This window comes from Gadus chalcogrammus, chromosome 21 (assembly GCF_026213295.1).
Source record: "Gadus chalcogrammus isolate NIFS_2021 chromosome 21, NIFS_Gcha_1.0, whole genome shotgun sequence".
NCBI classification, from domain to species: domain Eukaryota; kingdom Metazoa; phylum Chordata; class Actinopteri; order Gadiformes; family Gadidae; genus Gadus; species Gadus chalcogrammus.
In genome coordinates, this window is record NC_079432.1 from 19,923,603 (window position 1) to 20,067,416 (window position 143,814).

At 44.6% G+C, this 143,814-nt stretch overlaps 5 protein-coding genes across 12 annotated transcripts in view; 3 read left to right on the forward strand and 2 right to left on the reverse strand.

The window, feature by feature from the left end:
* Positions 1–7,421: 7,421 nt before the first annotated feature.
* Positions 7,422–39,993, forward strand: si:ch211-243j20.2 (uridine-cytidine kinase-like 1). 2 transcript variants are annotated; one of them, XM_056581611.1, is made up of 15 exons: positions 7,422–7,574; positions 8,662–8,870; positions 10,647–10,753; positions 14,882–15,052; positions 20,317–20,388; positions 24,417–24,606; positions 25,226–25,287; positions 26,690–26,706; positions 28,509–28,607; positions 28,696–28,789; positions 29,749–29,811; positions 32,609–32,731; positions 34,203–34,310; positions 34,688–34,922; positions 38,028–39,993. In XM_056581611.1, the coding sequence occupies exons 1-15, from the start codon at positions 7,483–7,485 to the stop codon at positions 38,072–38,074; spliced, it is 1,689 nt and encodes a 562-aa protein (XP_056437586.1). In that variant the 5' UTR covers positions 7,422–7,482; the 3' UTR covers positions 38,075–39,993. The 2 variants fall into 2 exon arrangements, with proteins under 2 accessions (XP_056437586.1, XP_056437587.1); XM_056581612.1 differs by having other exon boundaries at positions 34,766–34,922; positions 38,028–39,990.
* Positions 39,994–41,236: 1,243 nt separating this feature from the next.
* mpv17 (mitochondrial inner membrane protein MPV17) lies at positions 41,237–76,479 on the forward strand. Of its 3 annotated transcripts, XM_056581613.1 has the most exons (8): positions 41,237–41,342; positions 41,782–41,855; positions 68,267–68,382; positions 69,837–69,929; positions 71,060–71,155; positions 74,220–74,252; positions 74,388–74,440; positions 74,669–76,479. In XM_056581613.1, exons 2-8 carry the CDS (start codon positions 41,783–41,785, stop codon positions 74,736–74,738), a joined length of 534 nt encoding a protein of 177 aa, XP_056437588.1. In that variant the 5' UTR covers positions 41,237–41,342; position 41,782; the 3' UTR covers positions 74,739–76,479. The 3 variants fall into 2 exon arrangements, 1 of the variants encoding a protein (XP_056437588.1); XR_008893646.1 differs by lacking the exons at positions 41,237–41,342; positions 41,782–41,855; positions 69,837–69,929; ... (2 more) ...; positions 74,388–74,440; positions 74,669–76,479 and adding an exon at positions 57,720–64,345 and having other exon boundaries at positions 68,267–68,352.
* A 3,570-nt stretch (positions 76,480–80,049) lies between these two features.
* Positions 80,050–82,165, forward strand: uts1 (urotensin 1). The gene is made up of 2 exons (XM_056581733.1): positions 80,050–80,196; positions 80,558–82,165. The coding sequence occupies exon 2, from the start codon at positions 80,572–80,574 to the stop codon at positions 81,049–81,051; it is 480 nt and encodes a 159-aa protein (XP_056437708.1). The 5' UTR covers positions 80,050–80,196; positions 80,558–80,571; the 3' UTR covers positions 81,052–82,165.
* A 10,619-nt stretch (positions 82,166–92,784) lies between these two features.
* On the reverse strand, positions 92,785–112,070 carry dnajc5ga (DnaJ (Hsp40) homolog, subfamily C, member 5 gamma a). 4 transcript variants are annotated; one of them, XM_056582054.1, is made up of 7 exons: positions 111,775–112,070; positions 104,042–104,180; positions 103,530–103,743; positions 103,016–103,172; positions 100,326–100,489; positions 96,470–96,497; positions 95,351–95,417 (listed from the first exon to the last, which is right to left on the reverse strand). In XM_056582054.1, exons 2-5 carry the CDS (start codon positions 104,158–104,160, stop codon positions 100,329–100,331), a joined length of 651 nt encoding a protein of 216 aa, XP_056438029.1. In that variant the 5' UTR covers positions 104,161–104,180; positions 111,775–112,070; the 3' UTR covers positions 95,351–95,417; positions 96,470–96,497; positions 100,326–100,328. The 4 variants fall into 4 exon arrangements, with proteins under 4 accessions (XP_056438031.1, XP_056438030.1, XP_056438029.1 ...); XM_056582055.1 differs by lacking the exon at positions 96,470–96,497 and having other exon boundaries at positions 95,342–95,417; XM_056582058.1 differs by lacking the exon at positions 100,326–100,489 and having other exon boundaries at positions 95,361–95,417.
* A 472-nt stretch (positions 112,071–112,542) lies between these two features.
* Positions 112,543–143,814, reverse strand: part of cad (carbamoyl-phosphate synthetase 2, aspartate transcarbamylase, and dihydroorotase) — a 44,287-nt gene continuing 13,015 nt past the window's right edge. The window contains exons 4-45 of one of the 2 annotated variants that reach the window (XM_056582052.1): positions 143,552–143,694; positions 143,333–143,474; positions 142,943–143,114; positions 140,219–140,404; positions 139,026–139,135; positions 138,440–138,582; positions 137,997–138,128; positions 137,634–137,867; positions 136,494–136,715; positions 136,125–136,313; positions 135,794–135,918; positions 135,578–135,711; positions 135,114–135,226; positions 133,475–133,639; positions 133,247–133,332; positions 132,856–133,102; positions 132,611–132,709; positions 132,285–132,509; positions 131,864–132,046; positions 130,989–131,207; positions 130,510–130,677; positions 130,022–130,204; positions 127,861–127,965; positions 127,522–127,767; positions 127,207–127,288; positions 125,083–125,249; positions 124,695–124,859; positions 123,599–123,730; positions 123,118–123,322; positions 122,555–122,745; positions 121,867–122,007; positions 121,678–121,773; positions 120,629–120,764; positions 118,373–118,417; positions 117,961–118,142; positions 117,668–117,742; positions 117,335–117,547; positions 117,081–117,206; positions 114,636–114,791; positions 114,215–114,316; positions 113,674–113,768; positions 112,543–113,530 (exon numbers count right to left, since the gene is read on the reverse strand). In XM_056582052.1, the coding sequence (XP_056438027.1) occupies positions 113,431–113,530; positions 113,674–113,768; positions 114,215–114,316; positions 114,636–114,791; positions 117,081–117,206; positions 117,335–117,547; positions 117,668–117,742; positions 117,961–118,142; positions 118,373–118,417; positions 120,629–120,764; positions 121,678–121,773; positions 121,867–122,007; positions 122,555–122,745; positions 123,118–123,322; positions 123,599–123,730; positions 124,695–124,859; positions 125,083–125,249; positions 127,207–127,288; positions 127,522–127,767; positions 127,861–127,965; positions 130,022–130,204; positions 130,510–130,677; positions 130,989–131,207; positions 131,864–132,046; positions 132,285–132,509; positions 132,611–132,709; positions 132,856–133,102; positions 133,247–133,332; positions 133,475–133,639; positions 135,114–135,226; positions 135,578–135,711; positions 135,794–135,918; positions 136,125–136,313; positions 136,494–136,715; positions 137,634–137,867; positions 137,997–138,128; positions 138,440–138,582; positions 139,026–139,135; positions 140,219–140,404; positions 142,943–143,114; positions 143,333–143,474; positions 143,552–143,694 (6,380 nt within the window). In that variant the 3' untranslated portion in view covers positions 112,543–113,430. The remainder of the gene's footprint in view (positions 113,531–113,673; positions 113,769–114,214; positions 114,317–114,635; positions 114,792–117,080; positions 117,207–117,334; positions 117,548–117,667; positions 117,743–117,960; positions 118,143–118,372; positions 118,418–120,628; positions 120,765–121,677; positions 121,774–121,866; positions 122,008–122,554; positions 122,746–123,117; positions 123,323–123,598; positions 123,731–124,694; positions 124,860–125,082; positions 125,250–127,206; positions 127,289–127,521; positions 127,768–127,860; positions 127,966–130,021; positions 130,205–130,509; positions 130,678–130,988; positions 131,208–131,863; positions 132,047–132,284; positions 132,510–132,610; positions 132,710–132,855; positions 133,103–133,246; positions 133,333–133,474; positions 133,640–135,113; positions 135,227–135,577; positions 135,712–135,793; positions 135,919–136,124; positions 136,314–136,493; positions 136,716–137,633; positions 137,868–137,996; positions 138,129–138,439; positions 138,583–139,025; positions 139,136–140,218; positions 140,405–142,942; positions 143,115–143,332; positions 143,475–143,551; positions 143,695–143,814) is intronic. The other variant, XM_056582053.1, reaches the window with a different exon arrangement.

The following is a 143,814-nucleotide window of genomic DNA, read 5'->3' on the forward strand; positions in this document are numbered from 1 at the left end:
TGTAGTCGGAGGCGTAACTTGTAGTCGGAGGCGTGTCTAGTACTTTTCTAAATCGCGGAAGTGATCTGTAGGCCTATGTAGCAGTGGTGCGCGGGTACATAAATGACCGTAACTCGGACCTCAAATATTAGGCCTTATATAAAAATAATGCACCCGACCCGCTCATTTAAAAATATGCTGTTGATTAGCTTAATCTTGATATGCTCTTGATTAGCTTAATCATAGCCTTACGTGAAACTGACATCCTTGAGTCATATGCATTTAAGAAAAGAAGCCTATTACAATTTTACAATGACATATAATGCATATAGCAGTTTAACGTGGGGAACCTGCTTAATGTTACACCTTTCCTGTTTCTTGGCTCTCAGACCGTAGTCCGGGAGCACAGGGGAGACGTTCCCTCCTGGGCCGATGTCCTTTCGGGGGTAACACCCTTCACTATAACCGGCGATGGGTCTGTTTATAGGTCGGAAGACACGGGCACGGACTCTCTGCGTTTGGTACTTTATTCAACAGTACAGTACACGTAACTCGGAAACACAATCGGTCTTGTTTAATTCCTCCTAGACTGACACTCGCTCAATCGCTCGTTCACTCATTCGTCGACTCATTCGCTGACGTCACTCACACACACACGCACACACGCACACACACACACACACACACACACACACACACACACACACACACACACACACACACACACACACACACACACACACACACACACACACACACACACACACACACACACACACACACAGAGACATTCTCGCGCACACACATACGCCACTCTCGTAACATTAAGTTTAGCCCACTTTATCCCTTTATACCTTTAACAAAAAGACAGCAGATAAATAATTAAAGAATTAAAGACAGCAGTTTAATAATTCAAATAAGTTATTACAACGCTTTTTGTTTTCCTGCGAAAAGAGAAAGATCTCGCGTGGACCGCGATTTAGAAAAGAACAAGTTACGCCTCCTAGTGCAAGTCACGCCTCCTAGCCTCCGACTACATGTTACGCCTCCTACTACAAGTTACGCCTCCGTCTTGCAGGACGCAGACAGATACTATTGGAGTCAATCACCGAGTAGGGTCCGACTTCGTCCTGCGTCCTCCTGCCAAGACACGCCCCGTGTAGAAATACACGCCCCTCGTGTGAAATACACGCCCCTCGTGTGAAATACACGCCTTTAGTCGGCCCTGATTGGTCTGATTCACGACAGCGTCTCTTCTCTTGTCGAACCTACGCCGGAGATGTAACGAACAGCAGTTAGATAGCAGAAAGATGATTGCCTCGATTGATTTGGTAAGTGGACTGCATTATCAGTCAGAGATCGTATACTGTCATTGTTCTTGGTGTAGTAGTTCTACTTTAAATTTTCATGTACACTCACAGCGTAATAATGTGTCGTCAATCCAACCACAAATTGGCTGCGTTTTTGGGATGTCTCTGCTAACTTTTCCTTTATGTTGATATTGCTTAAGCTTAACAGTTGTTGCTTTTCATGTTACCTATTTAATTGTTAAGTACCGCGTTTGATGCCGTGTTGGTTTTGTCGCAATATACTCTCACTGGTTTGTATTGATTTGATTATCATCATTTCGCCGTGTTACCGATTTGAAGTTGTCATCCCATGGCTATGTGGTTAGCCGCTAACTAGTAGGAGCGGGAAAGGATCTGCACACTGCTTGCAAAGGACTTAATTAGATCACAGATGCCTGAGGAAGATCTGTCTGTTTGTGTGAGCCATGTTACAGCGTCTATGTCACACCTGCGCTTACATTGTATACACTTGCATTTATCTATAGGGTTGGTTTAGTTAATTACACATTGGATGCCTAAGAGCTGACTTAAACTGTAAATCTGGTTGAATTGTTTGTGCAGCAGAAATTACTTTTTGTCTTTTCAGATCCATCCAACTGTCTGCAAACATGGATCTCTGATGCAACCAGTGCGGTTGGGAGATTCTTACGGGTGCCAAGTTTGCAGAAAATTTTGCGATTACCCAGCCATGGTTTCATTCAGTCTATACGAGCAGGTGTGCGCCTTTTGTGAATCAAATCATGCTTGTGACATTTATAGTCACAAGTAAAATGACAATAGTATAATAATAGTCTGATATATTTATGTATTTATTTATTTATTTCCACGGGGGGTTTTGCATTTCACATTCAGCCTCTCGCCACCAGGGGGGTCTGCAGCCCCCCCAGCGCCCCCACTTCCAGCGTCCATGTCTCTGGGCCCCCGAAATATTGTAGAAGGGGCCCCTGCAAGATGTTTGGCTGCGCCCCCACACACACACACACACACACACACACACATCTGCTCTGCCTCTGGGTCCCAATTCTGGGGGCCCTCTTCTCCGTCCCCTTAATTTTGTACTTTTTTTTGTGTTAACTTATACCTGCCAATGCCTCTTGTGTTTCCCATTTTTAATAATTTTATCCCTTAATGTTATTGCACATATTTTGTATTTACTTTTTTATTTACTTTAAATGCTTTGTGTAATGACCTTCCCTTTCTCTATAATAAAAAAATGTAGCCTACCCTTATGGCCTGAGTCATGTTTCCCTTACTAAGAATTCCCTATCGTATGCATAAGTAGTCTGTAAACAATACAAGTGGAATAGGGGCGAAAATGTACAATTCTAAGGCTTGTATCCTTTAAGTAACTTTACTTTGTACCTCTGTAAAGCCAAGTATATGCATTTGACATCACAGTTATCAGTAAATGCAAATTCGGTTTCTCTTCATTACTCTTTGGTCAGCCTGATATTTTCAGAGTAAATTCCAATCAATATTTTTGTGAATATTAAGAGCCAGAATTTAAATGACACCGCCCATGAGCAAAATATTACACTAACTTTTTAACTCCACTGTTACAGTAAATTGACTCCCTCCCGTAGCCTACAAACCCCAGGCAATATCTGGACTTACAGAAGTTAACTGAAATATTGAAACCCCATTTTGTGTACCTATGGTGTGGCAGGCTATGTAGCTGTATGGCAAAGATTACTACTTTTGTAGGTTTTGACAAAAACGGAACAGCTTCGTAACAGAAGAGTTAACGATGACGTTGGAAAATTACTCCCCGATCTCAGTAGGAAATCACAATCCTACGTATTACGTCATCACGCTGAGAGGAAATCACAATCCTACGTATTACGTCGATCACGCTGAGATTGGTCAGTCGTTGTATAGGCGTGTATTTCACACGAGGGGCGTGTATTTCACACGAGTGGCGTGTATTTCACACGAGGGGCGTGTATTTCTAATGACGCAGGACGCAGTCGGACCCTATTGCAATCACCGGCTAGCGACTGCTACTGAAATCGATCGCTTATAGAGTGGCGAAGTCACGCCCCTTCCGGTAGGGCTCATGGGACCTATGAGATCGAAAAATATGAATGGGTGTCAATGGAGAGAAAATAATTATTTTCTGGTCCCAGTCTTTATATGCCCTGGATTACACATATGTTGTTTGTGGATTTAAATGATAATTTTTCATGCAAAGAAAACTAAAAATGTTCGTGAAGAAGTTTGATAATTTTAGGTTTTATGTGAGGCCGCTTTGTGAACTACAGCTCTTCGCTGCTCTCGAACCGGGACCGGGACCAGAAAAGATCGAAAAATATGAATGGGTGTCAATGGAGAGAAAATAATTATTTTCTGGTCCCAGTCTTTATATGCCCTGGATTACACATATGTTGTTTGTGGATTTAAAAGATACATTTTCATGCAAAGAATACTAAACATTTTCGTGAGGAAGTTTGATAATGTTAGGTTTTTTTCCAAGGGGAGGATAAAAGTGGTGACAACCATTATAAATCGGGGCATGTGGAGAGTTTCAGTTATGCCGATGGGGAGATTGTTGGTCTTGTCCACGCCAATCGCTGGGAGGGAGCGTGACAGCACATACGAGACATGTAGTCTTTCTCGTTGTGTTTTCTCTACAGCCTTTAACTGAATAATTGCACAGTAAACGATCAAACTCTTGACATGAAAAATTATCATTTAAATCCACAAACAACATCCGGGCCATAAAAGACTGGGATCAGAAGATAATGACTTTCTCTCCCATTGAAACCATACATATTTTTCGATCTCATAGGTCCCAGGGGCTCTACTGGAAGGGGTGTGACTTCGCCACTCTGTTACGATTTATGGAAAGTTAGAGAGCTGTTGTAAAAGCTGTAGAGGAAATGCGCTCTACCCGTTGAAAAATATGTTGATATACAACATACGATATACAAAAAAAACGATACAGCACTACAATTGTTTTTTAGTAATTGTTGTGTACGCAACTGGAATACGAGCCAAGAGAGCTGTTCAAAATGTCTTCAATTAAAATTAGACAAGGTTACTAAAAATTCCTTCCAAGAAAGGTCCGAACTTCTAACCTACCACGTCCTAATAGCCTACTTTTGTCAAATACAATCAACACGGCATATTTCCTTATAATTGCAGTTGTATTTATTTTCAATTTCTAAATAGCTTACTTTTAACCATGAAAAACAAGCAAGACAAAGTAACGCATATTAACATTTCAAGTAAACAAAACAGGTACGCTATGCCTGCATTTCAAGTAAACATAAAAAGTGCATAAGGCCTACATGTCAAGTAAGCAGAACAGGAACACTAGGCCTACACTTCAAATAAACACAAAGTGCATTAGGCCTACATTTCAAGTAAGCAAAACAGGTACTCTAGTAGGCCTACGTTTCAAGTAAGCAAAAGAGGTACACTAGGCCTACATTTCAAGTAAGCAAAACAGGTACCCCATCTGTCGTGACTGAGACAACCTTTGTTAGTTCAATCCCCCTCTTTGACTGCATCGCCTTAATAGCCTCATAAATATCTTCTCATCTTGTGTGTGTCTCAAGTGGTGTTAGACCCAACAGATCCTCACAGATCTCTTTTTTGCCTTGATGAAAAAATCGCACATACACCAAAAGCTAGGCATTATCAGTTACATCTGAAGACTCATCAATGGCTAAGGATGGGGCACTCTGAACAGCCACATCAAGCTGTGACAGTGCGTCATCTGATAACATTTCTGATTTTCTGGTTGTCGTTGCAGCTCACATTGGGATTTGCTTTACTTTTTCACACAATTCATCCCTTTGTTTACATTCAAGTAACGTCTCGGCAGCGGCGTTCAAGCACTCCTTCACAACAGTCGCGTCACTGAAAGTTTTTTCATGTTGCCCCAAAATCCATGCAATCTTAAGTGAGCATTCATTTGCACGTTGATGGCCTGTAAATGAGTGTGTGAAGAATCGCGTAGACCTCTCATTTTCCACGCTCTTACTTATGAGGATACTTTTCCTCGAAGGATCTGTGTTTGTATTCGTAATGCCACTTAATATTCCCGCTTTTTATCAGCGCCACGGTATCAACACATAAAAGACACAACAAAGGTTTATTACTGCCTTGCGGGAGAATGAACATCTATTGGTCAGTCCATTCATCTTTAAAATGTCTGTTTTCGTGGTCTACTTTCCTAATTTTCGAGCAAGCCATTTTCTCATTCCAAATCGCTCTTCCGGTAAGCAATCAATTTGATTGACTATTTTGTGAGTGACGCTATTACGTAGATGCCGTGACAGACGGAGAGAGGGGGGGGGGGGGGGGGATTTCGGTGAGTGCATGATCTTCGCGATGTGAAGATCATTGCTTTTTGCTGTTTTTATGCTGTTCTACGGACTATTCTGCCTTTCATTTAGTATTTCAGTGAGAAATTTCTTTATTAACATAATCATGCTTTGTATAGTGAAATGGGTCCGGATAGGACCATCACTATAGAGTGGCGAAGTCACGCCTCTTCCGGTAGAGCTCATGGGACCTATGAGATCGAAAAATATGAATGGGTGTCAATGGAGAGAAAATAATTATTTTCTGGTCCCAGTCTTTATATGACCTGGATTACACATATGTTGTTTGTGGATTTGAATGATAATTTTTCATGCAAAGAAAACTAAAAATTTTCGTGAAGAAGATTGATAATTTTAGGTTTTATGTGTGGCCGCTTTGTGAACTACAGCTCTTCGCTGCTCTCGACGCATATGATATACGTCACAACACCCGCACTTGGAACTCGGCACAGAGATGGCGATCTCTCTGCCCCACTTCACCGCTGTTTCCAAGGGGAGGATAAAAGCATCGAAAGAGGTGAAAACCATCATAAATCGGGGCACGTGCAGAGTTTCAGTTATGCCGATGGGAAGATTGTCGTCTTCTCCACGCCAAATCGCAGGGAGCATGACGTCACATACGAGCCGTGTAGTCTTTCTCGTTGTGTTTTCTCTACAGCCTTTATCTGAACAATTGCACAATAAACGGTTGAACTCTTTGCATGAAAAATTATCATTTAAATCCACAAACAACATATGTGTAATCCAGGGCATATAAAGACCGGGACCACAAAATAATTATTTTCTCTCCATTGACACCCATTCATATTTTTCGATCTCATAGGTCCCATGAGCTCTACCGGAAGGGGCGTGACTTCGCCACTCTATAGGTCCGGACCCGGACCGCGGTCCGCCGTTTGGAGATGCCTGCTCTATTACCTACATGCCTCTGCAGTAATTCTTAATTTTTCATTTAGGTTTAATTGTATTTATTTATTCATTTTAATTTCTTAATCAAAGGCAAATAACCATAACTATAAGGTCGAACATATGTCAACAAGAGTTCAACATCAAATATACAAATAGACAATAGACAACATCACCTGCTGTTGAGATGTACAACAGAGGTAATTGCAGTTTATGGCAGCTAACTTTATGTATTTTGTCATATTAATTATACGTTTTTAATGACATTTTTATTTTAATAATACTAATAATAAATAATACTAATAATAGTTACATATTAATACATTTGCCTGTTGTATAGCTAGATTTCAATGTATATTTGCCAATATCTGGGTTTATGCCTAGATCCACTGCAAGAATTGTTTGTGTGCTTTTTATTCATTTTATAAAATATATAATGAGCAAATAAAAACAAAAAGATAAATCAAAGCCGTATACACACTCAATTTTTTATTTTATTTTATTCTTCCAATGTTCTTAGCCTTATTTGTAAATCGCTTTGGATACCCCGGATCTGCTTAATTTATAGTTGGGTTCTGGTTTGGTTAACATGGTGCCTAGCACGGGCCTAACTCCTGTAAATTAATAAATATGCCAAATGAGACCCTTCATTGATGGTACTATATAATGGATATTAATGTCAATGTTTAATCAGTCCTTCACACGTGTGTGCGTGTGTGCGTGTGTGTGTGTGTGTGTGTGTGTGTGTGTGCGCGTGTGTGTGTGTGTGTGTGTGCGTGCGTGCGTGCGTGCGTGCGTGCGTGTGTGTGTGCGTGTGCGTGTGTGCGTATAATGCTCTGCGCCGTATTGTACACAGAGGCTGACGTCATCAAGCCTCTCCTGCGTGTACACGCGCCGGTTTTCCTCGACATGGAAACATGGCGACTTACACCAGCCCAGAGGAAGACATGACCATGATACACAAGGATGAAGGGGTAGAAGAAGACCGGCCTGCGCCAAGACCTGACAGGTATCACAAGGAGAATGCGTCTATTAATAGTCCACACCTAACCGCTCAATGAGCAGCTCTTCTGATGTTAGCTGACGGGCTAACTGTCTTAAAGCTAGCCTAATATCTCGTCTTAAAGCTAGCCTAAACTCTCCTCTTAAAGCTAGCCTAACATCAGTCTTAAAGCTAGCTTAACATCGGTCTTAAAGCTAGCCTAACATCTTTCTTAAAGTTAAGCCTAACATCTCTCTTAAAGCTAGCCTAACATCTGCCTTAAAGATAGCCTAACATCTGTCTTAAAGATAGCCTAACATCTGTCTTAAAGATAGCCTCACATCTCTGTCTTAAAGCTATGAGAAGCTCTTGTCTTAAGGGTAGCATAAATTCCCGGTCTACTTCTCTGGAACAACCAAAGAAGTGGTTGTGAACATGTTGTATCTATTAAGATGCTTTGCAAAAACTAGCATGGCGTCTTGCGTCTTCTATGATTGCTGATGCCACTTTGGTAAAATAAAAATGGCCTTGATGACATTTAACTACTTTTTTACGGAGCCATTATAGCTGGAGCAAGTTCTTATATCTAATCAGCCTTTGGGGTTCTAAGGAAAGAAAGATGTTCTCAATGCCCTTATTTTTGGTGATTCTTTAGATAGTGGAAATGTTTTAATGGATTTTGGTTCACTCTAGTATGCTTTTAATCGTAAAGAAACAAGTATTTGATCTATCTTCAGTAGTAACGGCCACGTGATGACAACCTTACTCATGCGAGAGACTGTCCCAGCGCCCAGGTGTGTCCAGGGCAGCTGTGTTTTTCCTGGGGAGACTGGCAAGATCTCCCAGCACCCCCCTCAACCACACACACAATAACACTGCAAGAGAACTCCGTAGACTGGATTCAGAGATTTTGGATTCAGTCTCTTCTCTCTCGGCAGAACATCTCTCATGTTCATTCTTGTCTGAATGCCTGAAACACATGGTAGTGGCGTTGGGATAGGTCATGAGCTAACTAGGCACTTCTGATGGTCACTCGTTCACTCTGCACTCATTCATCCAGCATTGTCAAATTAATAACTACACTATGTCAAGTGGACATTTCTTTTCCCCCCAGCGGGAGCAGTGATGATTCCATGGACAGCCTGCCGGGCCACGCTCAGCGATGTCTTCTGACCCCTTCGCTTTCCCCACGGAAACGGACAACCAGCCAATCCAAAACAGAGCCCCCTTTGCTGAGAACCAGTAAGAGGACCATCTACACAGCCGGGAGACCACCCTGGTACAACGTTGCAGGGACCACCTTTACAGAGGCGTTTGTCATCGGTGAGAGCACACCCTCGTATGTCTTAAAGACTTTTACATTGACACTGTTCTAGTGATTGGGCCAGAAAGTTGTTATCTAAAACCTACAGAGTTGTACCTTTGCAAAAAATATACAGTGGAATAAAATTCAAAGCGTTTGCTGTATATTGTCACCATTATCATTTGGACCATGCAGCTGTGTCATTTAAAGGTGCTGTGGGTACGATTTGAGACACGTAAAGAGAGCGCGAAACGTAGCCTCCATCTGCTCTCTCCCTGCCCACCGTCCAAAAGTGTTGCATTCATTCGCCTGTGATTGACTTGCAAGATGGAATCTCTGAAGTAATCAGGCACCCCTTATTGGTCAGAAATCAGTGAGCAGTTGTCTAAATTTGAAATGTGCTCATACAGTGACACACAGAGCGTTTGGCTGACCGGTGTTTATGGTTACAAATGAATGAAGATCCAGAGCTGCCCGACCCCACTGCAAGCAGGCCGCAGGGACCTCTGCCCTGGTTGCTGTTTGGAGCTGTCGCTCAAACACTGCAAGAGACTGCACAGTTCTATAGGAATATAGAACTGTGTTTTCTGTCTTAGACGCATCATCGTAGCATCGACTTCTTTCAGATTAGTTTTTGGAAGACTGGGCATACGACAATATTTCACACTTTGGATTTTTTCATTGGATCACTGAAACTTGTATTGAATGTGTTCTTTTTTTCATAATATCAATATCAATTTCCATTTGAGTAAGCATATGTTTTCCAATCCAGGGCTCCAGACTAACTTTTTCCTTGGGTGCACTGGTGGCCAAAATGTTTAATTTGGGTGCACCAGCACGTATTTATGGTGCACCCAAGTTTTGAGTTGTTGAGGAGGGGGGGGGTGGACCGTGCCTGCCTTGCGCTAAGTGGTTGACGTGGGGGGGGGGGGGGGGCAACCCGGGCAGCTGCACCGGTTGCACCGTCGATATTTACGCCATTGATTAATAATATCTTGACCATTAAATAAATGCCTTAAATAAATGCAGAATCTGTATCTCTCATAAAGAATATCGTCAGACAATGCCAAGGGATCGGTTCTGTCCCGAAAAACCCTCTGTCTCCGGAGAGACGCCTGTACGAGAAGTGCGCCGAGGTCCATGGGAACACCCACAAATGGTGACGCCATTATCGGAGGAGGGGCTAGGAAGCTGCGCACGCCGATATAAGTAGCCGATCTCCGGGACTCGCTGAAAAGCTGCTCCCAACCAGGTTTGGTTGCGAGCGTAAGTCACCATGGTGATACAGCGACGCTTAAAGAGATAGACTTTCATGGTACAGCTAACCCAGGCTTTCAGCTCAACATACCTCGCTAACCCTCTAATCGAGCTTCGTAGTACAGGCCCCTGGATTGGGCTTCGCTGTCTGATCAATACTTCATTCACTGCCTCTTCCGTGGTTATTACAATATTATGAATAGACTGCTCTGTAAAAAAATAAATAATAATAATTATACCAGATAAATATTCAGTCGCACCGGTGCGCCCAAATAAAATATTTGGTCGCACTACCCCGAATTCTAGGCGCATGTGCGCCCAAATTAGGCGCACTCTGGAGCCCTGCAATCAAATGGAAATGTTATCGGTCGTCAGATGTAATATAATGTCTACCTATGTACTCGACTGGCCATACTAATGCTCCTTCACGTTTTCTCATATTTCTACACACAGTCTGGGCCACTGTGTATAGTCAGGGCCTTCCTATGCAGTTGTGTATTGTTAAAAATAACCCAGCAGCTCCTCTTTGTGTCCCATAGGCCTCTGTGGAGGGAGTGCTTCTGGGAAAACCACTGTGGCCAATAAGATCATTGAGGCGCTGGATGTTCCCTGGGTGGTTCTTCTCTCAATGGACTCCTTTTACAAGGTACCACCTATCTTGTCTCTATCACATAGAGACTACCTCCTTAATCATCATATAATATCTGCATAACTAGGGGTGGGAAAAATAATCGATGCTACGTTGCATCGCGATTCTCTCTAGAACGATTCCGTCTCGATGCAGATAAATTAATAATCGGAATAAAAAAATAAACTTTTTTAATTAGTTCGCCTGCTGCAAGATTCTGTTCGCCAGAGAGGGTAATTTTGAAATTATTAAATTTATCTTCAGTGTGTATTGGCCAATCTGATTTGTTTTGACACGATCTACGCATAGCACGCACGCAAACTCACAACCAGACACAAGAACAGCTTTTGCTTTAATGACATAGAAAATAAAGATTAGAAAGAAAAGAAAACTGAAACCTATTTTTTTACATTCTTCCATGTTGTGTTGTAATTATTGCATTGTTCATAGGAAGCATCGTTCATAGAAAGTCATATTTGTGACAAAAGCTTTTTCTCTAATCAACGAATTACAAAACTCTCGGAGGGAAAGAAAACATACTCCCATCAAGTACCAAAAAATAAAGATTAATAATGCATCGGTAGTATGTTTCAAGAGTCGTGCCATGACGCTTTTTGAATGGAATCGAAACGGCAGCACCAGATGGTTGTGTATACTACTGCGAACTGAAACTCTCACTGGGGAAAACACTGATAACATAGCAACTACCACCTGGTTCAAAATTTCCAAGGAGACAGAAATGTCATTATTTTTTAAAGAAAAGCAATGTTTATTTTAATGAAGATAACATTAAATTAATCAGAAATACAGTCTAGTCATTGTTAATGTGGTAAATTACTATTCTAGCCTGAAACTGCAGATTTTTTATGGAATATCTACATAGGTGTACCGAGGTCCATTCCACCAACCACCTGTGTTCTAATGGTATATTGTTTAGCTAATCGTGTTAAAAGGCTAATTGATAATCAGAAAACCCTTTTGCATTTAGGTTAGCACAGCTGAAAACTGTTGAATAAAAGTGTGAGTTTTCATGGAAGATATGAAATTCTCTGGGTGACCCCAAACTTTTTACCGGTAGTGTTTTAGGTTGCATCACATAGCCACTACATTCTGGAAAACCTTTTTAAATATATAAGTAACATAACCTGGCAACCATGAACCATAACAAATGTTTTATTTTATTTACTGCTGCTGGTTGGTTCTTTGTACTGACCTATGTACGCTGATCTCCTGCCTTTGACATAACTATCTTGTCTGAGTTTTTAAGTCTCTTAAGGTGTGTGAATGGACTGGGTAAGCTGCAAATGAATTACCCTTCTTGGGATAAATAAAGTTGTCTGAATCTGAAACTACAACCTGGGCTTCTTCCTTAAATGTCATAAATTACCTATTTTCTTGGTTAATCATTTAATTTGTGGGTACTACTTGAATAGGTTCACATGCTTCAATGATAAAATGCACCATATTATTCTCCCACTGCTCAGTGCTGTAGACCCCTTTCAACTGGTTTGGTCTCCTGCCATGGCTACCCCTCCCCATAAGCCCAGTTTGCTCTGATTGGTCAGCTGGCCAACTCTGTTGTGATTGGGCAAACGAGAGTAGAGCCTGAGTTGCACTGAACCATTAATTCAGGCTCTGTTTGACACTTGAGCACTGTTGCAACTAGGAGGGTAGTGGTAAAAAAAAGGTGGTAAACTATGAATTCTGTTATCAAGGTATGGCAGACCACGACATACCAAAGGAAAAAAAATAAAGATATACTGAATATTTGTTAACTTATTTGTAGAATGTAAAATAGTAGGACACAATGTCAAATCACAAAACGCAACTAGGTGGAATTCTGAACATTCAGCAATATTTGTGTATGGGGAGCATGATGCTCAAACTAATTGCTAAAGCTTAAAGACTATAGATCACATCACTTAGTTATTTCAATGTGCCTGTAGAAGAAACGCAACATTTGATGAAACATGTCTGCATAGTATAGGTGATGTGATTAGTTGCAGATACAGTAATCACTGATAATACAGCACCACTTGAATATATAACGGCTTGCACTGGTAAAACTTAACTAGGAGACGTTCAAGTTGCGTAAGCCTCCACTACAGCCCTGGTCAAGCGAAGAGGGTGGCAGGACGTACCACAGTGGAGCACAACCCTGGGCTTGTTGACCGACCCAAGTGGATTTATTGCCATCCTTATTTCGGTGCACTAGTGTAAAATGTGCTAGAATGCTAATGGAGGTTGAAAACGTCTGCTGCAAAGAAACCAAAGGAAGCCCACAGTAGGTCTTATTGATAACTACATTACTACAGCCTTCAGCTTGGTTCCTCCATTAGCCTTTTTCGCTGTGCATGATCCTTTGCGTATAAGGTAATGTTTTATATTATCTGTCTATTTGAATTAACTTTAATAATTTAAAGTTTCTCAACATTTATAAAGCTGACTATGGACCCTTTGAAGCATAGAATTAAATAAACTGTATAAAATATAATCACTACAGTGATGTTCAATATACCTCAGTACCAAAATAATTTGAAGAAATTAGAAGCAATGTTTTTTCTCAAAATAACTTTTTGCAAATGTAAACAAACAGCTGGGGCTGCCTAGGAAGGAATGTCAGGGCTGTCATCTGGGGTATTGCGGACACGCCACGCATTTCCTGATCTAACTAGACAGTTTTTTGGCTTCTGACACCCCTTTACTGAAGAGGCATGGCTGGGAACCACCTCATTTGAGGGTCCCTCATACTGACGTGTTCTGGGGTGTGGGTCTTAAACCCCTCGACATAAAGAGTTGGATCCCCAAACGCCTCGTCAAAGAGCAGTGTCATCTGCTTGTCCACAGAAGTTCTACAATATTGCATTCAAAAAGTATTGTGTTTTTAAAGAAATAACTTTTCTGAATCCACCTAAATATGTCAAGTTTTCCCATAATTATTTGAAATATTAATTATTTCATTATGTTTAATAAAAATTTACAAAGTGGAACTGTTTTTATTGGCTTTGTGGATGTTGTGGCAATTACTTTGAGACACTGCGTCTAGGACAGATGACACTTCAAAATGGAAGAAACACAATAGTTGTCATTAAATTCCTATTTAATGTATGCATGCACCAGTCTCCTTTCTAGCAGAGTTGGCCCACAATAGAGTTTCACAGCCTTTAGTAAAAACACCTGAGAAGAAAGCTTGACCACACATACGCAAGAGTACACAGCAATACATAATCCTTTTATCACACATAGCACTACCTGCGGAACCGCTACAATGTTGGGGATATAGAGAACGGCCTCAACTTAACAGAGCTAAGAGAAGTCGCCATATGATAGGAGAGCAGTGGCTCAGAGTATGTTCAATTAACCTATGTTACTATCTCCATCTAAACATTACAGCTTCTATAATTAGAAATCCTATCCACTTGAACCATATTCAACATCCTGTGATCTGATGACCATTGGCATTAGGTAAACATTATTTTAAAGCAGATTAGCAAAAGCTGGAGGAAAGGGAAAAATCATAAAAGCATAAAACAAACCTTTTCAAATTCTAGTATTCTAGTATATACCAATTGTGAATGAATTCATCTTGCAAGAATGTATCCTTCACAAACTGGAAACTCATCTCCGACCCTCGCCCTGTGTGGTTGAGGCCCAGAATCTGTGCCGTCTGCCCCGTTGCTGCCGTAGCACTGTCTGATCCTTGGGGAAGTTCGTCCGTTGGAAACGCGGCTTAAACTCCGGGATTGTGTCGTTGAATGCGACCCATTGACCATTCATTCAGTGAAGCGTCTTCTTTTCAATCAGCAGAAGTTCCAAGAATATTAGTCTTCTGTCCGACACGGTTTCATTTATTGGTGTTTATACTTTTGTATTGAAAATGACCTCTCTATTGACTGGTAAATGGCACCATTAGAAGTTAGGGCATGGGCCATATGCACGCCATCTTCAAATGTAGCACAAGAAAGATGCAAACTTGGCGACATGCCTTTTTAGAGGGGTTTTTCCATCGGCTCTTTTTGCCTTACCGAGTAAGCATTGTAAACACTCCCAACACCTAGTTATCATTAGATAAATTTCTGTAGTAGACCTACCTTCACTGTAACTAAACTGTGTGTGTGTGTGTGTGTGTGTGTGCGCATGAGCCAGGTATTGAATAAAGAAGAGCAGGAGTTGGCCGGTAAGAACGAGTACAACTTCGACCACCCCGATGCCTTTGACTTTGAGCTGCTGGTCACTGTGCTGAGGAAGCTGAAGAAAGGCAAGAGCATCAAAGTTCCGGTTTACGACTTCACCTCCCACAGCAGGAGAAAAGACTGGGTGAGTCGCTGACACCATGATGGTTAGCTTAAAACATTCTCTCTCTCTCTCTGGTCTGCGTGTTTACTCTGCCCGAGGTAAATTGCCTGCTTGAGCTAGCACCCCAATTTACCCTCCCGGACCCTACACACATTGGCGGTTTCATTTTGATGTAAATGCGATTAGACGGCTCCACGGTTCCAGGGGTGGGACTTTGGTAGAGGTGTTGCATTAAACAAAGACGTTGAAAGATGGTGCGATCTACAAGAAAGACGTAGAGGCTTTTTTGCTCAACAACTGGTGAGCAAAATAAAGAATATGTTGGTGTTTTTGCACTTGTAAATAGTTAATCGTGTTTGTAGCCTACACTCAGATGTATACTCAGGCCCCGTCCACACAGATCTTTTTTGGTGTGAAAACGCATACGTCGTGTGCGTTTGGGCCGACCTTCCAGACGAATCCGGTGTTGCACCTAATTCTGCGACCCACCGAAAAGTGTGACCCCAGTTCCCTTCTTGCGTCCCGATTGTTGAGGTGGTATGCTGCAGACACTGTCTTGCCCATGCTGAGCTGAAGGTGCCACTTATGGAGGTAATCTGCCAAGATGCCCATGTCTCGGTTGAGACCATCTTCCATCGCCTTCCTTGTTGGACGTCGAAGCATGATGGTTAAATCGTCTGCATAGCCGTACTTGGCAGATGTTGTATCCGGCAGGTCGTGAATGTAGATGTTGAATAAGATTGGTGAGAGGACGGAGCCTTGCGGAACACCGTTCTTCAGCCTACGAAGCCTGCTGGTCTGGCCATCGCTGGTCCGTAGAGTGAAGCTGCGGTTCGATAGCACAGGGGTGGCCAACCTGCGGCTCTTTGCCTCGTTTCGTGCGGCTCTTCAGTTCACATCAAATTTTGTGTTAAATATATATATATTTTTTTTTTTTATCTTTTTTTTTTTTTGTATGTGTGTGCATGTTCGCAAACGTTTTAATTGATGACGCAAAATAACGTTCACAAACGTTTGGTGTTGATGCAACATAAAATGGCCTGCTCAGCTTGGAGGAGCTGTCACGTTAAAATTGTACCGGGGGCGAAAATTGTACCGGCCTACGTCATCAGTTGTTGACAAATTCCAAACCTGCCTGGCAACAGACGACGCGATCGTTTGTTGCCTGGCAACGGGCGATCGCGTCGAATGACGTAGGAAGGTTCTTGAACATTCGCAAACTTTCATGCTCGTTCATTGCACTCCTTCATTGAGCGTGACAAGACAGGTTTTTGAAACCTGCTTTAAACACTCAGTTTACTAGCTAAATTCGATTAAACAATTCAATACAATACAAATATAAAGTAAAAACAAGTGTTATCTAGCGATCCGTTATCTGTATTATGTTATTTGGTGTTCGGCAACATAAGCGCGAATGGTTTTTGAAACGTGCTTTAAACACTCAGTTTACTAACTAAATTCGATTAAACAATTCAATACAAATATAAAGTAAAAACAAGTGTTATCTAGCGATCCGTTATCTGTATTATCTTATTTGGTGTTCGGCAACATAAGCGCGAATGGTTTTTGAAACCTGCTTTAAACACTCAGTTTACTAACTAAATTCGATTAAACAATTCAATACAATACAAATATAAAGTAAAAACAAGTGTTATCTAGCGATCCGTTATCTGTATTATGTTATTTGGTGTTCGGCAACATAAGCGCGAATGGTTTTTGAAACGTGCTTTAAACACTCAGTTTACTAACTAAATTCGATTAAACAATTCAATACAAATATAAAGTAAAAACAAGTGTTATCTAGCGATCCGTTATCTGTATTATCTTATTTGGTGTTCGGCAACATAAGCGCGAATGGTTTTTGAAACCTGCTTTAAACACTCAGTTTACTAACTAAATTCGATTAAACAATTCAATACAATACAAATATAAAGTAAAAACAAGTGTTATCTAGCGATCCGTTATCTGTATTATGTTATTTCGTCTTTGGAAACATGAGCCGAATGTTTTTTGAAACCTGCCCGGCAACGGACAACCCAATCAAATTAGTTGTCAAATTGTCAACAACTGATGACGTAGGCCGGTACAATTTTCGCCCCCGGTACAATTTTAACGTGACAGAGCTCCTTCCCATGAGTAAACAATTTGCGTCAAGTAGGCTACGCTCCAAAAATGGCAGGTAAAAAATGCACAGCAAAAAGAAAATATGAAGAGGAACAAAGGACGTTTTTGACAGAGTGGGAGAGTTTATATTTTTTTGTTGAACGTAATGGGAAGCCATTCTGCCTTATATGCCAGGTGTCATTAGCGCAATTCAAGGCTTCAAATCTTCAGCGCCACTTCAGCTCACTCCATGCTAACTTCGACCAGGAATTTCGGAAAGGGACTGAACTTCGCAAGCACAAGTTAATCGCTTTGAAAAGGCAGGCAGAAAAGCAGACACAGATGTTCCAAAAATCTACGACGCACTCAGAGACCCTAACGCTGGCATCTTATCAACTGGCTTGGAACATTGCACGAGCTAAAAAGCCATACAATGAAGGGGAGTTTGTAAAAAAATGTCTCAGACGTTGTTAAAATCTTGTCTCCTGAAAATGACAAACTAAAACTAATGGTGTCAGACGTCCAACTGTCCCGCCACACTGTTGAACGCAGAATATCGGACATTAACACGGCTATTGAATCGCAGTTGCACTCCGATCTTCAAGAATGCGAATATTTTAGTGTCGCATTGGACGAGTCTTGCGACATTCAGGACAAGCCACAGTTGGCAATATTTGCACGGTCGGTATCAAGTGAGTGTCATATCAGAGAATAACTCCTTGACATTGTGCCATTGAAGGAACGAACCCGTGGAATAGATGTAAAAGAAGCGATGATGGCTGCATTTGCGAAAGTGTGAATAGTGAGTGAGTGAATAGGGAACGATTTCGAACACAGCTCATGTACCACAGCTGTGACCCGGAAATGGTGCAGCGGGGTGTGATGTCATTTCGCCGTGCGAGCAGACCGGTAGATTTCGAGCCCCTCCCCTCTCCTCTCGCAGCAGTGAGTGAATACGGCAGGTCAGCTCTACATAGTATGTTTTCCACCGGTGCCAGTTAATTTAAATTACAATTTGCGGGGCTTTTTAAGATGAAAAAATAGCTACCACAGCGCTTATAAAAAATTTAATAAAAAAAATAATAAAATAAAAATTAATTATTAAAATATAATTATCACCTTTTTGTCGGCTACTTGAGACGATCGACGATGGAATCCATCTATCGTCGATAGTCGATAGAATCGACTATTCGCCCATCCCTAATGTTCATGTGTACCCGTGTGTATGATGTGGCTCTTTGCAGTAACACAGTAAAAAATGTGGCTCTTAGTCTCTGACTGGTTGGCCACCCCTGCGATAGCATCTCCATGATGAACATCACCATGTGCCGGTCCGGGATTGTCTTCAACAGTTTCAGCTGTGAAGTCTGTGAAGTCTCCCGAGAGGTTAGCATCAGCGCTGGCTGCTCTGGAGAGAGACGATACCTCGCACGAGGTCAGTCGTGTGAATTTTTTGTCTGCATCTGGGAAGCGGCCATTTTTCAGGAGCTGGGAAGCAATGGCATCTGTTGTCACTGGACACCTGCTGGGTGTTGTTTTTCTCCCTGAAAGCAGGTTGATGGTCTGCCACGCCTTCCGGCTAGAGTGGGTGAAGTCGATCCACTACTGCAGTCCACCTGGACCTATGCGGCGTATGCAGCGTCCACATCAGCTGCTTCTGGTTCTCGCAGTCCAGCAGTTCTTTCAGTTTCTGCCATAAACAACCGCCAGTTCGCCTTCCTAAAATTCCATCTCCTGACCGGTTTTCCAGCTACCGGCTGTACTAGCGATGGTACTGTGATGATGGATGGCTGGTGGTGTGAACGAGGGAACCTGTCCAAGACACGTTTCTCCGGTTTCAGGTCGTTTCTGCGGCATATGGCGAAGGCCAAGTCTGGGTTGGTGTACGTGTTCCAGCGTGCAGAAAAGAAGCTTGGAGGCTCTTTTGCGTCGAAGAGCAGCAGTGCTTCAATGTTAGAAGCCCACTCACTCAGCGCTTCGCCATCCTGGGAAGTGTGGTTGTAACCCCAATCTGTATGTTGGCAGTTGAAGTCACCTGTATAGATGGCGGGAGCTGGCACAGGTGGAAGTGATGATAAAGTCAGCGCTGTTGGTGGGGGCTTGTATACATTCACGACAGATGTTTCTTGGATTTTGGTGACCAGCCACTCCATGTTGCAGCCAGGTGAAGATTGGCTGATGGCTGTCCAGCTTAATCCTTCCCGGACAAGGGTTGCCATTCCATGCGTCTTGCTGTGGATGTACCCAGCGAGGTACCCAGGCAGCTTGAGGTTGTTCTCAGAAACCCAGTGTGTCTCTTGCAGGAGGACTACTGCCACTTTAATGGAAACGGCGTGATGCCTGATTACTTCGAGTTTGGCGATGGTAAGGCCCTCGACGTTGAGTTCGAGCACTGACGGGCCTTGGTTTTCGATGGTAGGGGTGTCCGCCCGTCCTGTTGATGACGTTCTCTGCCTTGGTCTTGACCTTGGCTTGTACCTTGGTCTGCCAGCTCGATGATTCTTCAGCGACATTCGTTTCATGAGTTAGTCTTGCACCATTTCTCATTACTCGCAGGAGAGGCCACGTGAAGGCTGTCGTCTTCTCTCCCGAAAACGCACTTTTTTGAAACCAGGTCCCAGGGTGGATAAAACGTCCCTTTGCGTTTTCGTGTTCGGATTCGTGTGGACGCCAGATACGCAAACAATGTAAACGAAACGCAAACGATGTACCGTGGTGGTACCCTACTGTAGCTGATGTACCGTGGTTGTACCCTACTGTAGCTGATGTACCGTGGTACCCTACTGTAGCTGATGTACTGTGGTGGTACTCTACTCTAGCTGATGTACCGTGGTACCCTACTGTAGCTGATGTACCGTGGTGGTACCATACTGTAGCTGACCGTACCGTGGTGGTACCCTACTGTAGCTGACCGTACCGTGAGGCCTTTACCGTGATGCGTACCACACCGTGGCAATACGGTAACAATATATCAATCCACTTGAGTATAAATGTTTTTACACAGTATTTCAGCAAATGCTTGAAACCCTTCATTAGTGAAACATGTTTAGGTGGTGAAGAATTCTCTAAGAATGTTTGGATGTCTGGTGAGCTACTTGTTTAGGTTCTTCAGTGCCACGTCGATGCCTTTTGATGGCTATTTTATCTGAGGATGTTTGTGTTGTTTACTCCCCATCTGACAGAAAACTGTTTACGGGGCCAACGTCGTCATCTTCGAGGGCATTCTGGCCTTCGCCAACAAGGAGCTGCTAAAGGTAAGTTCAAACGTCTGCTGCATTCCAATAGGCCTGTGCAAATCATAGGTTTTGTATCATAATAAGCTATTGTGATTTGTAAGGATTTTAATGCAAAAAGATGAGTAGATACACTGAAGTTTCATGAGTAAGCATTCTTTTCCTATTATAGTGAGACTTCAAAATATTGTAATAACTAATTATTTGGACTATGTTTTCCGGAGGGTCCTTTGCTCATCTGTTTGGCTTGTCCAGCGTAATTCATTAACTATGAATCAGGGTGATTAATTAAGTGTGCCAGAACACAGGGAGGAAAAAGTAATGCTCATTCTGTACCTTTTTACCAATTTCCCCAAGGGAAATTACATCAGCTAGATGTGTGTGTTGGAGTGCACAAGACACACGCACATGTCCAGTTAGCGTAAGATAAACAAGAGCCAAAGAGGGGCCATGTTTGTTGAGGATGGCGCCTTCTGCCTTACTCTACCCGCAGTGCCTTGTTTGGGGGGTCTGGTATGTGTGTTGGTGCTTGCATGCCTGTGTGTTTGTGACGCTTACTATAGTGCTTTCCTCCTATCCACCTCTAGCATATTGATTTATCTCTTCACGCCTTTTGTAATTCAGCGTCCGCTGGACTGAAGCGATAAGGCCCACCCCACTCCCTGAACCCCACCCCTCCAGAGCTGATTTCCCTCCCCTTGTATACAGGACAAAGCAGCTTCATGTCTGCATTCATCAATCACTCCATACAATCACAGTCTATAACAGCTGATCCCTGGGGGAGAATCTATCCACTACAACCATAGACTGTAGCGTCCGTAACGTCATCCGTTGTTTAACACCACCACTTTAGGGTGTCGATTTTCCTTCTAGACGTCGCTATTGTTTGGGATTTGAACAACCAGCAGCAGAATCTTCTATATTTGGCCCATTGAGAGCGGGACTACCTCTCTATGGTCACCTCTACTATGGTCACCTCTCACCAGTCTTTGGCCCAAACTCAATTATATTCAATCCTTAATCACTTTTTGATGAGATAGAACTGTCTACCAGGACCCAGCAGCGCACCATAAAACCCCCTGGGGTTAGGAATGGGGTTTGGGGTCTTTGACAATGGAGGTGCGGTTGTAGAGACGCCAGCAAAATGAACAATACACCAGAAACCACAAGGCGTTCCACACTGCATTTTGATAACTGAGAGGCTTTGATAACTGAGATAACTGCAGTAAGAAAACTGCACTTATGTGCATTTATTTATTCCCCAGAGGCAATACCTGGAGGCAGGCAAAGGTAAAGGAAGCAGGAATGACGGACTTTAAATGTCAAGTTCAAAGAAAATTAAGAAAACGTTGCATTAACGCTGCATGTAACAACGACGTGACTTGGGCTACAGTAAACTGATCAAATTAAAAGTTTAGTTCTATTTCAAGCTCGGTAGGATAGCAGTAATGTCATCTTCCGATTATTCAACGTCGAATAAAGTCCTTCAAGCAAACCATGTAGCGCTTATTAATATACAGCGCGGGCAAGCCACAAACAACCGCTAACATGACAACGTGTGCAAACTAACTCAACATAGACCAAATATGTATATCGTATCCAGCACAGAACCAACACAAGATTCAAGTGGACCGTCCGAGAGAATCGTGCACAGACCAAAGAAAATAGAAATAGGCCTAAATGCGAGGCTAACAGTTTAACCTGAGGTAATTTGATTCCCCCTAAATCAAATGTTTTCTTTCTTTAACAATGTTCAAAACATATTCTTCTCCTTGCTCTCCTCTGTGGACATAGAGTTTTTGGTTAATCCATTTGGCGGGCACGCTTGCTTTAGAGAAGAGAAGGGCCAGTGTCTCTGCGGATGCGTGCATCGCATCATTGTTTGCCTGTATGAGTTCACTGGGATGCAGACCAGAATTTCCGTTGTAAATGTAAATGGACTGCATTTATATAGTGCTTTTCTAACCATTGGCCACCCAAAGCGCTTTACAATATTGCCTCACATTCACCATTCACACACACATTCACACAACGACGGCGGAGTCAACCATGCTAGGTGACAGCCAGCTCGTTGGGAGCATTTAAGGTTAGGTGCCTTGCTCAAGGACACCTCGACACTCAGCTAGGAGGAGCCGGGGATCGAACCAACAACCTTCAGGTTACCAGCCAACCCGCTCTACCTCCTGAGCTACTGCCAGGAGGAACGGAAATTATAAATGTCTCCGTTCAGAATGACCAATGGAAATAAATCCCTCTGCACAATTTGAATTGTGTTTAAATATGCTACAGTTGTCATTGGTTAGCCAATTGTAAAACAATGAGGGTTTTGATTGACCCGACCCGGCAAGACCCAATCATTGCTTTATTGGCCTTATCTGAGGAGAAATCTATGCCATAAACAGAAATATTATAGGCCTTTATTACACGGGTCTTCTCAATGCTGTGGAACACTCCGTTCACTTGCATGGGTAGTAAGTAGTCCAGTAACTTGTCAACCCCAGTGTCTTCGGTTGCTAAGCCACGTCAACATCTTTGGCAGACTATTTCACTGCTGATCAACACTACGAATGCTGGTAACGAATATTTTGTATTTTTTTGTAAGTTATTTTTTCATTTTGGCAAGTAGCTGTGTAATAAGCGGGATAATGTATATATAGATAGAGGATAATGTCTGGGATTATTTTCCCGATAATGACCGGCGTTTTATACATTATTCCTTACATATATATTTAGCAGAGTAGGCCTAAGTAACAAATGTGTACAAAGTTACACATTTATTAAAAAAAATTCGGGTTGAAATCGGGCTCGGGCTCATAATTACAGTTAATGTGTCGGGCCGGGCCGGGCTCGGACAGAACGTGCACGGGCTCGGGTTGGGTCTGGCTTGATTTTCTGGGCCCGATCTAAAAACGTTAAAATGAAACCTTTCCAGGTCACATGACTGGCACCAATTTATTCTAGCGGAAACACTGATGCAGACATTGGAATCTCATGTCAATTGCATCCATCCCTCTGAATCAATGTTTCAGGAACAACAATATCAATGCACACGTTAAAGACGCCTTCTTTGAGACGTTCTTCTGGACTTGTGAGGCGCTGGTCCTCACAGATCTCATCAAAATGTCTCTTTGTAAGCGTCTCTGAGTTAAATGACAGCTAGCTGCAAGTCCCTGTGCTTTGCTTTTGGTATCTTCAAACTCATCCCTTAGTTTTGATACGATGTTGCATGCAATGCCCAGTAGGTCTGCTGCATAGAAAATAAATATTCATGTCCTTCTTTTGGGCCTGTAAAACGTCAGCATGGAGAAATCGAAGCCTGTGTACAGAAACGTCCCGAGACGCCTTTTCATTGTTGGTTTAAACTTCGAAGGTTTTTGATGGTATCTTTTGATGCTCCGGCATCTATCTGAAGCAGAGTGACTGATTGTTTCCCTAGGGGTTAAAGGGCAATTCCAGTATTTTTAACATTGAGCCCCCTTTCTGGTTTGTCTAGGATGAAATAGAGTGTGACGCCGAAATTCTGAATATTGGTCCTGTCTTGAGTATTTGGCTTATTTCAAATCGTTGATGTTCCTAATCAAGTATCGTAGCGAAATACAGTTTCTGCCAGCCATGTTTTATTTGGTATTTTGAAAATGAAAAGGAAACGGGACCGGAACTGGAACCTGTTCCGGTCCTGTCCTGTAGTCTTTTCGCTCAGTTCTCCGTATCAACAGTAGGGCTAGAACCGAGCGAAAAGACTACAACCCCTTCCGTTTCATTTACAAAATGCAGATTTATAAAATGCCAAATAAAACACGACAGAAACTGTATTTCGCTACGATACTTGATTAAGAACATCAACGAACAACACTAACCACTCACTGAGGGACACATTTCTGAAAACGAACGCTTAGGTGTGTTTTTGAATTCACTTAGCCAGCCATTGTGAAGCAGGCAGGGGCCATTCGAAGTTAACCACTATACTTCATCGTAGACAAATCAGAAAGGGGGCTCAATGTTCAAAATTACGGAATTGTCCTTTAATAAGACTATTCCTCTGCCCTCAGCTGTTAGACATGAAGGTCTTTGTGGATACCGACTCGGACATCCGTCTGGTGCGGCGGCTGAAGAGGGACATCACGGCCCGCGGCCGGGACATCGGCGGCGTAATCCGGCAGTACAATCGATTCGTAAAGCCGGCCTTTGAGCAGTACATCGAACCCACGGTCCCGCTGGCTGACATCGTGGTGCCCAGAGGTGAGTCACTGTACAGAGGTCCAGCTGGCTGACATGGTGGTGCCCAGAGGTGAGTCACTGTACAGAGGTCCAGCTGGCTGACATGGTGGTGCCCAGAGGTGAGTCACTGTACAGAGGTCCAGCTGGCTGACATGGTGGTGCCCAGAGGTGAGTCACTGTACAGAGGTCCAGCTGGCTGACATGGTGGTGCCCAGAGGTGAGTCATTGCACATCATCTTACGCTGAAGCCATTTCTATGTTGGTATGATATAGAAATAGTCTATGTGTTGGGAAATGCTTGTGATTCTCTACATATTTGTAAGTCACTTCATGTACATTCGTGGTCGTAGTGCAGTACTGCAGGCAGTATGTGAATAATAAAGACCAACCACATGGATCTAACAGCTGGCCTGAGAGGCCATGTAGTCACAATAGCGTTGATAAACCATCAGTTTTACTTTTTTTTGAACGAATCAAGTCTTAAATATTTACTTCATCAGATATTTTTACATGGATTGAATCGTTATTGGCTACATGGATGAGGGGACGAGCCCCCCTGCATGTTGCTCTTGATTTAGATGAAGTGGTTGTCTGGGTGTCTGCTAGGTGTCAGTCTGTCCATCTCCTTGTTTTAACCCAGGGGGGGACAACTTCGTAGCGCTGGACCTCATAGTCCAGCATGTCCACAGCCAGTTGGAGAAGGTAAGCAGTCTTCTGGCCCCTCTTGTTTTTATATCTGGAACCCAGAGGGTCAGATGTGTTGGTGCCGGTGGACTCCGGTCGTTGAAATGGAGAGGGGAGGTGCTCTTGTCAGCCCTTGTCTGCAACTCTCCTGTTTCCTTTCAAATCATACAGCTAATAGTTTTTCACTGAGTTACCGAGGACTAGTATTCAAAGTTGTTTTTTGCAAAACCCCCCACGAAAAACAAGTACAAATATAACCGCAAGCGGTGATTAACGGGGTCCGAGCAAATTAAAAATCAAGAACATACTGAACTCTCAACCTAAGGATCACCAGTACACAGCATTATCCCGTTGAGCCACTGACATTCCTGAACTGCATAAAGCCTCATTCACATAGTGAAAATGTCGATTGATAAGCACACAACATCAAGAAAACTCCAAGCACACATTTTACAAGAGAATTAAGGGCTTTCTTAAAAGAGTACAGATCTGAAAATGTGCACTGTCAATGGTATCCACCTGATGATAGTATGCTAGTTATACAATAACAAAATGGTCATATAGGCAAAATGGGTTGAGACTGTGGTCGTTCGGGTTTTCTATGAAATTGTGGGAAAAGTGAACATTTTTATAGCAGAAGACCAGGGTGAAAAAGATGCATCTGATTTTAGAGATTAATAGGATGAAAGAATTTTGAGTCCAGGTCAATCTAGTAAGGAGAAATAAGGCTAGTTCATAATTGTTTTAAATACTGCCACCTTTGGGTGCAGTACCACAATTTGCGTTTATGGGTAGGGGGGGGTATTGGTATCCACCTAATAGTCGTATGTTTTTTTTTATACAATAACAAAATGGTCTAACTTCTCCAACTTTATTGGACAATATTTCTCAAATGGAACTAAATAAAAAAATTCTGTTCGAAGATTTTTGTGAGGCTTGGTCTAAAGATTTTATGTGGCGATTTTGGTGAATTCTTGATTATTTTTGAAGCCTGTGAATCTTTTTATCATGTTTAGTTTTTAATTGTGGGAAAGTAAAAAATTGTAGGGTTTTATAAATGCATCTGATTCTAGATATTCATATTCTGAAAGAATTTTGAGTCCAGGTCAATCTGGTGAGGAGAAATAAGTTTGGGTTTATGGGTAGTGGGGGTTATTGGTAACCATACCTGACAATTTCAAGAGTTTTCGACTCACAGTATAGGCTGCAGTATGACTTTTACAGAATTTGAGGGGTAAAAAACGTAACAGAAACAATAGGGGACCAAGCAGCTTGGCTGGTCGGACACCTATTAATACATTTTATGATTAAGCATCCTAACAAAGAATTCAGACTAGAGAAACGTACAGTGCTGTTTAATGAGATTCTTCTTGTTGTGTACTGTGTCTACATATGTCCCCCCCATCTGCAAATGTTCCAGCGGGAGATCACAGTAAGGTATGAGCTCCTCCATCCTCCCTCCTCCGTATCCTCCCTTCCTTCTTTTTCTTTCCTGTTCCTGTTGACCTTTCTGAACCTTGACATCCGATGGGAGTGGAGAGTCCGTCCTCACCGCAGCTACTCCTGCAGTGTGCCCCTCAACTGGTCCCTTTTCTTTGGTCATTGTTGCTGCTATATCAAAACATCTGCGAGAGGAAGTGTGTGCGTGTGTTTCTGTGGGCTCTGAGCTTAGACGTCCGTGGTCGTTCTCCCATGTGACTGAAATTGGATCATGCATCAAAAACGATTTTGGCCTGATAGTCATTAGCTGTGCACACAATAGACGCAAAATGAATGATAACATAATTGACAGTTCACAAAGAAGCCCCCTGCAACACACGACTCCCCTATCGAGGAGCCATTCTCACACAACCATACAAACATAACTGGACCTATATGTTAGTGTATGACCTTAACAAACACTAACTGGACCTAATATGTTGCAGTGTATGTATGGCCTAAACAAACACTAACTGGACCAATATGTTACAGTGTATGTATGGCCTAAACAAACAATAACTGGACCTATATGTTACAGTGTGTATGGGTATGGCCTAAACAAACACTAACTGGACCAATATGTTACAGTGTATGTATGGCCTAAACAAACACTAACTGGACCCATATGTTACAGTGTATGGGTATGGCCTATACAAATAAAACAATTCTGATCATGTTCAAAGCAAGTGCCTTTAAGTGTTCCTTCGGTCCACATTGGGCACAACTCAAAGCTAGAAAAAGGTGTTTTGTAATGCATAGATAAGTTGAGTGAGAATGAATCTTAACACCTCAATTATCATCCCTGCCACCAATCACCACAAGCTGAGAAAAGGATGTATCTGTCATAGGCTCTCGCTCTCGCTCACCCTCCTCCGCTTTACTCAACAAGAACTGGGCAGGACGAATATGTAGAATGACTTAATAGCAGCAGGATTAATTAATGAGTAAACCAACTGTAGCGTCTTTTTAAACACACAGGTAAAGTACCACTGCAGGTGGTAAGTTCTTCCATGGGGGTTTCACACTTCTTAATGGTTTTCTTCACTCTATCTCCTTTGTATCAATGTTTGTGTTCCTGGTCCTCTTTGTTTCCTGTCCCTCCCGTGACTCTTTGCTCGTCGTACCCTCGCCCGTCACCTCTCCAGGGGGAGCTCCCGGGGATATGTGAGAACACAATTGTGCAATTTGCATCCATTGTTGTTTTTAAAGAATGTAGATTTGAATTAAGTCATTATATTATCTTATGTGAATGTTATGCCTTTATGTGGATGTTATCCTCTTAACAATTCATATTAATTTATTATTAGGATTATTATAACAAAATGAGTGTTTTTCTAAATACTTAGCTTTGATAATCATACATAATAAGGGGTTTGTTTCCTCCCTGCCCCTGCTAAGTTGGTTGGTTCCTACTTCATGCCTGGCATTAGCCTCTAGCATTAGGGCTACTGAGCCCAAATAACACTCTCCCCTTCCCTACTGCTGCTCGGAAAGCAGGACAGCTTCTCCATCTTGGCCGCACCCAAATCACTGATGACCGAAACATTATTCCATATAATTCCTTATTCTGTGATATGAATGTAACCTCAGCAATAGAAACTAATTTCAGACTGCTGTGGGGTTGCTGTGTGGTCACGATGGACAGGCTGAGGCTGTTAGTTGGATCTGATGCAATGTAACGGCAGTAGGACCCTTTTACACGGGGGGGGGGGGGGGCGTTGTCAGCGTTGTCCCTCACTGAGCACGTGTGTGTGTCTCAGGTCAGCCCTGGCCTCAGCCCACCAGGGTCAGCCCCTCCCCAAGACCCTCAGCCTGATGCTGGCCACGCCACAGGTCCGGGGAATGCACACCATCATCAGGTGATCGCAAGGACGCACGCGCGCACACACCTCATGCACACATACATACTGTAGACTTTGAACCAACCATTTGTCTTTGTGTTTGTAGGAACAAGGAAACGAATCGCGATGAGTTCATCTTCTATTCCAAGAGGTTAATGAGACTGTTAATAGAGCACGCCCTCTCGTTCCTACCTCTGAAAGTGAGTGTGTTCTCTGTTATCATCTTGATCTGGATGCATGACAAGATTAAACTTTAAATATATTTGAGGTTGCAATATATATATATATATATATATATATATATATATATATATATATACAAGTGCCCAAACGCATCTGCCAAACATTGTGAACAGTATTACTGTTCACACTGATGATGCAAATTCTTCATCGTTAAATCCCTAAAGGATGTGGTTATACATCATCCACCTAGGGAACGGAATACACTCCACTGCTGGCTTTTGGGAATTCTAGTTGAAAAGCCAACAATTGTTTATTTATTTATTACGGATTGGTATCCTATGGACAACCTATTTGTTTTTTATTTACATGTTCACCATATCAGTCTCCTCTGTATTGCATCTCCAAACATGGAGAATACGTTCCCTTCAACACTGCTGTGTAAAAGCACTCCTAAGCCACCAGTCAAACAATGTCTTGAGTTCTTCCAGGGCCGCGACGCCGACTACACATCACTCCAGACTGAGGAGGTTCACTGGTTACCGTTATTACGGCACAAAACCTTTTTTGAACCAAAGGAACCAAGCCGTGACTAGCGAACCCAACCATTCTAATCTTTATTTGAACCGTTCCATCCCTATATATATATATATATATATATATATATATATATATATATATATATATATATATATACATAAAATAATAAATGGTTGTACTGGTTTTGCGTTTTTTTTTCTGGATTATTGGTGAAGTGATGAGGTGGCTATGGTTGTGTGGACTTATCCGTTGACCTGTGAGGATTGCCTTTTTGTTGGCCTTGTTTTACGGGACATTTTCTTGCATGCAACAAAACCACTGAACATAATTGTATCAACCATTGTCAAATTTGCCTTTATATTTGTATTTAGAATCATTATATTTAGATACTTATCGTTTTTTTATCACACACATAACTTTGCATTTTCTTTTTTCTTAGCCAGTGTTGGTGGAGACGCCACAGGGAGCACTTTACGAGGGCAAGAGGCTCAGCGGCAGTAGAGTAAGTCGACCCTTCAAGAGGCTCAGTAGAGTATCCCTTTAAGAGGCTCAGTAGAGTAAGTCGACCCTTCAAGAGGCTCAGTAGAGTATCCCTTTAAGAGGCTCAGTAGAGTATCCCTTTAAGAGGCTCAGTAGAGTATCCCTTTAAGAGGCTCAGTAGAGTAACCCTTTAAGAGGCTCAGTAGAGTTTCCCTTTAAGAGGCTCAGTAGAGTATCCCTTTAAGAGGCTCAGTAGAGTATCCCTTTAAGAGGCTCAGTAGAGTAACCCTTTAACAGTAGAGTATCCCTTTAAGAGGCTCAGTAGAGTAACCCTTTAAGAGGCTCAGTAGAGTAAAGTAAAAGTTGTGACACTGTAATTTCCTGTAAAGGATTATTAAAGGATCTATCTATCTATCTATCTATCTAACCCTTTAAGAGGCTCAATAGAGTATCCCTTTAAGAGGCTCAGTAGAGTAAGTCGACCCTTTAAGAGGCTCAGTAGAGTAAGTCGACCCTTTAAGAGGCTCAGTAGAGTAGGTCGACCCTTTAATGCCCCGTTTCCACTGCAGGGTGCGGTACGGTTCGGTTCGCCTCAGTCCGGTAGGGAGGGGGCGGTATAGCCCAGCTCATTTCCGAGGTCGCGTTTCCACCGCCGACAGTACCCTTTATGGTAGGCCGGATGTTGATCGCCGCGGCAGCTACGTAAACATCGTGACATCATAGCATCGCGACATGATGTGTACACAGTGTAGCCACAGTGTATCCATCAAGCTCCCTCTGCACGTCTTCCTCCCCAAGAATGCAGAGGAACGTCTCCACCTCCTTGTTCGCCCAAGCAAGCGTTTTACGCGACATGTTCATTGACAAGAATAATACCTCGAGGCTACTGTTAGTTTGTTTTATCCCCACATCGCCCGGAAGTGACGATTCTGTCAACCAATCAACGGAGGGGGTGTGTAGCTCAAATTTTCCGGCACCCTTTCAGGCGTCTCAGTACCCCAACGGAGGAGACGAGGGCAAAACGAGTACGGCTCAATCCAGGGCACGCCCACTTTTGGCGGTGGAAACGCAATCTGTACCGCACCTTTGCGAACCGAACCGTACCGCACCCTGCAGTGGAAATGCGCCATAAGAGGCTCAGTAGAGTAAGTCAACCCTTTAAGAGGCTTAGTAGAGTATCCCTTTAAGAGGCTCAGTAGAGTATCCCTTTAAGAGGCTCAGTAGAGTATCCCTTTAAGAGGCTCAGTAGAGTAACCCTTTAAGAGGCTCAGTAGAGTATCCCTTTAAGAGGCTCAGTAGAGTATCCCTTTAAGAGGCTCAGTAGAGTATCCCTTTAAGAGGCTCAGTAGAGTATCCCTTTAAGAGGCTCAGTAGAGTATCCCTTTAAGAGACTCAGTAGAGTATCCCTTTAAGAGACTCAGTAGAGTATCCCTTTAAGAGGCTCAGTAGAGTAAGTCGACCCTTTAAGAGGCTCACTAGAGTGTCCCTTTAAGAGGCTCAGTAGAGTAAGTCGACCCTTTAAGAGGCCTAACGGCAGTAGAGCATCTTAAGTAGAGCAATAACATCCGTGGACTGAGGGGAGCCACCTTTAACAGAACCTGTCCTGTTGCCAGAAGTTGTTGAAAAAACAAACAAATTAAGCTGAATTGACATTGTTTGCTCATTAAAATAAAGAGTCCCGGATTCAAACACGTCTCGAGTATTTAAGTCTTGAGATTGGTTTGCTCGCTCTACATTTATGGAGGCCAACCGAGAGGAACTCCTTAATCTGGAACCTGTCCCCCTGGAAAAGGAGCTCCTTAATCTGGAACCTGTCCTCCGGAACAGGAACTCCTTAATCTGGAACCTGTCCTCCGGAACAGGAGCTCCTTAATCTGGAACCTGTCCTCCGGAACAGGAGCTCCTTAATCTGGAACCTTCCTCTGGAACAGGAGCTCCTTAATCTGGACCCTGTCCTCCGGAACAGGAGCTCCTTAATCTGGAACCTGTCCTCCGGAACAGGAGCTCCTTAATCTGGAACCTGTCCTCCGGAACAGGAACCTTCCTCTGGAACAGGAGCTCCTTAATCTGGAACCTTCCTCTGGAACAGGAGCTCCTTAATCTGGAACCTTCCTCTGGAACAGGAGCTCCTTAATCTGGACCCTGTCCAGGTTCGCACTCCTTTACAGGGGACCATTCATTCTTATTATCATGCAGGATGTCAGACTGTTGCCCTGCAGCCTTATCTTTGCACAGAGAGTGAATGAATATTTTATACTATAAATTTAGGCGGCCGCCTAAACTGTAAGGTGTGGGAAACCCTGCAGTAGCGTCTGTCTGTCCACCAAATCCATCCAGGTTCTAGAGAGACGGTAGTGTCTCTAACAGATCCATAAGGGTTTTATAGGGGTACCTGGTTCCTCCAGGAAGTGGGAGCTGTTTAACGCATGCTCCTACTGTCACAGCAACTGTTCACTTGTTTTCAAGTGTGTGAATATGTGTAACAAGAATACTTTAGTATACTTTAGTAGACGTGTATTCTCGTTACATTACGTGTCCGTAGTATTTTCGTGTCCGCAAATCCATCCTTTCTGCATTACTCTGGTTTAAAACAATACATATCATATATTCACATATAATATTATTGCTTTTGTGTGAATAATGTTTTTCCAAAACGACTACAATTAACCAGGCATAACTGTGTGCATGTCTGGTTGTGTGTTTGGGGGTCCCTCGTTGTGTGTGTCTGTTTCCTTGTGCGTGTGTGTGTTTGTCCCTCATTGTGCATGCGTGTTGGAATGTCTTGGTCCATGTGTGTGTGTGTGTGCGTGTGTGTGCAGATCACAGGCGTGTCCATCCTGAGGGCCGGGGAGACCATGGAGCAGGCTCTGACAGCCGTGTGCAAAGACATCCGGCTGGGGAAGATCCTGATCCAGACCAACCACCACACAGGGGAGCCCGAGGTGGGGGGGGGGGGGGGGGGGGTAGACCAACCACCACACAGGGGAGCCCCAGGTGGGGGGGTGGGGGGGGTAGACCAACCACCACACAGGGGAGCCCGAGGTGGGGGGGTGGGGGGGGTAGACCAACCACCACACAGGGGAGCCCGAGGTGGGGGGGGTAGACCAACCACCACACAGGGGAGCCCGAGGTGGGGGGGGGGGAGGGGGGGTTAGACCAACCACCACCACACAGGGGAGCCCGAGGTGGGGGGGGGGGGTAGACCAACCACCACACAGGGGGGGGTAGACCAACCACCACACAAGGGAGCCCGAGGTGGGGGGGGGGGGTCACGACACAGGGGAGCCAGGGGTGGGTGTGTTTGTGTGTGTCTACCATGACACAGGGAGCTTGTGTGTGTGTAAGAGGACAGGGGCAGCCCGGTGTGTTTCAAGCCTCTCTAATGTTCTTCTGCTCCTCAAGGAGGCAGCAGAGAGGAATCTGATATTCAACCTGATCCAGGATCAGTATGTTAACCTGATCCAGGGTCAGTATGTTAACCTGATCCAGGATCAGTATGTTTAACCTGATCCAGGATCAGTATGTTTACCTGATCCAGGATCAGGTAAACATACATCAATACAACAACAATACAACCTCCAGCTTTCCTCGTGAGTGCCCGGTTTGTTTGCATGATGTTGGCGCATCTGTCTGCATCACAAAAATACCCGGAGCATTTACTGACGCAAATTAAGTTTAGAAATGTTCAGAGTAGTGTCCGAATTCTCGTTTGTAAGCTCCCTATATAGTGCACTATATCATAAACTATATAGTGAATAGGGAACGATTTCGAACACAGCTTTTTACTTTTCGTCTTCGTCTTTGCGTTTTTTTCTGTTACTTTTTCTGGTTTATTTTTTCTCACGTCGTGCCCCCCCTGAAGAACCCTGGCGCCCCCCAGGGGAGGCGCGCCTCACAGTTTGAAAACCACTCCAGGATCAGTGTTTACCTGATCCAGGGTCAGTATGTTTAACCTGATCCAAGATCAGTATGTTTGACCTGATCCAGGGTCAGTATGTTTAACCTGATCAAGGGTCAGTATGTTTAACCTGATCAAGGGTCAGTATGATTAACCTGATCCAGGATCAGTATGTTTAACCTGATCCAGGGTCAGTATGTTTAACCTGACCAAGGGTCAGTATGATTAACCTGATCCAGGGTCAGTATGTTAACCTGATCCAGGGTCAGTATTTTTGACCTGATCCAGGGTCAGTATGTTTAACCTGATCAAGGGTCAGTATGATTAACCTGATCCAGGGTCAGTATGATTAACCTGATCCAGGACCAGTATGTTAACCTGATCCAGGATCCATATGTTAACCTGATCCAGGGTCAGTATGATTAACCTGATCCAGGAGGACCAGTACTGACCTGACTCTCGACCAGTACTGACCTGACCCAGGGTCAGTCCTAGCCTGTGCGTTGTGTGTCCAGCTGCACTACCTGCGCCTTCCCAAGGAGATCAGTGAGGATTACGTCATCTTGATGGACAGCACCGTGTCCACCGGGGCCGCCGCCCTCATGGCCATCAGGGTGCTGCTGGTGGGTCCGCATTCACACACACACACACACATACAAACACACTCATGTAGAAGCAGACACGTGCGCACACACATAAACAAATGCACACACGCGCATACACACATGTGCAGCCCACACACACACACGTGTTTCTGCGTGTACACACGTATGCATGCACACAAACACACATACGCACACACACATGCAGACATAGACGTAGACCCAGACACGTGTAGACGCATTACACACAGCATGCACACCCGCTCCTTGTGTACTGTACAGTGACGTCCGTACAGTACGTCTGGTTCTGACCCAGGACCCAGAGACGGACGGTTCTGCCCTTTGGAGGTGGATTCATTGGTTCTTTATTTCTTTGGCTTTATGAACACGGCGCTCAGATCCACGTAACACCCACCACTTCAGAGCCATCAGTGAAGCTACTGGTAACAACGGCTGTGTCGGTGTATGTGTCCCAGGACCACGACGTGCCAGAGGAAAGGATCTTCCTGCTCTCCCTCCTCATGGCAGAGATGGGCGTCCACTCCGTGGCGTACGCCTTCCCGGGGGTCCGCATCATTACCACGGCCGTGGACAAGGAGGTCAACGAGCAGTTCCACATCATCCCGGGCATCGGTGAGGCGAAGCAAGCTGTTCATTAGAACCCCCTCACCACAATCTTTAGGTTTATGTCAGGTTATTAATATCGTCTTTTTTTTTTATGTATTCATGTATTTAAGGTCTTATGTAAGGTGAGTGTATAAGTGACTTACCGGTAGTTAGTTCAGTGCTGCATGCAGCGCTCAACTATTTTTAATAATATTTTGAAAGTAGAATATCTTAAATAGTTTAAAATATAAAAGAAATCTGAATGGAATTCCAGTGGAAGGAGTAGGGTCCCAAAGTTGTAGAGAATAATAAAGAAAGAATAAAGCCAAGAAGAACAATAGTTGAGAGCTGCACAGAGCACTCGACTAATAACTTTTCCTGGTTATTAGGTGATGACACACACGCAAACACACACTTGACTGTTACACTGACTTGATTCAACCATTTCAAACTTTAGCAGCTTAAACAGCTCAGCGTTTCTATATTTTATCTCAATGTAATTGTTACGGCCACCCTTACAACACGGCTCGCGATCCGGCGGCCCGCAACGTATTAAGAATACATAGACCAAAGTTCCCGATCACAATGATGGTGACGTTTATTTCACAGAACTTCCAACAAAAGGACACTCATTAAAGAAACAAAAAGGTTGGACGAAGCCTGGGCCAGCCACGCAATGGGCCGTCGAAGCCAGCACTTCCTCCCTACAGTTCCCATCCTCCGCTATATAAAACAAATGTGAAAAACGATAGCTGTCCTCCAAGCAGGATTCAAAGGCCGCTCGGGTCAACGTGAAGACGCCAGAATGAGACCCCATCGGGAGCACAGGGCACGCCTTAAGTAGCCGTAGCTCCACCCCCAGGAATCGCGAACACCTGCGAGGACAGAAGAGAATAGCGCGGGTGGAACAAGAAGAAAAAGGGGAGGCGCGTAACAGTAATCAAACTTTATCACTTTAGGCAAGGCAACTTTATTTATATAGCACTTTTCATACACAAGGCAGACTCAAAGTGCTTCACATAAAACATAAACATTGTCATACAATAAAATAAAATAATAGGTAAGTAAAAGAAAAACATATGCAAAAAATAGAAAATTAAAAAGGCATTTTAGTATTAAAATAGAAAATAAAGGCAAAGTTATTTAGCAGAAAGCTATAGCAAACATAAAAGTCTTCAGTCTTGTTTTAAAGGTGCTCAGAGTTGGGGCAAGTCTTAAATCCTCTGGGAGTTTATTCCAGCTATTTGTTGCGTAGTAACTAAATCCTGCTTTCCCATGTTTTGTGTTTACTCTGGGGATAATTAACAGATTGGTCTCAGAGCTTCTTAGTGGTCTAAAAGGCTGATGTAGTGGAAGCATATCAGTTAAATATTTTGGGCCTAAACCATGTAGGGATTTATAGGTAAGCAACATGATTTTAAAATCAATTCTCTGACTTACAGGAAGCCAATGTAACGATTTCAGAATTGGTGTAATATGATCAAATTTTTTGGTCTTTGTTAGAACTCTAGCAGCAGCATTCTGAACAAGCTGAAGCTTCCTCAGAGTTTGTTTTGGGAGACCTGTAAGGAGACCATTGCAGTAATCAAGCTTACTAGTGATAAAGGCATGTACAAGTTTTTGTAAGTCTTCGGTGGACATGAGCCCTCTAAGTCTTGCTACATTTTTAAGGTGATAATATGCCGATTTTGTAACTGATTTGATGTGACTGTCAAAATGTAAATCTGAATCCATGATGACCCCTAGATTTCTGGCTTTGATTGAGGTTTTCAGGGACAGAGAGTGAAGGTGTTGGGTTACTTTAAGCCTTTCCGTTTTAGAACCAAATACAATTATCTCTGTTTTGTCCTCATTTAGTTGAAGGAAATTTCGGCACATCCATTCCTTCACTTGCTCAATGCACTGGCACAGCAGATCTATGGGCCGATAGTCATTTGGTGATAGCGATACATAGATTTGCGTGTCATCAGCATAGCAATGATGGTCAATATTGTTATTTTGCATGATTTGCCCTAGTGGGAGCATGTAGATGTTGAATAAAGAGGGTCCTAAGATCGAACCTTGTGGGACTCCACATGTCACGTTGGTTGATTCTGATACAAAGTCGCCAATGGAAACCAAGTAGTTCCTATTTTGTAGGTAAGACCTGAACCAATTTAAGACAGTGCCTGAAAGCCCCACCCAGTTTTCTAACCTTTCCTGAAGTAATGTATGGTCTACAGTGTCGAATGCTGAATGGCATTCGACACTGTAGCTATTTGTATAACTCTTTACTTTGTTTCCAAACCACATTTATTAAATGGTTTACATTGTTTACTCCATTTAGACTTTTGACCTCTTTGAGTTCAAATCTTTTCACTTGATTTAAGCCATTCAGCATTTCTTCACATCTTAATTTATGTGGCTTTACTAAAACATATTTTCAACCTCACTTTGAATTGCAGCACCGGATTTTCTGCAGGAAATGCATTTTAAAGTTTACCTTTTCTTCCCCAAGACCAAGCCAGATGGTTCTCATCGCTCATTCATGAACCTAACCCTCTCCTCTCGGCTCTCTCCACTCTCTCCTCTCTCCTCTGCTGTCCTCTCTGCTCTCTCCTCTGCTGTCCTCTCTGCTCTCTGCTATCCTCTATCTCCTCTCTACTCTCCTCTCTGCTCTCTCCACTCTCTGCTCTCTCTCCTCTGCTGTCCTCTCCTCTCTCCTCTGCTGTCCTCTCCTCTCTCCTCTGCTCTCCTCTCTCCTCTCCTCTCTGCTCTCTCCTCTCTGCTCTCTCCTCTCCTCTCTCCTCTCCTCTCTCCTCTCCTCTCCGCTCTCTCCACTCTCCTCTGCTGTCCTCTCTGCTCTGCTGTCCTCCTCTCTCCTCTCTCCTGTCTGCTCTCTCAACTCACTCCTCTGCTGTCCTCTCCTCTCTTTCCACTCTCTCCTCTGCTGTCCTCTCTCCTCTCCTCTCCTCTCCTCTCTGCTCTCTCCACTCTCCTCTGCTGTCCTCTCTGCTCTGCTGTCCTCCTCTCTCCTCTCTCCTCTCTGCTCTCTCAACTCACTCCTCTGCTGTCCTCTCCTCTCTTTCCACTCTCTCCTCTGCTGTCCTCTCTCCTCTGTGCTCTCTCTCCACTCTCTGCTCTTTCCTCCAGGTAACTTCGGTGACCGCTACTTTGGGACGGACGCCCCTTTAGACTAGTATGAAAGTGACCAATGGATGGACTACTGAGTAGAAGCAGTGTGAAACACGGTACCCCTACTTTAACCATGGCATCTACTGGAGTTAACAGTTATTACGTGACGTCACCGCAATTTGAAGTCACCTGGAATTAAAAAGTACATTTGAATTCAAACTCAGTAAAAAATGGGAAATCTGGAATCAAACAGGTCAAAGTGTTGGTGGTATTTAATGTGCCATGCTTGTGTCAAGCTGAGAGAAGTCCGCTTGGATAGCTGGTTGCCCCCTGACATGCTGGTTGCCCCCTGACATGCTGTTATGTAGCAGGTTTGTACAACGCTTGCTGCTGAATACCCTCTTCTCTATATTGTAAATGTCTTTCAGGTGTTTCAACCGCTCCAGAAGGAGTGTATCTGAACCAATTCAAGGTGCTCAATGACAAGACTCAGATATCTATTAAAACTGGGTTCTATTCACTGTTTTCTTTGTCATGATAAAGTCCAAAGTTCAGGTTTGATTTCTTTGGTTGGCTTCTTGATATTCACGATGAGCCTGCATAATCAACCATCGGCAAAACTTTCCCAATCTAAATGCAAACATGCATCATTGAGTTTAAAACAAATTGCTGCCTGGATCCAGAAGTCATAGCTTGGGATCCAGTGGTCATAGCCTTGGATCCAGAAGTCGTATCTTGGGATCCAGAGGTCACACCCTGGATCCAGAGGTCACACCCTGGATCCAGAGGTCATATCTTGGGATCCAGAGGTAATAGCCTGGATCCAGACCAATCTGCCAGCTCATGTATTATTTGCCCTCGTATTTGACTAGCCAATCTCCAGCTACAGGAGCCAGGCAGTACCTACCATAATAGACTGTGTTGAAGACTGAGGTTTATGTCTTTAAGGTCATTTTAATATTTTTTCCTTTGGCTCTTCACACTGAGTGCCCCATTCAGTATGAGAGTTGTCATTGTTACTAACATTTGACACTACAAGTCTAGCGTCAAATCTATCTCTGCATCTCATTCTGTTGATGGCAGATATTAGTGTTGCTTTAACATGCACTATCTTTACTTGCAAGGATACAATCTTTGCATATGATATGCTCATATTAATGTATGTAGTCAGATATGAATGAACATTCTCCCTCAGGAGGAAGCCTGTATTTGCTGCTGGCGGTTTAACATCAGCCATTCATCCAGGTTCAATTCAATACTTGAAGTTTTGTATGTAAATGTCTCCTTATTGTAAGTTTTGTGTAAACTGCATCCCTCCCTGTCTCAACAAAGCCTGGTATATTTATTGATGTGTTCAAATACCTAAGGTCATAATTTACCTCCACAAATTGACATTAAAAGTCATGGTGCAATTTTACCAGTGAAGTTTGTGTTGTCATTGTCATGGGTTTGTTTTCATTTTCATGAGTGAGGTGTTTATTTGCATGTTCTATTTCGTTTTAGTTCGTGCCGTCCTTAATTTTCTTTTGGGAGACCGGTATGCATAAATCAACCTGGTCTCACAGGAATCCGTGAAATGACCACGGACGCTTAACTCAAAATCCGTGGAATCCTCACGGAAACACCCCAATTTCCGTGTTATGGCCACGGACTTTGCTCCAATGCAAGTTAATGACACTCAAATTCCGTGGCACTCACACAGATCCCCGTCTCAACGACCGAGTCAACCTGGTCTCCCACTGTATATAGATGAATGAAATTCATATTGACAGTATGGCACTATATCCCTGTTCTCGCCCATGCACCTATCTTGACTTTAATATACCATTTTCGTTGCTTCAATGAGGTCTGGTGGTCTCCGTACATAATAAATAAATAAATAAACATCTATGTATAACGAAATAAATAAATATCTATAAATACGTGTGACAGGTGTGTATTTATATATATATATATTTATATATGTACATGCATATTTATACATAGGCCTCTATATTTATTTTGTTGCTTCGAGGAGGTCTGGTGGTCTCCGTATTTAATAAATAAATTTATATCTATAAATAAATAGGTATGCATATACCTATTTACATACATACATATTTATATATATATATATTTATCTATACGAAGATCACCAGAAATTAAATTCAAGAAGGGCCGGCGAGAATAGGGATATAGTGCCATACCGTCAATATGAATTTCATTCATTTCCAAGAGGATGGTCAATGGTCTGATACAGATCTCGTTATAACCATAATTTCTATTGATGTTACGAGAAAGGATGTAATTATAACGCCAAGAAAATAAAGGCTACATGGTTATTATAATTTAAATATAATTACTTCTAAAGCATATAACAAGACAACGAGACGATCTGGTTGTGGGCCAGCAGAGGCTGCATTTTAACCGAATTCAGCCGATAACCTTAGACATATAAATAGTCTAACTCTATATGTCAAATGTATAATATGCTGTAGCACTACGTATAGGCTAGTTTTTTTACATTATAAATATTTAAATACTGTCATACCTGAACCACATTCCCCATGGAAAAAGTAGGCTACACTGTGTTACTTGGTGTTACAACCCTCTTTGTTGATGGGATTGGTGTATGTGGATTGTCAATGGTCAGATAGAGATCTTGTTATAACGATATTAGCTACATGGTCTACTAATTAATTCAATGTTAAAGCAATGCATTTCAATTGGGAGATTAGTTCGGCTTCAGAAGGGGCAGCGGGCTGCGCAGGATTCATCAAAACAACAATCCTATGGTGGTTGCCATCGACCGACCCCACCCCTTTCCCACAGTTATCGTATACATCCATGTTCACTTCTTATCAACCTATGGCCATTATTTCATTTTCTGTAACATCCACGCATATATCCTGCATTTAATACATGTTCATGTTATATGCAGAATATTCGGATCTTTGGTCCTTGTCTCCCCAACGTGACGTCATGCAATGCATTCTGGGGGAAATGAGAATCAATAGCAAACCGCCAAAATAGTACCTACTTTTTCGTATTACATTCCGTTTTGTGATACCAACCTAACAACATTAAATACAATGGATATCAGTTTAAATCTTTATTACCAACTAGCAAATTGCACAAATTCATTGGAAAATAAACCCTGCAACACGGCCTTTAATGCTATGGTCGGTCATTGGTATTGAAGCCTTCTTTATATATTAATGGGTCATTGATTGAAGCCAGTGCGTCGTAGAGAACGGCCGCTTGGTGGCAGTAGAGGGAGGCACCTATGTTTACAATGGAAGTGACGTATCTGTAGGCACAGCCATACACAGATCTGTACCTGTGAGATTGGAGGTATGTTGTTCTTTTCTTTCAGTCATTGAAATAGTTGACTTTATAGAGTAGCTTGTCTGTTTATTTTATAACTCATCCGGCTTTATAAGTAGATGCTTGTTGTTTGCTCCTCATAAAGTAACGTTACGATGACAACTCCATCAGGGATAAAATGCTGTTGATATCCCCAACTTCTGTAATCGTTGGTTGATGTTAAACCATAATGATATATTTGAAACGTTCACGATAGTAGGCTAGTTAACACGCGGATATGAAATAACAACATTACAAGTTCAAATAAATCGCAAAACTAAGAAATTACTTGGCTTGCTATCGAAGAAATTCCTCCATTTAATCAGACAGCTAGGGTTGTCTGACAACACTGCAGACAGCCGTCATATCAGCAACATCTAATTACCGTAGTCACATGTTCCCTATCCTGACGCGCATGCGTCCTCAGCATGGCGGGTGTGTGGAGGTCCTACCAGGCGCTGATGACCAGGCACCCCTGGTCCGTCCAGATACTGACTGCAGGTACAAGACATTACACTTGATAAACGTGTGTGTGTGTGTGCGCCCTGACCAATGTAGGCCTGATTACTTTCCATGGTTGATATAATAATGGAATGTGTCATTTTCTTTTTACATTTAGTCTAAAATGTCCTAATTTATGTCAAATGCCCGTCACAAGAACCCCACGGGATGTGGTCAGTCCGCCTGGTTAGTCTACAGGTTCAGAAGGATTCTGTATTACATGAAATGCAGTAATGATGTGATTGTTGGTCCAAAAGCACACTGGTTGGAATGAAAGTGGACGGCTGTGAACCATTAAGTTCAATGTACTTCGTTTTAAGTCCAAAGGACCTCTGTGTATTTGCTCAGTCCCAGGCTTGGACCACTGGCAGTAATGTATTGATCATCCTATTTCCCAAAGTAGCCTATAGGCCCAGGTGAAAAAAATATTATACTTCAACTATACTTTGAAAGGATGTCGTAAGTACACTTTTAGAATGTAACTGTATTTTGTACTAATTGCGTCTCATTCAAGGATACCAAAATGTACTAAATTAGTCCTTAAGTACTACTTCAGAAATACTTGAATACACTTTTAGTGCAAATAGTATGCTAAATTGGCACTATTTAATACTTGCATTATACTGATAAAAATGTGTACTTGTAATGTCAAAATCCTTAGTAGATTGACCCATTATGGTCATTATGTGAATAGAAGGAATCATTTGCGTATAAGGAGAGAATGCCTCCCATCCAAATTATTTTACACTAACATTTAGAAAGTATTCAAATTATTAACATATGTATTAAATAAGTACAACACTGTACAATGAAGTGTTATTCAGGCAGTCAAAAGTTCTGAAGAAAAATTATAATTCTTTGGCAAGGCTTGCTGTTTCCTGGAGTTGAACATATTTGTTCCTCTGGAGTGGAGGATGCCAGGGGACGTGTATAAATACTGGCCAGGTCAAACAAGATGGGGAAGGCCCCTCTCCTCTCCCACCACCACCCAGCAGGACCGTGGAGGGCTGCTATGCAGGTAGACCTCTGTAGTCTTCAAGCTGCTTCCGTGCCTTCTCTGTTCGGTCAAGGAGTTGCACTGCCTGATGATTTTAAGGGCCAGGTCCTCCTCAGTGAACAGCTCCCCCGGTGCCGAGGCGGACATGACTAGTCCCAGCAGTCTATGAAAGTATCAACTAGAGATGCACCGATCAATCGGCCGCCGATTAAAAAAGCCGGTTTTGTATCCAATCGGCCACAATCGGTGACCGGCCGGTCACTGTCGTAATTTCCGGTTTTCGGCCGATCAAACTCACCCGCATGCGCGGTGCGTAGCAGCTCAAGGCGCCCAGAGCGCGGAAAGAAAACATGTCGCATTAAAATCTGAAAGGACGCACTAAACTCACTATCCATGCCTCCCGGGGACGCATCTCATTGTCCCCATGAAAAACGATACATTGTGAACATTAAACAACTCGTGTTTAATGTACAGTAACTGGCCAAAGAAACCTTCTTGTGAGCAGGCCGGACAAGCGCTGTTTCAACCCTCTGCGCATCTACTCGACGCAGACTCGACGCGACATGCTAATTTAGCCGCTACCAAAACAACTAGCTCGTCACCGCTGATTTCATTTCAACAATTAAAAATACGAACTTCATAGTAAATAAACCCACGTTTCCACTGCTCGATGCTGTGCTCATTCGTGTCGATTATGTTGCAACGTTTAGGGGACGTGCTGTAATGAAATAAATGAAACATAATCCGGTGGTGGTGATGAAAACGACCGCCATATTGTTATGCCCAAACGGCGCCTGCGCATACATCGCGCTTCCAACGAGATCCAGTTTTTCTCGAGAAACAGGCAGAGAAGAGAGAACGCAAAAATACCACCAAAGAAAAAGATTAAACCTATTGCAGGTCAGCAAACTATTGCAGCTGCATTTTCTGTCCCCACTACCTCTGCACTCCTCCCTGACTCTGATCAGCCTAGAGAGAGTACCTCAACATTGCCTGTACCTACTTCTGCCTCCCCCTCTACTGAGCCTGATGAGCCCACTGCAGAAGAAGTGCCTCAACCTTCTACATGTTCCTCCCAAAAAAAGCGAACTTTTCTGAAGCAGTGGCTCACCACATACTACAAATGGCTGCGCTTTTCAGATGACAATTTCATGTATTGAGTTTAACACTATTAATTTAATTTAAGAAATAGACTAATAATAAAAAAGAAACACATTTTTTAAACTGGGGGGTCAGGACCCATTGAATTTCTCAGGGACCCACCCAACTCGCCACCTGTGGGTCCCGGGGACTCACTACATTGAAAACCTATCAACATCACTGCTATTATATGATTATAATTATTTCTTAGAAAATCGGTATCGGAAAAACCGGTTTTGGCAGGTCAGACCTCCTTAAAAACCGGAAATCGGTATCGGCCAAGAATTTTGCAATCGGTGCATCTCTAGTATCAACGTAAAAACAAAAAAATCAAGATCACTTGAAATATGACATTATAGTGTGTTTAATATACACTTCTATCGTACTATCAATTGAACTGCAATGCCTTTTTAAGTATATTTCGAACACACTGGTGATATAATGCAATTGTACTGCAAGTGTTATTCGAATGCTAGAAATCATACTTTTCACAAGTTTTTCAAAGTTGTGCCAATTTGGCATACTATTTACACTTAAAGTATACTCAAGTACTACTAAAGTAGTTCTTAAGGACTACTTGAATACACTTAAGTATACTTGAATGCGACGAAAAAAGAACAAAATACTAAAAAAAAAAATACTTAGTACATCCCTTTTAGAAAAGCGGAGCCTAGATACCTCTATTATTAACAACTACAGACCAATATCAAATCTACCCTTCATAAGTAAAATCATTGAGAAAGTTGTCCTCCAGCAACTTAATCACTTCCTGGCATCAACTGGTTGTTATGACACCTTCCAATCAGGATTTCGACCCCAGCACAGCACTGAGACCGCCCTCATTAAAGTTGTCAACGACATCCGTCTTAACACAGACTCTGGCAAAACCTCAATACTAATGCTACTAGACCTCAGTGCTGCATTCGACACTGTAGACCATACAATACTTTTGGACAGGTTAGAAAACTGGGTGGGGCTTTCAGGCACAGTCTTAAATTGGTTCAGATCCTACCTACAAAATAGGAACTACTTTGTTTCCATTGGCGACTTTGTATCAGAATCAACCAACGTGATGTGTGGAGTCCCACAAGGTTCGATCTTAGGACCCTCTTTATTCAACATCTACATGCTCCCACTAGGGCAAATCATGCATAATAACAATATTGACCATCATTGCTATGCTGATGACACGCAAATCTATGTATCACCAAATGACTATCGGCCCAAAGATCTGCTGTGCCAGTGCATTGAGCAAGTGAAAGACTGGATGTGCCGAAATTTCCTTCAGCTAAATGAGGATAAAACAGAGATAATTGTATTTGGTGCTAAAACGGAAAGGCTTAAAGTAACCCAACAACTTCACTCTCTGTCCCTGAAAACCTCAATCAAAGCCAGAAATCTAGGGGTTATCATGGATTCAGATTTACATTTCGAAAGTCACATCAAATCAGTTACAAAATCTGCATATTATCACCTTAAAAATGTAGCAAGACTTAGAGGGCTCATGTCCACCGAAGACTTTATCACTAGTAAGCTTGATTACTGCAATGGTCTCCTTACAGCTCTCCCAAAACAAACTCTAAGGAAGCTTCAGCTTGTTCAGAATGCTGCTGCTAGAGTTTTAACAAAGACCAACAAATTTGAACATATTACACCAATTCTTAAATCGTTACATTGGCTTCCTGTAGGTCAGAGAATTGATTTTAAAATCATGTTGCTAACCTATAAATCCCTACATGGTTTAGGCCCAAAATATTTAACTGATATGCTTCCACTACATAAGCCTTCTAGAACACTAAGATCTTCTGAGACCAATCTGTTAATTATCCCCAGAGTAAACACGAAACATGGGAAAGCAGGATTTAGTTACTATCAGGGATGGGCACGAGTAGTAAATTCCAAACTCGAGTGATCGAAGGAATTCCTCGAGGATCAATCGAGTACTCGTTAAATCAAATCTATTTTTAGAATGCAACGCATGTGCAGCAGGAATAGGCCTGATGATGAACGGCAATATTACCAACCAAACATGTAATGCTTATTCTCCATCAAAACAGTCAGAGTTATCAGAGTATTCATTATTTATTTTTGCAAACGTTCAAAACACATTTTCCTTACAAAAATAAATATGCGTCTCACAATTTAAATCACGTCGAACCAAGGCCTGTAACAGTTTAAAAAAAACGAAACAAGTAGCCTAACAATTGCAAATAATTTAAAGCTGCAAATAAAACGGCAGCAAATTGACTATGGAAATACTCAGCGTTGTGATCTTCTCTACACGCCCGGGATTACAGCTGCGTCTTGCGGCGGTGAAAATAGCCGACACACTTTCACTTTCACCGTTGCTGCGGGTCTGCTTTCCCTAGGGGTGCAACGGATCAAAAAACTCACGGTTCGGATCGTTCCTCGGATCAAGAGTCACGGATCGGATCATTTTTCGGATCAGCAAAAAAAATAAAAAAATAGCGTTTGTGATTGCTTTAGCCCGGTCTGATTGTGGAAGAAGGGGCTGCTTAAATGCCGCGGTGATGAGCGGTTGTTGAGCCGCTTTCGGTTTCACTCCTGTCAGTGAAACACCGGGGTGATGTCGCTGTAAATGCGTGGCCATGCTCGATGTGTTTTTCTATATGTTGGCAATAGCTATGTCAGCTACGTGTTACGTCTGTGTGGTAACCTAGGCGACAGGTTTGTGTGGCAGCGCGAGTATGGAAACAGACGTAGCACTGGAGGCAGCAGTTATCGATACAGTAGTCACCGAAGTCTAGCCTACTTTTATTTTCCATGCCCACTGTTCTTCATGTTGTACGCTGAGGACAATAAATCACAACGAGCCATAGGACTGTTTGCTTATTGAAAAGGGAACTGTTGCGGACTTTTACCCAGAGCGTGTTAAGTAGCTCTGTCCCTGGAACTAGCAGGAATGGTTACGGCTGTGTGTGGACTGAACATGCGCAATTTTTTTTTTCATAAATCAATCCGCGGATCATGCGTGTGCCGAACCGAAATAGATGATCCGAACGGATCACGGATCAATGATGATCCGTTGCACCCCTAGAACTCACCGTTGTGTTTCAGGAGCATATGTTGCCGCATAGTACTTTCGGGTAGCTCGATTTCGCTTGGCATATTTTACATTTCACCTTATGATCTCCTATTTCTTTAAAGTATTTCAATTCTTCGCTGCGGTTTGCTTTAACCGCCATCTCTTAACTTTTTGAATTCTGGCGTGCCTGCACACGGAACGGAACGCGCCATGGAAATGGATGCATTTAATTTTCTTTGTGCCCACGTCATGCGTTAGTGGCGCCGACAGAAAATTGATACATTTGCTTCAGAAAACTTTGTTTGTGTGTGTATCAGGGATGGAAATTAACACCCGCCACACGCCATTTGCGGGTGGATTTGTATGGTGGCGGGTGAATTGTGTCACTTCACCCGCCACTGTGGCGGGTAATACTTTCCAGTCAGGTCCGATCAAATTTGCATATCTAATACATTCGTTATACGGCGCTGCACAGTTCCACAACCATTACTGTCAACATCCGGGCCCCTTCTTCCTCTTCGCCTCTTTTGCTGAACTGCGACTGTCAATATCCGGGATAATATCGGTAACAGGGCTCTCAAGTCTCACGCGTTCGGCGTGAGACACACGCAATTCAACCCATGCACACGCTCACACGCCACACGGTAGGGTAACCAGACGTCCTCTTTTGCCCGGACATGCCCTCTTTTTGACACACTTTTAAAAAAATGTGTGTCGGAATTTCAAAATCGTCCGGGATTTTATTAAACCCTCATATTTGTTCACATTGAATTTGAGTTGCGTTTCTCTGGGTCGTTCACAAACTAGTTAGGCTACGCCCTCCCCTACTCAGTTCTGTTCGCTTCGCATTGGTGGAAGTGAGTAGGGGGAGTGGTTAAGTAGAGCCTTCAGATTGGACGGTTTGACCTACTCAGTTACCGTCGTGTTTTGTATTTATTATTTTACCATTATTGTTTTATAAGGACAAACATTAACAAATTTCTCCTACAGGGGATTGATAAAGTTCTATCTATTGAACAGAAAGAAACACTTGGTCATACTTTACACACTTTACCACAGCATTGGCCTACTGAATGCCACAGATATATTTTCAGCATTGGACTGAATGCCACACATATTTTCTTCTGAATATTAGTGTTAAGGGCATATAATGCTTGCTAGCATACGTTAGTTACCATGTCTGTGTGGACACATTTGTATGCAGTCACATGTAAATACAAAAAAACAAATGTTCCTATTGACTTTTGATGGTGTAGCCATGCATTTTGTTTTATTATTAATATGTCAATTCGTTTTTTAATGAAAATACTTTGTTTAGATGAATTATCCCCAAACTTGTCATCGTAACACCAACTGATGTGTATGAAAAACACTTTTCTTATCTATTGTTACTATTATATTGTTTAAAATGTACGCATATATTAAAAAATATATAGCGTATAAAAAGTGGCTGGTAAAAAAGATGAGTGGCTGGTAGATTTTTAAATCTACCTGCCACAGTGGCTGGTGGGCAAAAAAGTTAATTTCCATCTCTGGTATATGCAAACTCGAGTTTGCCTGTCCACCAACCGAGTTCATTTGTAACGAGGAGTACTCGAGTAATCGATTCCTCACGCCCATCCCTAGTTACTATGCAACAAATAGCTGTAATAAACTCCCTGAGGATTTAAGACTTGCCCCAACTCTGAGCACCTTTAAAACAAGATTGAAGACTTTTATGTTTGCTTTAGCTTTCTGCTAAATCTTAAATACTTTACCTTTATTTTACTAAAATGCCTTTTTAACTTTCCCTTTATTTTCTATTTTTACCAGAAAAATACATGATCTGATACCAGAGAGAAAGGTTGCATAATGGTTAGAGTCCTGAGTTTGTTTGTTTGTATAAGGGTTAGAGTCCTGAGTTTGTATTTGTGTAAGGGTTAGAGTCCTGAGTTTGTATTTGTATAAGGGTTAGAGTCCTGAGTTTGTATTTGTATAAGGGTTAGAGTCCTGAGTTTGTTTGTATGAGGGTTAGAGTCCTGAGTTTGTATAAGGGTTAGAGTCCTGAGTTTGTGTCCAAGTTCTGTCTGGGTTAGAGTCCTAGAATCTGGATTGGAGTTCCAGAGAAAGGACCAAGTTCCTTTAGGCCGGGTTGTAGTCCCGACTTGGGTTCCAGAGAGACTGTTGATCTGATCTTAAAAAACATTGCACTTTCAATTTTACTTGCTAAAAAGCCTTTTTAACTTTCAATTTAATTTTCTCTTAAATACATTGCACTTTCTATTTTACTCATTTCTTGCATATGTTTTCTTTTACTTATCTATTATTTTATTTTATTGTATGACAATGTTTATATGTGAAGCACTTTGAGTCTGCCTTGTGTATGAAAAGTGCTATATAAATAAAGTTGCCTTGCCTTGCCTTTCAAAAGTGTAGTTGAAGTATAATATTTTTTCCACTGGGTATCTATAAACGTATTAATCTCCACTGATCTACTGTCAAGATGATCAATCCAGCTAAGTGCTTAGGTTAGTCTATAGATCGTATGTAATTAATGTTACTTATTATAGCAAGCTTTCCGAAAGCATAGCAAAAGCATTAACTAAACATGTTTAGCTGCTACTGAAGCTAAAGCTACCGGCAAGTAACCAATGCACTAAGCATGGTCAGTTGTATCTTGGGCAACTACAGCAGGGCTGCTTATGTTAGCCTTGTCACCGTTTATCTTACCTGAAGGGATGGACGGTTGGGGCGCGTACCCTTGAGGAGACGCCGGCCCATCTTGGCCTTGTGAACATGGTGCAGTCCCGCCCTTTGTGTTCCTTCATGCTTTATGAGGTGCTTGATTCATGTAACTCAAATTATATGGGATTATTAAAGGGATACTTCACCGGTGGAGATATGAAGGTTATATGAAGTAAATAATTCTATGTATTATAATTGTGCAAAACTTTTTTTGAAACCGGTTCATCCTAGCCTGAGGAAAGGCAGAAAGTGTCTCTGTGGCTCAAAAGTAAGAAATCCTCCAACTACCACAGTGCATTGCGCTCGCTGCACCGCCCGCCTGTTTCCGTTTGGAGGGGGAAGGACCCATGGTCCTAGTGCGATGGCAGCTCGAGCAAACTTTGTGTAAACATTTCCCTGTGATACGTTGACTAGTTTAGACTTCTGCAATCGTTTTTTCAAACGCATCATTTGTATATTACTGTACAGCATAATTTTTTTTTCTAATTACAGTTACAGATTACAGAAATAAGTGTTTATCTTATACAGTAGGCCTACTTTAGTATAACAGCACTTGGGTTAGTAAACAAATCACAACAACCAACATGATTGAGGTTTTATTCATGAAAAACTATTTACTATTTAAAAAAAGAATACGTGTAGGGTGCGTTTGCTAGAGCAGTGGTTCTTAAACTTTTTGTCTGGCGACCCCACAAAAAAGTATGGTAAGGTCTGACGACCCCACTTTCCCCTAACCCATTCTAAGTCCTTACTCAAAATACCCCCTCAAACGTTAACTAAATCAAGCAATAAATAGTAAGCAAAGTAATTAGTTTTATTTATTCCATACGAACAACAACCGAGAAAACCAAACAATCACGATTAAAAAAATGTACCCCCTCAAACGTTAACAACTAAATCAAGCAATAAATAGTAAGCAAAGTAATTTGTTTTATTTATTCCATATGAACAACAACCGAGAAAACCAAACAATCAGGATTAAACAAGTGTAGGCTGCCGCTATCAGATCAGAACGCTATGTGCGTGGTGCACACACACACACACACACACACACACACACACACACACACACACACACACACACACACACACACACACACACACACACACACACACACACACACACACACACAGCATTGGGCTTACAACGTTACATGAATTATATTTATGACGAGAACAATAACGGTATTTTTTTTTTTCGCTTTTCTGGTTTACTATCTTTAACAATTTCAATGGGAAGGGTGGGCCTGCTTCCGGGAACATAGCAAGTTAAATCTAGGAGGAATGCTGCATACGGCGACACAGAGATTTTCCTCCACAGTGCTGAGCCGACATCTGTATTTATTTTTTATATATGCGAGGGACGAAAATGTCTTCTCGCACAGATAGGTCGACCCGAAAGGAGTTAGAATGTCCATGGCAGCCTTGGACAATCCGGGGTATTCCTGCGCAACAGACAGTGATTTTGAGGCAAACGATGTCTGTATGGTTCGGTCACTGGATAGCTCAAGCAGCGCATCTTCGAGCTCAGATGACAGATCGTTTGAAGAGCAGCTGGTGAATGGTTGTCGTATCCATCATAATTCTCCACATGTCCCGTCGGAAAATATTGATGGAATTTTTCGAGGAGGCTTTGGAGATGATGAGAAGATTGAGGCCTTCAATGAATTGACATTCACGTCTTCCTCCTCCAAAAAGTCATGCAGCTCCGAAAACATCTCAAAATCCCCACTCTCCGCACGGACTGCCCAACGCTGAAGCTTTTTTGTGAAAGCATTCACTTTGTCCGAGAGGGTCAGGATTAAGGCCTTGTAGTGACACGTTGAGCATATTTGATTTGTCGAATATGCATGACAAATAAGCAAGACGGGCTCTCCTTTCCGAGTCCAAAAAAAAAAGCGGAGTTTACGTCTGAGAGGAAGGTGCGCACCTCGCTTCGCAACTCAAACAGGCGTGTCAGGACCTTGCCCCGTGAAAGCCACCTAACTTCAGAATGGGAAAGAAGGGATTCGTGTGTAGACCCCATTTCCTGACAGAGAAGGGTGAAGAGTCTAGTATTGAGTGGGCGAGATTTGATGAAATTCACCATTTTAATTGCTGTCTGGAGAACATTGTTAAGCTCAGGCTCAAGAGTCTTGGATGCCAGGGCCTCTCTGTGGATAATGCAATGGGTGAACTTGGCATGTAGTGCAACGCTAAGGACCTTTGCTTTCAGCCCTTTATTTTTCCCCAACATAGCTGCCGTACCATCTGTGCATATGCTTAGGCAGTTGGCCCATTTCAGCCCTGCGTCTTCCATCCAACCATTGAGACAATTAAAAATGTCACTGCTGGTACACCTTCCTTCCATCGGAGAGCAGAACAGCATGTCCTCGTGAAGTTTTCCTTCATAACTGTAGCGAACAAACACCAACAATTGCGCGACACTTATCTAACTGTAAAGAAAACCTGCAGTTTTTTACTCTCTCGATTCTCTGAAATTTCATGTCATCAGCGATCTCGATAATGCGCTTGGACACTGTATCATTGGAGAGGGGGATTTGCTTGAGCGCACTTGCAATCTTTCCACCATGCATTGCGGTGGTCATCGCATTTGCTGCAGGAAGGATGAGGCTTTCGGCAATTGTTTGTGGCTTCTGTTCTTCTGCCACAAGGTGGGCCACTTCGTAGGAAGCTGCCAAGGCTTTGGTGGGCAAGGTAGCTTGCCCATGCACTGCGGTCTTCTGCCCTTGCAGGGCAGCTTCTTTTCGCAGAAAGAAAGTCATTGGTTTCGTAGCGTCCTCGGAATGGCGGGTTTCGAGATGTTGTTTCATTTTGACAGGTTTTAAGCTCTAATTTGCCAGAACATCGCCGCAAATCACACATTGTGGGTGGTCGAGGTTATCTTTTACTTGGCAAGTGAATCCATATTTCAGAAATTATTTCTGATAAGGCCAACGCCTCGTTTGTTCCTTTTTATTCTCACCGGCCTGTAGACTTGTCCCATCTGAGGATCGCGGAGGAGTAGACGCACTGGTAGCTGGCACTTCCGAGCTTTTGTTCGATTTTTTAACGATTTTGGCTAGTAGGCTACCTATGTCTTTTTATTTTGTTTTACTTAAAATGCAACGCTAAGGACGAAAGACGAAAACATATTTTCTCTCTTCTCGACTTAACTGCGTGTAAATAAGAAAAAGGCTGATTTTATTCCCCAATATTATTTTCCTTTGTTTCACCTGGCATAATAATAATTTCGGACTGAATACAGAAAATAATTGGCGACCCCACGGAGGTTTTTGGGGACCCAAATTGGGGTCAAGACCCCTAGTTTAAGAAACACGGTGCTAGAGTCAAAATAGTCACAGCTCATCTTGGGCATCTATTGTCTCCCGGTAGCCATGGTACTGCCCATCTTGTGGGTAATTAGCTCTGATGGCCTGGACAACACAAGAAGGCAATGCTGTCTAAGAAAGAAAGAACAACATTAGCAAAGCAAGATAAATTATGCCTTGAGTAGCCTATACAGCATTACTCAGACTTCAAGCTAACGTAACGTATCCTATGCTCTGCCAATAAGATCGGCTACTTTCGGATAACTACATTGTCACGTTCCCCGGGACTCAAAACTATTGTAGCCAATGTGTCAGTAAAAAAACAAACACTTACTCTATGCTCAGACGTCTGTTTCTCACGGCGGGCTTTGGCTGGCGTTTCCAGTACACTTTCTGGGTCCGAAAATATGTATCCAATACCTTTGAACTGTTCAGATGAGGCGGAAAGCCTGGGTGAGAGGTTACACACATGGTCCCGTCCTCGCCAGATTCAGCCATTTATTCTAGAAGAAACTGGCATCGCTGAAATTCGCTGCAGCACAGGGACTCTGTGTTAATGTCCATAGGCGACCAGAGCAAACAGGTACACCACCAGTTCACTCCGGCGCAATCCGGCTCCTCGTCCACAGCAACAGGCAAGGCTTGTTCAGCTGCAGCCGCAGCAGCCTCCTCCTCTATTCGTCTCAATTCTTCCTGGCTGTAGTCTGGCTCGTACTAATAGCCCTGAATGTCCGAATCCAACAATAGATTTTCAAAATCCACTTCGGCTCTTCCACATTGCAAATTGGTTCTCTAGCTAAGCGGTGAAGAAACATGGCAGACATTGTGTTTACATCTCGAACGCGAGCTCCAGCCGGCCCTTCTAGCAGGCGGGCAAAATTCTCCCGAGATGACGTCAAAAGCGTCATTTGACGTCATCTCGGGAGAAAATTAGATCAAGAAAGCTGGGCCAAGGGAAGACTCGGTTAAAACCTTTTTTTTTATATTACAATAGCGATTTTATAATGATAGAACGCTGGTTCTGAATGGGTGAAGTATCCCTTTAACAGAAGTATTATAATCCTCACGCATTTCTTTTGATCAGACCACACGTGTGTAGTGAGTAATACTTTTGACTGCCTTGGTGGCGTTGCATCTCGGCACGCTGTACAGCCAGCTCCGTCAGACACACAACGCTAAACCTAACCACATACTGTATGGTTTTAAGCTGCTGCGGTAATGGGCCAATCACAGCGCATTAAATCGAAGAACGTTGCAGTGATTGACTGCGAGCAAAATCATAATTTAATAGCATAGAATGCAGGTATCGTTTGAACTGAGAAGTTTTGATGCTACTTGATACTGAGTTGTTTCCGTCCATACCTTAGTACAGGGGTCGGCAACTGGCGGCCTGCGGTCCCTAACTGGCCCGCCAGACATAATATCTGGCCTGCCAGATTATTCTGAAGTTATGATTATTTCTTTTTTTAATATCGAATATCTATATCTGTTAGCTTAAATGTAAAGGGCCGGATACAGTGAACTTTATTTTCTTTTACAACCGTTTTTTAATTTAATTGTATCAAATCCTGCTACTACTCCCGGAAGGTTAGAGAAACACTCGTCACGGTCACGTGTAAGCTGCGAGGCGCTGAGCGGGAGTTATTGGAAACTATGCAATATTAAATGAAACGGAACCCCCCCTTTATAGGCCTATATACAATAACCATGGCAAATCGACATTACGTATTTTTGTGCGATACGCCACGTAGAGAAAGGCGGGAGCTGTTGACAAAAGTACACAAATGATTTAAGACGCCAACATCTGAGACTTTGCTGTTTGATGCAAGTAGAGACTCTGATGAAGCTACTTCGCCTACAGCTCTTCTAACGATGAGTAGGCTAGGAATGGAGGTTTGTGTGTGTGCGCAGTCAGTCAGCACCCGCCGTGGTGTGTGTGTGTGCGTGTGTGTGCAGTCAGTTAGCACCCGCCGTGATGTGTGTGTGTTGTTTGAAGTATTTTAAGGGTGGATGGCTGCTTTTTTAGGTGCGCACTACTGCCCTCTCTCCAGCATAAGGCCTTTCTACACTGCCAAGCCGGTTCGGTCGAGGTTTGGCACGTCCGGCGATTTCACTGTCTTATCTCAAGTTTCCTGTGTAAAACCGACAGGGTAATATCCACCGTTCGTCACGGTGCGGGCTTTCTTGGTTCACTGGAGAAGGCGGGGCTGCGCACGGAGTCTAGACCTTTAGAACAATTTGCATATTCCCGAATGTTTATATATTTTTATGAATGAAGACACCTGCGTGCAAGAATGAGTTCACGTCTGAATGTAGGCTGCAAACGCGATTAACAATTTACAAGTGCTAAAACGCCAACATATTCTTTATTTTGCTGATCACTTTTGGGTTAGGGACGGCTTAAGGTTTTTTATCCCGACAAAAGCCTCGTAAGGACAGTCCCTCCGCGTCTCTCTCGTAGATCGCACCATCTTCCAACGTCTTTGTTTAATACGACTGCATCACCTTCTCTCACATGATCAGCAGCTCGCGGATTTCACTCTCTCTCCAGTTAGAACTGCTCATGATAATATCGCTGCGTTGTCTCTGTGGAGACCGCGCAGCAACACCTCTACCCAACGAGATCAGGCATGAGATTTACGTGATCAGGGCTTCTTTATATGTACGTCTTTTAAGAGTGCTTGGTACCTCTAAGCAAGAGTTCAAGTTCCTCTAAGCTGGAGCTCACTAGGCCTCGCAGAGCTCGATGTGAGTGAAGCCCTTCAACACCACCACTCTTCAACACCACCACCCTTCGAAAGAAATTGGTGTGTCGTCTGGAATTTATTAGATTTTAATGTTTTAAACGCCTTTTTAAATCGAACACAGTTTGTCTGTTTGTAGCCTCAGGAAAACCGGCTAAATCAGATTTCCCAGAAGGATAATAACATGGCAACAACCTCTGAGGACTCATTACTCAACCAAGCTACAAAGACAATCATCCATCTTAAAAAATGAAATTCAAAAACTCACTGACACTCTGCGAGAAAGAGAAGCTCTCCTGTCCGGCCTCATGGATGTAGCTGCCAGGCAATCCAAGCGGCTGGCATCCTTCACAGCTAGTATGCAGGACACGGTACACTGGGATCCCGCCAACTATTCTCAGTCCTGTTCCACACCGCACATACGTGGGCATCCAAGGAAATTAGCGGAGAATAGTGAGGCATCACCACCTAGCCTGGAAACCTTAAACCGCTTTGCACCGCTACCTATTGATGATCCTCCGGCGCCGTCCTCTTCCCGGGCTGTTGGCTCTACGGATGGTGACCTTTCCGGCCTGGCCCTCCATCGGTCGAGTGCAGATCCGCGGACGTCGGCTCCTCCACTGGCCTCAACTCACCACCAGGCTGACGACGCCTCGCCTCCATCAACTCAGCCGGACACATCGAGGGCCGTTGCAACGATGAATGCCCCACCACTGCCCACCCTGGATCGAGCGACTTCAAAGTCCGCTACACAGCAAGTGAAACCACCATCCGGCTTCCGACCCTCGCTGCAACTCACGGCTGGACAAGCTGACACCTGTCCAGGTGCCAGTGTGAACCCCTTTTCCACTGGGTCTGCAGCAAATCGGTCATCCTCTCGTCGGTCGCTCCTGAAGGAGGCCGTCAGGCGTTCGCAAGCTCTCTCTGCATCAGATGCCGCTGAACATATCACCAGCCAGCCAGACAGAGACCCCAGCCGGGGTCCTCCTAAATCGGGATCAACTGGTGTTTGGTGTGGGGAGTCCTCCACCCAGCAGCTGGCCGTGCCTTCTCTGTCGGGTGCCTCGTCGGATGGGGGCAGTGGGCTCTCTTCTTCAGGTGAGGGCTCTCAGCCGACACCGCTGTTTCCTCCAACTACCCTCATAATCGGCGACTATTACCAGGCATCTGCGCTTTGTGAACGTTATCACGCGTTGTTTGCCAGGCGCCTTGGTAACTGATGTCCTGGTTAAGCTCCTGGAAATGCTGCCTTCTCTTCCATCTTCAATCACTAGGATTATTGTCCATGTCGGGTCAAATGACTCTGCCCGTTGTAAATCAGAGCCCATGAAAAATGATTTTAATACTCTCATTAGCTTCCTTTAGCAGTGTGGCAAAACTGTTTTTATCTCTGGGCCAATTCCTATACTAGGACACGGCGACGAACGTTTTAGTAGACTTTTAAGCTTAAACACTTGGCTGCGGGCCACTTGCTGGGGAAACAACGTGGGATTTATTGACAATTTCGATGCATTTTGGAATAGAGAGTCACTCTACTCGTGGGATGGTCTGCATCTGAGCGCAAAGGGCTCATGCGTTTTAGCGGCAAACTGTCGCTACACAGCGACACACCATCACCATGTCCGTCTCCGAAAATGACTACCTCCGTCGGTCACCCAGCCATTTCCGATGGAGTCTGCGACCCCACCGCAGCCTGCAGCCACCGCAGCCTTCAGCCTCCACCGCCCCCTACTGTCCCAAACCTTTGCCGCTAGCGCCTCCCACCGTTTCGCTCAGAGACACGTTCCCTTATCGTCGAACATCCCCGTGATGATCGGACACAGAAGGACTATGACGCGCACAGCTCGCAAAGTGAATCTCTCAAACCTGCTCTCCACATAATTTCAGCTGCAAAATAACTCACAAGAGTCGGCCCCGGCTCGCACTGTGAAGCCAGCTCTCTTGAATGTTAGATCACTTGCAAATAAGTCATTTCTGATAAATGATCTTATCTCCACACATGACCTTGATTTCCTGATATTAACTGAAACATGGTTAAATGAAGCAAATAGTGCTGTCACCCTCATTGAGTCCGCTCCTCCTAACTACGATTTTCTGTCGTCTTTTAGAGAATCAAAAAAAAGGGGAGGTTTAGCCACAATATTCAAAACTTTGTTTCAATGTAAACAGTTATGTCATGGTAAATTTTCATCATTGTGAGTATATGTGTGTCCTAATTAAGGGTTCCCCTCGGATTCTTACGGTGACAATCTATAGACCCCCCAAACAGTCTGAAAGAGCTTTTATAGATGAATTTAGTGATCTCCTGTCAATCATATGTGTTGAATTTGACTGTCTAATCATCTCAGGAGATTTCAATTTGCATATGGACAAATCAGACAACATATACACCAAAGATTTCCTTGCTCTATTGGACACCTTCAGTCTTACTCAGCATGTCCAAGGCCCCACGCACTCCCATGGTCACACTCTTGACCTTATCATCACTAAGGGTCTCAATGTCTCAATCAAAGATTTAGCCCTATCTGACCATTTCTGTTTATTTTCTGATATCTCTATGTCCCCCTGTATTCAGAGTAGCTGCATAATGACTGGAAGGAGGATCATAAATGAAAACACAGCAGCTCTCTTTGAACAAGCTCTCATACAAACTCCAGTTTTCCCTACCTCTGGTGATTCTGTGAATGATCTATTGGAACTTTTTAATACAAAAGTGGAATCCATCATGAATAATGTTGCTCCTCTTAAACTTAAGTCAATTACCAGCAAACAGAAAGCCCCATGGTTAAATAGTCCAACCGTTAAACTCATGAGAAGAGAGTGTAGGAAAAGTGAAAGAAAATGGAGGAAAAATAAACTTCAAGTTAACCTACAGATCCATAAAGAGAATCTCCGCAAATACAATTTTGAGGTATGTAAGGCCAGGCAATCTTATTTCTCAGATCTAATAAACAACATAAATAATACCCGTACATTATTCCTGATGGTTGGAAAGCTAACAGATCCTCCCTCCAAACTGCCCTCAGAAATGCTCTCGAGCAAATCATGTGATGAATTTGCCTCATTTTTTAAAAACAAAATGAGAACATCAGAGCAAACATTGGTTCTCAATTACAGTCTGCTCATTGTCCAGAACTAGCCATCCTAAGGGAAAACAATCCCCTCATGTCAGAGTTCAGTCTGATGGATACTAATACACTCGAAAAAACCTTAAAAAGCCTCAACTCCTCCACCTGCAGTCTAGACACAATCCCTACAAACTTTTTTAAAAATATTTTTCATCTATTATCGGACAGTGTACTCCAAATTGTGAACTTGTCACTTCAGTCAGGAATTTTCCCAGAATCCCTGAAAATGGCTGTTGTAAAGCCCCTGCTCAAGAAGAAAAGCCTCGACCCATCGGTATTAAATAACTACCGACCCGTATCCAACTTGCCCTTTATTGGGAAACTTATTGAGAAAGTGGTTTTTAGTTGAACGATTTTTTAACAGCAAATTGCTGCCTTGATCCGTTTCAGTCAGGCTTCCGGGCAAATCATAGTACTGAAACAGCTCTTATAAAGGTCCTGAATGACATACGTCTCAACTCAGACTCAGACGCTTGTATTACTGGACCTCAGTGCAGCATTTGATACAATTGATCATAGCATACTCCTACACCAATTAGAACATGGGGTTGGACTTTCAGGCAGAGTAATCAACTGGCTGAAGTCCTATCTGCAGGAGAGAACTTTCTTTGTTGCCCTTGGTAACTACACCTCAGCTCTAGCACCCTTGACGTCAGGTGTCCCACAAGGGTCAATCCTGGGGCCACTTCTTTTTAATCTCTACATGCTCCCACTGGGTCAGATTATAAAGAACACTCAGGTTTCATACCACAGCTACGCAGACGACACACAACTTTATTTAGCCCTGTCACCCACTGATAAGGATCCCCTTGGCTCACTATGTGACTGCCTAGACCAAATAAATAGTTGGTTGTCACAAAACTTTTTACAACTGAACAAAGAGAAGACCGAAGTAATTTTATTTGGGAGGAAGGATGGAAAAGACAAAATGGCTACACTTTTTAGGGCAAAGGGGTTTGAAGTTAGGACTAAGGTCAGAAACCTTGGAGTCATAATCGATAGCGACCTCAACTTTGACAAGCATTTGAGAGCTGTAACTAGGACATCTTTTTATCACCTGAAAAATATTGCCAAGCTGAGAGACCTTATGTCCCAGTCTGACCTGGAAAAGCTTGTCCATGCTTTTACTTCAAGCCTTCTAGACTACTGCAACGGTCTCTTCACAGGACTCCCAAAAAAGACCATTAAACAACTTCAATTAGTTCAAAATGCTGCAGCACGAGTGTTAACAAAGACCAGAAAAAGAGAGCATATCACCCCTATACTGAAGTCCTTGCATTGGCTGCCAGTTTATTTTAGAATACATTTTAAAGTACTGCTACTGGTTTTTAAAGCATTACATGGGATGGGGCCAACATATATATCTGACATGTTTACATTTTACATCCCCCTCAGGCCTCTCAGGCCACAGAAAAGCCAGGTATTATGCATACCATATACTCGCACCAAACAGGGTGAAGCTGCTTTCAGCTACCATGCAGTCCAGATTTGGAACAAACTCCCTGATCACGTTAAGAATGCTCCAACCATTGCCAATTATAAAACGCAATTGAAGACCACCCTCTTCTCCATGGCATTTTCCTGTTTTTAATTTATTTTATTCATTATTTTAATCTCTCCTTTTTATCCTTTTATTACTACTATTGCGATATGCTGTCTACTTGTACTATTACTGTGATATGTTTTATACGTGTGATATGTTTCTTACTTGTGTACTTCAATTTGAGGTAATGCCTCAGCTGTGTAAAGCACATTGTGTCTACCTGGAGTATGAAATGCGCTATATAAATAAATTGCCTTGCCATGCCTTGCCTTGCCTTGGTAGGCATATGACTAAGCCAGCTGACGGGCCTGCGTTGCAGTTCCAGATGCACTTTCCTTAATCAAACTAGCCTTTGATAATGTTCTGGCCCGCCACCTACTGGCTGGAAAAAAAATTGGCCCAAGGCCAATCTTGGTTGCTGACCCCTGGCTTAGTACCAATACCCAACCATGCAGCCCCTGTACTATAATGTAAAAGAGTTGTTCTGAACCTGACATACATAAAGGGATGTCTTTATGTCAAGAAGGTCTTTGTGCTTAATACATGATGGTAACAGTCCTATACACGTTCCAGTGGCGCAAATAAAGTACAGTTATTATACGTGTATACTAAAACCCCACTAGATAAGATACACTTATAACCCTTAGAGGGACATTTGTCTTGGACTCCAATGCAGTCACAAATAGCTGCTTTGCATAAAATAAATAACAATACAAATGCAGTCAATGCATACATATAGGACAAGGGCCACATATATCATACAACATACAAGAAACAGTGCAATTCTCTCACACACACACACACACACACACACACACACACACACACACACACACACACACACACACACACACACACACACACACACTGTATTGCACCATGGGTCATGATCAGTACTATTGCAAAAAAAAATTGGCCCTGGGGGCATTTAGGATCTTCATTGAGGTGGGCACAAATTAATTCTTAAAGTGGTTCAGGCTGCAAGTGGGGACTCTGTAGCGTCTACCTGATGGTAAAAACTGGTATTCTGTGTGCAGAACATGTGTCTGATCAGATAACATTTTCTCAGCTGGTCTGAGCACAGTCTGCTCGTATGTGGACTGCAAGGGGAGGTTTTCAGACCTCCCCATCACCTTCATAGCGGATTGAAGCAGGTGCCCAATTTTTGATTTCGGCTGGACAGGAAGGTTACCGTACCAAGCCGAAACACCCTGAGTCTACTCAGGAAGTACAGTCTTTGCTGGAGACGAGAACACAGGTAATCAACATGAGCCTTCCAACTGAAAAGGTTATCAAGATGGATGCCGAGATACCTGTAGGAGTTGACTTGGTTGATTTTCTTTCCCCCATGGATATACACAGTGGAGTATGATCCCCTATTGATTTCGGGCCCAGCACCATTTCCTCTGTCTTCTTTACGTTAATGGTGAGGTGATTCTCATCACACCACTTAACAAAACTCTGTATTTCAGAAAAATATGGTGAGGGGACAGTGTGCTGATACTGAAGGCTCAGGATGGCAGTGTCGTCTGAGAACTTAAAAATAAAATAATCTGGGTGGCTGCGGATACAATAATTTGTTTACAAAGTAAAAAGATGTGGTGAGCTAACACAGCCTTGGGGTGCACCAGTGCTGATCCTTCAGAGAGTCCGATAGCATTTTAGAGTTCCTGGAGGTAAAATTCTGTTCAATAATGTCCTTGTGTTTTCTCCTTGCTTCCCTCAACATGTGATTAAGTTCCTGTGGGGTACGGTATAAACCATATAGAGAGTACGCCTGGTGAATTTGCGCTACGGTATGGATTTTGATGTTACGGTGTGACTGGTGTGACCGGTAGATGAGCGCTTTCTTTTCCTTTGTTTTATATTCACTTAAAGGTCCCATGGCATGACACCAGGTGTGGTGAGATTAGCCGTTACAAGCCGTTTTGGAAATCTGCCCCTTATGACATCACAGGTGGGCGTGTCCACCTAGATGTGTGAGGATAGATCAGTCTACCAGCCTACCCAGTGGACTGTATCAAAGGTTGCTCCTCTATCCGTCACACAAGTTCCATCCCCTCAATTCCTTCTCCACAATGGCCGAGATAACCCCACTAAGAGTTTCTATCGTAGTACCAGACAGACGCCCGAGAACCCGACGCAGTCTTTAATTCATAATATCTTTTACATTTTTTATCAACCAAAATATCCTTAAAATTCTTACTTATATTTCAGTCAGTGTCTCGACTCTTCATACAGCTATGGGCATGTGTCAAACAAAGTATGCAATCTTAAATAAAATAACGTGAAATAAATAATTAATACGTTTACTGTCATGTATTCAATCCTGAAAAATACTAAACAAAAGAACAAATATACTACACCAGGTGTTCTCAAATAGAGGTCCCTAGTGTAATTGCAAGGGGATCATGAAATAAAAAAGTGTAATGGACGTACTCAGTACCACATGGTTTCCAGTAGGGATGCACCGAAATGAAAGTTCTTGGCCGAAACCGAAAACCGAAAATGAGGAAACCAAGGCCGAAAACCGAAACACAGAAAGAAATTATTGTGACAATTATTAGTACCATTTTGGGTTGCCGCGGTATACGGTATTACCGTGTTACCGGCGTTGGCAGTTTGGCAGTTTGTCTTTGCACTGTTTTATTGTTGATACGTTTTTTCATAAAAAAATAAATAAATACAAACCTAATAGATAAAGCGTTGGAACGCACAAGACCGGTAACCATAGCAACGCCGGTAAACAAACCCCTCAAAGCCCAATCCCTACGAGAGCTCCCCGCGTAGGGATTGGCCATCCGGAGGTGCACAGAGCTTTTGGCCGTGATATTATCTATAAAATTATATTCTATTATATATAGAACGTTATAAGACGTTGTCACCGAGAATTGGTGCGCTGCCAGACGCTGTCACCGAGTGTGAGAGGAGAGTTGACGGAGAAGATGGCGGTTGACCTAGTTTCAAATACCGTTTATACTCGTAATACCGGTGTTGACACGAGTGTATTACTCGGTGTGAAAATGTCCACACCGAGGCAACCCTAGTACCATTGCGTTTATGGCTATGACTGTGTACTAACTTCATTAAAATCAAGACATTGCAATTTTTGCAAATCGCTATACGTGGGTCTTTCTCAGAAACATTGAAAAACGTCCACACCGCAGACATATTGGCGCTTATCCAGACATGTGTGTGCTGGCCGCGCTTTTTGTTTGCATCATCACAAATGTCATCACAAATTTCTGTTTCGGCCGTGTTTCGGTGATAAAAGAAAATGCGCTTTTGGGCAATTTTCGGCCGAAAAATGTTGGTGGCCGAAAATTCGGTGCATCCCTAGTTTCCAGTAACTTTACATATAATAGAGGGGGTGGGGGTTCCTGAGGACCTCAACATATGCAAGGGTTAGAGTATCCAAAAAAAGGATAGGAACCACTGTGTACTAAACTAATGAACAAAAGAACCGAACATATAATCTGTGCAAAGTAGAGCAGCACTAAACAGCAATGTCGACGTGATGCGCTATGCATAGAGAATACAATTTGCAACATTTTGCAACAAATGATTCTAAATCTGCCCATTAATGTACACTCAGAATTTTGCGGTTTTCACTGCCGTTGTCAAATTTGCTGAACAAAATGTTAAACTTCAATAGTTGTTCATAGTCAACTTATTACATTTTTTGACTTTTGACATGCTAGACCCCTGATGTTCGTAGGCTCCTGATGGTCGTGGGCCCCTGATGGTCGTGGGCCCCTGATGGTCGTGGGCCCCTGATGGTCGTGGGCCCCTGATGGTCCTGGGCCCCTGATGGTCCTGGGCCCCTGATGGTCCTGGGCCCCGGGGCTTCAGCCCAGGTAAGCCCTCTCGGAGCGCCGTCTGGTGGAACTGATTGGTTGGAAACGCAAGATCCAGAATGGGCTGGTCTCCGAGGAGCTGAGCCATCTCCACTGCAGAGCCGTGCTCGCAATGGGGTCCTGTAACTTAGCGGTCCCTACCTCAGCTGGTTATCCCACCATGATTGTGAACACGCATTGTGCTTGGAGAGGGGGCGAGCAGACTGCTGAGTCGATGAGCGGACGGCGTGGCTCCACCCAGACAACAAGGCACAAGGCCCTCTCATGGCCTGGTGGAAGTGCCGCCGGGCAGGATGAGCAGTAGGGCTGTGGGCTCCGTCACGCCGCCGCTGCATGCCTTCATCGTGGATGGTCATATTGGTAGACTTGGTAGACCGCTGGTTTAAGCAATTGCTGAAGGAAAAGGGAGGCAAGCGCTGCTGTGGGCCACGTTATTTACACGATACCATAGGGAAATTGGGCGGTGCCCACGTTGATTGGTGCATTGCTGAGTTTTTTTGTGCACGCGAGTGTGAGCACGGGGCAAGCCCATAAGGAGAAGACTAGATAGTGTAGCCTAAAATGAAAAACCTCCATAATTATTTCAAAAACGTACGTTGTGCTATGATTTATATGATTGTCAACTTAGTAAACTATGCCATTTTATCACTTGATGAAGAATAACTTCTAAGTATTTGATTTAATTATAGAGTCTAAAATGTAATCAAATACTTAGAAGTTATTCTTCATGGGTCTAAAATTTTGATCCTGATGATGGGAAGATACAGGCAGCAAAACCACACAGCATCCATTCAATAAGACTATGGGTTTACGTGATTCTTATAGGAAAACTTTCAAATGTTGGTCAGTAACAACAAAGGAACAGAAGGAGAAGGGGAGTGACCATTGTGGAGGGATAAGGATTGGTCATGATTGAAGTCAGCCATGGCTAGAGAAACCAAGTGAATCTTTCATACACTTTTGGGGAAATGGACACGTCTGCAAGACAGCTAAAGGACTCTACAGAACAAAGTAGTCAGTAGATTGATATGGTCTCAGTATCAGACTTCGTGGCTACAATGGCAATGCAATTGCAAACTATCTTACTACCTTTCAAGTAGAGGGAGGAACGGAGACATGTCTAGGTTCAGGGAGAATGTATACAAATTCCTTTTCAATAACCTAGAAATGATATACATACGTTTTTTGTCATTTGTTTATAATTGAATATTATAGTTACGATTAATTTTTCTATTTCTTTATGAGTAATTTAGAGAAAACAGGAGTTTATCCGTTGTGCTCTTCCATCTCTGTCTTGACTTACTTTAACAGCGATTTTGTAACCAAATGACGTTGCCTCTTTAAGGTGTGTATGCCTGACATTTGCTCTTTGTGTGTTTTATGTGTTATCTTTATCATCTCCGTTTGACATTTCCTGGAAAGGTTATCTGACAATTGTCCAGCTGGGCCCATGAGCTCCGCTTGGTTGTCGCTCTTCGGGACGTGAGTGGCGTGATCGTCGTGTCTGGCTGCAGGTCTGCACCTCAATAAGCCACTAATCTCGCCAAGCGCATACAAATTAACAACGCACAGCCATGAATGTATCTTGGCCAGTTAGTGGTTTAATCATTTTCACACAGCCAGGTTGTTGCATTTCTGGTCTATGATCCCATTTTTAGTTCAGAAAATTGTTCCATGTGACCAACTTCCAACCAACATGGCACCACATTGAGACTTAAGTGGTTTGCTCTTGCCTATGAGGCAGACCGTTTGAGACAGGACGTTTACAAGACCTTTCAAACATTTACATTTTTTCTGACATATGCAGAATCAAATATCTAGTCCTTACAAGTCAGCAATCTCCCGCCCTGCCTCAGACATCAGGCTGGGAAATGCTGGCCTAAACTACGAGGTATTTTGAGTGAGATGAACACAATAATCACTTCCAGCCCTTCTCTCCGAATGGAGTCTTATTGCTTTAGGAATACCCTGCAGGGTTTGTGTTAGTGTTGGGGTGGTTATTCAAAAATCGGACCTTGAATTTGGGTATTGTGGTAGCAGCTATCAGAGCATCCTTGCTATCCAAGATGGAAGCAAATCTGTGTTTGATCGCCTGTGATATGAAATAGTAGGCTACATTAGACAAACATAAACAGTTCAATTAACAGCTTTTACAGACTCATACATTTGGGCTAAATCAGCTATATTAAATTGTCGGCCTATAGACTACACTGCAAGCTATTATGTAAGGGGTAGGGCCTATTCATTTTATTATTCAATATGTGTTTACCTGTACAATAGCACCAGGCATGCCAGCTGTCCACTGGGAAAGGCCATCCTTCAACGCAAGCAACTTTGACATGAGAATCTCCAAAGGTTGGCAGGAGGGGGCCATAGTAGCAATCATCTTCTCCTTGTAGTATATCTAATGCGCCATCAAGAGGTCTTCACACTGCACAATATTCCTTCAGGAACTGAAACTCTCGCTCAGTGATGCCCTTAACTCCCAGTCTAGAAAAATTATGTTTAAATCTCTGACTGGGATTTCTGTGATCAGAGACAAGGCGTCATGAGTCGTTTTCCAGCGTGTAGCATTTGGTATGATGAGCTTTCTTTTAAGCACATCCTCAACCTGGTCTGAAGCCACATTAGAGCGACTAGTTTTGGTCCAGAGAGCTGTACACTTGGCGAGAGCACTTCTGTAAACTGCTTTACAGTCATTGTTACTGGTCAGCCATTTCTCCAGGTCATTTATTGAGATCAGGTTTAATGTATGTGATGCACAGCGCAGATGAGGTGGCAGTGAAAAGGTCTCATCTGATCCTGTGGAGAGTGCTTCGGCAACATCCGTAAAAGTGACCTCCGATTCATGATCATCAGATGGCTCGTCAGAGTCAGACCCATCATCAGGATGGGATTCAAACATTCTAAAGGCTTCTACAAAATTGCTGCCTTTATCGGTGACACTTGCTATTACTTTATGTGATGGTCCAAAGGCTGAATGAACCTGTTGTATTTCGCTAGCTATGACATCATAAGTGTGTCTTCCTCTCACCCTTTTGCAGGCAAGAGCAGCCTTCTCCTGTTTAAAACTAATGCTGTCTATCCAGTGCACCATCATTCCCAGGTAGCTTTTGTTGTTGGCGGACCAAATGTCCGCGGTGGTGGAAACATGATCCAGGGAATTGAAAGTAAGTTTGATTACTTCAGGTAACTGGAGGGTTAGTGTTGTTTTCCTGTCGGATTTTGGCTTGCGAGTCGCAGGCATTTTATCAAGTACCGGTATCTTTCTAAATCTGTGCGATTCAATAGTTGACAGGGGAAGCATGTATTCTACAATGAACCCTGCAACCAGCCTGTTAATGTCTTTCTGTGTTACCTGCGCTCCAACACTAGAAAAAAGCTTTGCCTGTTTAGGCGTGGTCGGTTGCTGATCAACTCCTTCAGATGACCGGTCACCGGAGAGCATGATCTTTCGCCACAAGTTTTGTATTGCGATGCTGGGCTGACAAATACTTGGACAGGTTGCTCATTGACAAATGAGCAAAAATTGGCAAAAGTTGAAAGACACCTTTCGCCTGGGCAGAGGGTGCATTTAACTTGAATATTTTTAACGGTTCTGAAAACGAGACCGAATATGCCATGCAAACATCCACAGCCTGAGTCCTGCGCCCGGGGTTCCGTTTTGTGGACGTGAAATCCAGGAACAGGAGAAGGTCCTGTGTTTTTGATCCTGTGATCCTGTGTCTTGGCCAAACTGATACTGATCGTTCCACTCTTCCACTTGGTGATGTCAATGGGCCTTTGTATACTGTTTGAGGAAGGGACACAATAATCCCTGTTTAACATCATATATAGCTCGTATTCCCAGATACCTGGTCATACTTGGCCGTACAATTAAATATTTTAGATGACTTAGGCATGTGAATTTATGTTCCCCAGGTTCATTGGTCGGTGCCGGTGATGTCATTTCCCAGCAGCTGATTGAGAGAAGAGGGTTGGCCAATCACAGCGGGCGGCGGACGGTCCGGATGATGGCCATTGGTTTCTGCTTTGTGGTGAATAACGCATTGTTCCTCCTGATATACATGTCATACTCAAAAAAATTAGAATATTGTGCGAAAGTTCATTTATTTCAGTAATTCAACTTAAAAGGTCATACTAATACATTATGTAGACTCATTACATGCAAAGTGAGATATTCCAAGCCTTTATTTGTTATAATTTTGAAGATTATGGCTTACAGTTTATGAAAACCCAAAATTCAAAATCTCAGAAAATTAGAATATTGCATGAAATCAATAAAAAAAGGATTTTAAATAAAGAAATGTTGGCCCTATGAAAAGTATACACATGCATATGTACTCATGTACTGGTTTAGGCCCCTTTTGCATGAATTACTGCCTTAATGCGGCATGACATGGATCAGCCTGTGGCACTGCTGAGGTGTTATGGATGACCAGGATGCTTCAATAGCGGCCTTCAGCTCTTTGGCATTGTTCGGTCTCATATCTTTCATCTTTCTCTTGGCAATGCACCATAGATTCTCTATGGGGTGCAGGTCAGGCGAGTTTGCTGGCCAATCAAGGAAAGTAATCGCATGGTCATTGAACCAGGTTTTTGTAGTTTTGGCAGTGTGAGCAGGTGCCAAGTCCTGCTGGAAAATGAAGTCAGCATCCCCATAAAGATGGTCCGCTGAAGAAAGCATGAAGTGCTCTAAAATGTCCTGTTAGACGGCTGCGTTGACTCTGGTCTTAATAAAGCACAGTGGACCAACACCAGCAGATGACATGGCTCCCCAAACCAAAGCAGACTGTGGAAACTTCACAGTGGACTTCAAGCCTCTTGCATTCTGTGCCTCTCCAATCTTTCTCCAGACTCTTGGACCTTGGTTTCCAAATGAGATGCAAAATTTGCTCTCATCCGAAAAGAGGACTTTGAGCAACAGACCAGTTATTTTTTTCTTTAGCCCAGGTAAGACGCTTCTGACGTTGTTTTTTGTTCAGGAGCGGCTTGACAAGAGGAATACGAATGCCCATTTCACAAATTCGTCTGTGTGTGGTGGCTCTAGATGCACCCCAGCCTCAGTCCAGTCCTTGTGAAGCTCTCCAACACTTTTGAAAGGCCTTTTGCGCACAATCCTTTCCAGGCTGCGGTCATCCCTGCTGCTTGTGCACATTTTTCTTCCACACTTTGCCCTTCCACTTAACTTTCTATCAATGTGCTTTGATACAGCACTTCGTGAACATCAAACTTATTTTGCAATTACCTTCTGAGGCTTTCCCTCCTCCTATCTCACTTTGCATGTAATGAGTCTACATAATGTATTAGTTTGGCCTTTTAAGTTGATTTACTGAAATAAATGAACTTTTGCACGATATTCAAATTTTCTGAGTATGACCTGTATACACTGTAATAACACATTATTCATCCAGTAGCAGGAGGACAGTCCTGTATGTGCAGGACAGCCTTAAGAGGGTTCACTGTATGTGGTTGTGTGTGTTGTCTCTAGGGTCCAGTGATAGGTGGCTGGTACAAGGTGCTGGACAGGCTGGTTGTTGGGGGAAGTAAAAGTGCTGCTATGAAGAAGATGCTGATAGATCAGGTAAGAGATGATCAGGATGTGTACTTCCCAAAATACACATCAAATACACATAAGCTACTCAGTATTATAAACTAAACATCTGAGCCAAAGTTTTCAAAAACCAAATGGACAACCAATGAGTTCATTCAACTTGTTTAAGGTGGATGAGTTAATACATGGTATATGCAATTGCCTGTAATGTTTCACCAGTGCCAAATACAAACAGATTATTCTTTAAATGTTGCTATCAACACTCCTCAAGAAGTTGGAAAGCTTGAGGATGTTTTGGTCACATGGAACCAACCAATACACCTTAATGACGCCTTCCTCCAAATCTGCCATATTGGATGATGTGCTCCCTCTCAATGTTGTGTGTGTGAGAGTAAGATGGACCTTCATAGACCTCCAGGGGCTGGTCTTTCAGAAGAACCAAGCCACAACCTGAAACCCAGTCTATCGTTGTGTACGACAGGTGTTCATCTGGGGCTTCTGGGAGCTGAAGCTCATAAAGAGCCTTCAACAAAACGGAATGCCAGTATTGCATTTATGGTGGTCCATCTGGAGGAATACCTTCCTCTTTACAAAGCGTTTCATTGATGTGGAAATGCATTTCCAGACGGAGCAATATTGCTCAGCTGAGGAGGCTCTCCGACAGGGCGCCACAGCAGCCTCGCGAGTGCCTTCTATTTTGTCCCACAAGCAGCAGTGTTTCTCACGGGGTGTATGAAATATTGAGCAGAGCTAAAGTGTCTGCTTCTACGCCTGAGCAGGTCAACCCACGGTGACTATAGTGCCATAAAAAGAATCCATCGGTGGTGCACCTGCGTCATATCTGTGTTCAAGGTTTACACTTATTCCAGCGCCTTTATGTAATCCTTCCTCAAGCTGGGTGTGAATAGCCCCCAGACATCCGACTAACAGGCCCCACATAGCAGACTAACAGCCCCCACACAAGAGCAAACGAAAATCTGTTTTTGCTGCATTGTGTTCAACCTGTAGCCATACAGTAAGCACACATGTGTGTGCATAACATCCTTTTAGATACAAACACAATTCTACCTGTACCCTACATATACCCCTCCATCCATTGTCTTGTTTCCATATTGACCATGTTGATTGACTGCTGTGTGTTTGTGTGTCCACACTTCTAGCTGGCTTTCGCCCCTTGCTTCCTTGGAGCGTTCCTTGGTCTCTCAGGGGCTCTGAATGGACTGACAATGGAGCAGAACACTGCCAAGCTGAAACGGGTAAGACCCCTATATCATCTATAGGTCTGTTCAGCTACATCACCTGTCTATTCAGCTATATCATCTATACGTCTGTTCAGCTATATCACCCGTCTCTTCAGCTATATCATCTTTAGGTCTCTTCAGCTATATCATCTATACGTCTGTTCAGCTATATCACCTGTCTCTTCAGCTATATCATCTATAGGTCTCTTCAGCTATATCATCTATAGGTCTCTTCAGCCATATCATCTATAGGTCTGTTCAGCTACATCACCTGTCTCTTCAGCTATATCATCTATACGTCTGTTCAGCTATATCACCTGTCTCTTCAGCTATATCATCTATAGGTCTCTTCAGCTATATCATCTATACGTCTGTTCAGCTATATCCCCTGTCTCTTCAGCTATATCATCTATACGTCTGTTCAGCTATATCACCTGTCTCTTCAGCTATATCATCTATGCGTCTGTTCAGCTATATCACCTGTCTCTTCAGCTATTAGCTAATTAGGTTTGGATTTCAGTTGAAAAGGTGAATCATGATATTATGGTGTAATGGTATTGGGTAGGGCTGTAACGATACGCGTATCGAAACCGAAATCGCGATACTCAAAGCCACAAACCTGTCTCGCGGTGTGAGAAGGCAGAAGCGCGATACGACCTTTCTAACTCTCCGGTCAAATTGTCCGATTGAAATTTGCTAATAATTTGTCTAAATAATAGTCTGCTGACACCGCCCCCTCTTATCGATGCCGTAAGTATGCGACGAGATGCCCTCTCTGTGATGACAGCTCTCCGTGGCTACGGAGGATTGCATTTCTCCACAGCCGTCGAAGTCCTCATATATGATATGAGCGACATTTATCCAGAGTAGCCCAAGCGGAAAAAAAATGCCTGTGTGATCCTGTCTCTATTGTTTTGTGTGATTTGACCGGCAGTTGGTCTGCTTATAGGTCGGAATGAAGCGGCCACCGATTATTGACAGGATGGGTACTTTATTCTACCGGACTCGTTCGCTTCTTCACTAGACACACATGCCACTGCTCGCTCTCCTCGCTCGTCCACTCACTCTCCTCGCTCGTCCACTCACTTGCTGACGTCACTCACACACAACCATACGCACATTGCCATTCTCGCGCACACACATACGCTACTCGTAACGCTATGCCTTGTTATTGCGACTTTCATGACGTTCAAGTTTTTTCCCATCTTTTGAAAGTTAGGCTATTAAACATGTTGCATTCTATACGGCCTGATTATGTCATTATTTAAGCTACATAGCCTAATAAGAAGCGCTTTGAGTGTGAGAAAAGCGCTATATAAATTGAATCTATTATTATTATTATTTGACCAAACCAACCAAACTAGTTGAGGGTATTTGCCTACCTGCAAGCATACTCCAACTGCAATCTTTGGTTATTTATTTATTAACTTAGCTATACTTTAATAGTATTCTTTCTGTTCAAATCTGTTCAGTGTTCCAAATTATTTGTTATTAAATGTTACATTAATTGAATTGTTATATAAGTGTTGTTTAAATAGAATGCTTTTTAAATTTAAAGAAATCGTGGGATGTATCGAACCGTGGGTCAAAAATCGTGATACAAACCGAATCGTGAGTTGGTGTATCGTTACAGCCCTAGTATTAGGTTAAGTAAGTTGAATTGTTAGTGGACTAGATTGATGGCGCGCGTTTCAAAACGGTGGCCACCTTAAAGCGCTGTACTATGATTGCCCTAAATCACCCACCCAGTCTCCAGGCAGCTGGTCAGGGGCAGATAGTGTGACTTGTCTGCTCAGGGACATGGCGACCAGTGCCGCCGCTCCCATAACGCGCGCTGCGCGTAGGGCCTCAAGTCCTGAGGGGGCCCCCAAAAAAAATAAAAAATAAAATAGGCTGTCTCTGTTTACAAAGTAAAGTGTGTAAATAAAGGAGTTATGCTTAGGGCCCCAAAATAGCTAGCAGCGGCACTGATCGCGACCCTTAACTTGGAGGAGCTGGGGTTCGAACCAGCAACCTTCCAGTTGTCAGACAACCCACTTTACCTCCTGAGCCTCTTCTGAGATACTTCTGAATGGAGTCACCACAAATTCTGAATGACCTCTCATACAAACCTGTTTCAGAACACCCACTTCAACTAGTCCATTTCTTAAAAAAATGTAAATCCAAACTTCACTAAGGCTTAGGTTCGTCTATGGGAGTCGGGGGATTTAACATTAAATACCCAAACATTTCAAACCATGGACTGTATCAAACACAGCTTATTGTAATCAGTCAGTGAGTCAGATGTCAGATAAGTTGTTTTTATGTTATTCTTTAATATCTAAAGGCCTGCTTTATTAATGAAGAAGCCATGACAGTTGAAACACCACTAGATCCCAATACTGGGTTGGATTAAACTCGGAATGAATGGGATCCATACCTTTTCTTTAGTTTATATACCCTTGGACCCAGTAATGAGGTTTGAGATTATAATAAAGATCTGGTGAACAGGGCGTCTCACCGGCTGTCTAACGGGCAACAAAGACTCTGCCAGCAGTTGTAGACTGGCCGCTGGCCAGTCTACAACTACAAAAAAATACAAATTTCCATTAACTAAGTGAATACATATTTATACTTCGAAAAATCTTAAAAGTAGTTAAGTTTTAAGTATTAGGCCAACATTAGCATTTGGCCATGTTGGCAGGTGTCTGTCTCCCCCCTGTAGCACAAGGCCTTGTTTGCCCTTAATTAGAAAGTGGTCACAGTCCAGATAGCAAACGAAAACGAAACGAAAATGGCAAAATTGCTCTGTTTTTATAAGTCAAAACATGTCAGGTTGACCTTCAAATTGTGTGTGTGTGTGTGTGTGTGTGTGTGTGTGTGTGTGTGTGTGTGTGTGTGTCCAATTAAAGGTAAAATATTGCTTAAAGTTTTTAGATTGATTGTCTTCCTCATCATTTTGCTCTACACTGAGAACTATAGGTAGGGTTTGCCTGCTAGTCTTTACTGAGGATACAATTATACGTTTAAATTATGGTTTATACTCACTGTAGAGGGCATTAACGTGTTTACATCTTCCTGTTTCACCTTTTTCTTTCAGGATTATGCTGATGCATTGATCTCAAACTACTATGTAAGTTAGCGATTAATGACACATTTTCTTTATGGTGGAAATACAACAAAAAAAAAATCTCTGGAAAGTGGGTTCTTACCGCGTAAAGGTTAAGCACTGACCTAACCTACTGACATGTTCTGCTCCCTGTTTCAGCTGTGGCCACCAGTCCAGATTGCCAACTTTTATTTTGTCCCTCTGCATCACAGGTAAGAAGCTCTGGGTCGTCAGAGCTCAGTTGAGGGGTACTTAGTCAGTTCAGGGAGCTCAGAGCTTATCCATTTGTTTTGTAATGTATTTTTCTTTATTTTCCTGTCCTGCAATCTGTGTGAAATTTTGCTACTCCTCTTTTTTGGTTGTAGCTCCACATGGATGAGCTTGATCAGCCACATCCATGACTCTGGTTCTCATTTAATCCACCGCTCCTTGTTCTGCAGACTGGCTGTTGTGCAGGTTGTAGCCGTCTCTTGGAACTCCTACCTCTCCTGGAAAGCCAATCAGATCTGAAGACCGTCAGCATTACTAGTGATGTCGTGGGATGTGTGCTGTGATATATTGTTGACTTGCTCTTTTTCTATTCCAGTCCTGAAACTCTTGACATGTTGTGATTGAGTCATTTTGTAAAGGTTGCGGGGGAATGTTCCGCCCAAAGTGACAAATTCACACTTGAAAGTCAATCTTGCATTGCACTAGTGTGAAAGTTTGTTCTCCATGCTAATTAGATTTGCCACCACCCCGGCAACACACAAATCACTAACACGGGAAACATACATAACACATACATTGAAGAAAACCTTACAATTATGATATGCTATCATAGGTCCTTGTGATTGCAACCTAACTTACTTAAAAACACAATTTAATAATAAAGGGCTTAAATATTGAGGATGTGAAATACTTTGGCATGCATTGCATAATCGTATTGGGCTTGGGTTGTGTAGTCTTATTTCTATCAGATGATGATGGTGATATTGGGGTTGGGGTTGTGTACTCTTAGTTCTATCAGAATGATGGTGATAGAGGATTGTTGGGGAAATGCCATGCATGGCTGTCAACCAAATTAACCATTTTATATAAACTTGTTTCCCACACAAACAAACCAAAGCTATATAAGGCAACTGTGACTGATGAATCCATTGAAGATGTGCCAGAATAGCCTGGCTCACCTGGGACAGTCATCTTCACATGGAAGTTGGAACATGCTTTCTTTTCGCATCCAGGTCTCTCCTGTTTCCAGTCATGCGCCAGCACTTTGTACCGGACACACTTAATGGTGCTCCAACATTATTGTCCTTTGGTGAAGTAAAGGCTTGGATAGATGCTAACATTAGCTTTGGGTGAAATAAAGAAATCGTTTTTTAATTTACCAACACAAAGAACTGTGATCCCCTTTTAAAGCGATCTGCTGAGATGATTAGCAGGAGGAGAGGTGGGTGCATGCCACTCTGAACGCATACCTTTATCCTACTGCTAGACGGAGGACAAGCTCAGCAAAATTGAAGGACTTGAAACGTAATTTAATCTTTTTTGGCATTGTTGATCTTTGGCTTAGTACAACTCTGAGAGGTAAATGTTCAACACGTGGTTTATTCAGAGACACAATGGTGGAAGGTGCGGTCGATGGAGAGGTCAGGAGCTGGCACTCTGCAGGTGGTCATGAACAACAGGTAAATATTCGGATTATATTGGTAATGGACAGAGTGGTACATCAGCCACGCTAACAGGTTCTAATTGACCCAGGTAAACCTCAGTCTGTCTTGGCCAAGGCCATGCTCGTAGGGTCCGACTTATCTCAAACCAATAAAACTATGCTGTTGTGTTGACCACTCTGTAGAAAAAGACGCTATTCAGGAGGGGTGTTAGCGCTTCAAATGTGTGGTCTAATGAGGTTCTGATGTTTGCTTGGATATCATGCGGTCTAAATAAGGCATAGAATAAATTAATTTGCAGACTACAATCTTTCATGATAACTAGTGTGTTGATAGAATTCAACTGCTTAAATTACACATTCATCTGCCATTGCCTGACTCGTTAATCTCTCAAACATAAGGTTATGTAATTAGGAAAACTTGATATCAACTAGAAAATGCATTTCCTGGAGAAAATGTGAGTGCAAAATATGTTATATTAAAGACACTTAGTTTAATACGCAAAGAAATGTAAAATGGCTTAAATCAAGTGTAGGGATTTGAAGTAAATGGAGAAAACATGCACACCATTGCACACATAAAGTGAAGACGAACAAACGTGATCAAGTTTGAACACATTTGAGATAAAATATAGAATAGCTGAGCTGTTCTGTGTGTTTGTTTGTGTGTGTGTGTGCGTGTGTGTAACTTGGAAAAGTATATTATTGTCCTTCACATCTAGTAGAATGACGAGGCTTATACAGTTTGTCTCCTTTGAGTTAGGGCTGGGCGGTATATCGATATTTGAGATGTATCAATATTTTTATGTATCAATAATATAACGAGATATGTAACGAGACGCTATCGTCAACATCGATAGCCTATAGTTCATTTGCGTTGAATTTACAGCGCATTTGCTCCAGAAAAAGCCTTTCCGAGGCGCCCCTGCCGCCTGCTCTTTCCTCACTCTGCTTCAGAGTCCTGCACGGGTTTGGGTACCGGACGGGTGACCCACACAATTTGAATGAAACGGGGGATCGGGGGGATAATGTACGGACAGGGGTGCGGGTCGGGTCGGACGGCTGAACAGCGCGGGTCGGTCACGGGTTCTGCGATTGGAATTTTCAAGGCCTCACGTGCAAATGAAAAAATCATTATCAGTGATACATATGGAAGTGCCCCCGGCCAAGAAGCGAGCTCGAGTGTCAGCGGGGTTAGTACACTTTTGGACGTAGACGTTGAAGTTGCTGCTTTCATTGATTACAAAAAGATTAAAGATGACTCTTTTGGTGTGTTATCGTGGTGGGGAGAGCACGGTCGTTCATTTCGCAATATTGCTCAGATTGACAGATTTATTCTCACCATCCATGCTCAGGCCTCATTCACGCCTCGTGCCCACTACCTCCGTCCGTTGACTGATCCCCATTGACTTTGAATGGGGACGGACGCGCAATGCATTGTGGATCCGTCCGTTCCGTTGGAGCCTTCGGCTCCGTCAAAAAGTTGAAAAATGTTCAACTTTTTCGGCAGCGACGGATCCGTCATCCAATCAGATTGCGTATGCAAATTTAAGCACTGTGACGCGACTCGGGCTCTGAGGATACGGGAAAGCGGGAAAGCGGGTCATCTTGCATCGCAACAAGCAGGAAGAAGCGGGAAGAACCCGGCGAAGCGATTTGATTGGCTGACGGATGCATCTGCAAAGACTACACCCCCATCCGTCAGCCACGCCTTCCCACGTCCGTTGACTGACGGTGCAGTGGGCATGTACCTCCGTCCGTCGATGGATCTCATTGACTTTGCATTGGGCGCTCGCGAAATGCATTGTGGGTCCGTCCGTCCATTCGGCTCCGTGGCCTCCGTCAAAAAGTTGAGAAATGTTCAACTTTTCAGGCAGCACTGGATCCGTCGGCCAATCAGATCGCGGTTATGCAAATACACTCCACTCGTCTACTGGATCCATTTTTCAATAACAAGCAGGAAGAAGTAGGAAAAATCCAGCCGTTATATTTTTTTTCAGAAATGTGGAATGATACGTCAAAAAGTTGAGAAACTTGTGAGTAGGCCTACGGGCGGGTGCGGGTTTGCAGAATAACACCGGTGCAGGCTCTGCTCTGCTTAACCCTCCAAACGCATTTGCCCCATTTTGCTCCGACTGTTTTTGACTGACTAATTTTAAAATGGTTGGCTACCCTGGCCGTCCCTGGCCTACACCCAAATTTAGGATTGAGTTTGCAACCAGCAAGGCAGGTTAACGAGCACAGCAACACAAGCAGCGGGAAATGAAAGCACAGCGGCGCCCTGATGTAGAATGACGAGTTGGAGCGCGGCAACGACAACTATTGGCACATTTCCACCGGTGGGTGCGGCTTGGCGGGGTAGTGAATGGCGGTTCGGCGCAGCCCACTTACGGCTCGCGTTTCCACCACCGACAGTACCCTTATGCTAGGGTTTAAACCGGATGGCAATGGCCATCCGGTTACGTTAGCATCCTGATCTCGTAGCAGCCCGACACAGTGTAGCCTGCTAATAAGTCCAAGGAAAAAGAAGTACGCGACACAATAAACAAAGATCAATAATGTAGGACGTCTAAGAAGGACGGAAAACTTTTGCGGGACATTTTCTTCAATAAACAAAGCTTTCGCCATTGTCCAGAAATACCTTGCGGATAATGTGTTGGTTTGTTATTATCCCCCTGTCGCACGGAAGGGCGATTCTGTTAACCAATCAATGGACGGCGTGTTAGCTCGAACTTGCCGGCAACCTTTCAGGCGCCTCAGTACCCCAACGGAGGAGTAATACGGCTCAGTCCGGATCACGTCCACTTTTCGCGGTGGAAACGCAACCTGTGCCGAACCTTTGCGGACTGAACCAACCCGCAACCTCCGGTGGAAACGCACCATTATTGCGTCAACAACAAATATATATCTATATCGACATTCTGCTTGAAAATATCGAGATATGACTTTTGGTCCATATCCAGCCCTACTTTGAGTCTCAGCTTTCATATGGTATATCGTTTTTGTAGATAGCATGACGTTAAATGGATTGTTTAAGCATTGTTATTAGCATTTAGCTTCTACCGGGTGTAAACCACATACGTATCAAGCACCTAGCCTCTAGCCATATAAATGAGGGTCCACACACACAAACACCCGATATAAAAAAATCATACTTCCAATCGATTACTCTTTTTAGCGCCAGTGTAACAAGGAATAACGTAACTGTTTAAGCTTGACATTGTGTCCCTGCCACACCTGCAATGGTTAGCATTTGTGATTTTTGCCACCTTGGGCTAGAGCGTCATCTCTAGAGCGTCCTCACGCTCTAGCCTGAACGGAAGTCAATGAGACAACTGAAAATATACGATGCCGGTATGAAATAAAACTGTTAAACTGATTCTGATAGAACTATAAATGATATCAATAATCTGTCATTGAGGATGTGTATTGATTTCTTTGTGATTGTGTCATGTCATTGCAAGTCATTGTAATGTTAGCTACATTTGCCTCTTTAGCAATCCAGCTCAAAAACAAACCTAGCCCTGCATTGTACCTAGCATTGTATTGCACGCACAGCACGATGGTGCAATGCATAAATTGGTGACCGGAATAAAGTAGCAAAAAATGTGCTAGTACCATTTAAAAAAACATTTAAAATCGACATAAAATGACAACCGTGGTACAAATACAATACAAGAAAATAAATCTATTTCTGGGTGCAGCTTTGTTGTCGAGTCGTAGGCCTACGGTCAGCCTCACTGAACTTGGTATGCTCTCAGAATTCCGTGTTGGACCGACAAAAAAGGGGTCGTTCCTCCGTGGAATCCCGCAAGAAAGCTGGGAGATTTCCCCACTTGCAACTCGTTCGGGTGGTGTGCGAGGCATCTGGAACACCCCATAAGGGTCGGCGAATGGGCCTAAATAATCGTGCAGAATAGGCTATTTAAGAAATACGATTTTCTTTCCAAGATAATCTGAACATTTAAAAATTGGAATGGAGTATTAGTCTAGGTGAACAATTGTGGAATGGGTAGGGTCCCAAAGTTTGCAGAGAAGAATAAAGAAAGAATAAAGCCTAAGAAGAACAATAGTTGAGCGCTGCATGCAGCACTCAACTAATCATCATTGTAAATGCGTTGTCCTCAGCCTTCCCTGAACACACATGGCCTTTCAGATTTCTGTCTGTCTGTTGCCCCTCAGCCCTTTACTGACGTCAACAGACCAGTGCTGGACATATATAAGGTCTATGGGGTCCTCCCACCGTCACTCGAGGGACTCCGGACGGGCTGCTTCACCAGGGGCCACAGAGCGGATTACTGGGGCTTACTGTGCAAGGTATATAGGCTACAGACCGCTTTATTTTTCACTTTGGCGTATTCCTCAGTGTATTTAATTGTACGTATTTCTTTTACAGAGAATAGCAGGTGACCGGTTCTTCATGAGGCTGCAATGAGATTCACGTTCACCTCACGCTTCACTTTGCGCGCTTAAAAAACATAATAAAACAAACGACTCCATGATCGGAGCGATCTGGTTCCTTGAGGAAATGATTTTTCAGACTTGTAACTATTTCGTAAATCATGTCAGACCACGACATGTCCGGCGCTCCATCGCGCCTCATGGAGCATGGGTTTGTTTGTACATATTAAATGTGCACATCAAACTGAGATATATGATGTTAACCGGTGCGTTTCAGGACGTCTGGTCACCATGAAGCCCGTCCCGTTCATCCTGCTCCTCGCATCTGTCCTGCTGGCCTCCCACGGCCGCCCCTCCGCCGTCCGGACGCTCCCCGCCCGGGACGAGGCGCTCCTCAGCGCCGTCTCGGACCTCCTCGGCGACACGCTGCTGCGCGTCATCCAGAGGACCAGTCCGGGGGTCAGTCTTTCCCTTGGGTCCGACAACGAGGAGCTCTCGATAGCAGCGCAGATGGACGCTACAGCCCTCTTTCACCTGGCGCGTGCTGTGGCGTCCTTGGAGACAGAGCTGCGCGCGCCCGGGATGGAGGGTGAGCCCGAGAAGAACCGTGTGGACGACCTGGGGGAGCTGTCCAAGAGGAGCGAGGAGCCGCCGATCTCCATCGACCTCACCTTCCACATGCTCAGACACATGATCCACATGGCGAGGGTGGAGAGGGAGAAGGAGCAGGCGGAGATGAACCGACACTTCTTAGATGAGGTGGGGAAGTGACAGACCCGGTGAACATGGGGAGAAACAAGCTATACTATCAATATGTTCTTTCAAGTTTTTTTTTTTTTTTTTTGAAATCGTTGAGTAGGCCTATATCTGCCTTCAGCCTGTATTCACGCATAAGCAGTGTCGGTTTTACAAACTATGTTTAGAAAATGGTTTTAGATGCATGGAAACGAACAGTGCAGACTCACCATTGAGCGCCTCTCAGCTCCTGCTAGGGGTAACTAGTGCTCAGAATAACTCCTTACTGGTTCCAGTGTCCTTTTCAAACTCAGCTGAAGACTCACGAAGTCTAACGGATCATGAGGAGGATAATATAGGCCTACGTAGTGTTCTGGGACAAGTTCATCCTTGAAAAAATATTTAGATTTAAGAATGACAACCTAAGTAAAGATTTGAAAAGGATTAAATCTCACTGAATATTTTAAACAGAACCTCTCCAGCACTTCAATATTAAAATATTACGATAAAAAAATATGTTTTATTTGATCAAGATATACTTCAAATAAAGACCTTTTGAGGGAGTGTATAGGCCTACTGTCAGTACTCTACTGGTCATACATGTTCTAACCTGCTTAAATTCACCACAGTGGATAGGTTGTTGAGAATGCATGATGTGGTTTGTAGGCCTATGTGGTGATTTGTAGGATTTATTGAAACATGAATTGTTCAAGGAGGCTTGTTAAACTAGATTGAACAGTCTTAAGTCTGCCGAAAATGACCCCAACGCTGTTTGGATGTTAATTTGAACATCAAAATCATGACGGATGTTGTTCCAGACCCAATGTGTTATTCTGATTATCAACTTGGACCACTAGTTTTCTGTTGGTTGCAACTGGGACATTGTTTTTAAGGGAAAAGTTGGAAGGAAGTGAAAGGAAGGCAGGCTACTATTTCATTTCATATTTTCCTTGTCTTTATTTTTCCACCTTTAATTGATTATTGGTTTTAAAGAGCTCACTATTGTCTGTAGCCTGTTCCTTCTGCAGCATGCGTGGCTTTCAAGAAAAACACAACAAAAAGGCATGTTTTTAATCATCTATCGTATTGTTGGACGCAACGTAACTTTAGCAGTTGACCTCAACAAGCTCTCACCAGTTATTTTTTGTAATAAAACACTAACATGGTAAAATGTTGTGTCCTTGTCCTTAAGCAAATACAGAATGCATACTTAATGAATAGGCCTATAGATTATCAATATGGTATTCATAGAATGCATAATGTATGAGTACTAAAATATATTAAAGGTGTTTCTGTAAATTGAACATATTAATATAGATTTGGCATTAAAATGGGTTTTGATATCATTTCTAGCGTGTAATTTGTATTTTATCTTCATAATAATCGTTCAGTGATTGTATATGATGTTTAGTTTGTAAGTTATTACGAAAATTATTTTCGGTCTTGCTAGAATTAGTTTAAGTTTTTTATTATTGCTATGGTGGTTCCTATGGACACTGCTTTTGCTATAAATCAAACATGGCTGCCATTCATTTTATAATAATGATGCGCAGAGGTTGCCAAAAATGCAAACATGTTATATGCAATCTAACAACTGCATATAGACTTATGGCATGTAAAAGAGTGACAGTATTGCGAAGTAAATTGAGTTTATTAAGTGTGCATGCATTTTGCATGAATTAAAAAAAATTATAATATTCAAATAAATAAATAATCTTTCTCTGCGGACCGGTACCAAATGCCCCACGGACCGGTACCGGTCCGTGGACCGGGGGTTGGGGACCGCTGCCCTAGGTGACCAGCTAAGCATACTTCCTAGCGTGCATATGCTACACAATTCCCCTCCTTTATTTTCATAGTAACCATACCGAAACTTTACCAAATGAAGTGAGTTAAAAGCAATCCTGATTCAACGACCCTTTTCTGAAAGAACACGACATGTACACATTCAGAACGGTATAACTCACGGTACAACTAACTGACACTCCAAATGGTAAACTCAAAAAGCGAACAATGTATCTCACTCTGCAAGACCCAAACTGTGGTAACTTCTGCCCAATACAGGCGGGCGGCCGGGTTGCAAAGGAAGAATACTCGAGGCGTAGTGACCATTAATAACTTTATAGGTATGGCACATATCACGGCATACATCTGCTGGTCATAGCAGGAAGTCCAACTCGAACTACGGAAGCCCCGAGGAGCCTACTTTAATCCAAATAGGAATGCACTTATCTTGCGATGCAAATTAACGTTACAACACAAACATAAAACATAAACTGCACCTTAGCAACGCGGCCAGCTTCCTCCGCCCCCTGCTGCTCCACCAACCACAAGTGCACATAAGCACGAACATTAAATGCATACTTGTGGTTGACAGAGAGCGGGGTGATTGACGGCCAACCCCACGAACCCAGAACCCCCATACCCCCATATAAATAGGATCACTACACTCCCCCCCCCTCCTACCCCCCCACCAGAAATTTCCTTGTCCCAAAGGGAACAAACAAAGTCTCTGAAGCGACCTGGAGGCCTTCTCCAGGTCGCCCTTCACCCGCCTCCACGGGTGAGTTTCCTGGAGTACTGGGGACGAGGGAACAGAGGGAGGGGATTCAGCCACTGGAGGAGGGGAAGAAGACAAGGGGACGGGGAAATAGGTCTCTGGCAGGAAGCTGTCACCACGGGGAACAGGGGAGAGGGCAGGGCGTGAGTAGGAGGGTTGGGGAGGTGATAACGGCGTCCTCGGTGGATGTGGGGAAGAGACCCCTCTGTTAGGAGCTAGTCTGTCTCTATGTAGCGCTGCCTTCTTTCACCGGGGAAAGAAGGCAGCACCCTGTAAACCACCTCCCCTAACCCCTCCAGTGCTCTGCAGGGACCCAGCCACTGACGGTCGAGCTCAGCGCCAGGCCCTTCTTCCGCTGGGGGTTGTAGACCCAAACTAGCTCTCCAGCTCTTCATCCTTCCCTGGGTCCTCCCCTTGTAGTTACGCTTTTACCTCCCACCGGAGCGTGGGCTGACTCGAGGCGGTCCTGAAGCCTCCTGGCGTACTCAGAACCCGGGGGAATGGCAAGGGAATCAGGCGGCCGACCAAACGTCAACTCTGCTGGGTTGCGGAGTTCTCTCCCCAGCATGAGAAGGGCAGGCGTGCATGCTGTGGACTCCTGGAACGCAGAGCGACACACCAGGAGCACCATGGGTATATGGTTGTCCCAGACTCGCTGGTGCCGAGAGGTGAGGATGGCCAGCTGCTGGCCCAAGGTGCGACGGAATCTGCGACGGCGAAAGTTCCTCTTCTGGTCACTGTGTGTGCTCTCTGGCACTCCCAAGCGGCTGAACATTCCCTCTACCAGGGCATCTACTATGGTCTCTGCCTCCTGGGATTGTCTGTCTGGGATGGTGTACGCCTCTGGCCATTTTGTGAAATAGTCCATAGCGGAGAGGACTTAGGGGTTACCACTGTCTGAGGCAACGGAACCACTACATCCACCGCCACTTTTTCAATTGGTGCCCCCACTGGAAACTGTTGAAGCCGAGCATGTGAACGAAGAGGGGGACCCTTACGTGCTCTACAGGGATTGCAGAGGCGGCAAAAATCCACAATGTCCCTCCTGAACTGACCCCAGTAGAATCTCTGGCGGAGGAGTGTCTTAGTGACTCCAAAATGCCCAGACCCTGCTGCTCCATGCACGGCCTGAAGCAGCGCCTCCTGCAGGCCCTTGGGGACCACTACCTGCCACGCCCCTCAGCCGTCAGTGGCTGGCTCCTTCAACGCCTGCTGCAGCACACCCTCATGCAGACGTAGGGCCCCAAACTTAGACCACAGCCTCTTGATCGTCGTTGAAAGCACGGCCACCTCTTCCAACGGTGGTTGCTGCTGTACCTCCACCCACAGCAGTACAGGCTGTAAGTCGGTTTTCTGCTCCTGCTGCTGTCTCCACTCCGCCACATCCACTGCCTGCAGCTCCTAGCAGAGGAACACCTCTACCTGTCGCACTGCATCACAGTCCTCCTCCTTCTCCTCTTCAAGCAGCTCTCGCTCACGGGTCTCCCTCCGCTCACAGTAACAGCACCCGTTGGTGGCACATGGGCGGCATGAGAGGGCGTCTGCATTGCTGTGGCGTGCCCAAGCCCTGTGCTCCACCTCGAATTGGGAAGCCTTGAGCTCCTCCAACCACCTGGCGATCTGCCACTCTGGTTCCCTGAAAGTCTGCTCTTCATGAGTCATTGAAGAGCAGATTGGTCAGTCCTCAGGTGAAGGGCAAGCCACACAGGTAGAACTTGAAGTGCCTTATTGGCAGCACCACTGCCAGGAGCTCCCTACGGGTGACACAGTAGCAACGCTCAACCCTGTCTAACCCCCGACTGAAGTAGGCCAACACTCTCTCACCCTGCCGCCCCACCTGGAAAAGCACCCCTCCCACACCAACACTGCTAGCGTCTATGTCAAGGATGAAGGGCAAGGTAGGGTCGGCTGAGGAGAGCACCGGGGCCTCACTCAGGGCACGCTGAAGGCTACTGAAAGCCCCCTGACACTACCCAGTCCACACCAAGTCCCGATCTTTCTGTAGCAGTTGATACAGAGGGGCAGCTGTGCCAGAGAAACCCTCTACAAACCTCCTGTAGTACGAGGCCAAGCCTAGGAAGCTCTTCAGCTGCTTCTGGTCGCTGGGGGTGGGCCAGTCTGTGACAGCCCGCACCATCTCCTCCATGGTGCCGATGCCCTCGGCCCCCACCCTATGCCCCAAGAAGGATACTTCCCTCTGCATTAATGGCATTTCTTGGGGTGAAGCTTCAGGCCTGCAGCTTCTCCAGCACCTGCCACAGGGACCCAAAGGCAGCCTCGAAGGAGCTGCCATGCAGCAGGATGTCATCAAGGTACACCAGGCACTGCTCTCGGGGAATACTAGAAAGTACCTTGTCCATTAACAACGCAAATATGGCAGGGGCATTGCAAAGTCCAAAACTTAGTACCTTGAACTGCCACAGCCCCTGTCTGGTGCAGAAGGCTGTCTTGGGTCTTGCCTCTGGGGAAAGAGGTACCTGATAACATCCACAGGGAAGATCCAAGGAGGAGAACCAGGAGGACCCCGAGACCAAGTCCAGGGACATGTCGATGCATGGCAGGGGATAGGAATCTTTCCTGGTGACCCCATTCCCCGGCCTCTAGTCTGAGCAGAGCCGCCAGCCACCGGTTTTCTTGGGGACCAATGACGACTGCTGATGCCCAGGGGCTGTCGGAGGGCTCGATGATATCTGCCTGCAGCATGTTCCACAAAGCTCGGCCACATGCCTGTTGACGGGCCAGAGGGAGGCGGCAAGGACGACACTTGATGGGCCGTGCGTTCCCTGTGTCAATGTCATGCTGCACTAGATGGGTCCTCCCCATCTCCTCCTCACTCATGGCAAAACTGCCTTGGAACTACAGCAGCATGTGCCACAGCTGTCCCTGCTGCTGGGGGTCCAGACTGTCACAGTTCTTCCTCCATACCTCCCTCACTGCAGACAGAGCCCCTCATCCCCCGTCTGGGATAGCAGGGCCGGTATTGAGTGGCTTGATGGTGAAGGGACCGGTGCTGGAGGTGGCAAGGAAAAGGTCACAGGGGGAGGAACAAGGAGGGGGGATTGCTGAAAGCAGTCTCTGCGGTACGTACTTTTGGAGGGATAAGACGGACTGGAGGCATGGCGGGGGTTTCAACTGGGGGCCATAGTGACCCCCTGGTAGCTCACCGTGCCCTTCTCCAGATCCAGCTGATAGCCCGCAGCCTTCACAAAGTCTAACCCCAGGATACACAGGTCCTGTACAGCAGCTATCCACACCGGATGACACAGAGACCTCTCTCCCAGTCACAGTTAACATGCCTTTGCTTTTCAGGGGTGCCAGCTCGCCCGTGACTGTGCACAGCTGCACAGTGGTGAACTCAAACTGAGTCCAGCCTGGCACCACATCTGTTCTCACCAAAGTCACACACAAAAGAGCTCAGCACCCCATCCACTTTGACAGGGACACAACACGAGTCCCCAACAAAGGTACGCCCCACCACGACAACAGGCCCCAGACATGTGTTGTCATCTGCTTCTTGGGGAAGTGGAGCCTGGCTTTCCCATCTGTGCTGCTGGGCCCCTCCTGTCAATAGGGCAGCTTGAGGAAGTAGCATTGGGGTGAGGGATGGGGTTGGAGGTGGAGCTGGGGTCTGCACGGCCCCCTCTGTGCGGTCCCTGAGCCGTTTCCCTGAGCCCTGGGTGACCACACCCCCCGCGGACCCTGGGACCCGGGCGTGGGCTTGTGGGCTGTCTGCAGTGACACAGCCCTTAGCAGTACGGTCACTTCAGCCACCCATGCCGGCTTCTCCGGCTATAAGGGCACCCCCACCGAAGCCCTTACAGCAGCTGAGCTCTCCTTTTGGGGGACCTTAGTAACACCACCCCACACTATCTCCCTCTCTACCGCCACCTCAAAGGCCGCCTGCAAAGTCTGTGGATGCTGCAGCTGTACCTGGACACGTAGTTCAGTGGGGGATAAGGCTCTAATGAACTGGTCCCGTGCCTGCTCGCTCTGCACACCTTGGTCCATGTGAGCATACGCCCGCCGAGTCAGGCTCTCCATGTCCTTGGCCAATGAAAGCAACGCTCCCCAGGCTTCCTGCACCGATTGCTCAGTTAATTTCGCAAAAGCCAAGGCTGTCAACACTGTCCAAACCCCCTCTAAAGTGCCCCCACTAAAGCCCTATAGATATGTCTACCCTCCGGGCTAGGCAGTAGAAGGCAGGACAGGGCATCGTCCGTTAGGCACAAAGCCAGCTGCAGCGCTTAGCCTCCATCGACCATGGGCTGGGGTAATAGTACAAATTGGGCGTGGAAAGCCTCAAAGTCCGACCTGCCGGAGAACTTAGTCGTTTTTACCACTGTGACAGGTTGGGGGTGACACCATGTTTGTTTACATGACGGTGATGGGCGCCGCCATGTTTGTTTACATAAGGGTGATTGGCGCCACCATGTTTGTTTACATCTCGAGCCTCGAACAGCGACGTACGTCCTGCAGTGGTCGAAACCCCGCGAAACGCAGATGAGGGAGTTATGCCGGCGTCGGCAGCCATCCTCACAGCAGACTCCGTCAGACGACGCTTTGCCTCTCGCGAAGTCCTCATGAACTCCCTGGCCATGCCTTCTGACCACCTGTATGCTCCTTCTTCCCCTCCGTCTGTCGGCTCCCTCTTCACTCTCGCCCACCGTAGTCTTCCATGACACCGCAGCTGGCTAACCGGCGAAATTTTTGTCGACTTCTGACACCAAGGTAGCGTTCTCAGAAACGAGGCGAATGCAATGTCTAATCCAGGGTCTATTCAACCAGCTAACTGTACACATTCAGAATGGTATAACTAACGGTATCACTAACGGTAACCTTAGTGTGTGTGTATATGTCCCAGGCCAAGCTACCGTGGCCCACGGGTGACTGCCAGGCCACCCATTATGGTTGCAGTTATAGTTTGGTCCGTTGTACTCATATTGACAATGTTTATATGATTGAGGGCATTAAACTAATAAAATAATGATTACCCCGTCTGATGTATGCTACTATACGTGCAAGTTCTCAGAATTTACATACATATGAAATACATATTGGTATCAAATACATATGATACCAATTATAGGAGGGCGTATGGTACCACGGTGGGCGTCGTGGCGAATGAAAACATAGTCCACTGCGCGCAGATCGGGGAGCATGTGGAAAGCGGGGGTGCCGTGTTGCGACGTGGGAACGGGCGCGAAAACCTTGGCGGTTCCCAGGAGGGAGGAACGTTGTCTGGCCGCCGACCAGGGAACCAAGGTGTTAGGAATAAAATCCCCCGGCACTCGTAGGGACTGCCCGTAGACCAGCTCCGTCGATGAGGACTGCAGGTCCTCCTCAGGGGCGCACCTGAGGCCGAGCATTACCCATGGCAGCCTATCCACCCAGTCGCCGTCCTTCAAGCTGGCTCGTAGGGCCGCCTTCATGGAACGGTGAAAACCCCCAACCCCTCAGCCACCGCGTTCCAAAGTTCCGAGGTGAACTGCGAGCCCCGGTCCAAGGAGAGGTCTGAAGGAGTCCCAAAGCGTGCGACCCACGTGCAGATGAACGCGCGCGCCACGTCGGAAGCCGGCCTCGAGGAGAGGGGAACAGCTTCAGGCCAGCAGGTCGTCCTGTCGACCATGGTGAAGAGGTAGGTAAACCCGTGAGAGGAGGGAAGCGGTCCCACCAGGTCGACGTTGACGTGGTCGAACCTGTAAACAGTAAACTCTCCAAAGGGGGCCTTAATATGGCGGTGCACCTTGGACCGTTGACAGACAACACATGAGCTGACCAAAGCACCAACGTCCCTTCTAAGCACCTGCCACACAAACTTCTGGGAAACCAATTTTACCGACGGATTCCTGCCGGGGTGGGAAAGGCCATGCAACGCCTCAAAAACAGGCCGGCGCCAGGTCACCGGGACCAGCGGCCGAGGCTGGCCTGTGGAGACGACGCACCATAGCCTCACGTCTGAGCTACCAACCGCGACCTCCGCCAGGCGCAAACCCGTATTCGTATTCCTTATGATCTGGACTCCGTGATCGGAGGCCTGGTCCGCGCTCATACAGATGTAATCCAGGCCCAGTTGGACGGCTCCGATGACTGTTCTGGAGAGAAAGTCTGCGACCACGGCACAATGTTTTTTCTCGCTTATGTTGGTTGGTATGGGAAACCAGTGACAAGCTGCTGCAGAGTCTGTCTTCAAGTGTTGTAAATAGTGTTCATCTGATGCCTCAAGGTTGATCTACGGTCAGGGGCGGCCTTCCCTACAGGCGGGTTAGGCAGCCGCCTAGAGCGCCATCTAGAGGGGGAGCGCAAAAAAATGCGCCAGAAAAAAAATAAATATATATATAATATATATATATATTTTTTTTTTTTTTCCTCCTGGCGCATATTTTTGCGCCCCTTCTATATCTCCAACCAATATTTTGACATTAAAAAAAATAAATCTAACATTGGGGTAAAATTAGCCAGAAATCGAAAACGGAAGGGGAACCTACCTCCTTGGTTTCGTCAGAACATGCTAGTACTATAAGGCGTTTGGTTAGAGTGTTTTCAAGAATCGAGAATCAAGAACGAAATCAAGAAAATGAAGAGGCAAAAGCCATCCGGGGCGCAATTTAAGAAGAAGAGAAAGGAAGAAGAAGAGAAACGTGCAAAGGAGAAAGGCAAATCTTTAAATCCTGTTCTTTGCCTATAATGAATTCCAAATAGGAAAGGTTGATGAATGCGTGAATTGCTTCGGGCACTTTAGTTGAGTTAAGAAGAAAATATGTACCTCAATCAAAGTTGTCCTACTCCCTGTCAGTTATTTCAAGATTTTACAGAGGCGGGTATATCAAAAATGATATGTCCATTTATTCTACATTATATAAAAAAAGACATGATTAAAATAGGGGCGCACTGTATAACGACCATAGCCAGTGCAACAGCACTTCAAATATATTACTCGTTGCATAGTACACCCTTTAAGGAAGACAAACACGGCAACTTGTCAACAATGAGGAATACTGGTAAAAATCCAAGTGTTGTATGTCAAATTTAGCGAATAGATTTTGTGTAATCTCGCCTGTTAGCTAACGCTAGCTAGCCAGTGACTTGTGACGTAACTTGTTTTTTGCCATTCAGTCAAAACATCAGTTCGAGTTAATTAAGCAATTTGCGTAATTTTCGATGTGTCATTCATTTTTTTTTGAGTTATCATAACAACGTCAGTTTTGGTGGAGCGAGCTAGCCAGTTTAATTAGATATGATTTAACTAATCAAGAGCTATGCATGCATGACTTAGACCTTCTAAGATTGTTGTTTGCCAGCCATCAGCAGGCGATTGGGAAGATGACGTGCAGGTATGTGCAGTGTTGTACAGTCTGCTACTGTCAATGCCTGATAAGTGTGAGAGCGCCGAAATTGCTTAGATGCCATGCCGAGAGCGGTATTGCAGACATATAGAGATGTAGAACATTATAGCTCGCAACATATTGAGAGCTGTGAACTTAGTTCAAACTTTTGAATAATGAACTATGAACTGAACTCGTTCATTTTAAAATGTGTGAACTATGAACTGAACTAGTCAAGTGAACTTTCCCAAAACGGGGCATGTGTCCATAAACCGTCTCACAGGGGGGCGTGGTCGGAGCGTAGTTCAGCAGGGCACAGGCTTGCCATTTCCTCCGTGGATTTTATTCTTGAATTAATGTTTGTTCATCGTTGCGATCGTTGTTGTGTTTATGTGAAAGAAATGCAGTTACAGGGCAATACAGTTTTTCAAGGTTGCAATTCAGTTTTCGTGGGGAATTAACAAACTTTTTTTTTTTTTTGCGGAGGGGGGGGGGGGGGGGGCGCCAGGAGTGAAGCTCGCCTAGAGCGCCAAATGTGCTGGGGCCGCCCCTGTCTACGGTTGTTCTTCGCATCAACCAGTCTATGACGGTATTGAAGAGTGTGAAAAAGAGCTTTCTTCACGCACATTGTTGTTGTTAAAAAGCATCTCTTTACTTAAAACACAGCACAACTGCCGAGTCACTTGCACAACTCCAGCCCCTCCAGTCTAAAACTCTGGCCCTCTTAAAGAGCACCATGGGTGTGGCTCAATTAGCCTATGAGCCACAGCTGCGGACTATCACGGCTAACCAGCCAGACAGGAGCATGTGAATCTTTTAAAACATGTTTAAAAACAGTGAAGATGCCATTCACATCTTAACAAAGAGTAATGCGCACTTCACGCATCCTTGCCTCACTCCAGTCTTGGCTTCAAATGTGTGGTTGCTGATTCCTACTTGGCATGTGAAGTTGGTGTGAAAACCCTTTTATGATGAGGATTTCTTATGGAATCCCATACAAACGTAGAATGTGCCATAAACTGTCCCTGTGGATGCTGTTAAATGCTTTCTCAGTCTTTAAAAATTGATATATATATAGTTGTCTTTGCCATTCTGTGCACTGCTCTATGATGTTGCGCAGAGTGATAATCTGGTCGGCACACCCTCCTCCTTTCCTAAACCCTGCTTGTTCTCTTCTGAGCTGCTTGTCTATTGAATCTAAAATTCTTTTTTTGCTAGTATTTCACTTGGAATTGACAACTGTGCCAGTTGTCACAGTTTTTAGGGAACCTTTCTTGGGGATCTTTAAGATTAGAAACTTTGACCAATCGTTTTGTATCCTTTTCCCCTTCCATATGGATGTGAAGAGTCTGCGTTCTCAGCAGCCAGTCAGTTTCATTTCTGTTGGGTGTAGGCCTCCGCGCTTTGTCACCAATCAGCACAGGACAGGATATCGAGATGTAGTCGTGCTGTAGGGATGGGTTGCAGTACGGTGGTCTGGGCGTCTCATCACTGCTTTTTGCAGATGATATGGTCCTGTTGAAATCATCTGCCTGTGACCTTCAGCACTCACTGGATCGGCTCCCAGAAATGAACTGTGATGTAATGATTTAGCACAATCATAGAAAGGTACTGAATAATTTCGATGATTTAGTACAGTACAAGTGTGACATATTGTACCTTCATCTCTGATAACCTTTCAATGTAGGCCTACATGCTTAATCTCTGATGAGACCCTGAAAACATAGTACAAGCATTGTGACAGAAGGTCATTCAAGCACAAATGTAAGTTGTACATTCAGAGAAATTCTGTGTCAGGGTAGTTGTACTTTTACTTTAAAGTATTTCTTCAAATACTGTTAACTCTGAACTATGCACTGACACGCAAACAAGACGACGTGCACGTAATCAAAAACAAAGCATGGACATTTCCTTAGAAAATCTCCCTTTTATTTGACCGGTTTTCATGATATAAATGCATTGACATAATGTCCACCAGGAGCTGTACTGACCAAAGCAAGAAATAGAACGACCAGACGGTCTCAGTGTGTTCGAGCCGTTGACCTCTTGGTTCCCAACACTATATTCCTCCACACCATTGAAGTGCGTCTCCCTACTTCCTTGCACATTCACTCATTCAACAAACTCAAAAAAAAAACGACCAAAAAATTATATAAATTGAGAATTCAGACAATTTATATCGTTATTTTCATGCTTTTCATTGGCAAAGGGGTATGAAAGTGATTGATCTTGGAGAGATGATAAATCCCCCCCCAACCCCCGTTTATCTTCATTGGACATAAATACACGAGAAGAAAACATCAACACCACCTCTATTGACAAGGATTTGGAAAGATCTTGTTTTAATACATCTATGCACTCTTAAACTATTTACAATTATCAAACAATTATAAAAAAATCATGACAGAAGTTTAGCAATATGGTCATATTTCATGTGAATGAAATATAATTAATTCTTTACTTTGATTTCATTATCAAAAAACTAAACAATACCGACTACAGCATGTCAATGTCTGTGGATGATGAGGTGATGAGGTCATTACAGTAGACTTGAAAGTTTAGCTTTTGATGGGAAATTCTTGTAGCTCATTTGAATTCTTTGTTGACCAATTAGGCTAATGTAGACATGAAATTAGATCGCATACAGCACTGGCTGATTCACCACAGGGAAACAGGGGGTAGGAAGCAGAACTACATCAATGGATCAACTTAGTGGGCTGTATTGTGTGTATGCTCATTGAACAAGCCTCCCATATGCAAATTATGCTTAAATCCATCTGCTACAGCAGGACAAACATCACTCAGCTGGCTCCTAGCCCTTTGAGTGTGATGTGTTGTATACGTCACTAAGCTTTGGTGACTGTGTTTATGGGTGACCAAACCATGGGAATGAATTAGGTGTCAAATAAAATCCCAACAGACGGACGTTGCATTATAAAAGGACACCTATAGCCGAACACCTGGCCCCAACACACTGAAGAAAGGTTCTGCAGCAGCTAGGCTAAAACTGATGGACGAGGCAACATCAGTACATTATGGAGAAGGACTAGCCACTAGTCATTACTGATGAAAGTTAAGGGAAAAATAGAGGGACCACATACACCATACTCTGAGTGGCCTTCAGAGTTCATCTTACAATTGGAAAAAAGATAGACATACAAGTACCGTACCATTATTGATTTCAATTAGTTTACGTCATTGTGGGACATTTTAAAATGGCCACAAAGTCCCTCTTCCAGAGCTTCAAATCTCTATTTCTCAGAGGTGTGACAGATAAATAATGCCTTACATTTCAACCATTGGTCATCTTAACCTGCAACACAGACAAGCTACACTAAAAAAGAAGACCTAGACATGGAAGAATAACAGTTTACAACACTACCATGCCTCCTGTGGCCAAAAATTATATCATTAAGACAAGAAATTATAATCGCATCTCAGTTGACCTAAGTGCATAGACCTGATAGCCTAAAAAATAAATCAATAATCCTGCAAGTAGCATCATGGAGATCTACTTCTTCCAGGGAGCATCGCAGGGCAGAGGCTTTGGTGGGAGGGAAAGACATTTACAGGGTCATTATTAGAGGAGTAAAGGTTTAAAATCAAACATGCACTGATCCTGTTAAAACCCTAGTGTAAAGTGTGTACAGAATCTTTATATTCATGTTTTGTTTTGTGTACCCACAGGTTTCATTAGTACTGACGATAATTACTGGAAGAGTTGAGGCCGTTTCTCGGGTATATTTAGTGTATTTTCTTTACTGAAAGATGGCACAGGTTAGACATTTTGGGGCTGGTGTTAATGTTTGTTGCAGTGTGGTTCTTGGGGAGAGGTAATACCTTGTATGCATGTGTATGTGAGTAGGGATCATGAAAAGGAGTCCCATGCTTTCAGGTGGCATGCATTTAGGGAAGTCACACATGCACAAATAGGTGAGCCTCCTCTCCTCGTGTCCCCTTCTGGCTCAGAGTTTGGACAATGATTGGGCGTCACACACAGTGCACACACTGGAAAGCCCCCTGGTAGACGGTGTGGTCCCCCGCAGCCTTACACCGTCCTGCTGTTGAGCCCGTGGGGTAACCAGGAAGGACCAAGGTACAGGTGGGAGGGGGGGGGGTGAAGATAGATGACCTCTGAGTAACCCCAGCTGGATCCGTGTCTCATCTCATCTCATGCTGCTAGGCTAGGGAACTGAACTCAAGCAGGTGGCTCAAGACTTCTTAAAAAAAGAATAATCCACTTGTCTGAACACCGCTCAGACCCATCAAAACATCAACTCGTCTGGTTTCAGCCAACCTAAAGAAACAACGGGGATATCGACAGTAGACTGTTTATCAAAACTAAAAGAAGGAAGGGCTAAGCACCCCGTGGACGAGCTCCACCGAGGGGGTTCTGCAGCCGGGGCTCAGGGATCAGGTCTTGGGTGTGGTGGCAGCAGGGTGGCTGGCGTTGGGCCTGGGGGGCTCGCCGCCTCTTTGGGTGGTGGGAGGCGGCTGGATCACGATGGGGGCTCGCGCACCTGAGGGCAGGGAGAAGAGCCGATGAGAAGGAGACGCATGGATTTAGAAACAGGGGTGGATCAACCAGTTCTTCAGAACACACCTCAAAGTAATACCTCATGGGTTGAAACATGGATGAGGAACATTTTTAGTTTAGTGTGGGCAGCCCCAGTGCCAGTGTTGTGCCCAGCAACGTCCCTCCAGAGGAGACGGGAGCCATTATTGAGAACCCATCTAGAAGTAATGACGTCCTAAACCTTTTGAGCAGAATCATCAATATTAAATGTTTTTACACCGCCAGATATGGCAAGGTCCGTGCGTTTAGACTGACCGGGGTAATACACCAGCTTGATTTCGCACCCCAATTTACCCTCTCGGACCCTACACACATTGGCGGTTTCATTTTCATCCCAATGCAGCTTCGCGGTTCCAGGGGTGGGACTTTGGTAGAGGTGTTGCTGCGCTGTCTCTACAACAGAGACAACGCAGCGATCTCAACAGGAGTAGTTCTATCTGGAAGGACGGTGAAATTCACCAGACTCTGACCATAATGGGAGAGAAGGTGATGCAATTGCATTTAAAGAAGATGTTGAAGGATAATGTTATCTACGAGAAAGACAGAGGAGCTTTCCTTACAAGGCTTTTGTCGGGATAAAAAACATGTGGTCAGCAAAATAAATATGTTGCCGTTTTTGCAATTGTAAATAGTAGCCTACACTGAGATGTCGTCTACTCAATCATGCATGTAGTGACTTGAATAAAAAATATATAAAAACATTTGGAGTATGCAAATTATTCTGAAGCCTACTCCAATGAACCAAGAGAGCCGGCTCCGTGACAACGGGGGATTTTACCCCCTCGGTTTTACACAGGCAAGACATTGAAATTGCAGGGTGTGCCAAGCCACGACCGTACCGGCTTGGCAGTGTAAAAATGCATATTGATGACTACAATTTAATTGGCAACAATAAGGAAATGGAAGAACCTAAACATAATGAAAATATGATGTAATATGAGTATAAGGTGGCAAACATTTGTGCACTATGGATAATGAAGAACCACAGAAGCCTACCTGCCCTGGCCAGCAGGCGCTCATCTTCCTGTTGGCCGGAGGGAGAGCGGTATCAAAAAGACACACAAACACAGGACTGTGAGCACATTCAGCTCCAGCTGGGCATGCACTGATACAGCTTTATCCCTGCCGTTCACTATCAGCGCAAGGCAGAATACTGATCCAATACCTAATTTACTGAGCAACGTACGATAGCATCTTGGGTTGAAGATTAACATATTGATGTCTCATCATTTTTTCAAAAGAAATAATGATGCGAGACCAGTACTCGTCATCAGGGGGACCAATAACAGTACGGATGCTTTGCCACTCCAATGTCCCAGTTCTTGTCCCCACTTAATGGCTCACATACTTTACATCCACATGCAAGGTCGGAGCAACAAGGCAAATGGCTCTGAAACGGGTGCAGAATATAAAGTAATGCAGCATCAATTTGAGTGCTACTGTACACATTTGGAATAATTAAACCAAAGAAAAAAGCCTTTTGTTGAGCGCAATGAAAATAGCCAACAACACCCCCCCCCCCTCCCCGGGGGGGTCTAGGACTCTGGGGCTGTACGGTGGTCTAGGACTCTGGGGCTGTACGGTGGTCTAGGACTCTGGGGCTGTACGGTGGTCTAGGACTCTGGGGCTGTACGGTGGTCTAGGACTCTGGGGCTGTACGGTGGTCTAGGACTCTGGGGCTGTACGGTGGTCTAGGACTCTGGGGCTGTACGGTGGTCTAGGACTCTGGGGCTGTACAGTACTTTAGCTATAATCTAGCTGCTTAACAAAAACGCTGATGAATGAGTGACAACAAACAGATATCTGACCCAGCGGTTTGACCCAGAAAGAAATGGGTTATTATTCACCTTCAAAGCTCTAGTTTGGGGAAAACTATGTGTATTGTTTCACTCCATCAACAGCTGTGGATTTTTTATGATTTTATTAATCGTTTTAAAGCCACTTGATGGACCTTTGTGAGATGGACATCACAAATGATTTTAAACACAAACCAAATCAGCCCCTCATAACAACAGATAATAACCTCCAAGCTATTCCTCGACTACGCGGCAACATGGTTGAACAAACTGCCAGTTGACTTAAGCATTTTCGAAATTAAGTCAAAATGTGAGCCACTGTAACTCCAATTTGACAAGTAAGGGATGGCTCTTTCACCCTGTCTGGTCGCAACAAGTAACCTTTCCTCGTTTTAAAGTCTTAACGATTATCTATTTTTCTATCAAGAGTACATTTTAAAGAATGGTTTCTTCTAAATTGAATTACACCTATTTTTTAACTCAATCCAAGGACATACATTTATTTTATGGAGTAATAAGGGATTTCTGTGATACAAGCATTACAGTTTTCTTTCATAAACGCTTGAATTGCAAAGCAACAAAGATCAGCATGGAATCACAATCGCTGAGATAGGACAGGGATGGGATGAATTCCATCGCATGGCAGTCAGAGTGGCACTAAAGACCAGTTGACAAATGGCAGAACAGATGGTTGGCAGCGGCCAGTGGACCACAGAGGAAGCAGGCTGCATGTCATCACTCCCAGGCTACCTGCACCTCCTCCACCAGGCTGAAGGTCAACACTACCAGGTTCCCTGCGCTTCTTCCACCAATATGGCCCTGACCTAATCCTCTCTCTGCTACATTCACTGCCACGCTTCTTCTTAAAGTACCTGGAACTACTTTTCAAAGAACTAATGCCCCTTTGCCTACAACAGTACCAGCTCAACACGCCCCGGCTTTTTTTGCATTTCGATCACCAAAATGAGGTACCTGGTACCTTTTTAGTCTCACCTCCGTCGAGGTTCCAAGAGAGCTCAGGGTTTCCCCCAGCACTATCTTGTTAAGGCGGCCGCCTTAACAAGACTAGGGCCCCGCCTTGACTACCAATGTATTGAAAAAAAAAAAAAAAAAAAAAAAAAGTTGGGAAAAAAAAAAAAAAAAAAAAAATTAAATTACAGCAGGGCGCTGTAACTGTTCTTTGCACAGCCACGCAGAATTGCATGCACTGATGCCTCTTGTCAGCTGTGCCGCAAATAAGATCCAAAAAAGGAACTGTAAATAGTTGAATTTGCATACAAAAGTTAAGTGTATTGTCCATTATTTGTATTTAATTTGCACTTTTCTTTAATTTTATTTTGTAGTGTCTGCATGTTTGCACAACATTTGTACCTACTGTTGTTTATTTATATGGAAATAAACAGTCGTTTATTTCATTCATGCGTACTGGCATCTTTGAGCAAAATACCCCCAAAATTTTTCGCCGCGGCGCTTTAAGCCGCGCCAACAACACCACCGACTGCTTACCACCTTGACTGAGACATTTACTGGGGGAAACACTGCAAGAGAGCTGATATGATACTTTTGTGTGACGTTAAAAGGCCGCTGGCCACTGATTGGCCAAAGTGACGCCACTGGACGAATAATGATGAACGCGACATCCGAGCCTGACACCCGGCATCTTTAAATACTAGCATCAGCGTTCAGTCAACAACAGTGATTGATAACTGAACATGGCCGGATCAGCACGCAAGAACACGCCGTGGACTGTGACAAAGGTGGAGACGCTGTGACCCTGCCTGTATATGTGTCGCGTATGTGTCGCAGTTTCGCGCATGTGTGCTATGAAGAGTCCGACCCGCCCACGTTGAAGAGGTACTTTCTAGATGGAAACACGATGTGCCTGGAACCAAACCAAGTCGTGGCGAGTTGCGCTGGTACTGTCGGAGGAAAAGGGGCACAAAGGGTTCCTTCAGCCTGGCAAATACTACTAGTTATATGAATGTAGTTTACTACTATGGATGCAAAAAGTACTGTGAGTGATTTACTGCATATTGAAGTGAACAAAAAAAAAAAGAACCCGACTAATCAAAAATGTCCATCTTTGTAAACCCCACTCTCAAATTTCCTGTACTTTGGAAATTTGCTACCAGAAGCAGGGAGGTAAAATGATTTTTGGGGGTAAAATAATGTCCCCGGAACTTGATTAAGACACTGACACAAGTTCCTCCACAGGTTACTAGTACCTAGGGAAAGTACCGGAGTCGCATTGCAACTCCCTCAATATTGCAACACGAGATAAAACTAAATGTGGGCCAGCATGTTATGGTTTGGGGTTCAAGTGTCCTCCACCGGATGTGGACAGACAGAGCAGAATTCATACAGCTGCCTCTGTAGGGCGGACCCTAGCACAAAGACAACCCTGGCTCTTCTGGCTGAACAAAAAACAGGTATTGCGGAAGCAAAGAATGGTGATACACACATGTATAGATCACTTCCCTCATCCCTACCTTTTAAACGTACTTGCTAAATTGGCTACATGGATCGTTTGATCAGCATAGCGTTCAAGGCTGGTTATTCAAAGAAGTAATCCTTTAAAAGTAGTTTCCGCAAAAAAGCACGCCACCATTCCAGTTTGCCGATCTACTGTAGTGTGAGTAGGTAAGAGGCTGTGTTTGTGCAGCATAGTGTACATTGTGTATGATACAGTACGAGTTTCCGTTATTGTGCGTCTCATAGGCTTCTTTTGTCTGGTCAGGGAGAGGAACAGTTTCCTTGGTATAGGAACACGATAGCAGAAGGAAATTCTAGGATCCAAATCATTATGTCATTATGTAAGCAGATGCCATTGCTCATTAACAAACACACCAATACAAACACATGATGCAACTTGCAAACGGTACAACATGAATGATGTGGTGCCTCACATGCCACATCCAACAAGGCCAAACAGGGAGCGAGGAAAGGCCAGGCAAAAGAAGGAGGACTGAGCGGTGTAATGCGGGATGCAAGATGGTCTTTAGGCGGCAACAGAAAGCACAGACAGATGAAACACAGAACGACGAGGTGTCTCTCACGAGTCATTTGGACTGCGGCAGCGTCTCGCTGGGGTTCTCTGCCCCCGCCGGGCTGGTGGGCGACGAGAGAGGGGGCATGGGCAGAGGATGGACAGGGGGGGCCTGGCTGTCTGGGTCTTCTGAACTGGGACTAGTCGGGGGCTGGACTATGATTACGGTGTTCCCTGTTGGGGGGGGGGGGGTCAGAACACCAGAAACAGTGAACCCTTGTTCCCACATAGGCGCTCTCCATGAATGACTGGTGGGCAACAACAAGAATCCTTCCTCTCCGTCGTCGTGAGTCATTTTGGTTCCATCTCAATTGATTTGAGAAATGATCCTGCATTACCAGAAGGGTTCTGTTTACACTAGGAAGCGTAGGAGATGTGAAATAGACGTGGTAGAGAAAAGGCCAATAAGCAACCAGAAGGCATCCATCTGTCTCCTCACCATTTTAAAATTGTACCTACAGTGTTTTCCATACATAGACCAATGTTTGGCGCAGCGCCACAGAATCAACAGAGTGCCACAAATTGATTCAGTTGTTTTTTTTCCCCACACAATTTTGAAATATATAATCTTACATATTTTAATGATATAAATATCATTCCGTTCATTCATCTCAGCATAGCACTCTTCTTCCCGTCAATCTCACACACACACACACACACACACACACACACACACACACACACACACACACACACACACATAAATGACACGCACACGCCCAACGTTTTCAACCAACCCAAACGCAACTCAAGGATTAATATTTAAAAAAATGAACCCGACCTGCTTATTTGACATCCCTGAGTCATGTGCATTAAAACAACGTATTAAAATGTTGATGCATAGAAGTTTAATGTGATTAACCTGCATTATTGCATAGCCTATTCCGCTTCAGCATTCATGCAAAAGTTAATAATAGCTTGACAATCACAATAAATAAGGATTATTTTAAGAAACGTAAGGGTGGACACTCAACATTATTCAAATTTAAACTTTTGTTCACTAGGTCAACAAATAGCCTAGGCTTAACATAGGCTACATATTCGAAATAAAACTGACCTAAATCAGATCGATAGTTACCCGTTCCAAGAAAAAATAAAGAAAGTTGTCTCTACGTTGGCACCTGGTAAGCTCATGCTTCATCTTTGCGCAAGTCATTCAGCCAATGATGTTTTTGTCTTTTATATGATATAGACGACTATAAATTACAAAAGTGTATTCCGCATCTTTATTTTTAGCCGACCCGACCTTCATTCAAAAATAATTTGGTGACTCGCAACCGCTCAATTTGGATAAAAACGTGTATCACTGATACATGCACACGCACTGACACCTGATTTGCTTGCTCCTCCTCTCCACGTGCAATGCTTGAGACCTATCAAAGGAAAACCCGAAGCAGGTTGATATTGGTTGAGGTAGGTCTTGAGTTCAGTATAACAATTCAGGTAAAGAATACCTCAATTATGGTGAGTAATTCTCAACATGAAACTTAAAAGACAGGGGCCGTATTCACAAATAATCTAAGGGATAAAATTAGCTCATAAGTAGCTCGTTAGCTCATAAGAGAAACTCCTCAAAATAATGGGCGTGTCAGCCTTAAATTTAGGACTCCTAATTTATTTTAGACCTAAAAGTAGCAACTAAGTCTAGGAGAGCTTAAAAGCCCTCGAGAGGACTCTTAACTCAGACTCTTAACCTATTCACAAAGAATATTCTGCAACACTTACATATTTTGGATTTATTTTTGCAATGCCATTTGCAATGCAGTGTGTTTTAAATTATGGTTAAAACACACGGGGGCAATGTTACAAATGTACCTTTAATCATCGTTAATTATTTAATATATAAATAAATCACTTAAACCATCATTATTAGTTTCATGTATTAATAGTAACACATCACTTTAATCATCATTATTTATTTCAAATAATAGGAATAAATAACTAATAATAGTGATCATTATTTAAACAGTAGCACTCTATTTCAAGTAAAAAAATAATATAACTACTCTAACTTATGATTACTATCTATAATTTATTGTAAGATGATCTATTGTATTAAGTTTATAATCAGGTCAGTAGCAGTTGGTCCAGGGAACAGGTGGTTTTTGCTCACGTCTTTGTCTTGGCTTTCATAGATCATGATAGGAGGACTTGAGCGGCGGTATGGGATGATATCTAAAGGGTTGGAAATATGCTCATTGGATAATAGTTTGGGGGCTGCTTTTAATTACCTCCTTGATGTAATGCAATTTAAGTATTCTTATTGTTTGCCTCCAAAATAATGTCCAGGTATTTGTATGAGCAAACTAATTCTACTGCCCTGCCCTGTAATGTATGGAGTCGGGGCAAGGAATGAAACCAGGCAGGGTTCTGGCATTTTTTTTTATAGTTGTCTTCGCTTAAAGAACTCGCTTTAAGCAATTCAAAGAATTAAGATTGAGCTGAATAATTTCAAATGCTTCTTGTAGCTTTAAAATGGTCTCAGCAGGTGACAATAGATAAGCATACAGGTGTATATTAACACGCTGCCCGCTGCACACACCCTGATGACCGACCCCACCGACCGCAGTGGAACCGTGACCCTCGGTGCCAGCCAGCGCCAGGGGGGGGACACATTGCTACCTGGTCTGGGAACACTGCAACAGCCACTTCAGCTGCCGTTTGCTCTAGGTCATCTTTCACACACACAAACATCCGTACCTCCGTCCTGCTCAGCTTTGATCTGGGCCTCAAGGTCTTCGGGGTCGACATACTGGTAGTTCCCGTCGTCTTCTGGCGGCTTGCATTTCCCACAGCAGAAACAACAGCAGCAGCAGCAGCAGCAACACGAGAACACTGTGCAGCACAGCACCAGACTCTGAACACACACACACACACACACACACACACACACACACCTTTATATTCCATCACAAAAACTCAAATTATTCTACCAATATAATAAGTTTCCTTCCATCATCTTTGGTTTGTCGATAAAGTTCATCAGAAATAAATGGATATCAACCGTTTTGAATGTGAAATTAAATAACTTTTAAATAAATACAAATCAATAACAAATATTTTAAGCATTAAAATCGCATTCACTTTTAAAATATTCAATATAGCCACATTCAACCAAAGCCAAATTAATCAACTAATATCTGGTCTCCTTCCACAACCTTTGTGAGAGAAGAAACGTCGGACCTTGAAATAGAGAGACAGAGTTTGTTCTGACCTTGAACCACCATTTGGACATGAGGAAGTAGTACTTGACACTGTCCTCTCCAAACTGCTCGGAGACGTACAGCCCCATGGAGCCGTATTCATCGTAGATCTTCCGCTTAGTGTCGTCGTTCAGGATGGAGTTGGCGTTGTTGATCTCCTTGAACTTGTCTGCTGCCTCGGGGTTGTCCGGGTTCTTGTCCGGGTGGTACTTCAATGCTAGCTTCCTGTGTGTTGACAAGTATGATTGTGAAGGACAAGGTGTGTGTGTGTGTGTGTGTGTGTGTGTGTGTTTGTCTCCTTGACATCAAGCACTATTCTGAATGTTTGAAATGTTGACCTACTCACTACTTAGGGAGATTAATTTTTGGGGTGGCAAGTCAGGACAAACAAAGAATGAATGGTTATCTTTCCTACGTAACATTGTTCACCAAGATGTTATCTCATGAACATCCAACCTAGCGAAGGAATCTGGAACCCAGCTATGAGGACGTCTTCAATTACAGACCTCGAGATGAGGTTTACCTGTAGGCCTTCTTGATGTCCTCCAGAGAAGCTCCTTTCTCAAGGCCCAGCACCTTGTACAGACTCTCCCCGGCCGTAGACATCTTCCTCTGGGGACGGCTGGCATTCGGCTCTGCCATGGTTCTCCTCTGCCTTCACCCTGTGTTGGCCATTCATACAGTAGACGTTACAACTAAAAACACTAAGGAAATAGGCACTATTTGAAATGTATAAACAGTAAGTTTTACTGTAGCTATTCCAAGCCTGACACATTTATTTTTGAGATAAATGCAGAGATCCCCCAGAGAGTGACATTATATTCTTACATGCACTACTCGCCAGAGCATTAGCTCCAAAAACCAACCTCACACATCTTCCAGATGATGCATGAATTTAATTACATGTGTAGGCAATCTTTTGTAATAAACAGTTAATAAGGCAAATTCCAAAAAGGAGATTTTAAACACAATCTTAATTTACAAGCAGCTGATACAGCACGATTTTGTTCCCATTAACCATTGAAGAAATGGTTATTTGGAGAATGTATCATTTTTTCTTTCATGTGTATAGACTCCTTTAGGACCTTCAAAGGCGCTAAATAAATTGTATTATTGTTTTATTATTATTATTTATTTATTTATTATTGTTATTATTATTAGTACTGTCCGCATGCTTATTACCATTCCAAAACGACCAGCTTCCGTGGTTATAGTCTGCCTCCCAATCTAGCGAACTATCATTCCATAGTTCATAATGCCGCAATGTTAGGTGCCTCATTAAAAATGTACCGTTATCTTATTCAATTGTTGACGTTTATTAATTCACAAAAATAGACTTTCTTTCTGACGATAAAGTTAGGACAAATCCTGAAACATAGAATTCTGAAGAAAAAAACGGATTTGGGGAAGAAATTAAGGGAATTTGGATTTCTTTTTTATACGGCTCTATGTCAATGGAGAAGCGCCATAGCTAACTTCTCTAGCTACAAAAAACTGTACTTTAAACTAACAAGCCCCCTTTACCTAAACCTCTCAACCAAAAATCTAGAAAATGGGTTTTAAATCCAGGAGAAACACTGGCTCTTTCAGTTGACAAGCTAACCTTATGGGTGCCGGACGTCTCGCTAGCATTTTGCATAAGCAAACGAGCGACATGATTCGGCCTATCAGACGCACGAGTGGACGGATGGCAAAGTCATGACCCGCCCTACTCTGCCTCTCATTGGCTAGTACTCGATGCCTTGGATGAAATTTAGAACCCCCCCCCCCCCCACCCTACAATGGATTTATTTAGCAGATCTACAGAATTCACGTGGATTCCCTATTTGTGGTAAAATCTGTGAGTCTGCTGAGAGGTGACGAGTTTGGAGCCCTGTACCATGGTGCTTCCATGTTTATGGATACTACTAGCGCGGCAGTAGGAACGTAATGTCAATACAAATTGAATAGTCACTCTCTGTGAACATTATTCTGAGTCACGTTAAATCCATTTTCCCCGACAATGGTAATCGTGTCGATGACTCCCATACAGAGTTGTTGAGAGAATAGCTTTAAATGGCACTGCTCCCATATTCCCACGCAACTTAACCACGTCAAACTACCTTTCTTTATTGTATTCATTGGCCAATCAATCCCATTGACACCTAGATGCAATACAATAGTATACCTTTAAACTATACAAATTAATTATAATATAAAATGCATATATATTTATTGCCGAATTTATTTATTTCAGGATATATTTTAAGCGTTGCATATTTCATAAGCATATTTATTTATTTAATATTGACTTAAATGGCATTCCATAACCCTCCCCCAAGTTGGATCGATGACTGATCTATGGCACCAAGCAAGGTATTGACTGCTGAACATGAAGGCCCTTCCCGAGTGTGGAGCACAATACCGATGTCCCGGTCTCTGGCTAAAGAAGATTACATTTTGATGATCTTGCAGATTACCTGTCATCTGTTTCAGAGCGCCAATGGCCAGCCCTAATCACCCGGCTAAACAGCTCTACGAACAACAGGACATTTGGGAGAAATATACCAGGGAGCGACATGGAGTGGAATTGACAATTATATTGTCAATGGAATTGACAATATCATTTCTTTCCTTAGGAAAGAAAATGATATGCAATTTGACGGGCATCCGTGGCATCCTGGTGAAGGAGTTGGACTGGTAACCGGAAGGTGGCCAGTTCGAATCCCGAACCTCCACGGATGAGGTGCCCTTGAGCAAGGCACCTGAAACCCCCACCTGCTCCCCGGTGACAAAAGGTCTTCATGATCATCCTTGAATCACTGCTGCACTGTCATATCTTTATGCAGAAGTATATTCTGCATGGGAAAGGGGAGGATATCCGGTGCTAGATAAACAAAGTCCCTTGGCAAGAGAGTTCTTCAACCACTTTAAAGATAAACCAGCTCCACCCCATACACCCTGGAAATAAATAAGTATCAGGATGAATGGGGTTCTCCTAACAGACATTAGGTATGAGAGCAGCTAATTCATCATTGAGTCCATAGATGGTGAACTAATACTGCCCTCCCTCAAGATTGCTCACCAGCCACCTCAACTACTGCCAGTTGCTAACTAGATTCAACTTGCTCCTAACCAGCACTGACAATGCTTTCCTGTCCATCATGGATGCAGAGGTCTATAGGTAATATCTGGGTGGCACCTTTACCATTCTGCTCTCCTAGATGACGCCTTCCGAGCAACTGGAAGCTTTGAAACATCTCCGCTCACTACGGAGAACGCGAGAAAACCAACCTTCGGTGCGTAACACCCGCAATAGCAGGGCTCCAGACTTACTTTTTTCACTAGGAGCACTGTGGCCCCAAACAGAAAATTTTAGGGGCACACCCCGTAAATCAACATGCCAATGTGATTTTCTCCTTCTTTTCACTGTATTACTAATAAATATGTAGTAATACATAGGCCCATCTCTACTACCACAATTTTTCTTTTATTGAAGAAAAAGTCTTCAATAAAAGGTTAGATATATTTAAAGTGCCAACTACTCGCTGAAAGTCAATATGGTTTTCATTCAGACAGATCAACAACACTTGCATTAATAGAATCAATAGAGGAAATCACAAATGACATAGATTAACAATATGCAATGGGATTTATTGATTTAAAAAACGCATTTGATACTATTAATCATTATAGATTAATTCCTAAACTGGAAAAGTATGGCATCAGGGGAGTGGTTCTAGCCTGGGACAAAAGTTATTTAAATAGGAGGCGTCAGTTTGTGAAGTTGGGGGATTGCTCTTCTTTATGTTTGGACATTGCCTGTGGTGTCCCTCAGGGGTCAGTGTTGGGGCCTAAACAGTTTATTCCATATATCAATGATATATGCAAAGTGTCTAAGATACTGAAATTAGTCCTTTTTGCTGAGGATACAAATATTTTAAAGCAACTGCAGGATGACATTATGAAGAAAATGAGAAAATAAAAAATATGGTTTGATTATAATAAATTATCCTTGAACTTGTCGGGTGGGTATTATCCGTCTATTATTCCGTCTGCGGAATGAAACCTCAGTGGGGGTTTCATTCCGTCTGTGCACGGCACCTTCTCAACAATAATCAATAATCTTCCTCCCACTCAGGGTGAAAATGGTCACCCTGATGGTGACCATTTTCACTCAGCGATGCCGACGTTTACGAGTGCGTAACTACTGTTGACGGCTTTCAACTGCTGTTGACAGCGCATGCGCTACCACACGTATATGTCCCACGCAAATTTTATTTCATTTAAAAAAAGAATTCTTCTTCACCCCTCGCGGTCGACTTGGGATCTGTCGGCGGTCTACTGGTAGACCGCGATCGACTGGTTGGGCACCCCTGCTTTAGGGTCTATAGCATATAACCGCGTTTTCTGATTACAGTTTAGTGAATCAGTAAGCTGACAACATCCTAATTAACACCGCAACTGCAAATGAATCACACAGAGATAACTATGGCAACCGGTCAAACTAATTTTATTTGTGCGATCATTCTGCTTGCGCATCCGGCGTGTTGATAAAAAAAATAATCCCCTATAGTGCGACTGCGGCGCACTTTAAAAAAAAATAAAAAAATCTTTAATTAATAAAAAAAAACGGTTAGCCATGTACACGAAAAAAAAGGGGTTGTGTAACCATTTACAATTTTTTGTAATCATTCACACCCCTGATTGATACATCGATGTGATTGATTAATGTTCAGGGCCAGGGGAGGCCCAGAATATACACGAGTATATTGCGCGTTCCCAGAGTGATTCGCTGAGCAAATTCAAATTGTACTCTCGCGAGAACTCTGGATTTCCAGGGTATTATCGGCTCCAAATATCGGCAAAAAAAAAAAAATCGGTATCGGCGTATGGGTTACCGGCTAAAGGCCCATTCACACCCTACGGTATATACGGACACGGACCGTTTCGGCCGGTCCCGGAGGTGTTTCGTCCGTCAATGGGTCCGTTGCCTCTGAGCTTACGAATCCGGAGTGCTCCGGGAGAAACAGAGCAATACCACCGGAAAACGAGGCGGCAGTATCAAGTCAGACCATTCGTGAAAATAGATAGAGTAGTCTAATATCTGATATGCATATATATTAGGGATGGGCACGAGTAGTAAATTCCAAACTCGAGTGATCAAAGGAATTCCTCGAGGATCAATCGAGTACTCATTTAATCAAATCTATTTTTAGAATGCAACGCATCTGCAGCAGGAATAGGCCTGATGATGAACGGCAATATTTCCAACCAAACATGTAATGCTTATTCTCCATCAAAACAGTCAGTTATCAGAGTATTCATTAATTATTTTTGCAAACGTTCAAAACACATTTTCCATGCAAAAATAAATATGCGTCTCACAATTTAAATCACGTCGAACCAAGGCCTGTAACTACGTCTTCTACGTCATCTACGTCTTGCGGCGGTGAAAATAGCCGACACACTTGGTTGCTGCGGGTTTGCTTTCCCGAACTCACCGTTGTGTTTCAGGAGCATATGTTGCCGCATAGTACTTTCTGGTAGCTCGATTTCGCTTGGCATATTTTACATTTCAACTTATGATCTCCTATTTTTTTAAAGTATTTCAATTCTTCGCTGCGCTTTGCTTTAACTGCCATCTCTTAACTTTTTTAATTCTGGCGTGCCTGCACACGGAACGGAACGCGCCACACAGAAATGGATACATTTCATTTGCTTTGTGCCCACGGCATGCGTTAGTGACGCAGACAGAAAATTGATACATTTGCTTCAGAAAACTTTGTTTGTGTGTATATGCAAACTCGAGTTTGCCTGTCCACCAACCGAGTTCATTTGTAACGAGGAGTACTCGAGTAATCGATTCCTCCCTCCCATCTCTAATATATATATATTGTATTTAACGTTTTATACTATATACCTGACCTTTTTATTTTATTGTTCCCCTGCTTTGGCAATGAGTTGTAACTGGTCATTTAACAACATTTTGAGGAGATAATGCGGGTTGGTGAGGGGTGTCACATGCCACCGCCGCCTAGGCCTACACTTTTTGCACTTTTTTTGCCTATTTCGGATGACACAAAGCAAAATCATCTCTACTCATGTTTGCGATTGTCAATGCCGTTAATTTGTGAAACGACAGTCACTGCCCTCTAGAGGATTTATTGCGTAACATCCATAACGCTGAAACCAGACGGAGGTATGAAGGGTAGTTCCGGAGGCAATGTTTGGGCCGGACAAAAGTAGCAAGCTCCCAGGGAATATTCCATAAACTTAAAAGAGCGGCATTAGGATTTAAGGGGGAAATTTAATTTCAAAAGGCTCAGCAACAGAACAACTATGAGAGGTTTCAATATATCGATTTGTGGGATGAGGCTATACGGTTTGAATGTGGAGTTAAAGCAATGTCCAGACATTAACCAGTTTAAACAGATGGTGTTCCAGCGGTACAGGAGGAAGCTGTGTTTTGACCTGTTGTCTGGGTGGAGATCCCCAGATGATTGTTGGGCTGATCATCTGGGGTGGGGCGTTTGCTTCAGTGGCATGATGCCACACCCATGATAGAGTGAGGTGGTGATGTTGCTGTGTGTATTATGTGCATGTGAGGATTAATTCATGTGTATTTGTGCGTATGTACTCAGTGTTTCCCCTAGGATGGAGTTGCAGCAGCGGAGGTGAAATGTTATGTTTTTCGCGCGCAAATTTCTCTGTGTGCTCGCAAAGCGCACCCTGCCGGGAGGTTTCTATGTGTCTGCGGGCAACATACATACAGTACATTTGTGCACAGTAATGAGCAGGGGAAATAAGGAGAGATTGAACATATTACAAGTATAATCTTTAAAACCATTATTTACATTTATTTAACCAAAAATATTTTATATCAAAAACCACCCTATACATTAAAATCCCATAACCCAAATACTCCAACAATCGAAAATGTCTGTGCCTCAAACCAATGCATATAGGGGAAACACTGGTACTTATGTGAATATGTGTATGTAAACTATGGACAGAAACAAGTACAGGCGCACAGAACCTCTGAGTGTAGGAAGCCAAGGCGGGCCCCAGGGCCACTGAGGGCCTGGGGGCCACGGAGAGCCGAGGCGGGCCTGAAGGCCAGGAGAGCCGAGGGGGGCCTGGGGGCCAGGAGAAGGGTCCCAGGGCCTGGGGGCCACGGAGAGCCGAGGCGGGCCTGGGGGCCACGGAGAGCCGAGGCGGGCCTGGGGGCCAGGAGAAGGGCCCCAGGGCCTTGGTGCGGTGGAGAGTCGAGGCCCCAGTAGGATACATTTTGCGTGTAGCAAACATTTATTGTAGCGAATTTATGTTTGATAATACAAGACAAATTGACCTTAGTCAGTACAAACACACATCACGCGCAAATTGAAAACGATTATTTTTTACGGGCCCCTTTATGCCGGCCCCTTTATCCCCCCCCCCCCCTCCTCTCTCTCTCTCGGGGTCGCGGGCAGGTAGATCCTTCTGCAATACACGGATGACACTTTGTAGTCTAAATAAACAAATGCCTCTCAATGGAATACATGGCTATGTGACAGGAGCAGTGACTGCATTGTGCATCAGCCGTCAGTAAGGAAACATGAGATGTTGTCCATGTTTCTGCTCCACCAGAGCAGAGTGGTGGCTTTCTGCTTCTGGGGCCCATTCGCCTGAGGATTGACGAAAATGTGCGTCTTAGGATGAACCCTTGAGCATGAAGTCCAGCTCTGAATGAAAATAAATGCAGCATTCATTAGTACTGAGCATCACAATGCTACGTCCTTGTGAAGACGTAATCCTTTCCTAATCTCTGCACTGGGAGGATTGCATTCCTTTCTTTGCCCTCGTTACCCACAGGCACACCTTATTGCACTTTATATGAAGGGTTTTATGTGCCCCGAGGAGCTGTGGATGAAGGACTGTCGGACCTAGGGCATGGTACCCCGTTTCATTCTGGCATGGTGAGCAGCCACTGGTTTGTGAGGCACTGGTCTGGAGGCGGTAGTCTGGACACCGATGGACAGAACGGATTTGACCGCATTTCGTATTTCAAAAGGAGCTGACATGATGCTCACTCATGTGTACCTTGCTTTGAGATCCATGGCCGAGCAACCCAGTTGGAAGTGGTCCAGAGCGGAGCGACACCACTGGTCACTGACGCTCTGAGATCTACCGCTAAGCTAACCCAGATCCACCGCTAAGCTAGCGCGGTAGCCGTTAGCTCGTCTCATGTTATCCACACAAACATCTAATGTTCATCCCAACGTGTCGTCAGCTCACCTTCTGAGTAGAGCCGGTATAACGCTGCGTTCCGCGGGGTCTTGGTGTTCAGACGGGCCTCCGCGTCCACATGAAGAGCAGTCTGCCGCCTCCTGTAGCCGGCTCCGGTAGCTCCGTGGCGCGGTGACTGGCGGCGGAGCTCACCCCCTTAGATAGGTCAGATATTCTCTCCGTGTACGCGCTCAGCCCCCTGATTGGTCAGATATTCTCTCCGTTTACGCCGTGTCGCGGGGTCTGACTGGTACCGTTATCTGACGGAGCTCAGTCCTCTGATTGGCTAGATCATCTGGCCGCGGAGCTTAGCCCTCTGATTGGTCAGATGATCTGGCCGCGGAGGTCAGCCCTCTGATTGGTCAGATGATCTGGCCGCGGAGCTCAGCCCTCTGACTGGTCAGATGATCTGGCCTCGGAGGTCAGCCCTCTGATTGGTCATATATTCTCTCCAGGAAACGACAGAGGCACCTTGATAATAAACCCACCTGGGACTTTACTTAACTTTAAGCATTGTGCCTAAACAAGAATTAAGCCGGTAAATTAACCAGTACCGGTACACACCAGAACACTGCCCTGCTGGTCATTTGACCTAAACAATGGGTTTCATTGAAGCTGAAACAACAATGGTGGAAGGCAATATAAATAATTACCAGTATAAATAATATGTCGCCATCTAGAGGTCAGAGATTGAGTGGATGAGCAGGGGATGGGTTCATTTTCTTTACTAACAAAAACAAAAATACATCATTGCAAAATGATTGCCTTCAATAAACTATATTTAAAAAATATAGTACTGTAAAGTGTGTTTTGGTGAATGCTAATATACCTTACACAAAGCAATAATTTATACATAACAGAATAGTTGTGTATCGGTTCAATGTAAAATGAATGCATCAATCCAAAAAGATTAGCTGTATCAGAGAGATGGAAAATGACGTATTCTCGTATTCTTTTAGGCAACTTTTTTTTATGGAAAGGTTTAGGAATGTCTAATCAGACACGTGTACACTGAGCAGGAATAACATAACATTCAATCTTCAATGCAATTGTGGAAGCTCATCTATTCACCAGCGATTGAATTGGACTAAACAAAAAGTAAGTCGTATAACAGGTGACTGTGACATAAGCATTTTCTTTTTATTTAGACAAAAACCTATGGCTTTAATCTCCTGTGGCACATTCTTATCCATCACTCAAGGGCACATTAGCCATCTTGCGGGCTGAGGTCATGATGAGAAATGAGGAGCACCAAATTAATCCCCAAGGATCAATACCAGGATCAGGCCAAAATCTCCCCTCCCCATCATCGTCTGAATTATCAAATAGTCTCCATTTCCCTTTTTCTATCCCACCGTTGTTTAAAACATAATCACTTATGTCTTCATGGAGATGGTGTTTGGGCTTATTTCAGATACATAAATTAGCTATTTGGTTCAACAAAGAACAAAAATACATCTTGTATTTTCCATTTGCTTGACCTCCACCCAACACCCTGACTTCCTTTATACATACTCTAGAACTTGTTTTCCAACCAAGTAGACTACAGGACTGATTTAACAGGGAATGTAAGTTTCTGAACTATAAGTATTTTTCATCTATAACCTACAAAAAAAAAAAAAAGCCTTCTTCAAATAGTAGCCCATCTCCTAGAACGTCCCCAGTCTATCTTCCAAGAACTGTAGCTAGCAGTGCCATTCGGATGTACATGCCGTTTTCAGCTTGCCGGAAGTAGGCTGCTCGTGGGTCCGAGTCAACCTCTGCACTGTGGAATAAAGATAGTGTTAAAGAGAGTTCAACAGAAGATATTCAGTTGGAGGAATTGACAGAGGATTCAAATTCAAGTAAGCCTTAGTATTTGTGTGGCAATTGGTTGAGACTATTTCAGTGGTGCAGCGACAGACCAACCTGATCTCATTGACTCGCGGGAGAGGATGCATGACAACCATCCTGCGTTTAGCGGCGGTCATGATGTGTGGGGTAAGGATGAACTGGCCAAAACACTGAAACAGAGAACGCACACATGCACAATTACTGCGCATACTTTGACCTGCTCATCTGAAATATATTCAGATCTCCACTAAATTGGCTGTTCTAGCTTGGCAGCCCACCCATTCGATTAGTTAGTTGGTTTTCGTGAGTGGACCAAACAATCTGATTTAAAGGAAATTATGAAGTGAATGCTTATAATCGTCATCTTGTGGACCACAGGAAGGTTGTAGTTTATATTGGGTCATCTTGTGGACCACAGGAAGGTTGTAGTTTATATTGGGTCATCTTGTGGACCACAGGAAGGTTGTAGTTTATATTGGGTCATCTTGTGGACCACAGGAAGGTTGTAGTTTATATTGGGTCATCTTTCTTGACATGCATGTTGGCTACAATTTGTCATTGAAGAGAAAGCTAAATTTTCACAGTTTCTCTGCAAAAAGGGTTGCTGGTTGCTTACAGCCTTGTACTCTTCCTCTGTGGCAAATCTCTCCCTCTGGATGCGGGTCATGTAGAGGACGTCCGTCTCAGGCAGGGCCTCTTCGATGCTCTCAAATTCTTCCTGCACAAGCACAAAGAAAGTTTATTTTTAAATCTCTAGGTAGCACATAAGCAAGCAACATGCACACACACACTCACACATACACAACTAGAGTAACCACTTTATACTTTAGCAAAGGAAAAGCCAGGATGGTCAGAAGATTTGGTCGTTTTTCAGATGAGGGATTAGCATGCACACCATTTGGGTTTATGGACACGGGTTAACTGGTCACCATGCAAATTGGTATTCCTGTGTCCATGTAAAAGTAGTGATGGACTAGAGTCCCCCTTCTATTACCTGAACACCAACCCCACGTCTGAGACGCTCCCTCTGGTCCTACCTGCTTGATGCCTTTGGAGGCCACGAAGTCCAGGATCTGGGCGGGCATGTGGAGGTTCGGGGGCGCCACGTAGCGCAGCGTGATGCGGTACTGGGTCAGCAGCTTGGCCAGGGAGTGCACCGTGCGCCCGTGTTTAAGGTCTCCCACCATGGTGATCTGGAGGTCACAGAACGCACGTTAGATGGTCATCATCAGCTTATTATTAATTCTGACCGTGGAAAACTAATGTACAAGGTTTTTTAGGGTGCACAATAACAACACATCTCTTATCTGCATTGAAGCAGAGATTTCTTTCCTTGAAATGTATGGGGTCGTCTCATATTCTGGGTATAGCCTTAATATCAATATAAATTCACATCTACAAAGGACCCTCCGCCCCTGATAACACATGTGACTGAAGCGCTTCCTCACCACAACAAGATTGAGAGACTGGAACACAGTGGCTCAAAGGTAGGCCAGGTGAGACCACCACTGAGGAGGTTCTCTCATGCCAATGTTATGATCATGTTGACCAATGAAGCAGAAGAATGATGTTCAATCAACAAAGCGGCTCAAAAGTAGGCCAGGTCAAACCACCACTGAGGAGGTTCTCTCATGCCGATTTTAAGATCATGTTGATCAATGGAGCAGAAGAACGATGCAGCGTAATGGACCAGCACTGCAGGACAATTCTTGCCAAGCACTTCCCCTCAGACTTCATAGTAAAGCTTCTGTCTCTTCAGTGCTGTGTGATCATAGCCTCTGGAGCAGATCGGCAAAGCTGATCAAACAAGTTGATTTTGAAATGCCATCATGTTACTGTAGACAAAAGAGGTGACGTAGTAAAGTCAATCGGAAACTAAAAGAACTGAACCACCGTCATGTTGGCATGCCTCGCAGATTGTACCAATCTCCCCCTGTACGTGATTTTAAAACGCAAGACGTTACCTCAAGAGGCAATACCAGCCGTCATCATGATACGTACCCAGGAAAAGGGCTGGGTGGACACTGAGCAGCAGTGGACTGGCTCAAGGTGGTGTGCCCAGACAGCCTGAGGGACTCAGGAGGGAGAGGAACATGATGCTGTGGGAGTCAGTGGACACTTGACTGAGCCAGTTAAAACCCAAATGCAAGCTATGAAGGGCGACAGAGTCATCATCGCGGGGAGGACAAGGCAGCTACAGGTGTTGGATGTGGTTTATTAACAAGCCCTTCAAGGACAATCTGCGCAAGAGACACACAGAGTAGCTCCTGTCCCTAACCTAACCCACAACGTCTGGAAGGTTCAAAAGCCTTTAGAACGTCTGCTCTGTGAATTGATCCTCTAAGCATGGGAAGCAGTTTCCCCAGAGAGCATCATCAACGGGTTCATGAAACTGGGTTCAAAGAAGCTGCAAACAACGCCGGGAGAGAGGCACTTCGGATCCGCCAGACCTTTATCTCCTACTTCTCGTAAGAAGGAACCGTCTCGTGGCAGAACGACATGTAGTGCAGTGCACAAGCAACCCCAAAACGGCTCTTTTAAGAGCCACCCACACAAAACAAAAGCAATGATTCCTTCATTATTACTAAATTGTTTTTAAAATTGTTATATTAAGTAGCAAAATTTATGTTTATTTGTGACCGTGCATGCTAGATCTTAAAATCATATATTGAGAGAAGAGTTAATAAAAATATTTTATTTTAAAAATAGTATTACAAAATAACAACATAGAACATGGACTTGGTCGTCCATGTTGTGTGCATGTCTGCTTCTGTGCGTCCTCCGTCTCTCTGCCAGTAGTCTGGCTGAGCGGATTCCACCGCTACTCCTCCCCTTCCTGTTGCTGGCTTTCCCGTATTGTGCTCCCCCTCAAACTCGGAAACTAGGCAGTATGGCGAGTTTGGAAGAGGACTTTGACGGCGCTGTAAAGGTAGCATGTTTGGCTATTTCCCTCGAAAATTGCAAAGAACTGCAAAAGATTTGCTTACAGCATTTGCTGAGGAAGAAAGATGTTCTAGCACTATTTCGGATGGACACCGCTGCTGCTTCCCGGGGTTAGCCCCGCCCTAGATGATTGTGATTGGTTTAAAGAAATAAAAACATGCCAGCCCAGTGTCCCCCCGGATAGACGGCTCTAAATAGCGTGGTTCCAGACCATTCTACTTGCTGTAGTTTGGTCTGGCTTTGCGAGACTACTCTGCCAGTGACGTCGGGTCAAGCTCAACGCTGATTGGCTATCGCGGCTAAGCGTCACGCGTAGGAGCGTAAAAAGTTTTGAACTCTGCTTGTAGGTGCGTTGGGCGCGTTTGGTGCGTAAAAACACGGCTAATGCGCTGCTTTAGCGTGTGTAACGCATCTAAATCAATGGTCCTCTACGCAAAAAATGCTGATTTTCTGCGCCTAACGCGTTAGGTGTGGCCGTGCCTTTATCTAGTAGAGCATGAATGCGTGTGGACCCAACACTAGGCTGAGGCCGGCCTTACCGTCATCCCGTTGACCGTCCCCAGCTCCTCTCTGATGGTGAACACGTCCAGCAGGGCCTGGGTGGGGTGCTCGCCCACCCCGTCCCCCGCGTTGATCACTGGCCTGCGACAGTGACGCGAGGCCATCTGGTCGTCATGGCAATGGGGGACAGGTCCAGATATAATAGAAAGAATACAAGAGAATTATAGTGAACCATTGCATCTATAAACAGGTTCACACTCAGACACACACACACACAGACACACACACACACCTCAACAGCACCGGGCTTGGGGTGCCGGAGCACCAGGACGTCAGCGTATCCGCTCATGGTCTGCACCGAGTCGGCCAGGGACTCGCCCTTCTGGGAGGAGGAGGTGGCCTCGCTGAAGTGTACCACCGAGCCGCCCAGACGCTGCATGGCCGCAGCGAACGAGCTGCTGGTGCGCGTGCTGACCTCGTAGAACATGGACGCCATCACCTTGCCCTGCGACAGCAGCATTATGAGTGGAATCAGATTCTAGAAAGGCCGTTATCAGGAGTCACTCAGCTGCACTGACAGCACACACCGGGCAGATGTTACCCCCCACCCCCCACACACCCCTACCTTCATGATGTCCAGGCTGCGCTCCTTCTGCACCAGGAGACGCAGATTGTGGGCAACATTGAAAAGGTGGGAGATCTGAAAAAACACAACAAATGTAAACTGAGGAAAACAATACTGTGTTCTCCTCCTATAGAGCAGTGTTCTCCTCCTATAGAGCTGTTCTATAGAGCTGTGTTCTTCTCCTTTAGAGCCGTGTTCTGTGGTGTTCTCCTCCCATAGAGCTGTGTTCTATAGAGCTGTGTTCTCCTCCTATAGAGCCGTGTACTCCTCCTATAGAGCCGTGTTCTCTGTACCTGCTCCTTGCTGAACTGTCTTACTGACAGGATGTGCTGTCCCACCAGCGGGTGCAGTAAAGGGGAGATCTGCAGGTGGGAGACGGGGAGTGACTGCCCGGCCTGGGGGGAGAGGAGGCGTGACAGCGGAGGGGGATGGCTGTAGCTGTCCCCAGCAGCCAGACTGACAGGAACCATCAGCTCTGCAAATAACAAGCATTTAAAACATTGTTTATTGATGCTATGAATCACAGCTCAAAACACAGACACACTGATGAAGTGCAGCGTATTCATGAAGCACTAGGCGAATTCTGCAGCCATGCATGTCTTGCGCAGTGACGATAGGCTGAGAAGCCGTTTGCGTTGCAGGGTTAGAGGGGACATTTAGCCGTTAATAGCAGAAGCACTGCCATAAGTCCAAGTCTCGGCAAACCTTCATCAATCGGCCTCCTCAGAGATCTGTCCTTTGTCTCTTCGGCTGAGGGGTTTAGAGAGAGCAGAGTGACAGGCATTAGGATACTTTAATCAGCATAACTTGACCTGGGAGTGAAACAAGAGGAGTGGACAAGGGAGCAGCTTGGTATGATCTGAACCTGGAGTGATAGAAAACGGAAACAGAACAAAGTCATGTTCGCAGATGTTTTTTTTGAGGCTATAATCTCTTGTTTCAATGTTGGAAAACCTTTTATTACAAGGTCAGAAATATTCAATCAAAGAACTACATGCCTTTGAAACTTTTTATAAGGTAGAATTATGACTTATTTTATTTTATTCATTTGCATGATTATGAAACACAAAACCTTGTTCTTAAGGGCATCTCTTTTGCGTCTTTCCTTGGTAATTTGCCTCAAAGCCAAAGTACTTCTGAATAGCTCTCCTGCCGTTTTCTTTCTCTACCAAAACCGGTCGTACACACTTGTTGCATGTCAACTGTCAACTGGCTACACTTGACATGCTAGCTATGGAGTGTTGGCTAACTTTAAGATAACAGCGTCACACAGAGCATTGAGACTAGTGCCGAATTACTGCGGGAGAACGCACTGCGAGTTAGTCACAGGAGGTGGGGCTAGGTTGGCGCTGTAGCGGTGTGTTAACTCACTGTCCGTGAGAAGAGAGCATCGATACTACAGAGAATGATTATCGAAACAGTTTAACTACTTCGGGCCATTTTTGGATTTTTTTTCGGTTTTGCACTGCGCCTACTCTAGAGAGCACTGGTCCTTCATAGTATGACCTCTAATCACATGCTTGTTCTCTTTGGAAAGACATTATCAGAATAACTATCATGTACTGACACAGTGCTGGGAAGGCTACAATATTGTTTACCTTCCAGCCGGTTACACACACCTCAAAAACCAAGCTGATTCTAGTATCCTGGGTAACTCCATATCCCTTGGAAACACTACCTAGCCCTAGGTCTTGTGATGCTGTGTGTAAAAGCAGATCAACAAAGCATAAAAAGGTGAAGTCTCCAGCTCCTTTTATGTAATGATATGTCCTTTCATTTTGGTCAGGGTCCTTTTGGAGACTCCAAAAAAGACCTATGGCTACCACCTATGTAGACGTATAATCTTGGTCTCAAATTAAAGGTTACCCTCTGGGCTTTCTGGTGAACCATCTAGATAGCATACCATATGTTCTGATATGCAATGAGACAGGCATAATCACACACAAATCGCAACAAAAATAAATAAAAATAAAACCACACAAGCGTGCAAATCAACCACCTGCTCCACACTGGCACCAAGGCGACGAGCCTGCTACTTTACGCACACCCCTTGAGCAGTTGTTTTCTCACCTACACGTGAGAAGGTGTTTGACATGCTGGATATCGTCAGAAAGGTCTTTTCATTGGCTATTAGGATATCTAAGGCCCGTCACTGACCCTTGCTGTCTGCTGGTTTAGCTGTCAATCAAAGTAAACATGCCCGTTTTGATAGTGATAGCCTCATTGGCTTGTAAGACTTGTTTACAAAGAAGTATTGGTCTTACAGACATGTGTGAGGGCTCACCGTGAGACCCTGGCGAATAGAGTGGATACCATGAATCAGATGACAATAGCGGAATTCACACCCTAAATCACAGCTTTCTACAAAAAAGAAACATTGCAGGGTTTTGATTTTCTTTTTTTCGGCTGCTTTGTATAAGATGGCTTGTGCATGTACACAATGCAATTAAACTAAAATAATATTGATATTCGATTTCTGTGGACTCTTATGAACATTTCAAGACCCAACATGAAGTATCAACTCATTGCTAAGGATATCCACAATGACGATAAAGTTAGAATGCACAAAGGGAGGAGGAGGGTGAGGGGGGCTATTTTGACACTAAGACACTAGGATATATTTGATCTATATTCGCTAAACATATTTATTCCCCCGAATGGTTGACATTGGATGACATTCCTGAGATTCTAAGCTTTCAAACGGTGTATGACATGACTATTCACTCAACTCAATGCTGCCGAAAATTGACCCAGCATGTTGGGGGGAATGGGTGGGGTAACTAAATTTGCCCGCCGGCGGGATTTAACAATTAAGAGGTTAAAAAAGTATCATATTTATCTAAATATCTACATTTTTGACCACACTAGTACGGACTGCCCACACAGCAAGCGGGAGGTATAAATGTGAAGGAGTTGTTGAAACAGTGAGGCGAAGGCAAAGCATTGTGGGTAGTGTAGTACCTGGGGCCAGGCCTGGGTCAGAGGAGCGGTGCACACGGGGGGGCAGCATGTAGCGTCCCTCAGCACGGCGTGGGCTGGCTGCCCGGGTCCGCACCGTAGCCTCGCGGGGGGGGGTGGGCCTCAGGCGCTCAGGGGTCTGGATCAAACACAGGATGAGTTCACTAACCCCGACCCAGTGCTGCCCTGAACGCACCTTAACAAGAGCAGAGCTGCAGCTCAGCTCTTTAGATTACAGGATGAGTTCACTAACCCCGACCCAGTGCTGCCCTGAACGCACCTTAACAAGAGCAGAGCTGCAGCTCAGCTCTTTAGATTACAGGATGAGTTCACTAACCCCGACCCAGTGCTGCCCTGAACGCACCTTAACAAGAGCAGAGCTGCAGCTCAGCTCTTTAGATTACCAATATTACGTTATTTTGCGCTACGCAAAATAATGTAACATTCCTGTGCGCTACGGATATCCAGGTCAATTCACACACCTGAGTAAAGCATATAAACGGAGAGGAGAGCTCCGTTTAGAAACAAATGTTATTTTGCGCTACAGACACTTCATATCCAGGTCAATTCACACACCTGTGAGTAAAGCAACTCCCATAAAGTTGGAAATAAATTGGCAGATTCTGAGTTTGCGGTTCAATAGATCATCAGTGAAACATCGCTGCGACACAATTGAGTGTAGTAACCTAGAGAACCAGCTACAAAATTGTTTTCATCCAAACAAGCCGTCTTTAGCGAACGGTGAAATGCATTGGCTTCTATGAGCTGTCGGCTTTCAGTCGCGAGCTTAGGGACCGTCTGCAAAGTGCAAAACTGAAAACGACCACAATGGTAAAATTTCAATAGCGTCGCCATTATTGACTCTAGAGTCCCAAAACTTGTTCAATAGAGGCATGGGCTCTTTATGGTCCTACTACAACCTTTGTGATGGGGAGAGAGTAGATGCATTTGATTTCTCAAGTGACCTAACGCTATTGATTTCTCTACCTCTTCTACCCCGCCACAATATAAACATCATTAAAAAAAATAAACCGTGTGGTGCGTGTGGGTACCAGGGAGGCTTCTTTGATGGCTTCAGGAGAGAGCTGGGTAGTGGTGGCTGTTGGCCAGGTCTTCACGTCCTCTCCGTACCCAGGGGATACCAACACCTGGGAGGGGAAGAGAGCCATCAGGGGTCTTCAACCACCCACGCGGAGGCCTGACAGCCAGCTGCAACAAGGCTGCAGTGAACCGGTTCTCACCTGGCCGTCGATGTAGGCGACCTCTCCACGCAGCACCACCCGGCGCACCTTGCCCCGGACCTTCATCCCCTGGAAGGGGGTCCACTTGGACTTGGTGAACTGCATGGCCTTAGGGATGACCCATTCCTGCTCCAGATCAACCTGGGGACACAGTCAGCTATTCAGAGGCGTAGTCTAGACCGCTGCCGGCAACCAGATAAAAGACTGTGTGGACGCCGTCGGCTTGGCTCTTCAAAGCAGATGGCGACACATGGCCCTGTGAACCATTTTCTTTGCAGACTTTGTTTTTGGTTTGCGCTAGCTTGCAGAGTTCACACACACAGATTTCGTTTAAACCTTCCGATGTCAGCTACCAAGTCAACTAACCCAGGGACCCATTAAATGACTGGTGGGGGCCCATAGAGTCAGCATATTCTATCTGTTCAAGTTAACAAAAAAAAAAATCTGATACTAGTATGAATATATGTGCCAATACTCTGGTAGTCTATAAGAACTAAAAAAATTTTGGGATAATGATAAACAGCCTCACAATAAAGCAAAAAAAATAAATTGGCAAAGAGGACTCCTCACCAACGTTGTTCTGACAGGAGCAATACAAACACCATTAAACATGATCTTCAGCTGGGAGGAGCCGCCAGGTCAGCTGGGACATATGGGCGGGGCCACAAGCATCTGGAGCATCACGCACCTCTACGTAGGTGTTGTCCTGGACGGGCAGGGAGAAGATCTTGCGCGGGTTGTCGTAGAGACGGCGGATGATGTCTTCGAGGGTGAGGCGTCCGTCACTCACGGCGGTGAGCAGCAGTGGCAGCATGGTCTCCAGACCCGGGTAGCCGGGGGGTGGGTTCTGCCCGCTCTTCTCCTCCAGGGAGTGAGGAGCTGAACAACCACACAGAGACCGGGTGGTAAGTAGACTATAAGAAGTGAGGAGCTGAACAACCACACAGAGACCGGGTGGTAAGTAGACTATAAGGAGTGAGGAGCTGAACAACCACACAGAGACCGGGTGGCAAGTAGACTGTAAGGAGTGAGGAGAGGCCTTACAATATGGCCTCACATTCACCCATTCACACCCCGACGGCAGAGTCAACCATACAGAGCGACCTCCAGCTCATCGGGAGCAGTCAGGGTGAAGTGTCTCGCTCAGGGACACTGCGACACTCATCTAGGAGGAGCCGGGGATCCCCCCCCCCCCCCCCCCCCCCCCTATTACGTTGGATGACAGACAGCTGGCTGCTCCAGAGTACTGACCGTGGTCTGTGGCGAAGCAGTCGATGATGTCCAGGTTCTCCCAGAGGGCCTCCATGTCAGCCCGGGACCCCAGCATGGGCCTCACCTGGGCCCAGCCCTCCCCCCCGATGTCGGCCATGTTGTCCTCACACAGGAAGAGGTGGTGGGGGGCCACCTCACACGTCACCTGGACGCCCTTCTGCTTGGCCGCACGCACAATCAGAATCTGCAGAGAGCAGGAGTTGGTCACTACTGCACCTTGTTTAACTCACTTTATGGAGCATCTACTCATGTCAATATATAGACCTGTACAGAACATGGCCAACCCATGAACAGAAGGCACTTATTCTGGGTTCAGTGTACGAGTACCAGTCATTGGAAAAGCTCTTTGAGTGACAGCAATAAATCCATCAAGCTTTGCCCATTAGATTGTACAACAGCAGCGATGGAGCCAGCAGCAGCAGGCCGTGTCAGAACAGGTCCAGAGGTTTGGTGAGCTCACCTCCTCCTTCTTGGCGATGTGGCAGATGTGGACTGAGCGCTGGTAGAGCTGGGCCACCATCAGGACAGCCGCCACCGTCTGCTTCTCCGCGTGCGCCACGATGGGCAGGTGCTTGGGCCACTTCTCAAAGTGCTACACACACACACACACACACACACACACACACACACAGGTCATTCTTGGAACACTTCTTCTGTACTGCGGCTGCTTGCACCGCTACTTGGAGACAAAAGAAATGGAATTGAAATAAGCACTTTTTTTAGTTATTCCTGTAGCTAGGGTTAGTGCAGTGGTCTTAACGTGGCTGTGGTGCATGAGCCCCTCTGTACGACACCACATGCATTTTTTCTGAGCCACTTGGGATGGACTCTTTTCAGCCAAATCCTTGCATAATTTATGATTGTGGTTCATGATCTTCCTGCTACCGTGTAACGACGAACTTCGTCTAGAATAGATGGACTAAATTGATTAGGGATGTCCCGATACCACTTTTTCACTTTCAATACCGATACCATAGCTTAGGCTAGCTGCCGATAACGATATCTTTCCGATAATTTGTTTTACTCTGAACCAATAATAGCCTCTAGCCATATAAATGGGGGTCCCACACACAAACAGTTGACTTATAATAATCATATTTCCAATTGATTAATCATTTTAATCGGTTGGACGTCCGCGACATCTGAAAGGGTTAGCTTTTATGATCGGCAAGCTTGTGGCTATCACAGCAGCTGTTATCCGCTGAAGCCAAGTTGGTGCGTGTGACGTGAAGGTGCCTCCCCTCAACAACAGCCGAGGAGAGGCGTGCAACAGCCCAGCCCAGGCTCTTTATTCTCCTTTAAGGTTGAAATACAGCCGCACTGCTGACATGGTTTACCAACAAGTAGCTCTCCTGCACATGCTCCTAATTGAAGGCTAACTGCTGTTATCACGCTGTGCAGATCGGATCGGATCGTATTTCTTACTCCCCTCCGATATCCGATCCAGCGTAATGGGCCAATATCGGACCGATGCCGTGGATCGGATCGGGTCATTGATGGTTGAACATTTCTAAACTAAAGCAATTTTGAAGTCCTATGTTTCTATTTCCAGGTACCTCCATCCAGAGTCCCACATTGTCCATCTTGAGGGTGGAGAAGGTGTCGTTGAGGTACATCTTTAGGCCCACCGCCTGGCTGGCGATGGCGGGCAGGAGGCCGGCGTTGTCGGAGGCAGCTCCTACGTACAGAGCGTAGTCACAGCGGCAGCCTGCCTTTGCCAGCTGTACAGACACCAGTGTTGGGTCAAGACAATAAGCTGAGCAAAGAATCTAAAGACAACATCCTTCACTTTTCTTTTTACATTCATAGAAGTTTTAAACATTCTAACTTTTATCTGAAAAAAGGGAGAATTTAGATATTCTCCCACCTTAGGACTTCCGATAGTGATAGTTTAAGTAGCATTATGTTTAGATTGTGCCTTACAGCATCAATATATTTGGTTACCTTCTGCACCAGAGCAAGTGTGGCTTGGTCAGTGATGGCCGGGGCGGTGTTGGGCATGGCACACACCATGGTCACCCCCCCTGCCAGGGCTGCAGCCGTGCCTGAAGAAAAGTCCTCCTTGTAGCAGGCCCCGGGCTCACGTAGGTGGACGTGGACATCTATCAGACCTGTCAGATGGGAGGGGGCGCATGTTAGTCTCTACCCTGCTGTGAGGGGGCGCATGTTAGTCTCTACCCTGCTGTGAGGGGGCGCATGTTAGTCTCTACCCTGCTGTGAGGGGGCGCATGTTAGTGTCTCCCCCGCTGTGTGTGTGTGTGTCCCTCGTTCATGGCAAGGGGGAGTGAGTGCTGTGTAAAACCTGAACTGAAGGACATGTTTGATTACAAATAAAGTCGTGTTGGCAGAAGGTACCTGTGTCAAAAAAATAATAATAATGTAATCCCATATAGAAATGCCTCTGATCTTGATATTTTTTCATGTCGCTTTGATTAAAGGCATCTGCTAAGAAACAGAACCATGTTTCAGTTAAATTCAGGGTTGTATAGCCAATGCAAAGATTGATAGTTGAGTGTGGATGAGTTGAGTTATGGTTGGAAAGAAATCAAGACACTGAACATAGAAACCATCCACTTCAGTCTCTCGTCTTCACTTAATTGCAAAAACTTTGAACAATTATCTGTTTTCTATAGGTAAGATCAGGGAGGTAGTTAGATATGCCTCTGAAAATGTAAATCAGTCAATACTAGAGAAAAAGCTCAACTGTAATACCTTCCAAGCTGTAGTGGTGTCACTAGCTGTAGTACGGTAGAAGTACTAGCTGAAGTAATAGTGGTACTAGCTGCACAAACGATATGCCAATGAAAGGTATGGTATTGATTGATGTTTTTAGAAAGAAATATAATAAACCCGCCTGTTCTTTTTAAAACCAGCCGAAATTGAATCTATTCGCCTAATGCAAAAAATAAAAAATAAAAGACCAAAGACTGCCCAATCTGGCAAAACTGCCCACACGTCCTCGCGCTGTAGTCAGAGTAAATCAATGAGACCAACTGAAAACAAGCCGACATGGAACTTAAACTGATTATGAAAAATGGATAAAGTTCATCGAAATTCTGTTTTCTGATTATTTAAGATAGAAGTGTCTAGATTTGTTAAACCTTTGAAAAAAGATTAACGATAAAAAATTAACCAAAGTTACGAAGTCTATGGTAGTAAGTGTCAGAGAATGGGCTGACAGCTCCGCTTTCCTCCAATCAACTTCCATTGTAAAGAATAATAAAAATGTCAAGAAGTATAAAGTTTACAAATATGAAATATACATTGCCCAGATGTATGGATCTAGTCCATTGTGACAGATGTTGAATCGAATCGATTGGTTCGGTAGTTTTGGCCACATTAATTGCACAAGTTTGGTCGGAAGAATAATAACGGAAAAGGGATATCAAAATTGTGCATTCCTATGCACAATAATTATATATCAGCACACATTCATTAAACCATTGAATTCAAAAAGTATTATATTGCAATAAGATGCGTCTTAAGGTTGATATGATGATACTTAATATGTATATCAATATGATGAACTTCTTATCAAACCACAGCAGCCAGTAGACTGATTGAGTTGTGGTCCTGCACCCCTCTGGGGTTAAGAGTCAGAGCATCAGGAGGTGAACCATATTCTAACAGTGAGTCCTGCACCCCTCTGGCTCAGTCTTATTCTAACAGTGAGTCCTGCACCCCTCTGGCTCAGTCTTATTCTAACAGTGAGTCCTGCACCCCTCTGGCTCAGTCTTATTCTAACAGTGAGTCCTGCACCCCTCTGGCTCAGTCTTATTCTAACAGTGAGTCCTGCACCCCTCTGGCTCAGTCTTATTCTAACAGTGAGTCTTATACTAACAGTGAGTCTTATTCTAACAGTGAGTCTTATTCTAACAGTGAGTCTTATTCTAACAGTGAGTCTTATTCTAACAGTGAGTCTTATTCTAACAGTGAGTCTTATACTAACAGTGAGTCTTATTCTAACAGTGAGTCTTATTCTAACAGTGAGTCTTATTCCAACAGTGAGTCTTATTCCAACAGTGAGTCTTATTCTAACAGTGAGTCCTGCGCCCTTTGGCTCCTCACCCGGGAGCCGCACCAGCTTCTGGGAGGTCATGCAGTCGATGTGGGTCTTCACAGGAGGGCTGCGGCCGACCTGATGGAGGGCCTAAAGACACAGAGCAGGTCAAAGGTCAGGCCTGGGCGTTCTATGACAAGGTTCAGTCGTTTGTGTATTTGGGAATACGTTTAAAAGTTTAAATACTTAAGTATAAGTAGCAGTTTAGGCCATAAGGTAGTATATGTTGAAACAAAGTATGAAGGAGGAGTTGAGATTGGAAGTTTGGAAATTCCAATGCAAATTAAATAACAAGTGTGACGGCTTTGACGACATGAGGTCACCTGAACAAAGAGCTTGGTGCACTTGATGTCTATGATGAGGGGGACGGAGTAGTCGATAGCCATGCGGCGGGTCCGGTAACCCTTGGTGACGAAGGAGGAGAGGCGTCGGCCCCCGCTGTTTCTCATGGAGAGGTTGATGACCAGGTCGAAGTGGTTCTCCTCCAGGTAGTTCATAATGCTCCTCTGCTTCTCTTTGTTGGGGATCTCACTGACCTCTTCCTCGAAGGGCCAGTCCACGGCCTTCACCTGGGGGTCACATGCAAAGGTTAACATGCTGATACATGCTGCCACTCTATTAAACATATCGGTTGATGAAGGCAGACAACCATTCAGTGTTACCTTAACTCCATGTTCATTGTAGAAGTCTGCAGTGCCCAGGCTAGCGTACAGATCATAGCCCATACTCTCCAACGCCTGCACCGTAGGTAGCAGCTCACTCTTATTCTACACACACACACACACACACACACACACACACACACACACACACACCAGTATTTTTGTTAGTCTTACAGTTGTGCAGCAGGTTCCACTTGAGACTGGCTGTTGACAACGGTCATCAGTCAACAACAGCAAAGTTGTTATGACACCCATTATGTCCCAATTTTGCCAGTGTGCATCTAATAGTATAAAAACAGTCAGGAAATACCAGGTACTACAAGTCATCGGCCGATAATGTTAAATGTAACGTATTCTTGTGGTTTCTAAATTATTACAGATAAATGTGCCGATTATTCAAAGCCAATATTGCGTCAATCTACACCAGAGGTCGCGTTAACCGACAAATGTCCGTCATTGACGGATATCTTTTAACTATGACGGAAAAAATCTGAAGGCAGTCCGTCATTTTGACGGATTTTACAATGACCATTACCAATAATAAACATAAGAATAAAAATCACAATTGAAGTAACAGGCAAGTTGTGACAGTTTTCTTACTCTACATAAGCTTCATTGCCGACACCAACTTTCAAACTGAGCCGAAGTTACGGCCGTGCTCAACGCGCCTCGCGCTATCCTACAGCTGACAGCGCGTTGAAGACCCACGGACTAGAGGCATTGGAGCGCGTCTGTGCCCACTACGGGTCACCGCGGGGTGCAGCTGCACCACTGGTTGAGAATGACCGCATGCAGAGGGATTTTCTCCCGATGAAGAGAGTGCTGGCAGGGTCGGGAAATCCCTCGTTCAGGGGCTCCTGTCGGCTGCTCATCACTTCGCTAGGGGAAATGTTTCCCGATTTTAGAGCGCTGGCTGAAGTGGCGCTGGTTATCCCAGTGTCAAGTGTTGCAGCTGAGCGCGGATTCAGCCTTCAAAATAACATAAAAACCGCCACGAGAAGTCGTCTGTCGGAGGCAAAGACGCAGCATCTAATGACACTCGCCTCGGCAGCAGTATCCATCGATACGTTTGATTTCAAGCAAGCAAGCACACTTTTCAAATCCATGCGGGCAAGAAGGAAAGTTTGAGCTGCCTACAGAAGATTACCAAGAATTATAAGTGGACTGTTCATTTTCACTATAATTGTCTTTGTTCAGCTAAAAATAGCCCATTACAGCCCATACATCGTTCTATGTTAAGGCAGAACAGCCGCAATGTTTTAAAAGCGGAAAAATCGAGTTCTCACCGTCAGAAAGAAATGCATAAATAAATGATTAATTATTATTGAAACACGCTTGTTCTGCGATTTTTTTTTAAAAATGAAAATAAGTCAATAAAAACAAGTGAGGCTATTGAATATAAGCATTATAGCTTAGGCCTAGGCCTATATTACCATTTAGAAGTTAAAATAAAATGACAGATAATAATGGACAATGACGGATTTTTTACGACCCTGTCCGTCAAAATGACGGACAATGAAAAAGTCTAGCGCAACCTCTGATCTACACCATGACGTCCATGTCTTAGGACGTCAAAGGTTAGGACTCCAGAGTATGGTACTAGGTTAGGACTCTGGTACTGTGTACCTGGTACTAGGTAAAGCCTCCGGTACTGAGTACCTGGTACTAGGTTAGGGCTCTGGTACTGAGTACCTGGTACTAGGTTAGGGCTCTGGTACAGAGTACCTGGTACTAGGTAAAGCCTCAGTGCCTGGTACTAGGTAAAGCCTCCAGTACCTGGTACTAGGTAAAGCCTCCAGTACCTGGTACTAGGTAAAGCCTCCAGTACCTGGTACTAGGTAAAGCCTCCAGTACCTGGTACTAGGTAAAGCCTCCAGTACCTGGTACTAGGTAAAGCCTCCAGTACCTGGTACTAGGTAAAGCCTCCAGTACCTGGTACTAGGTAAAGCCTCCAGTACCTGGTACTAGGTAAAGCCTCCAGTACCTGGTACTAGGTAAAGCCTCCAGTACCTGGTACTAGGTAAAGCCTCCAGTACCTGGTACTAGGTAAAGCCTCAGTACCTGGTACTAGGTAAAGCCTCAGTACCTGGTACTAGGTAAAGCCTCAGTACCTGGTACTAGGTAAAGCCTCAGTACCTGGTACTAGGTAAAGCCTCAGTACCTTGAAGCTGCCGATGGACAACAGGATGTTCTTCTTGGGGATCTTGAAGCCGGTGGAGAGCATAGCCTTCAGGTAGGCCTCATAGCGGTTCTCCCCGAAGCAGGCCACCTCTCCAGTGCTGGCCATCTCCACTCCCAGCACCACGTCAGCCCCCGCAAGCCGGGAGAAGGAGAACTGGGGCACCTGGGGAGGGTGAGCGAGAGAAAGAGAAGAGCTATGGCTCAGTCATGATATTTGATGGCTTCGAATGATATTTGTGCAAGTGTGCAACCGTACAGAATGAACCGGCCCATCTAGTGTTGCCCCATGCAGACCTCTACAGCTCTGCACTGACACTGAGAGGACACAGCATTCAGTTCCAAGGTTGTTAAGGTAATTGACTTAAAGTCTAATTTGTGGAACTTCAGGGGAAAGCCCTAACCCTAACCCTGTAGAGGAAGTCTTTAGGTTTAGAAAGATAGATGTTGACATTGCCCCAGCTCCGTTACCTTGACTCCGACGATGCCCTTTCCCCTCATGAGGCCGATGGGCTCCACCTCCTCCCCCATGATGACGCGCGTCGCCAGGGCAACCAGATCCACGCCCAGAGTCTTGGAGACAAACGGAAAGGAGCGAGAGACGCGGACGTTGCACTCAATCACCTTCAGCTGGTCGTCCTGAGGTTAGAGGGTGAAGATGCAGTCAGCACAGGGAGAATAAACTGGACACACAAAGCCCCCTTTGGACGGAGGAAGGCACCAGCTCAATAGGGACCAAAACCTTTTTTGTTGAAAAGCTTAGACCTACAGGCAACATCCGTCTCTGAGCATCCCTCATTCACCCCCATAATTGATATCCACTAATTTTCTACCTCATCAAATCTGTGTTATATGATGCTACGGTTCGTTGGCACGAACCTAGTACCAGTTACACAGTATAGTATAGTCATGATTGATATTTCCACGACAGTGTGTGTGTGTGTGCGTGCCTTGGCTATGAGCTGCAGGTTGAAGGGCCCTGTGACCACCAGCTCCTGGCCGATGGCGTGCACGATCATCTTGATCCGTTCCATGGTCTTGTGGTTGATGTCCTGGGGTGGGGTCACCAGCGTGGCATCCCCGGAGTGCACGCCCGCGTTCTCTACATGCTCCGACACCGCCATGGCGATCACCACTCCGTCGCACGCCACTGCGTCTACATCGATCTCCTGTGGAAGTTAAGCATTCCGTTTCCTCGCAGTACTTTGAGTTGTATGAGAGGTACTACACAAAGTGTATTATAAAGAGTTAAATATGATGCAAGCGTATTGGACCAGTCCAAGATGGATAATATTATGGATCAAGTATTGATGGTTTACCTTGCACAGCGTTCCGTCCCCAATGACAAACCTTTGATTTATCTTATAACCTTACTGCCACGCAATTAAATAAAAACTACGGAATGTAGACCGCAAGACTTCAGGAAAGCTCCATTGAAGCTTTGCTGTAACTGAGTGAGACCAAGGTGTGGTTGGGAAAGCCACTTACATCCACACAGCATTAAATCATTAGTTATTTTGCAGTTAAGCTTTTTGAGTTATTTAAAAACACTGTAGAAATTAAAGGATCCAATTATCAATAGATAAAACGCAACTCCATAGCAGTGATCTTCACCGGCTACGATTAAGGCCTAGAAAATACATTGAAATCCTTTATATTTTCTTACTTTACGAAATATTGAATTAGAGTCGGAAAAGCTAGTTATTATCCACAGAATTAAATGATGTATTTGGGCCAGCGCTAATCTGATGCACATCTCTGGGACTTTTTCAAAAGAGAGAGATTGCAAACGGCCTGAACTCTGTTCAGCCGTGCTCCAGCTCACCTTGGCCTCCTGGATGAACTTTGAGATGACAACGGGGTACTCTTTGGACACGGCCACGGCACTGGTCAGGTACTTCTCCAGGTCACTGTCGGTGTGCGCCACGTTCATAGCCGCTCCACTCAGCACGTAGGAGGGGCGCACCAGACACGGGTAGCCCACCGACTCACAGAACCTCATGGCAGACTGGAGGGAGAGGAGGAACTTAACAGAACCTCTTGGCAGACTGGAGGGAGAGGAGGAACTTAACAGGAGGGGATTCTCTGCATAGTTTTAATTAATATCCCTAGTTTGCACCTGGGTCTGTTATGATCATGTCTCCCATGCGCCATTAAACCAAATCCTGATCAAGAGTGTCTGAGTGGTCAAGTGAATCCAGGTTTGGTTCCTAGCAGATCCCCATACAGCCACCCGACCTACGCACCTCCGTGTCAGAGAGCTCCTTCCAGCGTGGTTGGCTGATGCCGATGGTGTCCAGCATGCGGGAGAACTTGAAGCGGTTCTCGGCCGAGTCGATGAACTCCGCCGTGGTGCCCAGGATTCGGCACTGCTGGCGGTGCAGCGCCATGGCGATGTTGTTGGGCAGCTGGCCGCCCATTGAGAGGATCACCCCCTCTGGGTTCTCCAGCTCGTAGATGTCCATCACTACCTGGGGTGGGCAGGAGAAGGAGCGTTACCAATGATGCACGTCGCGTCACATACAGAGATCTACCTATAGATGGCTTCAGAGGGACACCCTGTAGAACATACCTCAAATGAGATCTCATCAAAGTAAAGGCGGTCGCACATGTCGTAGTCCGTGCTTACAGTCTCTGGATTGTAGTTCACCATAATCGTCTTGTAGCCCATCTACAGTCCACAACAGAAATACGGTTTTTTTTAAATGTCATGTTATTTAAGAAAACATCTGGATACAAATAAATTGATTAAAAATATTCTTCATCCCAGACTGTCCCTTGAAGATCAACCAGTCAGACTCTGGATGCAGGCCTCACTTTGCGCAGCTCCGTGATGCAGCCGACTGCGCACCAGTCAAACTCCACGCTGCTGCCGATGCGGTATACACCGGAGCCAAGCACCATGACGTGAGGCTCTTGGAAGGCCACGTCGCTCTCAATGCCATTGTAGGTCAGGTACAGATAGTTTGTATGGGCGGGCCATTCGGCTGCCACCGTGTCAATTTGCTTCACCACGGGCAGTATCGACCAATCGTGACGCAGCTTCCTCACTGCCAGTTCCGTGCTGCAGGAAGAGAGAGCTCTCGGTGGGTCAGAACGGGGGATCGGGATTGGTCAGAAATAGGTGGAAACTTCGAGGCATGGTATTTACTTGAGATGGAGCAAAACAAGAGAACCTCTGTACTAAAATGGAAGGAAGGAGACACACCTCTGGACAGCCATGGCAATCTGCTTGTCAGAGAATCCCAGCTGCTTGGCCTTGTGCATGACGTCTTGGGGTATGGTGCACTCATCCTATCAAACACAGGCCGACAAAACTGTGATTATGTCTTACGCATACAGTCACTGCTTGAATGTTACCAAAAGTTGTACATTTATACTGCAAGTAATGCTACAAAGTATTTTAAAACAAGTCAAAATCCAAGGCATGAGCTACCTGGTTGTAGGTCTCCAACAGGCGTTCATGGTCAGCTATGTTCTTCATCTTGTTGAGGAACCAGCGGTCGATCTTGGTCAGGTCGTACAGGTGGTCCACTGTGTAGCCGGCCTTCAGGGCTGACGCCAACACAAAGATCCGCTTGTCCGTCGGCATCTGCAGCTCCTGTCAGGTTGAAGCACCGCCCACAGTCCAATGAGTCTCAGGGGTTAGCTCATTCAACTATTTAAGTCATGTAGCAGATGCTTTTATCTAAAGCAACATGCAAGTTAGGCATAGAACCAAGAATACGATCAAAATGTAATCAGAAATACAAGTTAGTAACAGTTGCAATATACATGATATAGATAGATAGATAAATACTTTAATAATCCCAGAGGGAAATTATTTTTGTCACGAACTCCAGATATACATACACAAATAAATAAATAAATAAATATTAAGAATAAAATATAACATATATATCCATATCCATATATATACACACACACACACACACACACACACACACACACACACACACACACACACACACACACACACACACACACACACACACACACACACACACACACACACACACATATATATATATATATATATATATATACATACATATACATACATACATATACATACAACATAAATACACATACATACACAAAAGATAAAAGATACAACCTAAGAAAAACAAAATATACAAATAAAAAATTTAAGGACAATATAAATATATATACAACACCATATATACATATACATATACATACACATACACATACATACACAAAAGACAGCACTGTACAAAAAGAATTGTACAGTATTGTGCAAAAGGTGCAAGAATTATAGTCCTTGTTTGAGGTCAGAGATTACAGAGAGGGACGGTGTCTGACATTCTAAGGGAGGCGTTGTAAATTTTAATGGCCACAGGCAGGAAAGATTTCCTGTGGCGCTCTGTGGTGCATCTGGGTGAGAGGAATCTCCTGCTGAAGGTGCTCCTCTGCAGGGCCAGTGTGTCATAGAGAGGGTGTGAGACATTGTCCAAGATGGACTGAAACCTGGACAGCATCCTCCTCTCTGCCACGGTCGTCAGGGTGTCCAGTTCCTCCCCCACAACATCACCGGCCCTCCTAATCAGTCTTTCAAGTCTATTGGTGTCTGCAACCGTCATCCCACTGCCCCAGCATGTGACAGCGAAGAAGATTGCACTGGCTACAACAGACTCGTAAAACATCCTCAGCATCGTCCGGCAGATGTTAAAGGACCTCAGCCTCCTGAGGCAAAAGAGTCGGCTTTGGCCTTTTTTGTAGACAGCCTCTGCATTTCTAGACCAGTCCAACTTGTTATTAAAGTACATATATGATATATGATAAACATATGTTTATCATTCCAATAGATAAGTAACATGAAACATGAGCGACAACACGTGTTACAATAGTGCAAAATACATGATACATCAACCTTTTCTTCCCTCTTATTTAAGGTTTATTTGAATAGGGACGGATACAGAATCATAGACAAGCGGCATCCGATGTTTGCACCATAGTATTTCTAGCCAAAGCGAATTTAATACACTTGTCCATATTTGGGCTTTTGGCAAAATTTCAAGTGATCTGGCACCATAATTGTCCCTTTTACTTACGGACTCCGAAGCCGGCCTTATGGTGTGGTCAAAGCCCACACAGTTCTCGTCCACCATCCTCAGTGCTTTCTGGAAGGCCTCCTCGAAGCGCCTGCCGATCGCCATGACCTCACCTGACGAGACGGTTGAGAAGACAGTGGGAGTGTTCACTCTGCCACGTTGTGAGGCGCCCATCGAGGAACAGAGCCAGTGACCGTGGCGCAGCGGTACCAACTCTCAGGGCCCCGGGGCCCTAGGATGGATCCAGTCACTCTTGACTTAAATGGCTTCCACTCACATCGTTCAACAAGAGTCAACATTAGTGGTGATTAAGAGTCCAAATCATAAGGGGGTTCATACGTTTGTATACACAGGGCTGCACTAGACGCTTCCATAAGCATTTCCTCAAACAACACATACTATCAAATATCAAAACCCAAGTGCCTCAAACCCAGGCCTTTGAGGCCCAGGCTGGGGGCTCTTACCCACGCTCTTCATCGAGCTGCCTATCTTGGTGGACACCCGGAGGAACTTGCTGAGGTCCCAGCGGGGGACCTTCACCACGCAGTAGTCCAGACTGGGCTCAAAGTTAGCCGTGGTGGAGTTGGTGACAGAGTTCCTGGAGGTGAACAACATGGTTTATGATCGCACTATGCAGAAAGATGTATGGTTTTGTTTTGTTCCTGTGCTAAGAGACTCACTTCAGTAGAGGGAGAGGAATCCCCAGGCCCAGTTTAGCGGCCACGTAGGCCAGAGGATAGCCAGTGGCCTTACTGGCCAGCGCCGAGCTCCGAGACAGACGGGCATTCACCTCAATGATGTAGTACTGAAGAAGGAAAAAGGTTCTGTGGTTATTTATCGGGTCATAGCTGTAATACAGGCCACACGCATGATAGAACATGTTGCAATCATCTAGAACACCTCATTTTTCCCGGGGAAGAATAAAGAACTGAACTCCAGGCTAACCTCCCCCCCCCCCCCCCGTGTTCACGTGTACCCAGAGCTCAGGTGCTGCTGTGAGCCCCCACCCACCTGCTCAGACTCTGGGTTGAGGGCGTACTGGATGTTGCATTCTCCCACGATGCCCAGGTGTCGGATGACCTTGATGGCCGTGTTCCTCAGCATGTTGTACTCGTAGTCGTTGAGCGTCTGGCTTGGAGCCACTACGATGGACTCTCCCGTGTGGATGCCCAGGGGGTCGATGTTCTCCATGTTGCACACCTACAAACAGCAGCAAACGCATACAAATGAAATACATGTACTATATACATCGAATTGCCTAGGTCTGAGATAACATAACATACAAATGGGTATTGATATTTTATGACATTTATTTTATCTAGATTTTCCACCTCTTACAGAAATGTGTAATGTTTTGTATTCAAGATAGGGAAACCTTACCGTGATACAGTTGTCGTAGGCATCTCGGACCACCTCGTACTCTATCTCCTTCCAGCCTTTGAGCGACTTGTCCACTAGGACCTGTGTAGTGTGGGCGAAAGCCGCTGTGACCAGCGTGATAAGCTCCTCGCCGTTGTTGGCGAAGCCGGAGCCCAGTCCACCGAGAGCAAACGCTGAACGCACCAGCACCGGGTAACCCAGCCGCTCTGCAGCCGCCAGCGCCTGGGAGGAGAGACACAGAGAGAGAGACAGACAGACAGACAGACAGAGAGAGAGAGAGACAGGGGGAGAGAGAGACAGGGAGAGAGAGAGAGAGAGAGACAGGTAGAGAGAGACAGGGAGAGACACGCAGGGAGACAGACAGGGAGAGAGACACAGACCGGGAGAGAGACAGACAGGGAGAGAGAGACAGACCGGGAGAGAGAGACAGACAGGGAGAGACAGACAGGGAGAGAGACAGACAGGGAGAGAGACAGACAGGGAGAGAGACAGACAGGGAGAGAGGGATATACAGACAGGGACAAAGAGGGAAGGACAGATATACAGTCAGGGAGAGAGACAGGTTTACAGTCAGAGAGAGAGACAGGTTTACAGTCAGGGAGAGAGACAGGAGGGAGACAGGTATACAGTCAGGGAGAGAGACAGGTTTACAGTCAGGGAGAGAGACAGGTTTACAGTCAGGGAGAGAGACAGGAGGGAGACAGGTATACAGTCAGGGAGAGAGACAGGTATACAGTCAGGGAGAGAGACAGGTATACAGTCAGGGAGAGAGACAGGTATACAGTCAGGGAGAGAGACGGGAGAGAGACAAATATACAGTCAGGGAGAGAGACAGGTATACAGTCAGGGAGAGAGACGGGAGAGAGACAGGTATACAGTCAGGGAGAGAGACAGATATACAGCCATGGAGAGAGACAGGTTTACAGTCAGGGAGAGAGAGCGAGAAAAAGGGGAGGGACAGAGCAGGAATGCGCATTAAGCCATTGCAACAGCAATATTACTAAAGATATGGCAACACAATAAATAAACAGCACATCATTTTGCGTGTATCCAGTGATGCACTGATTCAGCCAGATGCTTAGGAGCCCCCGACTAACCGCTCTAGGAGAATCGACACCACCACCCCCAGGTCTCCCTCACCTGCTCCACGGAGAGGGCCGCCTCGCTGGGGGCCACGTGCTCACTGATCTCCTCCATCTTCTCCACAAACACCTTGCGGTCCTCCGTCATCTCGATGGAAGCCACGGGCGTCCCCAGCACGCGCACCGCATACTTCTCCAGCACCCCTAGCCGGGTGAGCTCGCAGCCGCAGTTCAGCGCCGTCTGCCCGCCGAACGTCAGCAGGACGCCGTCGGGCCTCTCGTTCTTTATCACCTGTCGGGGGGGGGGGGGGGGGGTTAAACTGTCATTAAACTGTGTGGACCCGAGCCTGCGATAAACTCTGAATCTGTTGTAGCAGCCATCATGTCACGGTTCAAACAGCCAATCCCAGGCCGGGCTCACCTGTGTGACGTACTCCGGAGTGATTGGCAGGAAGTAGACCTTGTCAGCAAGTCCTTTAGACGTCTGCACGGTGGCGATGTTGGGGTTGATCAGCACAGTCTGAATGTTCTCCTCCTTCAACGCCTTGATCGCCTGGAAGAGAACATCATTAAACATTTGTGGAAACACTTGAAACAAATGCACATTTAACACAAAACCGTTCTGCCACAACAATAGAATTGTGGGAGTTGTTCTCAATCAAAAAACTTTAATAATTGAATCACGTTCGCACGCCCGGTTAAACTCTATGCATTTAGCTCTACATAAAATTTTGCACATGCAAGAAGGGTCAATTATTTATAGACATTTAAAAAATCAAGTGTAAATAACCTTAATTCATTGTTACTACCATTCACTACAACTTTCGGTCATGAGACGCATGAGCTGCGAGGTGAGAGCATTACCTGGGACCCGGAGTAGTCAAACTCCCCAGCCTGGCCGATGGAGAGCCCCCCAGAGCCCAGAATCAGGACCTTCCTGGGCCGGACAAAGTCCTCTGGCTTCTGCGACCCGGGGAAGGTCAGGTGGTCGGTCAGCCTCTGCTTTACTGGAACACAAGAAGGGTTTCAAACTCCATTACAACAACACTTTCATGCCGCTACAGTTTAGATTGCTTCCCTCTACGCATCGGTGCCAGGGAACTGTTGGAGACAATTATAAATGATCGATTACTAGCTGTTTAATGAAGCTTATAACCACAGTTTCAACTTTTTGTGGTTGCAAACGTATTAAATAATGTAATTGTATTGCCTGATTCATAATGTCTTAAATTGCACCTACTGTGACTGCGTCTATCCTTTATATTTTCTATTACACAAGGGACGGGTTGACTTGGTAGCGCTGTGCTTTACACTAGGTTGTCCAACCCTCCCTGGTCATCATAATAACAAAGATTTATATTTTACTTTTGATAAACAAAGTAATGCACTTTCATATACCAAATATTCCAGGTGCGTATTTCTGTTGATGTGAACATGAATTTGTTGTTACCAGATGCCCCCGGCCGTCCCTCCTTGTGGTCGTGGACCGTGTCGATGAAGACGTCAAACAGACCCACCAGGTCGGTGGGCCCGGCCATGTGCTCCGGGTGGAACTGGACACTAGGAAACAGAGAGAAGGTCGCTAGGAACATCGGTCATAGCAGCAAACAAGTTATAGCAAGAACGCAGAACTCTGTAGAGGCAGAAGAATTCTACCTTAAACATTCACAAAAAGGATTTAAGGAATTGTTTTTGTGTGTTGTCCACACATTAGTGTTTGTTCTGAGGTTGAATTACATCCAGACATTGTGGTCATGTGAAGAAAAAGGAGGAAAGAAACATCTCTGGAAATAACCTCTGGTCCAGGCTAGTGGTGACTGTCCCAGTACCTGGAGAACCTTCTGGGTCAGGGTCCCAGTACCTGGAGAACCTTCTGGGTCAGGGTCCCAGTACCTGGAGAACCTTCTGGGTCAGGGTCCCAGTACCTGGAGAACCTTCTGGGTCACTGTCCCAGTACCTGGAGAACCTTCTGGGTCACTGTCCCAGTACCTGGAGAACCTTCTGGTCTGTCCCAGTACCTGGAGAACCTTCTGGGTCACTGTCCCAGTACCTGGAGAACCTTCTGGGTCAGGGTCCAAGTACCTGGAGAACCTTCTGGGTCTCTGTCCCAGTACCTGGAGAACCTTCTGGGTCACTGTCCCAGTACCTGGAGAACCTTCTGGTCTGTCCCAGTACCTGGAGAACCTTCTGGTCTGTCCCAGTACCTGGAGAACCTTCTTGTCTGTCCCAGTACATGGAGAACCTTCTGGTCTGGGTCAGTGTACCTGGAGAACCTTCTGGTCTGGGTCAGTGTACCTGGAGAACCTTCCGGTCTGGGTCAGTGTACCTGGAGAACCTTCCGGTCTGGGTCAGTGTACCTGGAGAACCTTCCTGTGAGGGTAGTGCTATGTCCCGGTACCTGGAGAACCTTCCTGTGAGGGTAGTGCTATGTCCCGGTACCTAGAGAACCTTCCTGTGAGGGTAGTGCTATGTCCCGGTACCTAGAGAACCTTCCTGTGAGGGTAGTGCTATGTCCCGGTACCTGGAGAACCTTCCTGTGAGGGTAGTGCTATGTCCCGGTACCTGGAGAACCTTCCTGTGAGGGTAGTGCTATGTCCCGGTACCTGGAGTACCTTCCTGTGAGGGTAGTGCTAGTCCCGGTACCTGAAGAGAGGCTGTGTGTTGTGCACGATGCCCTCGCTGGTCTGGTCGTTGGCGTTGGTGAAGAGGACGTCCCAGTCCGTGGGCAGGGTCAGGGGGTCCACAGCGAAGCCGTGGTTCTGGCTGGTGATGAAGCAGCGCTGCGTGCCCTTGTGGATGCAGGGCTGGTTGTGGCCTCTGTTACCATACCTGAGGATGTAGGGGGCGGGGCTCATTACACCTGTTAACGACGGAACTGCAGCCAGTGGTACAGACCACAGGGGAACCGTCCTACAGAGGACCATATAGCAGATTGGCTAATGGTCAATCAGCATCAACTTTCTGAATCAACCCGTTCAAATACTACAGGACATCGAGATCTGTAGACCTCCAACCCCAACTTTAAACACTCAATATTGAATCCTAATATCGTAATATTAACAGAGTCGCACTAGAGAACATCACAAAACATATCACATCGACACTCAAAAAACTTTGCAACTCATATCTTGAGGACCCTGTCTAATCCCGTCCCAACGGAAGGAGAAAGTTCACACATCTGCCGAAATGTCCCACACACAATCTAGTCCAGCATGACAGCATTCACAAACTAAGGGGATTTTTTCTACAAACCAAGCACTCCCGTCATGCGACTCCAGATAAGGGCTATTTCCCATCAATAATGTCTGTGAATGTTTTATTGTGGCAGTGGTGGTGGTGGGGGGGGGGGGGGGCTTTCTCACAATACACACCTTGCGACCTTGCAGTTGTATTACAGTCCCAGCAACAATTCTTCAAGACTGTTTTAAGAGGCCACACACACAAACACTGTCCTGAGTTCTCATAACAAGAGGTGGTAGTCTCTGAGGACGAGCCCTGGGCCGGCCTGATGAGGTACAAGCTCACATTCACAGCACATTGCTCTGGTGTCTTGGGAGGTGGGGGGAAAGAGGATTTGAGGAGGGCTGCTACGTTTACATTCAGGTCATCTAGCATACGCTTTTAGCCATAGCCAATTCCAACCATTCATATAGCTACTGCGCAGGGGTCAGGAGAAGGGCTTCGTTATCCCTGTGTCATGACGTAGCAGAATACTCCACAGGCCATCTGACTCTGGGCTTACATCTTTATCTAGTTTGAAAGTGCATAGATAATAATTCATAATACTCTTGATAGGTATTCCACATGCAGCCTCAGCCACTGATTCGCAGTGACATGTCAATATTACCCATTACAAATAGGTAATATGATTTCTCAGAAATACAATAGGTATCCAAGATTGTGCCTGCCACACTGAAGCCCTGTCACTAGGGGTGCAACGGATCACAAAACTCACGGTTCGGATTGTGTCACGGTTTTTGAGTCACAGGTCGGATCATTTTTGGATCAACAACAAAAAAGATAAGACAAATGTGACTTTGAATAAAATCTTCAAATGTGTCAAAACAAAATAAAGTGACAAATTAGGTAATAATCCTGCTTCTTTTAAGCATAGTCAATTTTTTTAAAAAATTGCAGTCTGAGGCATTATTCCTTCTTTTAACATGGATAGTAAATAATCCCTAACCCTGGATTTACAACTTCTGCATTGCCTGGGGAGAGTTTAGAGTCTACACTCTCCCCAGGCAATGCAGACATCCTCATCTTCTTTTTTTTCATCAAGTATGGTAGCGAAATACAGTTTGTCGTGTTTTATTTGTCATTTTGTAAATCCATTGATTTCGGTTGGAAGACTCACTGCTCATTGCAAGGGGGTTGGTTGTAGACTTTTCGCTCGGTTCTAGCCCTACTGTTGATACGGAGAACCGAGCGAAAAGACTACAACCAAACATAAATGTGTCCGGTTCCGGTTTCAATGGGATTTACGGAACGCCAAAAAAAACACAACAGAAACTGTATTTCGCTACGATACTTGATGTTGTTAATACCGGAATTGTCCTTTAAACATGCGCTGATCACGTGAACGCACAACCTTTTTTTTTTTTTATCAGCAGATCTGCAGATCACTTGCGTCCCAAACCGTGAGGGTTGATCCGTACGGATCACGGGAAACCCGTGAACCGTTGCACCACTACCTGTCACCCATGGAGCGAAGCCGAGATGTGGGGACTGCTAAGAAACAGACATCTAAAGAACGAAGATTGCAGGATTTCCGGTATGGAGTAAGGAGGTTTGATAGATAGGATGGGGCCAGATTATGAAGTGATTTATAGACAAGGAGAAAAATTTGGAATTGAATGTGGTAGTGGACAGGGAGCCAATGCAACTGCTGGAGGATGGGAGTGATGTGAACCAAGGACCAGATGTGGGTGAGTAGTCTTGCAGCAGAATTTCAGTTGAGTTTACGGAGGGGCAGAGTTTGAAGGTGCTTTTTAGATGAAAGAAAGACTTTTTGGTGATTATTAAGATGTGTGAATCGAATGAGAGAGTGGAGAGCAGTATTACACCCAGATGTGAGGTGATGAAATAGCCCGGGATAGATAACTTAAGATTTTCTATTTTTTCCCCTAACATTTTTCAAAATGTTAAGGGTGGAAATCAGAATAGCTTCAGTTTTATCTTGATTGAGTTATTAAGATTTGAGTCATCCAATTAATGGCGTTTAAGGAGCAGACCAGGTTGGATAAAGACAATATGTGGGCAGGCTTGATGTGAATGTAAATCTGAGTGTCATCTGCGTAACATTGGAATGTCAGCCCTTAGTGTTGCATTGTATTGTGTTGGTGTAAGTGAGAGAAGAATGCTGACTTCATCTTGAAGGTCTTGGCACCGATGACCAGGGAGAGCAGCTGGTGTCCCAGGCAGATACCGAACACAGGCTTGGGCTGCTCGACACACACCACCTTCCTCACGTTCTCTATGGTGGCCTGGCAGAACTGGGGGTCGCCCGGCCCGTTGCTGATGAACAGCCCGTCAAAATCTACAATGGATTTAAACATGGAAGGTGAGGTGGGGGGTGGGGGACTGTGCTGATGATCACTGGTCATTACCAGTTCATCTTCGAGCTGTTCCACATTTAATGACATCAATGGGGATCACGAAACAATGAACCTCACTCGCATTCACTTATCTGACTTAGACATAACTAATCTCCAGGTCAATCTGACGGATTGCCCTGGGCGGCTGTGACCTGCTGACCTGTACTGTCCAGAGGGTGGTCCCAGGGCACCACAGTGACGCAGGCCCCCCGCTCCGCCAGGCAGCGGATCTGGTTGTACTTAATGCCGCAGTCCACCGCCGTGATGCGCAGACGACCCTCTGCGTTGAACACGCGAGGATCCTGGAGATCATGGACACAAATCATGATTAAGAGAGAGAGAGATAGTGACAGTGAGAGGGAGAGAGTGAGGGACTGACCTTCATGGAGACCTCCCTGACCAGGTTTCTCTGGTCAGGGTTGTCCATGGGAACGCTGGACTCAGCGGTGCCGTCCATCACCAGCCGGCCAAGCAGGGTCCCCTTCTCCCGGATCTTCTTGGTCAGGCAGCGGGTGTCCACTCCTAAGGTGGGATAACAATGACCGCAGATCAGCCACAGCTTTCACCCATTTAACCTCTGATCCTTTTGAGAAATGACTGTTTTGGACAGTAAACCCAACCGACATCCTTTACATAGTGGTG

Excerpts from the sequence above, each read along its gene's own strand:
- si:ch211-243j20.2 (XM_056581611.1), top strand. The coding sequence starts at position 7,483 with ATGGCGACTTACACCAGCCCAGAGGAAGACATGACCATGATACACAAG. Across the intron at positions 32,732-34,202 it reads ACCACACAGGGGAGCCCGAG|CTGCACTACCTGCGCCTTCC; the intron begins GTGGGGGGGGGG and ends TTGTGTGTCCAG. Across the intron at positions 34,923-38,027 it reads CCACATCATCCCGGGCATCG|GTAACTTCGGTGACCGCTAC; the intron begins GTGAGGCGAAGC and ends TCTTTCCTCCAG.
- mpv17 (XM_056581613.1), top strand. The coding sequence starts at position 41,783 with ATGGCGGGTGTGTGGAGGTCCTACCAGGCGCTGATGACCAGGCACCCC. Across the intron at positions 74,253-74,387 it reads CATTGATCTCAAACTACTAT|CTGTGGCCACCAGTCCAGAT; the intron begins GTAAGTTAGCGA and ends TCCCTGTTTCAG. Across the intron at positions 74,441-74,668 it reads TTTGTCCCTCTGCATCACAG|ACTGGCTGTTGTGCAGGTTG; the intron begins GTAAGAAGCTCT and ends CTTGTTCTGCAG.
- uts1 (XM_056581733.1), top strand. The coding sequence starts at position 80,572 with ATGAAGCCCGTCCCGTTCATCCTGCTCCTCGCATCTGTCCTGCTGGCC.
- dnajc5ga (XM_056582055.1), bottom strand. The coding sequence starts at position 104,160 with ATGGCAGAGCCGAATGCCAGCCGTCCCCAGAGGAAGATGTCTACGGCC. Across the intron at positions 103,744-104,041 it reads GACATCAAGAAGGCCTACAG|GAAGCTAGCATTGAAGTACC; the intron begins GTAAACCTCATC and ends GTCAACACACAG. Across the intron at positions 103,173-103,529 it reads TGTCCAAATGGTGGTTCAAG|AGTCTGGTGCTGTGCTGCAC; the intron begins GTCAGAACAAAC and ends GTGTGTGTTCAG.